At 42.5% G+C, this 102442-nt stretch overlaps 2 protein-coding genes and 1 pseudogene across 2 annotated transcripts; 2 read left to right on the plus strand and 1 right to left on the minus strand.

The window, feature by feature from the left end:
* Positions 1 to 16265: 16265 nt before the first annotated feature.
* On the minus strand, positions 16266 to 17289 carry LOC131478076 (zinc finger protein 300-like; annotated as a pseudogene).
* Positions 17290 to 17649: 360 nt separating this feature from the next.
* LOC131478077 (zinc finger protein 334-like) lies at positions 17650 to 43907 on the plus strand. The gene is made up of 4 exons (XM_058655664.1): positions 17650 to 17715; positions 42765 to 42891; positions 43132 to 43224; positions 43819 to 43907. The coding sequence occupies exons 1-4, from the start codon at positions 17650 to 17652 to the stop codon at positions 43905 to 43907; spliced, it is 375 nt and encodes a 124-aa protein (XP_058511647.1).
* A 1296-nt stretch (positions 43908 to 45203) lies between these two features.
* On the plus strand, positions 45204 to 98092 carry LOC131478078 (zinc finger protein ZFP2-like). The gene is given in 6 exon segments (XM_058655665.1): positions 45204 to 45229; positions 45746 to 46300; positions 46302 to 46936; positions 82238 to 82474; positions 85424 to 85566; positions 97928 to 98092. Coding segments are annotated over 6 exon segments (1761 nt in total).
* Positions 98093 to 102442: the final 4350 nt, after the last annotated feature.

Genomic DNA, 102442 nt, shown 5'->3' on the forward strand with positions numbered 1-102442 from the left:
TTCTGAATTCTAAACACAGAACTTGGAATTCAGTACTCAGAACTCATATTCAGAATTCAGAACTCAGAACTCGCAATTCAGAACTCAGAATTCTGAATTCAGATCTTAGAACTCAAACCTCCTCATAAGTCAGAATTCACAACTCAGCACAACACAGATTCAGCAATCAGAACTCAAAACTCAGAATTCAGACTTAGAACTCACAGCTCAGAATTCAGAACTCAGAATTCAGAATCCAGAACTCAGAATTCTGAAATCATAAATTACAATTCAGCTCCACACTGAATTCAGAATTCAGAACTCAAAACAATGAAATTAAAATTTGAATTCACACCTCAGAATTCGGAATTCAGAAATCAGAATTCGGAATTCAGAACTCAGAATTCAGAATTCAGAACTCAGAACTCAGAATTCAGAACCCAGAACTCAGAATTCTGAAATGAGAATTTACAATTCTCCTCCACAAAGAATTCAGAACCCAGAACTCAAAACAAAGAAATTAAAATTCGAATGCACACCTCAGAATTCGGAATTCAGAACTCAGAGATTGGAATTCAGAATTCAGAACCCAGAACTCAGAATTCAGAGATAAAACTTACAGCTCAGACTTCCAAATTCTAAACTCAGAATTCTGAGCTCAGAAACCGGAATTCAATATTAGAACTCAGAATGCAGTGTTCAGAACTTATAACTAGGAGTTCAGAATTCTGAATTCTGAACATGGAACTTAGAATTTAGAACTCACACCTCAGAACTTAGATTTCAGAACTCAAAACTCATACTCAGAATTCAGAACTCAGAATTCTGAATTCAGATCTTAGAACTCAGACCTCCTCAGAACTCAGAATTCACAACTCAGCACAACACAGAATTCAGGACTCAAAACTCAAAACTCAGAATTTAGACTTAGAACTCACAGCTCAGAATTCAGAACTCAGAATTCAGAATCCAGAACTCAGAATTTAGAATTCTACTCGGAATTCAGAGCTCAGAACTAATAACTCAGAATTCAGGACTCAGAGTTCAGAATTCAGAACTAGCAATTCAGAATGCAGATCTTAAAACTCAGAACTAACAATTCAGAATTCAAGTTATGAACACAGAACTCGTAATTCAGAACACAGAACTCGTAATTCTGAACTCAGAATTCAGAACCCAGAACTCAGAATTCTGAAATCAGAAAATACAATTCAGCTTCACACTGAATTCAGAACTCAGAACTCAAAACAAAGAAATTAAAATTCGAACTCACACATCAGAGCTCGTAGTACAGAACTCAGAATTTGGAATTCAGAATTCAGAACTCAGAACTCAGAATTCAGAGATAAAACGCACAGCTCAGAACTCCAAATTTCCACTCAGAATTCTGGGCTCAGAAACCAGAAGACCATAGTAGAACTCAGAATGCAGTGTTCTGAACTCATAACTAGGAATTCTGAATTCTGAATTCTGAGCACAGAACTTAGAATTTAGAAGTCAGAACTCAGAACTTAAAATTCAGAACTCAAAACTCATACTCAGAATTTAAATCTCAGAACTCGCAATTCAGAACTCAGAATTCTGAATTCAGATATTAGAACTCAGACTTCCTCAGAACTCAGAATTCACAAATCAGCACAACACAGAATTCAGCACTCAGAACTCAAAACTCAAAATTTAGACTTAGAACTCACAGCTCAGAATTCAGAACTCAGAATTCAGATCTCGGAAATCAGAATTCAGAATTCCACTCAGAATTCAGAGATCAGAAATCATTACTCAGAATTCAGGACTCAGAACTAGCAATTCAGAATTCAGATCTTAAAACTCAGAACTAACAATTCAGAATTCAAATTCTGAACACAGAACTCAGAATTCAGAACATGAACTCATAATGCAGAGCACAGGATTCAGAACCCCGAACACAGAATTCTGAATCAGATATTACAGTTCGTCTCCACACTGAATTCAAAACTCAGAACTCAAAACAAAGAAATCAAAATTCAAACTCACAACTTTGAATTTGGAATTCGGTTCTCAAAACTCATACTCAGAATTCAGAATTCAGCTCAGAATTCAGAACTCAGAACTCAGAACTCAAAATTCAGCTAAGAATTTATAATTCATAACGCAGAATTCAGACATAAAATCACAGCTCAGAACTCCAAATTCAAAACACAGTATTCTGAGCTAAGAAATCAGAATTCAAAATTAGAACTCAGAATGCAGTGTTCAGAACTCAGAACTCAGAACTAGGAACTCAGAATTCTGAATTCTGAACACAGAACTTAGAATTCAGTACTCAAAACTCATACTCAGAATTCAGAACTCAGAACTCGCAATTCATAACTCAGATTTCTGAATTCAGATCTGAGACTCAGACCTCCTCAGAACTCAGATGTTACAACTCAGCACAACACAGAATGCAGGACTCAGAAGTCAAAACTCAGAATTCAGACTTAGAATTCACAGCTCAGAATTCAGAACTCAGAACTCAGAATCCAGAACTCAGAATTCAGAATTCCACTCGGAATTCAGAGCTCAGAACTAATAACTCAGAATTCCGGACTCAGAATTCAGGATTCAGAATTCGGTATTCAGAATTCAGAACTCAGAACTCAGAATCCAGAACTCAGAATTCAGAATTCCACTCGGAATTCAGAGCTCAGAACTAATAACTCAGAATTCAGGACTCAGAATTCAGGATTCAGAATTCGGTATTCAGAATTCAGAATGCAGAACTCAGAACTCAGAATTCAGATTTCAGAGATAAACTCACAGCTCAGAATTCAGAACCCAGACCTCAGAATTCTGAGCTCAGAAATCAGAAATCAAAATGAAAACTCAGAATTCAGAGTTCAGAATTCAGAACTTTGAATTCAGAATTCGGAATTCAGCACTTAGCACTTAGAATTTCGAACTCAGAACTCAGAATTCCGAACTCAAAACTCATACTAAGAATTCGGAACTCGGAACTCGTAATTCAGAACTCATAATTCTGAATTCAGGTTCGGGCCTTGGGTTCAGGGGCAAGTGCTGCTCCTCACAGTGTGGCAGCTGTGGGGGGTACCCCTGCGGGGTCGGACCCAATGCTGGGGGCTCACGCCAAAGACACTGCTGCAACGCAGTGAATAAGTCGTTGGCCTCCCCCAGGAGCCAAGAGAACTCTTCCCTCAGGGTAAGTACACCATGAGGGAACTTGGGAACTGGGTTAAAATTCCTAACTCTGCCCAGGTGCTAATATCTTGTGACACGGTGAATTTGGAAGGGGTTCGGGCCTTGGGATTCGGGGGCAAGTGCCTCTCCTCACAGTGTGGCAGTTGTGGGGGGTGCCCCTGCGGGGTCGGACCCAATGCTGGGGGCTCACGCCCAAGACACTGCCGCAAGGCAGTGAACGAATCCTCGGCCTCCCCCAGGGCGGCCAGGGCATCATGTGCTGCCAGGCTCTGTCTGCTGGCTGCCCGGCCAGGGAGCTCTGGGGTATTGGTTGTCTGAACCGCTGCTTAGGTAGCTAGTTGAGTCAAGGACGCTAAGTCACACTAAGGCAGATGCCAGAACAAGTGAGGGACTGAGATAAGCTGAGTCAGAGCAACCACTGGCAGGCGCATGATCTACGGCTAGGAACAGGCCCAGTTGGGGAGACATGGGGACACCTTAACTGGGTTGAGGTTCCCACCAAGGGGTGCGTGTGCTGGAATGGGGGCTGCATTCTATCTAGGAAACAGTTGTAGTCACCCGAGGCACTAGTGTGGGCTGGGATTGGATGCACCAGGCCAGTTCAGATCCCTACACCATCTGGTGTCATGAAGAACCAGAGGGTAGATGTGGGACTGATTAGGCTGGGTCCCAATCCCCTCTTGAGCCATGCGTGAGCTGTATGTGGGTATGGACGAGCCATGGCCGGGCTGAAACATCCAACAACAAGAACCAGAATGGGGTGAAAGCCAGCCAGGAAAAGCCACTGTTCCTGCTAGGACAGGAGGTGAACTGGGTAGGGTTGGCTCAAGGACCCCCTGGCATGCACAAAATCTGCCATTGCGAGGGGTTCTGATGGAGGAGCCTGGGCAACTCCTCTGGCAGGACACAGTCCCTGCAGGTTAGCGCAAGAAGCATGATAGGAAACAGCCCAGAATAGGCCATGGAAAGTTTCCCACTGGCACACATTCAGCATGGGTCAGGAGCAGACCAGGCTGAATCAGTTCATGTCATCCACTGGCAAATCTGATCACCAGAACAGAGTGTGGGATGAGCCGGGTTTGGTCGTGACAAAACCAGTACACATTATGCAATGCCAGGGCGTGGTTGCCTGTACTGGATGTGAATGCAGCATCCAACCAGCACACGTGAGATCCAGGAAGGGAGGGGCAGAACCAGCAGGGGGATTAAGGAGCTGGTCCCCTCGCTGGACAGCTACTCCCACTGGAGAGCGTGGGCTGGGATAGAGACAGACCAGACTAAGCAAGGCTACATCACCTGTGCGCTGCATGTGGATTAGACCAGGGAAAAGCCAGGCTGGGCTGATTATTCCTGCTGGTGCAAGCATAAACTAGAGTGGGTGAGGGATGTATGGGCATAGCCGCAAAAGCTAGCACTGGGGACTAATTCTGTCAAGTCAAATCACAGAACCACATAAAGAGTGCATAAACGGGGACAGAGAGATCTGAGAGGGAAAAAGTGGGTTCCCCCTTCTTGGGTCACTATTCCCGTGGGAGGGCATGAAAACTAGGACGAGAGCTGGGATGGCTAGATAGAGAGGCACTCAACAACACCCGTGAGGGCTGGATGGTTGAGTTGGTTAGATAGAACTAAGCTTTAATACCCATTGACAAGTACAAGAGCCAAATGGGATGTGGGACAGACTGGTCTTCTGCTACACATACTGGCAAACCAGGGTAGGGGGCGGGCCTGGTGGGGGTTATTGTGGGTCGCCCCAACTAGGCTGCAGCTCCCACTGGTTGATGTAAGGGCCGAACCAGACTGGACTGCAACACCCATTGGTTCCAGTGCAACTCGGGACCGAAAACAGAACCAACCCAGCAATTGCAACCACCAGCTGATCGGGGTGATGGACTGTGCCGGGCCCTGTGCTTGCTAGAACATACAAGAAACTAGTCTGGGAATACCTCAAAGTTTCTTTGGAGATCTCCCCAGTCGAACTGCTGGACTCAGAACTCTAATCAAGAAAAGACAGAAGACAGAGCAGATCAATCAACCATCTCAGCTATATGTTGGCAGCGAAATATGGGGCAAACGGAGATTTTATAATGGACTAAGTCAATCAGTGGACGACCTCATCGAGCGAAACTGGCAGCGATTCATAACCGGAGAACTATTAACACCACTCGAGCACATATCTCAGAGCATGCCCCACATCCGGGACTCGGGGTGGGCGGGAAACGGGGTGGGGCTTCTCCCTCAATATCCCCCTTTACCTCAGATACATGATGGAAACAATATGAACATAATAGTATTACCCACTTCCCTATCCCCCTGAACCTTTTTTTTCTTCTTTCTTTCTTTTTCTTTCTTTAACTGTAATTAACTATGTAGAGATTGTCAACAACAATACAATAAAATAGAATATACTAAAAAAAAAATAAAGAATTTTTTTTGGAAGAGTTGCCTCCCCTTCTATTGTTTTGAAGAATTTACCTCTAATACTGCCTTGGTGGTATTCGACATATTTTAATATGTTGTGTGTGAGTCTTCATTGGCTTGAAGCAATTTTTTGATTTCTTCTTTATTTTCTTCTCTGACTCATTGTTCATGTAAATCATGTTGCTCTTCCTCCAAGAGTTTACCAATTTCCTAGGGTATTTGCATTTATTGATTTCCAGCTTCACTCTGATAGTGTGAGAAGATACATGGTGTGATTTCTATTTTTTTTGAAATTGGTAAGTTTTGATTTGTGCCCTATCATGTGGTCAGTCCTAGAGGTGGTACCATGTGCTGGTGAAAAGAATGCATTACTCTGTGGCCATGGGATGGAATGTTTTATATAAATATAAATATATATATATAAAATCACATATATATTTAGATATTTTATATATGTGTTATATATAATATATGTGTTATATATGTGTGTATATATATATATAATATATATATAATCAATTAGGTCCATTTGTTCTATTGTGTGAGTTTTATTGTTTTTTGCTTCATTTCTGTTTCCTTGATCTATTGCTGTTAATGTCTCCATATTTATTGTATTGAAATCAATCTCTCCTATTAAGTCAGTCAACGATTGATTAATATAGCTAGGTGCTCTTGTGATTGGCATGGAAACATTTATTATTGCTATTTCCTTTTGGTTGATGGCTCCCTTTATCATTATATAATGTCCATTCTTATCTGTTTCAGTGTCTTCCATGGTGAAGTCTATAGCATCTGAAATTAAGAAAAGCTACATTTGCTCTGTTTCCTTTCCAGTGGTGTGAGATGTTCTTCACCATCCTCTCACTTTCAGCTTCTTTGCATCTTTGTTCATCAGGTATGTCTCTTGTAGACAGCAGATGGTTGGGTCCTGTTCATTGATCCATTCTGTTAATCTATGTCTTTTGCTTATAATTCTGACATTTGACTTTTTGATGGTATTGTTCCTTTCTTGTATAGATTTCTTGGGTTTGTTCATATTTTCTTCCAGATATTTTATTAATTGTGTGTATTCATTTTGGTTATCTTCTATGTCTGATATTCTTCGTTATGGAGCAATCATTCTGTTGGTTAGGCTCTCTACATTGTTTTTCAGTCATAACATTTCAATTTGGACCAGCTTATTTTCTGTGATAATGCTCTGCTTGAATTCCGTGACTTCTTCCCAGTGTTTCTCATTGTCTCTGAAGAGATTCATGATGATTTTTTTAATTCCTTATCTGCTACTTCCCCAATGTCTTCATCTTGCAACTCTGAGCTTCTGGGTGGGACCTCCCCCTTGCCTTCCCCTCTACTCCAGACATAGGGGAAAAAATGTGGAAATGATAGTCTTGCCCACCTTCCCACAGCCCCCAAACCCTTGTGCCCTAATTAATTGTGTAAAGATTGTCAAAAATAAAATTTAAAAAAATGGAAAGAAATCCAGTTCAGTAATCTATAACATTTGATTAATGAGTTTAACGATTTATATTCAGGGTTAACATGAATGGGTAGTAATTTGGTCCTGTCATTTTAGCATTGGGTTTTTAATCGATTTAGTCTTCTGTTGTTATTTACTGGGATATTCTTCACATTTGCCTTTGGTTTTAGTTGGTGCTATTCCTTTTCTCCATCAAAAGAACATCTTGAAGTATCATTTGTAGGGCAGGTTTGGAAGAGGCATTTTCTTTTAACTTTGCTGTGGAACAATTTTACTTCATTTTCAAAGACAAAAGAAAGCTTTGCTGGGTATGTTATCCTGGGCTAACAAATTTTTTCTTTTAGATTCTGGAATGTCACTCCATTCTCTTCTTGCTTGTAGAGCTTCCTGTGACAAGTCTCCTGTGAGTTTAATTGGCAATCCTTCATATACGAGTTGATTTTTTCATGTGCATATCTAAGGATTTTTTCCTTATATTCAATTGAAGAGAGCTTGATGATCACGTGTTGTGGTGAAGATCACTTCTGGTCAAGCCTATTGGGAGCTCTGTGCCCCTCCTCGATGTTATTTTCCAATTCTTTCTCTAGATTAGGGAAATTATTCCTTATTATTTAATTTAATACACCCTTAATCCCAGTTTCTATTTCTGAACCTGCTGGGACTCTGATAACTCTTATATTTGGCCTCTTAATAGTGTCTTTCAATTCTTGGATACTTTTTTGGTCTGATCCAGCTCTGCTTCCAGCTTTTTGTTTGCTTCCCCCTGGTGATAGAAAATATCTTCTAATTTTGAGAGATTCTTTCTTCTGCCTCCTTCATTCTATTTTGGAGGCTACCCACTGTACTTTTAGTTTGTTCCACTGTATTCTTCATTTCTGATATATCAGCTTTCATTTGCTTCACTGCTGTTATTTGCTGTGTAACACATTCCTTGAATTCCTTGAATGCCTGCTTCATGTACTTCTCATTATTGATAAGAAACTTTATAACAAGTATTTTCAATTCTGAGTCTCCCATTTTCTCGATGCCTTCCTCAGTAAACCCTGAGGTTGGCAAAGGGTTTTGCTGCTTTGCAGGGGAGTCTTCAGTAATATTCATTGTGCCACTGTCTCTTTTGCCCTTGGTCATTGTGCTTCTGATTATCAGATTGTTCTTTTTGGGGTAGGTTTCTAAGCTGTGTTACCACAGATCTACTGTTTAATTTTACTTATTGCATTTGATACCTGGTACTTTATTTGTAGTCACTTGTGCCACTCCCCCCAGCGAGTTCCAGGTCTGGGTTTTTCTTATTATAGACTTTCACCAAACCCACCCCCCGCCCCAACTCCTGACTCACCACTCTCCACCTCCTGTGATACTGAGCTGAGGCTGCACCGTTGTCTGTACAACTTTTCTCCTACTTCCAGCTGGAGCATGTCCCAGGATTAGGGAGACACCATGAGTCCTATACAGCTAAGTTGTTATTGCTATTGATCTTGCCAAAACCTGTTGGCTGCTACTTCTGAGGGCCACATGGAAGTATTTTGACCTGTACAATGCCAATGTCAGTACTATTTTTCTGTAGGACCACCGCAATGCACTGAGCTCAGCAAGTCTGTTCCCAGCTCAGCACATGTGTAGCTCACTGTTGTCCCTGCAGTCAGTTTTTCACACCGTACAAAATGGCACCCAACTTGGCTGTAGGCAATGGACTGTGTTGTTAAATTGACCCTGCTCTCTGTACTGCCTGTCTGGCACCTGCTGCTCTGTCTCTGCTCTTGGTCAAATCAAACAGACCTGCAGGGTGGGCAGTTCTTTGAATTGAACTCCTGAACTCCCAGTAAATGTCCCTTCCCACTTGCTGCTGGTGGAGTTCTGGCTGCTGGTGGAGTATGGATCGTGGCTCACTGAATGCTTCTGGGGTATCAGTCACTGCAACATCACATGGTTGAGTATGCTGCTTTTTTGTGTCTATCAGTTAGTGAATGTGTTCAAAGATACAGGATCATAAGGATGTGGTTATGGTCATCCCAGGATGCTGCTCAAAGTTAACCAGGAGCTTCTGTGTGCCGAAAACACCAGACGCAATGTGGTATCTTAGGAGGTTTATTCCAATGGCTCAGGAAAGGGATGGAGGTGGTGGGAGATCAGCAGTCAAAAAGGGAAGGATGAGGCTGCGGGGATGCCAGAAAGAGAGATAAAGAGCCACGCCTGGGGCCTTTTTGTCACTCCGGGTATGACTTCTTACAAAAGATGCCAAAAGCACAAGTAGGTAAGTTCATAACATCCTCTAGCAGATCTGAGAACCAGCACAGGGAGCAGCATCAGTGCTGTATCAGGCCACAACAATAGGCAACTACATCAGGGCTGAAAAGGGGGCATGCTATACCTGGATAGGCTGCAGCACACAGCAGCACAAAGTGGAATTGGAGGAAGGTTAGACTGAGCCAGTCTGCAGCATGTGCTGGTGGAAAATGAGTTGACTCAAACCATGGCAATCAGGGTGATGTTGGTGCTTAACCCATGAACCCTGGGGCAGGAGATCCAGTGCGGCCCTGGTAGCCTTGTCTGGGCCCTTGGGCACAGTTGCGTAATGAAGACCATCGGGTATACCTGTGGTGGGGCTTGTGTTGCCTGGCCTGGGTCCTTGACTGGCCAGGGCGATGGATTCTGGGTCTGCAATTCCCTGGAGTAGAGCATGTGGCAGGCCTCAGGTCTCCTGGCTTGGGTACTTCACATCCGTGCATGGTGGTGCTAGCTCAGTGAGTGTTGAGAGTTTGGGTACAATGCGGCCGGATTGACTGCCTCAGCTCTGGCCCACTTGCAAGAATAGGTACTCCTCAGTTGAAAAGGAGTATTGCACAACTGGCCCAGATCTACCTGGAGATGGAAGCCCACCAAGGCCTAGAGAGCACATCTGGACCATCCAAGAGATAGGAGGAAAGAAGGGATTGGATAACTACCCTAGCCAAATGATAACAGCAAATATCTGGGTGAATGGAAAATCTAAGGTCAACCATGACAGCCAATAAACTTTGAAAGGGGTCTCTCATCCTTGAATTGGTTAGATGGACATCATTTCAAAACAATTGGGACCAATTGGACAGAAACCTTGGAGTGTCTGGCATATTGACACCCTGGTTTGGTATTGGGAGTCCAGTACCCATTCTTAAGGTACTGGGATAGTTGAGAAGCCAGGTACAGATTTTCTGTATATCATTTACCCCTGACCTAAAACAGGAAGGAAAAATGGAATATTTGGAAGAAATCACACCATCTACTTTATGATCTAATACACACACATACACATTGAGTGCAATTAAATCACACACACACACACAAACACACACACACACAACACAAAAACCCAAAACAGTAAAAAAAATGATTAGGTTGCCCCCACCCGGTCCCAACCACCTCACGATGTTGGCAGCTGGTGGAGCCTAGGCCTGCCTTTTTCTCAAGGTATCCACTCCCAGTGTACTCAGCAGGAAGGTGGAAGCCTCTTGAGCCCAGACAGGCCAAGGCCAAGTTCACCACATAGTCACAGTGGCTGAACCTAGGGTTCCAAGCATTGAGCCCAACTGGGCTTGGATCATCCCAGAAACAGCAAGTGTACATGAGGGCACAGAAAATATGGACTTTGGACTAAGTGCCAGTTGATCACATTCAGGAGGTAGTACAGAAACTGGATCTCAAAGTCATTTTTAATTTTTTTTCAGACAGAGCAGTTTTATTTGCAAAGTGGCCATGTGAGCAGGGAAGAAGTGGGAAGGGAAAAGCACTTTCTGAGAGAAAACTAGGTGGTGGTGGTATCTCTTGAAATTTGAGATACCCAGTTAGTAACTCTTGACTGTTGATACAAAGCTTGGTTACTAAAGCAGGATGCATAACTGGAATAGAGGACCCACTCCTGTTTTTTCCAAATCGCTTTGCATTCCATCCTTCCACCCAATTCCACACTCCTATGATGCAATTACAAATATCAAAAGATGTTAGGATGCTGTCAGAGACTGGGACTGTTTTAAAAGAGGAACTGCAAAATATTCAATAAATCTCATTGTTACAGGAAGCTCTCTGAGGAGTATTCCTAGAGAGGACCTGAGCCAGGATCTGATCAGAAACAACAGCAGAGAGTCCACAGTTGGGGGCTCAAATGAGAATTCTGGTGGGAAGCAGGAAAGGGTGTTCATACACTCTGTAGTTTAAGTAAGGCACTGATTATACAGCAGATTTGAAAAAAAAAAAGTTGCCTCTCTTGCTCTCAGTGTTCATCCTATGTAGAAGTGGTCCAGGTTGTCGCATATGAGATGCTGTCAATGGGCTTCACAAAAAAAGTTTTATTTACCTCAACAACAGTCATGGTACCCACTCATAATTTTTTTATTATAATGGCAGAATTACAATGAGAAAGACAGAAGCAGGGAAATATCTTCTGTCCACTGGTTCATATACCCCAATGGCTGAATTCCATTAGCTGAATTGCTATGAAACCAAAAGCCAAGAGCAAAACCATGGTGGATCGGCTAGGATCTCGGACAGTTGACATACTATGTAACGATCCTGGTCCTGGTGCTCACTGTTACAGTTGAAAGACTTCAGGCACAGGTTGGTATCTAGTGTTATGTGCTAGCTCATGAAATGGCAAGAAAGTTATTGTGGGAACCACTGATGCATGAAATCAGTGTAAATCTGAGCAGTAGTGGTGGCATTTGACACATACGCTCGACCTGAAAGAGGAAGTACAAGAGTCTGATGTCAAATGATTTTTTGTCTCTGAGATATGCCTCTTATAGTCTTGGGTGTTATTTGACCAGCATTCACTGAAAATCCTGTGGGTTGTGATGATGGTGCTGCTTGGCTGCAGAACCACCGGAGACAAACTGCTGAAGGATGTTCCTTTATTGGGAAGATCATACAAGCATATATACAGTAGAAAGGGAGAAGGCAGAAGGGTGGTCTCGAAAGTATTCCCACCCTACACTGTTATTATAACTGACCAGTAGGCATTCCTGTCTCTCTGGACACTCTAATCAAGTCACTGGTTACATTCTGTGAGCAGGATTGGGAGCTTAATGTTTTAGGCCATGTGCAGGTGGACCAAGATATGCTAGCACCTGGGCTGAAAACTATGGCATTGGGCATGAACATTACATGTGACTGGTAAACAAGATGAGAGTTGCATTTAACATTTTTTAAAACCTTATAAATTAGGCACATACTTTTTTTTCATTTTTTATTATATTTTTGACAATCGTTACATAGTTAAATAGGGCGAAAAGTGTAAAGAGCTACAGTAAAGTGGGTAACACTATTATTTCCACATTGTTTCCTTCATGTATCCTCGGTTAGAGGGGGGATATTAAAGGAGAAGCCCCACCCAGTCTCCCACCCAACTCAGGTCCCTGATGTGGGGCATGCTCCGAGGGATATTCTCAAGTGGTTTTGATGGCTCAACAGTTACGATTTGCTGCCAATCTTGCTGTTCTGGTCACGTTGTTTATCAGGGAAATTCAAGCACAGCTACATAGGGACACATTGGCATACAGCCTACTACACTGGATGCATGCCTAGTGAATAGACCAAGATGGAGTCTCTGTAAAGCTGAGACCACTGCCAGGGGTTTGCCTCGGAGACACAGTGTGCCTTGTGCAAATGGCCTACCGCATGGGCTAAGTAAGCAGAGATCTGGGGGTGATCTCATACTTTGATTATTCAAGGAGAGACAGCAGTCAAACATGATCAACATTTGGCTTGATATCACAAGAGAATCTCCATCTGGACAAGATTCAACCTTCAAATGTGGGTCGTTATCATTACAATTGCCACATGCATCACTTGATATCTGTGATTCCATATAAATCTGCACTAGGATGTGAAATTTAGAGATTCCAAAAAGGTCTATTAAATAAGTGTGTAAATGACAAAGATGCTATTTCAAAAAAGTGTTACACACTGAATATTTACTATGAACATTTAAAATCTGAAAGCATAAATCATTCACATTTCCCACCTCACAACAAAGGGAGAGCATGAACAACCTCATCTTAATTATTTTAGAAAAAAATAACCTCTCATCTGAAATGACACTCCTCGTGTTTATTATTTAACACTTGCTGAGACTTTCAAAGTATGCTTTCACATCCATTGCCCTTTTTTTAACATTATTGCTATCATTTTATGATACAGCTCCATATTCCCTTATCCCCTTCTCAATTTCCTCCCCCCACCTAGTTCATCTATTTCATTACTACATATAGTTCTTCATACTCAGTTATATGCCCATCATTGCAGGCATTGATGATGGCAGAAAGTCCAGAATCATATTGTCAAGATATAGTACACAGTTTCATTGTAAGTCCAACTTTGGAAGCAAAAATGCATACCACACTGCATCCTCACATCTGGATGTTAGTCTCCACTTCACAGCTACTGTGCTTCCCCTTAAATGAAAAGTTATGATACAAAATCAACAGTAGAAAGAAAAATAGAAATTTACAATGTCTTGAAGTTAAATGACATGTTACTAGATATTACAGTCTCCATTACACACTAGTGTACATACCCTTAAATAAAAAGTCATGATACAAAATCAACAATAGAAAGAAAAATAGACATTTACAATGCCATGAAGTTAAATGACATATTACTAGATATGACAGGCTCCATTACACAGCTACTATACATCTCCTTAAATGAAGAGCCACAAAACAAAATCAACATCAAGGAGAAAAAGAAATTAACAACACCAAGAAGCTAAATAACATGCTATTAAATGACTAATGTGTAGCTGAGGAAATGAAAATCAAGAACTTCCTTGAAGAAAATGATGCCACTGCATGATCTAGGAGTCATTGAATGATTTAATCAGAAGAAAACGTTTTGAAGAGATGAAACCAACAGAAAACAACAAAACCCATGCTATGTAGTTTATGTTGATCTTTGTTGAAAGGTGTTTCCTCCAGACAACAAACAGATGGGTTTTGTTTTTTAATCCAACCTACAAATCTATGACGTTTGATTGAGCTTATGCCATTTACATTCAGAGTTCAATATACATGGATGTTACTTTGGTCCTGTCATTTTAGGAATGGGTTGTTCATTGGTTTAGTCTTCTGTTATCATTTTACTGGGATGTTCTTCCTTTTTGCTCTTGGTTTTGGTAGGTGCTATTCCTGTTCTCTGTCAAGAGAACATCTTGAAGGATCAATTGTAGGGCAGGTTTGGAAGAGGCATTTTCTTTTAGCTTTTCTTTACTGTGGAAGAATTTGATTTCATTTTCAAAGACAAAAGAAAGCTTTGCTGGGTATGTTATCCTGGGCTAACAAATTTTTTCTTTTAGAATCTGGAATGTCACTCCATTCTCTTCTTGCTTGTAGAGCTTCCTGTGACAAGTCTCCTGTGAGTTTAATTGGCAATCCTTCATATACGAGTTGATTTTTTCATGTGCATATCTAAGGATTTTTTCCTTATATTCAATTGAAGAGAGCTTGATGATCATGTGTTGTGGTGAAGATCACTTCTGGTCAAGCCTATTGGGTGTTCTGTGCCCCTTCTGGATCTTGTTTCTCAATTCTTTCTCCAGATTAGGGAAATTATTCCTTATTATTTAATTTAATACACCCTTAATCCCAGTTTCTATTTCTGAACCTGCTGGGACTCTGATAACTCTTACATTTGGCCTCTTAATAGTGTCTTTCAATTCTTGGATACTTTTTTTGGTCTGATCCAGCTCTGCTTCCAGCTTTTTGTTTGCTTCCCCCTGGTGACAGGAAATATCTTTCAATTCTGAGATTCTTTCTTCTGCTTGTTTCATTCTGTTTTGGATACTCTCCACTGTATTTTTAATGTGCTGTACTGTGTTCGCAATTTCTGATATACCAGCCTTGATTTGCTTTGTTGCTTCCTTAAATTCTTTGAACTCCTGCATGAGCTTCTCATTGTTGATCACAATCTTTAAAATGCGTCTTATGGATTCTGTGTGCCCCATTTTCTAGATATCTTCCTGAGTTAACTTGGGTTGGCATAGGGTTTTGCTCCTTTGCAGGGGAGTCTTCAGTAATACTCATTGTGCCACTGTCTCTTTTGCCCTTGATCATTGTACTTCTGGTTAGCAGAGTCTTCTCCTTGGGGTAGGTTACTAAGCTGTGTCACCCACAGGTCTACAATGAGATTTTACTTATGGCGGTTGGTACACAAATTTTTGCTTGCAGCCACTTGTGCCACAACCTCCAGTGAGTTCCAGGTTTGGGTTGTTATGTCAGCTTTCCACCATGGTCTCTACAGCCCCAGCTCTTGGCTCACCACTCTCCACCTCCTGTGATACCGTGCTAAGGCTACACCATTGTCTCTGTAAACTTTCTCCCACTTCTGGTTGGAACAGGTCCCAGGATTAGAGAGACACTAGGTGTCCTACATAATTAGGTTGTTGCTGTTGCTATTGATCTTGCCAAAACCTGTTTAATTTTAGGTCTGGGTGCCACACGGACCTATTTTTGCTGGTATGATGCTACAGTCAGTATTATTTTCCTCCGGGACCAGTGCAATCCACAGAACTCAGTGAGATTTCACGAGTTCAGCACATGCACAGTTCACTGTTAGCCCCCCAGTCCCAAAACTATTGCCACATTGCGCAAAATGGTGCCTGATGTACCACCACTACAGTTCTTGATCTGCTAGCCGTCAGATCGAGGGCTACCCAGACCTGCTCCGGGTGGAACCTGTAGAATGCCACATCATTGCAGTTCACTGAATCAGAAATGAGCTCATCCCCAGCTCAGCGTATGTTCAGTCCTTTCCCTTGCTTTTCCTCCTTAAATGTTTTTCAGCCCATTTAAACGTGTCCTTACCCTATTCCACCATCTTGATTCTCCCCATTGGCCTTTTATAATGTTTTGTGTTTCTACTCCTGCTAACTGTTGTTTCATTCACGTTAAAAGCTCTGATAGACCATAATAGCATGTTTATGGTAGCTAGATGCTTTTGTAGTTCTGGGGTCTGTGATTCTACTGATGACTGACTTCAGAAAAAATGATTTTTCAGTCAATTCAGTGATATTTTACTATGGATATGCTAATTATTGAAGCATGTATGCTTTCCACTGGACTAAAAATGTGTATGAGTTTTAAAACACAAGTAATGTATTCATGCTTTTCCTATGTGAATTCTGATGTTTCATGAATCTTGACCACTTTCAGCAGGGTTTTCCGCACCCACTACATTCATAAAGTTCTTATGCTGTAAGGATTCTCTGATGTTGACTGAAAAGTGACTCATAAGTAAAGGCTTTTTTGCACAAACTACATCTGTACAGTTTCTCCCCTGTATGCACTCTCTGGTGTATCATTAGGCTTCCATAATGAGGAAAAGCTTTTCCACACTCACTACATTGATAAGGCTTTTCCCTGGTGTGGATTTTATGATGCTGAAGGAAACCTGATTGGTAAATGCTTTCTGCACTCACTGCATTCATAAGGTTTTTCCCCTGTTTGCATTCTCTGATGTCGAATGAGACTTGACTGTTGAGTAAAGGCTTTAGGACACACTATATTCATAAGGTTTCTCCCTTGTGTGGACCCTCTGATGTATCATTAAGGTTGACTTCAGAATAAAAGCTTTTCCACACTCACTACATTCATTAGATTTTTTACCCTGTGTGGATTCTCTGATGTGCTCTACAGTTTGCATAGCGAGAAAAAGCTTTTCCACATTCACTGCATTCATAAGGTTTTTCCCCAGTGTGGATTCTCTGATGTACGATTAGGCTATATGTATGAGTAAAGGCTTTTCCACAATCCTTACATTCATAAGGTTTTTTTCCTCGTGGTTACTCTGATGCCTAATGTGAGATAACTGCTGGTGAAAGGCCTTTCCATGCCCATTGTATTCATATGGATTCTCTGCACTTTGAAGGATCTGATCTCTAATGAGTTTTGATTTCTGGTTCATGTTTTCTTTACATTCACTGGACACATACAAATGTTCTCCTGTGTCAGTTCTCAGGTTGGTGGTAAGGTAAGATGTATATTAGCCAACAGGAATTGCTTCTCCCACACTGACAGGTTCCTTATACATGGATCTTTGGTATAAACTTGCTCACACGTAAGGACTATCTTCTTGCCACTGAAAGTTTTCTCTTTCCCATTGTGTTCAAAGGACTGCTGACAAATGTGGATCTTGTCAAGCTGATTGAGATTTTCCCCACTCTTGAGGTTGTTCTCAGGGATATTAGAACCATCCTTTTTTTCAAATGACATTTCATCAGGCTTCCTGTGTGGAAAAGGGAGTTAAAATAAACTATGGTGTCATTTCATGTCTCCTTTCATAAGGAATCAAATCTCTGATCCCCTCCTGGGAGTTGCTTTCCCCTTTCCCTCTTCCCAGTTTCACTGGTCACTTAACAAGTAAAAATTTCATCTACAACTGGTTTCCATTTTTTGTTTCTATACTAATCTCAGTAAACAACCACTAATCTTTCCTGGTAATGTTTCATTTGGTGCACAATATGGGACTTGAAAAAGACTTGGCTCTTATAACAGAGCTGTGTGGCTGGACTTAAAAAAGAGAAGACTACACAATGTTCATACTGAACCAGTGGAAATGATCCTTGGCAGGCTATGCCTCCGAAGAAACATGAAAATGCTCATCCACCCACTCAACCACCAACTACCACCTATCTCCAGGTAAACCTCCAGACTGATTTTGCTTTTAGGAGGTGGGGGGAGGCGGAAATAGCAAGCACAACAGTTTAGGAATTAAGCCATATATGAAAAAGCCAACGCCAGCATCATACTGAATGGAGAAAAGCTGGAACCCTTCCCACTGAAATCTGGAACAAGACAGGGATGTCCACTTTCTCCACTACTATTCAACATAGTCCTAGAGGTACTCGCTGAGGCCATAAGACAAGAAAAAGAAATCAGAGGAATCCAAATGGGAAATGAAGAAGTCAAACTCTCACTATATGCAGATGATATGATTCTTTATGTAGAAGAGCCAAGAGACTCAATACAGAGACTGCTAGAACTTGTACGAGAGTTTGGTAGAGTGGCAGGGTACAAAATTAATGAACAAAAATCAACAGCCATAGTGTATGCGAACAGCCCCAAGATAGAAAAAGATCTAACCAGCAAAATACCATTCAAAATAACAGAGAAAAGTATGAAATATCTGGGAATTAACCTAACCAAAAATGTAGGAGACTTATTTGAAGAAAACTACAAACTACTTAAAAAAGAAATTGAAGAAGACCTCAAAAGATGGAGTAACATCCCATACTCCTGGATAGGTAAAATCAATATCATTAAAATGTCTATACTCCCAAAAGCAATATATACATTCAACGCAATCCCAATCAAATTGCCCAAAACATTCTTCACAGAACTGGAAACAATAATCCAAAGGTTCATCTGGAATCACAAAAAAACCACGGATAGCTAGAACCATCCTGAAGAACAGGAAGTTAGCAGGGGGAAATCATAGTTCCAGACCTCTGGACATACTATAGGGCAGTGGTTATCAAAACAGCGTGGTACTGGCACAAAGATAGAGAGGAAGATCAATGGAGCAGAATAGAAACACCAGAAGGAAACCCACACAGATACAGCCAAATAATCTTTGACAAAAAGACAAACGACAATCCAAGCAAATGGGAAGGTCTGTTCAATAAATGCTGTTGGGACAACTGGTTAATAGCCTGCAGAAACAAAAAAAAAAAATAGATCCACATCTCTCACCATACACTAAGATCAGATCTAAATGGATAAAAGACCTAAATCTACATCCAGAAACCTTCAAACTTTGGGAAGAAAATGTTGGAAACACACTGCAACACTTAGGAGTAGGCCCTCACTTCCTAAAAAAGACTCCAAATGCAGTAGAAATCAAGACCAAAATAAACAATTGGGACCTCATCAAACTAAGAAGCTTCTGTACAGCTAGAGAAACAATCAACAAAGTAAAAAGGCAACCCACAGAATGGGAGAAGATCTTCGCACACGACATAGGTGATAGAGGGCTAACCTCCAGAATATACAAAGAGCTACAAAACAACCAAAATGTCAAAACAAACAAGCCACTCAAGAAATGGGCACGGGAAATGGGCAAACACTTCACAAAGGAACAAACCCAAATGGCAAATAAACATATGAAAAAATGCTCAAGTTCCCTGGCAATAAGGGAAATCCAAATTAAAACATCAATGAGGTACCACCTAACACCAGTAAGACTGGTCCACAGGAATAAAAGCACCAACAACACTTGTTGGCGAGGTTGCGGGGAAAAGGGATCCCTACTCCACTGCTGATGGGGCTGCAGGCTGGTACAGCCTCTATGGAAATCAGTATGGAGAATGTTCAAACAACTCAAATTCAACATACCGTATGATCCAGCAATAGCACTCCTAGGAATATATCCAGAACACTTGTTTTATGAGAAACCAACATGCACTCCTATGTTCATAGCAGCACAATCAGTAATTGCAAAAACATGGAAGCAACCAAAATGCCCATCAACAGAGGATTGGATAAGAAAGCTATGGTTCATCTACTCCATGGAATACTACTCAGCTATTAAAAAAACCAAAATGCAGTTCTTTGTGGCCAAATGGGCCAAACTGGAAACCATAATGCTAAGGGAAATGAGCCAATCACAAAAGGTTAAATACCACATGTTTGCCTTAATTTAAGATGATATGATGTTATGTATAACATGTTATGTTTTGAATGTTATATGTTGTGTATAAACTAAAATTGAAGTGTAGGTGAGGTGGTCACAGAAGGTGGCTGGGAACTCGCATTTACTTTTAACATATTGGTTACTCATTACTATGTCAATTAATTCCATAATGATGTAAATTTTTGCTGATGGTATGTTGGAGCTTTCAATTGACTGGGATGATACTCTGCTGGCTCTGTCTTCAGACCAGAGAGGGTATACCTAAGAAGCCATTGAACTTGACTGGACAATAAGATGCTGGACTCTATGTTTGGTATACGCTTGCAATGGGGGAATCTCAACTGAACTTGAGCCGTGGTTATGCAACAAGGTGGAGGAATCCACCATGGTGGGAGGGTTTGGGGAGGGGTGGGGAGAACCCAAGTATCTATGTAACTGTGTCACATAATACAATGTAATTAATGAAATTAAATAATAAATAATTTTTAAAAAGATGTAACCAGCACATAATACACTACATGCATTTACAGTGTACAAGTTGAGGTCAGTGTTGTGGCATAGTGGGTCAAGCTGCCACTTTGGATGCCCACATCCTTCACCAAAGCGCTGATTGGAATCTGGCCTTCTCCACTTTCTGTTCATTTTCCTGCTAGTGTGCCTGGGAAGCTAGTGGGCCTAAGTGCTTGGGTTCCTGCTATCCATCCTGGGCTCTTGGCTTTGGCCTGGTCCAGCCCTGGCTATTACAGGCATTTGGGGAACTGAATCAGTGGATACAAAAGCTGGCATTGTCTGTGTCTCCCTAAATGTTACTGTGTCTTATAAATCAATAAACACATTATAAAAAAAAAAAACAGGCTATAGTGACCAACTACCTATTTTCACTTTTCCTATCACATCGATTTCCATTTTGGAAGTAATGCTATGGGTGCTTGTAGTTGGAAAACTCCTGTTGGAGGATTGACAGTCCCTGGAAGAGGCCTGTTTTCTGCATGACTTGAAACTCCTTAAGTGTATCCTGAATCCCAACCACTTGACATGGGACCAAAGTTCTTGGCTCCTTTTTCATGCTTCAGGTTGATTTATCCTCATTGCAGGAATAATGAGATTTCTGGCACCACCAAATATTCACTTTGGATTTAATTTTAAAATTTTAAGATGGTTTTATATTTATCAGGAATTCAGTTATAGATAGAGGATGAGAGACAGATAAAAAGATGTACCATGTACTGATTTACTTCCCAAAAATCCAAAACTGTCACAGCTGAACTGATTCAAAGCCAGGAGCCCGGAGCTTCTTCTGGGTCTCCCACACTGGTGTAGCATTACAAGGGTGTGGCTTGTCCTCAAAAGCTTTCCCAGGCCACAGGCAGAAAGCTGGATGTTACATGGGGCTGCCAGGGCACAGACCAGTGTCCATATATGATCCCAAAGCATGCAAGGTGAGGGCCAGCCACTATCCTAACATGCCATGCCCTCGGGTTTGATATTTAGAAATGACGTATGTGGGCCTTTGGATGACCTCCTCTACACTTCATAGATAAATTGAGAAAAAGTCATTTTCTTCAATTTTGTCACTCATGTGGCCTCCTACCTCTGACAGCTGAACAGCCGTAGAATGGCAGGTGTTTGAAGCTGTGTAGTAGCAGCGATTTCCTTGCTGATTGAGAGAAAACCAATGGGAAGTATCTTACCCACAGGTTCTTGTCCAGACAAGGAATGCTCAGGGCACACTTAAAAATCTGAGACACTTCTGAAAAATTTTGCTGTCTCCATTCAAGAGGCACACCATCTCCTGGCTCTCCCCCAAGAAATGATATTTGATTCTCTCTGCTTTCTACATTTACCTGGTCACTTTGCAAATAAAACTTCTCTCAGCAAATGGGGAAAAAAAGGAGAAATAATGAAATCCTATTTCTCAAGTCTCATTTTTGTACAATTTCCCTTTCATATTGTGCTTCAATTATGGCCAGAGTTAATGTTAAGCATCTTTGTAGCAATGCAGCACTCTTGTCGGTTATTATATAATTTTTGTAATTACAACTGGCCTGAAGATTATTTGTTCACCTTTCTGATTAGCTCCAAGCAGCTCATTCTTTCCATGGGGATCTGAAATGAGGAAAAAGTAACCATATGTATGAATAACATCTAAATATTTCTTTTTAAGTTCTCAAGTGAAGCCAATGAGATTTGTTGCCATTCTAGATACAGCACATTTTCATATTAGCAAAATGTGGACATTTATGAGCATCTATTAATGCCTTAACATAATACCCTTTTTTAAAATAAAAATTTCAACTATTGGAGATTGTGTATTTAAGTTAAACAGGATATGACAGAAAATATAGCATAAAATTCAAAATAAGTCTTGGGTATCTTACATCGCATCTCAGCACTAGTTTGTCTTTTCCTGGCTACACTACTACAAACACAACTTCCTAATAATGTATCTTTGGAGGTGGCAGGTGTGATTCAAGTATTTGGGATCAAGAAAAGACACATATATACTTCTACATTTATGGTGACAGGCTGATTCTTGCTCCAACTTGAGGATCACATCAGGCTTTGTCATGGAGTACCCTGTTAATGGAGAATGATGCAGATTTTCTGAAATTACCACTAGTCTCACCAACTACTACACTTTATAATCTCTTCTTTCAGTAGCAAACTATACAGAAGTGTTTTCCTTAGGCATGACACAACTTCACTCACCCAAGAACAGCAGATTGTTATAGGTCTCAAGCATCACCTCCCTGTACAGGTTCCTCTGAGTCTTGTCCATTGTCTGCTGTTCTTCCTGGGTAAAGTCCACAGCCACATCTTCAAAGGACACAGACACCTGTAACAGCACATGTCTCCTCAGTTCTGGATTATTAAATTGAAACACTGACAGTGCATTCTCTGTGTATTTAACTTACAACTTCTATGAATGCAGTTTAACCTACAATTTATATACCATCATAGAGTAACTGTTAAATGAAAATACCTTGTGCTGTACTACTTTTGCAATTCCAATACTACAACAGAATATTCCTTATTCTTTTAAAGGTTGTTTTCTCTAACAATACTGATGAACTGTTGAAGGCATTTCTAGACTATCTCTTTAAGTGGAAGATATCACTCTGTCCATTATTGCCACTCTGCTTTTCAAATAAATTAGCATAAATAATCATATTGGCTCTGAGTCAAAATATTAACTCAGAACCTGTAACACTAAGCTGAGTTTAATTCTTCTGTGTATGTTTAATTTCAATCTTCTACGAATGTAGCTTAATTTACAATCTATATGGCAACATAGGGTAAAAACAAAACATCTTGTCCTGTAATATGTTTTCGAATTCCGAAGCTACAATACCCTTATTATTCTGTATCAGATGAGTTCATTGTGCAATCTTTTTTTTTTTTTCCTTTTTTTATTGGAAAGCCAGACATACGGAGAGGAGGAGATACAGAAAGGAAGATCTTCCGTCTGATGATTCACTCCCCAAGTCACCACAATGGCTGGAGCTGAGCCAATCGTAAGCCAGGAACCAGGAGGTTCTTCTTGGTCTCCAATGTGGGTGCAGGGTCCAAAGGCTTTGGGCCATCCTCGACTGCTTTCTCAGGCCACAAGCAGGGAGTGGGATGGAAAGCAGGGCTGCAGGAACTGAAACTGACACCCATATGGGATCTTGGTGCATGAAAGGGACGCACATTAACCGTAAGGGTATCATGCCAGGCCCTCATTGTGCAATATTTAGATACACATAAGCTAAATAACATGCTAGATTAGATAAGACAAATGCTTAATATTGCACAAGATAATGAGAAAAATTTTTGGTAGCTTACTAATTATTTTCTCAAAAGTGCTGTGATACTTAAAAATATTTTAAAGCAATAATAAAATTAAATTTTCTTATTTCAAAGTGAAATAATGGAACACTTAAATATTTTAAAACTCTACTTGCATGAGGAAATATTTTCTACAGCTTACACTGTTATCAAATATGTATAATATATGATCATATCAATAATACATATTATATGTGCACATACTCAAAAGTTTAAAAATTATGGTAATTCCAGTGTATATATATAAAACAATCTGTATGTGTATACATATATTCCTGTTTTTTCCACTTTTCAGTATGCCCATATTAAAATTCTTTCAACTTTGTTTTTGCTTTACTTTTTATGGAATAACATCATTAAACTGAAATTCTAATTTCTACATAGTAACATACAAATGTTACTACTTAGGAGACACACAAATGATAGTCTCATACAAAACTATCTTCTTCTGATAATTAGTTGGTATCAGCCAGTCAAAGCCTGCCAGTTGAAGAGAAAAATATACATGTAAGATAAATGTCATGCTGTAACAAACCTAGTTCTTTTTTTAAAAAAAAAATTAGAAGCCCTTTCGCCCAGATTACCCAGTTATCTGGGTTTTTCTTTTGTTCCAGTTATTTATTTAGTAATTTTAACATAAAAATAAAGCTAATGTAGCTGATATACATAATTTTAACAGTATGATACTTCTTTCAAATCTTCCTTTTTCCCCTGTTGCTCTCTTAAACATGGGAAATAACATGTTTTAAATTCATATTGTATTCAAGATCTTAATTTTTCAGGAAATGATTAAAAGGAAAGTAAAATGACCAATTAAATAGGTAAGCAGTATAAATATAATGAAATGAAAAGATATGTTTAAATCATATAATTTACAAACATAGATCATTAATTATAGTATGATATCATCATTCACTATTTGACAAAGATTGCACCAATACTGACATATACCATTGTTTCTTCCCCCTTTTGTTGTTGCTTGTGATTCCTTAAGGTATTCTACATAACAGAATAACCTATTTGTACATCTGTATTTAGGATATTTCACTTAACATCTTGCCCTCTAGATACACTCATTTTGATATAAAACACAGAATTTTATTTTCACAGGTGTTTTCCTTACTCAATTATCTAATGATGCACACCTCAATTCATTCCACATCTTGTTTATTATGAATAGTGCTGCTGTAAAACCAGATGCTATCTCTTTCATAACTTTCAGGAAATACAACTATAAGTGAGATTGCTAAAACTTACAGCAATCTTATTTAAATGTAATCTTTCATATTTTATTTAATCTTTTGATAAATATTTATTATTGCAAAGTCATACAGAGACAAAAAGCGACAAAAAGGAAAGTCATCCATCCGAAAATTGACTGCCCAAGTAACCTCAACAGCTGCTGCCATGCCAATTTGAAGCCAGCAGCCAGGAGCTCTTCCAGGTCTCCATTACAGATGCAGGATCCTAAGGCTTTGGGCCATCCTTAACTGTTTCCCAGGCCACAAGCAGGGAGCTGGACGGCAAGCAGCACTTCTGGGATTAGAACCGGCACCCATATGGGATCCAGGTGTGCACTCAAGGTGAAGACTTAGGCTGTGAGGCCACCACACTGGACCCAGCAATCTTATTTCTAATCTTTTAAAATTTTTATACTATTTTTCACGTGATGACTTAATTTATAACTCAATCAACATTGTAAAAAAGTTGCCATTTTTTACTTCCTCACCAGTATTTGTTACCCTTTCTTCCAGATAATAATAGCCATTCTGACAGGGTTGAGATATTTTTTTGTGATTTTGATTTACATTTCCCAATTGGCTATTTTGAGAACTAGATACTGAGGTTCTTTGATTATTTCTTTACCAAACAGAGGATGTTTATGTTGTTAAGGTCACATGGAACTTGAAAAATAAAAGTTGCCAATTTGAACAACACATGGGACTTCCTATGTCATGATATTTGGCAAATTATTAAGAGTGATATAAAGGCCCCAGCACGGTGGCCTAGCCACCATGCCTTGAACTTACGGGAATCCCATATGGGGCCAGTTTTAATCCTGGCAGTTCCACTTTCTGTCCGGCTCCTTGCTTGCGGCCTGGGAAAGCAGGAGGGATGACCCAAAGCTTTGGGAACCTGCACCCGCTTTGGAGACCTGGAGGAAGTTCCTGGCTCCTGGCTTTGGATCAGGCAGCACCAGCTGTTGTGACTTGGGGAGTGAATCATCAGACGAAGATTTTCCTCACTGTCTCTCCTCCTCTCTGTATATCCAACTTTGCAATAAAAACTAAACAAAACCTTTTAACAAAAAGTGACATAGAAATTCTAACAATGCAAAAAGCTTACACTACAAGTATAATCTCTCTAGAACAAAAAAAAAAACAAACAAAAAGCTTAATATTTACGAATGAAGCATGACTTCCATTTAGATTTGGAATTTTTTTGTTTTCCTGTTCTAACCGGAGATACAGAAATTGGAAAAGGGGCCTGACACAAGAGCCTAGAGGTGAAAGCCCTCACCTTGCATGCAACGGGATGCCATATAGGTGCCAGTGTGTGTCCTGTTAATACACTTCTCATCCAGCACCCTTCTTGTGCTGTGGGAATGTAGTGAAGGACAGTCAAAAGACTTGGGACCCAAAACCTCGGTGTTGAGTCCAGAAGAAACTCCAGGCTTCTGATCAGCCCTGCTCTTTCCATTACAACTCTTTGGGAGTGAGAGCAGATGAAGAATCTTTGTATCCTCTTCTTTCTGTATATCTGCATTGGTGTATATATATATATATATATGTGTGTGTTTATATATAAATGTACATATATATAAATGTATATATATATATATATATATAAATTTTCTATGTTTATTGTGGATGATGTATACATAGATGATCATCGTGGGAATGTCCAAGGGTTAGAGAAAAGTTAATGTGATCATTGTTTCCAAATTTTCTATTTCTCCTTCCTATGCAAATGGTTCATATCCTGGTTGTTCATTTCCCATCTAGCTCCCTGCTTGTGGCCTCAGAAAGCAGTAGACGGAGGCCCAAAGCCTTGGGACCCTGCCCCTGAGTGGGAATCCTGGAAGAAGTTCTTGACTTCAGATCAGTTCAGCTCTGGCAGCTCCAGCCATTGCAGCCATTTTGGAATTATACCAGTGGATGGAAGATCTGTCTCTCCTTCTCTCTGTAAATCTGACTTTCCAATCAAAATAAGTTAGAAAACACATTTAACAAACTGTACCTTAACAATGGTATTATAGGATCATTTGCGGTCATCAAGATTTCACTCCTCTTCACACATTATAGCACATTCAGTGTCAGCTGGATTTAAGAATTGTTACACCAACATTAAACATAGTTGGTACATTGAAAAAGTTATTAAGGTCAACACAAGGTAGACTTACAAGACAATCTTCATTTAATTTGTGTATCAGTTGCAAATTAAATAATCACATATTACAATATGATTGTCAACTCAAATGCAACTTGGTGGGCATGACTAACAGCCTACTGCCTATGACCTGACAAATGATTTAGAGCTGTGTGTGCAGTGCTTGACCCATGATATGACTGGAAGGTCTAAAGGGAGAGACATGTCTTCTAGTCAATTACAGTGTCATTGTTGTGTGAGAGGGCCATCAGGGACTGCCCTTCTGCTCTCTCTTCCTAGTGCGCATTAGCTGTGCTCACTTTAGAATAAGTGGACATGCTCCCTCAGACTATCCCCGATGGCTCTTGCAGCCCAAGAACACTGACACCTCATCCTTTTGGTGGTCTCGGGCATGTTCTCAGGAAAATCCCAAGACTCAAAAGCAATAAAAACAAATACCAATATGGATAAAGAAATAAATATATTTCTACAAAGAAGATAATCAAAAGGTTAATTAATTAGAATAGCAATTTTCAGCATGATTGAATATTAAGTGAATGAAAATGGCAACCACAATGATATACCACTTTCTATCCATTGCAATGTCCTTCATTAAAACAATCCAGGCAAGGATGGCTCAAACTGCCTTCAAGTAGCCAGGCCCTGTTCTGTCCCTCCAACCAGCCAAATGCAGCCAGTGGGACGAGAGTTCCGTTCTTTTGTGAACATTCCAAGGCCAGGATGGCTCAAGCTGCCTTTAAGCAACCAGACTGTGTTGTGCCCCCCCCCCCAGCCAAAGTTGGCCAGTGTGGTTCAGGATCCATTATGGCACCTAGCCCAGGCAAGAATGGCTCAAGCTGCCTTTAAGCAGCCAGGGCTGGTCTGTGCTCCTCCTGCCACCAGCCAAGAGCTGACACTGGTTCCAACATCACACTTACACTCTCAGCCCAGGCCAAGATGTCTGAAGCTGCATTCAACCAGCTAGGCTGGGCTGCTTGATTCCCAGGAACAGGAATTGTGGATTGCTCAGGAAAAGGGGTAAGGGAATATGTGGGAGTCAGGATCACTGAATGAGTATTTTGCAGGTGAGGAATGACTTCTGGAACACTTCTACTGACAAAAGCCACTTTACTTGCAGGTAAATGAGGAGGGTAACACTTAATGGCTTGGAAACTAGCACTGAGGAAATTTCTGGGTTCGATGAGTGCATCTACCCACATGGGAGAACTGAGCAGGATGGTTAACATGGACTACCAGCACCCACCAGTGCACACTTAAGGTAGGGCTAGGGGCCTGTCTGGCAGGGAAAGATTACACTACTGCCAATGAGTTTCATAGAAGGGGCAGATAATGTGAGGCTGGGCCATGGTACCAACATGCATGCTTAAGAACCAGGTCTGGGGGCAGATCATGTGGGGAATATGAGGGCTCAGCCTGTGGAACTGCAATTTCTGCAGGTTGTCCCAACAGCTGAGAGTTGTAAAGAGCTGAGCTGCACATGACCATAGAACCCTCTGACACACATGAATACTGGGATTGGGAACAAGACATACTGGTCTAGGATGCAGCACAGAGCAGTCTGCTGTGCAAAACATGCAAAGGATCTATGGCGGAGATGCTCAGATGCACAGAGGGGATATGGCAGTCTATTGGAGCCTGCAGGTGAAGGAGGACAGAAAAAAATGAAAACTACCCCAAGCAAGTATTAACCGTGAAGATCTGCCTGAATAGAAACTCTAGTTGGAATATCAACAAATGGATCTTAGAACAATTTCTTATGGAAACCACTTGAACAGAACCCTCAGAGCATCCTCCATAGCAGGGACCCTGGAAAATCAGATGACCATTCCATATCCCATGGTTCTATTGTGATTGGTATTCTGGGAGTGGCTTCTCTCCTACACTCCACCATCCCACAGACACAAGAAGAACATTTGGAAGCAATGGTCTCGTCCACTTCCCCGTAATTCTCCATCTTTCCTAGCTTAATCAGTATCCACATGTGCATGCATGGTCCCTCCTCAACCGTGTAAACATCATGAATATAAAATGTAAAAAAAGAACCATAAGAAATGAATTACTGTGATTCAAGAAACATATTTTGCAGTATATTTTTATGGCAGCCAAAGCACACTCTTATTTTCAACTATGCTGCCTATTGCCAATGAAAAATAACTGACCATGATCAAGGAAATCAAAGGTTATGACTTTAGATGGCCAACACTAAACAACAACAACACAATGTCAAAAAACCATCCTAAGTACTGATTTCTAAGTCTATGAAAAATAAGAAGCGAAGTCTAGGAGTAGAAAAAGGAAGTTCAAAGTACAGATTAGTGTAGAAATGAATAAAAATAGTATTCTGCAATACTGGAGATAAAGAATCAATAAACCTTTCAGTAGATTAATCAAAAAGTAGGCTCAAGTACCTAACACCAAAAAAAGAGGAACATATAAAATTTGATATCACAGAAGTACAGCGGATCAGGGCTGTCTGGACAAAGTGGGTGCAGCCATTGCTTGTGATATGAACATCCCATGCATACGCCACCTTACGTCATGGCTGCTTTATTTTTTTCTCTCTCTTTTTTAATAAAATTTACTTTTTTAAGGTCAGATATAAAGAAAAATTAAAAAGAGGAGAGACAGAGAAGATGATCTTCAATCTGCTGATTCACTCCCCAAATGGCCACAATGGCTGGAGTTGAGCAGATTTAAAGCCAGAGGCCTAGAGCCTATGTACCACATAGGTACATAGTTCTGGATCTCCCACACCAGTGCAGGGTCCAAAGGCTTTGGGCCATCCACCACTGTTTTCGCATGTCGCAAGCAGGGGGCTAAATGGGAAGTGGGAATGCCAGATTTAGAACTGGCACCCATATGGAATCCCAGCATTTGCAAAGCAAGGACTTACCCATTAGGTTATCGTGACAGGCCCAGCTGCTTTATTTCTGATCCATCTTCCTTCTTGTGCATGTGGGAATACAAAGGATGTCTCAAGTGCTTGATTCCCTGTACTGATATGGTTGAACTAGGAAGAAGCTTCAACCTGGACCTGCTTTAACCATTGCGGTTATTGGAGAGTGATAAAGCAGAAGGAAGACCTCTCTTTCTGACTCTCCCCCATTCTCTATAGTTCTGTCTTGCATATCAATAAACTAATTTTATTTTTTTATTAATTATTTTGCATTATGTGACAGTTTCATAGGTTCTGGGATTCCCCCATCCCCTCCCAACTCCCCTCCCCCCTGGTGGATTCCTCCACCTTGATGCAGTATTACAGCTCAAATCCAAACAAGATTTTTTCCTTGCAAACATATACCAAGCATAGAGGCCAGCTACTTGTTGTCCAGATGGGTTGAACAGTTTCTTGGGGAGACCATTTCTGGTCCGAAGTTAGAGCTGGCAGAATATCATCCCAGTCAATTAAGAGTCCTAATATAACATCAACAGCAATTTGCAACATTATGGAATTGACATGGTTTTGAGTAACCAGTATGTTAAAAAAAAAAAAAAAGAGAAGCAAGTCCTAACGACAACCTATGATTAGCTCATTGACATTTCAATTTTAGTTTATATACAGGACCGCCTGCTATATACCTTAACATGGCTATAGGGCACCATTCAGCTGTCTCGTGTCTATTTCATTTTAGTATTTAGCCATTTGTTGTGTTGAAGTATAATTTTGCTGATCTTGGCAGATTTTAGGATAATCTAGACTGGCTTGTAACTCTAACAAGATATTTGTTGACATTTAAGGTGCAGAACATTTTGTTTTGGGGTGGGGGGTTGTGCAGGGAAATCCCCAACACCATGGTGAGGAGTGACTAATCTTTGTGTCCCACCCAGTGAGACATGAGCCAATCCACTCCAGCTCTTTCCTGTCAAATTTAAAGCTCTACTCTCTGTTGTTTGTCTATTTATTTTAGGTTTTTTTAGTTTGTATGATTGATTGTTTGCTGTGAGGGGTTTTCGAAGCAATCCCGACGGTCATTGCAAGGGAGGGTGGGGGTCCAGAGGTGGAGCCAGGCTCGGACCAGAGAAAGCTCTCCTCCCTGGTCCCGAAGGACATTTATTGTTCTTCTGTTTCTGCGGACCGCTCAGGGCTTCTGGTTGTCTTTCCGATGACGTTGGTTTCTGCACGGTAGTGTTTGGACTTCTTCCATCCCCAGTGGAAGCTCCGGTTGTGGGTGGGTGACCTCAGAGTACTCGGCCTCCTAGGGCATCCAATTCCCTGTGGCCTCCTTGGCAGTTGGGATATAGTCCTTGTTGCTCATATTAATAGTTTGTGGTGAAGGTCTAGAAGACTTCTTGGTAGGGATCCAAGCTTCCTCCTTACCACCTGCTCCACTCTGGAGTGCCCCCCTGCTCCACGCACATGACCTCCTCTTAAGAGGTTGTCAGGATCGCACCCGATTCCCCCCTCATGCATTGGTATAGTAGTTTTACTGTTGTTTAGTGCCACTTTGAGTCTGTTGTCTATGAATTACCAGATTTGATCTTGATAGGCTATATTGTACTTTTTCCTCACTCTTTTTATGGTCCTGAAAGATTTCCCTGCACTCCCCCCCCCCCATTACAGGTTAACATAGCGTATTGAGGGTAGAGTAGGTTTTACAGTTTTTTGATGTAGATCTTAAGTATTCTGACATTAATTGTTGTTTTATAGATTGTATCGCATTATCTTATTGCATTGGATACAGGTTGTTAGAGATTGCAATAATATTACAATATACAGGTACTATCTTCCAGGTTGTCATCTTTTCATCTCAAATTAAGGCAAACATGTAGTATTTAACCTTTTGGGATTGGTTCATTTCTCTTAGCATGATGGATTCCAGTCGGGCCCATTTGACCACAAAGAACTGCATTTCATTTTTTTAAATAGCTGAGTAGTATTCCATAGAGTAGATTGAACCATAGCTTTCTCATCCAGTCTTCTATTGATGGGCATTTTGGTTGCTTCCATGTTTTTGCGATTGTAGATTGTGCTGCTATGAACATAGGCATGCATGTTGGTTTCTTGTGTAGGAGATGTTTTGGATATATCCCTAGGAGTGCTATTGCTGGATCATATGGTATGTTGATTTTCAGTTGTTTGAGTATTCACCAAACTGATTCCCATAGAGGCTGTACAAGTGGAGAGGCAGCAGTGGAGAAGCGTTCCCTTTTCCCCACATCCTCGCCAGCAAGTGTTGGTGGTATTATGTATGTGTGCCATCCTTACTGGAGTTAGGTGGTTAAGCTGCTATGCCAGGCCCAGGGATAGAAGATCTTTTTCTCTCTCTCTCCCTCTCTCTTTCTCTTCTCTCTGTAAGTCTGATCTCCCAATGAAAATAATATTTTTAAAAAGAAAAATACAATGAAGAATATAAAAAACACTGTAGGTGGAGGCTGTTTAATTTCTTTTAAATGTTCATTGTTAGTGTGAAGGGATGACTCTGATTTTTTAAAATTCTAGTGAATTTTGATCAGCGTGCACTTTAGTGGTAGTCTATGGTAGCAGTGCATTACTTCAATATATGCAGCACAAACTGAGTAACCAGATACCCAGGCTTTCTGTGTATCTCTGTTTTTGCAGCACACTAGGCCCTCCATTCCAGTTTATTCCATAAGTTTATCACATTGTGAACTACAGCCGCCACAGGCTGTGATGGAATGCTGGCTCTTGTTCCTTCTGTCTTACTTTCTTTTGCTACCTGTGCTACCTCCTTCCTATCCCCAGGAAACACTCTTCTCAACTAGTAATAATCACTATTCTGTTTGTAGCCATTGTTTTTGACTTTTAGGTATATGATAACATGTTAGATTGATTGCTGCATTAGCTCTATTTCATTGTATTATATTCAATTTCATGTATTTTGCGCAAATAACACTCTTTAAAGATTTATTTGTTTTTATTGTCTTAGCATTCATTAGGTTTCACTTAATAAATTAATGGGGAAATTTTAAAAACAAGTAGGGTTGAGTGTCTTCATTCCTATTTCTGTGCCTTTTATATCCTTCCCTTGCCTTCTTCCTTTGGGAAAATATTAATTTGCACCATGGTGAAAAGTTGGCACTTTTATTTCATCTTGGAGGAAATGCTTTTGATTTTTTGGCATTTAGTTGTGTCATGGCAATAGGTGTGTCATCTGTAGATATTATTTTATTGAGATATTGAGGCATATTGAGGTTATATCTATAAATATTTGTAGGTTTGCCCAACTTAAATATATAAGTTATGACAAAATAAACATTGAATTGTATTGAAAATTCCCTATCATATGACTTCATAGTATTTATTCTTTATCCTGTTTATGTGAAATATTTGGTTTGTTGATTTGCATTAATAGTCTGATTTTCTACATTCTCAGATTAGATACACCTAGATTATTATATGGAGTTCATTTTACATGTATTATAAGAATTTTACTTATTTTATCAGGTATACTGGTCTATGATTTTTTTTTTGTAAGAAATGTATATCTCCATTGGAAAGTCAGACATACAGAGAAGAGGGGAGACAGAGAGGAAGATCTTCTGCCCGATGATTCACTTCCCCAAGTGACCTCAGTGGCCAGAGCTAAGCTGATCAAAGCTAGGAACCAGGAGCTCTTCCAGGTGTCCCATGTGGGTGCAGGGTCCCAAGGCACTGGACCGTCCTGGACTACTTTCCCAGGCTGCAAGCTGGGGGCTGGACAGGAAGTGGGGCATTCGGGATTAGAACTGGTGCTACTATGGGATTCCAGCATGTTCAAAAAGAGGACTTCAGCCACTAGGCCACCTCACCAGGCCCTGGTCTATGATTTTTTTAAACTAGATTTTGAGATATGAAACTAGATTTTGAGATATTTCAGAAAAAGCATTAAGAAATTAATATACAGAAAACCAATTGTGAAGCAATGGAGAATGCATTGTTATTGCCTGAATCTGTTGTGCTTTTCCATTTAAAACATTGTGTAGGATAAGATCTCCCAACCATTGATTCAGTCTAGATGTGGCATGAAAGTGTTATTGGTCTCAGAATAAGTTTGGAACTGGTTTCTCCCTGTTCCAGCCAGCAGAGCCAGTAACGTGGACACAGAGAGGGTCTGGGGATGAAGCACCGACAGGAGACCAGTGATGGTAGAAGTCTCTGGAAGTCTCTTTTTATTGCTCCTTCACCTCTCCTTATATACTCTTTCCCCACATACTCATTTAGCAGGATATTGGATACAGATGAGTCCAATTAGTCTAGGTGTATTTAGCCACAAGCCCAGTTCCTGTTAGTTCCAAGCTAACATTTTTCATCTCTTTCTGATTCAGTTTGGTAGGCTAGCAAATATATGGAAATTAATCATTTCTAAGAACTTGTTTGTTTATAATTCTTGTTACTAGTCCCTAGTAATCCATTGCATTTCTTTTTTTTATTATTAAATATTTTATCTATGCAAGGCAGAGTTACAGAGAAAGAGGGAGAGTTAGAAAGAGAGATCTTGCGTCTGCTTTATCACTCTCCAAGTGACCAAGGTGGGTAAAGCAAGACCAGTTGGAATCCAGGATTCAGTGGAGTCTTCCAGTTCTCCCACATTAGTACAGAAACTCAAGCATTTGGGACCTCCTCTGCATTCCTACGTGCATTAGCAGGGAGCTGGATCAGAAGTGAAGCAGCCAGGGCTTGAAGTGACATCCACATGGGATGGTCACATCACAAGTAGTGGCAGAACCCATTCTATCACAGGCAGCTCTGGTCCACTGTTCTTCTGTGATAGCAATGTTAGCATGTGCTTTTTCTTTTTGATTTTATGTACTTGAGCCTACTCTTTTGTTAATTTAGCTAAAGGTTGATTAATTGTGTCTTTAAAAAAAATCTATGTTTCCGGGTCTTGCACGGTGGCCTAGCAGCTAAAGTCCTCCCCTCCCACACGATGTTATCCCATATGGGCAACAGTTCTACTTCTGGCTGCCCCACTTTCCCATCCAGCTCCCTGCTTGTTGCCTGAGAAAGTAGTTGAAGACAACCCAAAGATCAGGGACCCTGCACTCATGTGGGAGACCCGGAAGAGGCTCCTGGTGTCGGATCAACTCAGCTCCGGCTGTTGCAGTTACTTGGGGAGTAAATCATCGGGCAGAAGATCTTCCTTTCTGTCTCTCCTCCTCTATGTATATCTGATTGTCCAATAAAAATAAATATATTTTTAAAAAAACAATTTTTGCTTTATTTTCAGTATTTCTTAATATAAATTTTATTCATTCCTTCACTGATCTTTATTTTAAATTTCCTCTTATTACTCCTAGATTTTGTATTTTTCTGAGACTTGGAGATGAGTACTTTCAGTACTTAGGTTGCTAATTTGATATGTTGTGGTTGTTGTTAAGCATTGGCCATCTGAGTCATAACCTTTGACTTCCATATTTCTGTGATGATGATGGATTCTTTATCATTGGCTGTAGGAAGTTTAGTTACAAATAAGAATGTTTTCTTGGTTGCCATGACAGGTATTTTTTTTTTAAGATTTTATTTTTATTACAAAGTCAGATATACAGAGAGGAGGAGAGACAGAGAGGAAGATCTTCCGTCTGATGATTCACTCCCCAAGTGACTGCAACGGCTGGTGCTGTGCCGATCCAAAGCCAGGAGCCTGAAACCTCTTTCAGGTCTCCCACGTGGGTGCAGGGTCCCAAAGCATTAGGCCATCCTCGACTGCTTTCCCAGGCCACAGGGAGCTGGGAGCTGGATGGGAAGTGGAACTGCCAGGATTAGAACTGGTGCCCATATGGGATCCCAGGGCGTTCAAGGTGAGGACTTTAGCCGCTAGGCCACACTGCTGGGCCCCTGCCATAACAATTCTATAGAATACGTCTTAAGTCACAGTAATTCATTTCTTCTTGTTCTAATGATTGATATTGGGCGTGGTCTCCCTTGAGGTCTCTCTCCCTGGCCAACTCACAGCCTCCATTTTCCTGTTCCTTCGCGTGGTGTTCCTTGTGTCCATGTGCATCCTTTACTGAAGGAACCTAAGGCAATTTGAAATGGCTTCACGGTTATCATATTGTTTTCTGGTAATTGCCTTCTTTTAAAAGAAATTCATTTTTATTGGAAAGTTACATTTGCTGAGAAAAGGAGAGACAAACAAAAAGATCTTCCACTCAGTAGTTCACTCCCCAAGTGGTTGTAGTGGTCAGAGCTAAGCCAATTTGAAGCCAGGAGCAGCTTCTGGCTCTCATGTGGGTACAAGATGCCATGGTGTTCAGCTGTCCTTGACTGCTTTCCCTGGCTACAAAGAGGGAGCTGGATGGGAAGTAGAGCAGCCAGTATACTAACCGGCACGAATATAGGATGCCAGTGCATGCAAGACAAGGACTTTAGCCACGAGGCATCCACACTGGGCCCAGTAGTATTACCTTCCTAAAAGTGCTGTCTCAAAGTAGAGTCACATTGGTGATCCTCCTGTCCTAATTTGAAATTTAGAGAGACACATTTCTGTGCATAGCAGTTAGATACAACACTTGTATATGCATATATACACCATTATGAAAATGCTTGATGATCATATGCATGTAGTCATTTGCATGTAGAAAGAATAACAATTAACATTTGCGCTAATATTTATAGTTTTTTTTTTTTTTTAAGATTTATTACAAAGTCAGATATACAGAGAGGAGGAGAGACAGAGAAGAAGATCTTCCGTCCAATGATTCACTCCCCAAGTGAGCTGCAATGGCTGGTGCTGCACTGATCCAAAGCCGGGAACCTGGAACCTCTTCCAGGTCTCCCATGCGGGTGCAGGGTCCTAAGGCATTGGGCCATCCTCAACTGCTTTCCCAGGCCACAAGCAGGGAGCTGGATGGGAAGTGGAGCTGCCGGGATTAGAACTGGTGCCCATATGGGATCCTGGGACATTCAAGGTGAGGACTTTAGCCGCTAGGCCACACCGCCGGGCCCTAATATTTATAGTTTTTTAAAATATAAACTAAACGGCCCAGCGAGATAGTGTAGTGGTTAATGTCCTCGTCTTGCACGTGCCAGGATCCCATATGGTCGCCGGTTCTAGTTTTGGCAGTACTGCTTCCATCCTTAGCGTCATCCTTAGCCATTGAGCACTGCTCTGGCCCCAAGAAAGAATCCTTGACTTCAAAGTTCAAAACATCACGGTTTGTAAGGACAAAATTACAAATTGCCAATATTCAAGGTTATCTCAGGCTGGGCTCAATGTGGAACTACCTTACAGGATGGAAAATTATTAACTTAGTCACCATTAATGTCTTGGCAGATGGAACTCATTTCAGCAACCTCGCCAGTGGGTTCAAACATTCTGCCAAACAGGATGTTATTAGCTTATTCTCCTAGCATGGCTACAGTTCATGGCAGGGTTGTATCTGACCTAAATGGAATCCCTACTTTGAGGCTTATTACTTCACATCAGAAACTATGACACTTTGAGTGATATTCATGTTTCCCAGGTAATTGGAAGCCACGTTTTACATTTGAGGTCCATTTAAGGAAACTAAGTTGATTTAGAAAATGACCCCACTGTTTCAGGATATTTCTTTAAGGCCCAGTGCAGTGGCCTAGCAGATAAAGACCTCACCTTGAATGCACCGGGATCCCATATGGGCACTGTTCCTAATCCTGGCAGCCCTGCTTCCCATCCAGCTCCCTGCTTGTGGCCTGGGAAAGCAGTTGAGGATGGCCCAATGCATTGGGACACTGCACCCGCGTAGGAGACCTGAAAGAGGTTCCAGGTTCCCGGCTTCGGATCCGCGCACACTGGCCGTTGCAGTCACTTGGGGAGTGAATCATTGGACGGAAGATCTTCCTCTCTGTCTCTCCTCCTCTCTGTATATCTGACTTTCCAGTAAAAATAAATCTTTAAAACAATAATAGGGAAATACTTAATACCACCCAATTATTTTACTGTAGTATCCATTTTACAATGGTGTTTTGCTTTGTTATCTTGTAATTTGAACAATGGTTGTTGAAAAATAAGGAAGTGCTTGGGAGTAATATTATTTTTAAATAAGTAGTATATCTTTGCATTAACCTAACGAGAACTTGAGTTTAATCACTGCCAATTATTGAAATTGTTGATGCTGTTTCAAGGAAGCCTTCCTGACACTGTCCTCTGTAAAGCATTATTCTTGCCCAGGGAAGATGATGGTTTTTGTGTTTCCGGCCATTGTGTCTGATTCCTGTCTTGACATTACTTAGCACAATAGGAGCCGCTAAGGAGACTAGGAACAAGCAGGACCAATTCCTAACTCCCTCTCCCCACCTTCTCTTGCAGGTGTAGCCCTGCAGCCCACCACATACTTCCAAGACATGCTTTCAAACACACCTTCAGTAAGTTGTATGCTTACTTCTCAGCTTGATTTAAATTGTATTGTAGGGGCTTTATGTTTCCTAAACTCAAATGATAACCCAAGAGGAAAGAAAGTAAAATTGTCATAACTAATACATTGGAGCAGCCAAAGTTGATTGAAACTTTCTCTCCACATTTTCTAATGTCATAAGACAGACATATTATTTACATGATTCAATTTGAAACTAAAATTGATGGGCCCGGTGCTGTGGCCTAGTGCCTAAAGTTCTCGACTTGGATGTGCCAGGATCCCATATGGGCACTGGTTCTAATCCCAGTGGCTCCATTTCCCATCCAGCTCCCTGCTTGAGGCCTGGGAAAGCAGTTGAGGATGGCACAAGGCCTTAGGACCCTGCACCCATGTGGGAGACCTGGAGGAAGTTCCTGGCTCCTGGCTTCAGATCAGCACATCACCAGCCATTGTGGTCACTTGAGGAGTGAGTCATCGGATGGAGGGTCTTCTTTGCAATGGCAATAAATAAATTTTTTAAAAAAAGAAGAAGAAACGAAAATTGTTAATTACTGTGGTATATCAAGTTTGAAATGAGTTTTGCAGATCTTATACATGATACAACAAAAATCATTGAGTACCAAACTAAAAATAAACACTCAAGCTTTTTGAGTAGTAGAAGTTTCCAAATATTCATATTTTCGCTTTTTTGGAAATGCCTAATAATATTTGGAAGCTATAGTATGTTCATGAGCTGCAACAGGAATGAGTGGAATGAAATATGCTGCATGTTCTTTTGTTCAAGATTTAAATAAATCCTTTTTATTTACTTATTTAAAAGACTGAATTACAGAAAGAAGAGAGAGACAGAGACCTGTCTGCTATCTGCTGATTGTATCTCCAAGTGGTCCCAATGTCAGGGCTGGGCCATGTCAAAGAGAAGAACTAGGAGGTCCAACTGAGTGTTCCACCCAAATACTTGAGCCATCTCCTACTGTTTCCAATGTACATTAGCTTAGAGCTGGATTGGAATTGGGGCAGATGGTAGCTTAATGTGCTATGGCAGGATACCTTTTCCTATTGCAGGCGGTTTTCCCTTCCCTTCCATTCCCTTCCCTTCCCTTCCGCTCCCTTCCCTTCCCTTCCCTTCCCTTCCCTGAAAAGTAGAGCTACTGAGAAGAGGAAAGGTGGAGAGAGTCTGCCATCTGTTGGCTCATTTCTCAAATAACTACAATGGCCAGAGGTAAACATGTCTGAAGCCATGAGTCAGGAGTTTTGTCCATGTCTGTGACTTGGTTACAGGAAACCAGATGCTCCAGCCATCCTCCACTTCTTTTCCAGGCCTGTTATCAGAGAGCTGGATCAGAAATAGAGCATGCAGGATATGAACCATTGCCCACATGGGATGCCAGTGTCTTTATCTGCTAAACCACATTGCTGGCCCCTTTGTATTATCTCTGCTTTCTATTTGAAATGCAGAGTTGCACAGAAAAGGTGAGAGACAGTAAGAGAGATAATCTTCCATCTGTGAGTTTACTTGCCATATACGATAGCAAAAGCTTAGCCAATCCAAGGGCAGGAACGACTTTTGGATCTCCCACATGAGCAAAGGTGTTCAAGGACTTGACCCATCCTCTGCTGCTTTCCCAAGGCAAAAGCAGGAAACTGGATTAAAAGTGGAACACCCAGGCCCAGCATGGTAGCTTAATGGCTAAAGTACTTGCCTTGTATGAGACACAATCCAATATGGGCACTGGTTGGTATCCCAGCGACCCGGTTTCCCAGGGACCTGGCTTCCCATCAGCTCCCTGCATTTGGCCTGGGAAAGCAGTGTATGACAGCCTAAGGCCTTAGGTCTCTGCATCTACATGGGAGACCCAGAAGAAGCTCCTGGATCCACTCCACTCTGGTCATTGCTGTCCAACGACAAAAGCAGGAAACTGAATTGGAAGTGGAACACCCAGGTCATGAGCTGCACCAATATGGAAAACAGCCTACCATGCCATAGCTCATCCCACAGATATTGACAGCTTTAAAAGGAAACAGATTCAGACCAAGAAAACACTTACATGCTCCCTGCTTCTTCCACATGATACCCTATACTGGTTCCAACGTTTGGGAGAATGTTAACAAGATAGGCAGTCTTTGAATACCATTTTTCATATTTGTTTCATCATTTTACACTTACATCAGAAATGCCTAATTTCAGTTTCTCTTTGTGAACATTTGTTTATGAAGGATGTTGCAATGGATATAAAGTGACATTCATTATGGTTGTCATTTTCAATCACTTAATGATAAATCATCCTGAAAATCTGCTTGTGCTAAGTAGCTATTTCTCATAAACTTTTCTCCTTTTCGCTTCTTATGGGAGTCTTGATATGCAAAAGGTTTTAATTTACAGTATTTATAACTTTTTTGTTGCCCATGTTAGTTTTTCCTCTTTATTTGGTCTTAAAATCTTTAGGTGACAATCATATTCTTATTTTGCAAAACGCAATAATGTATATTGACACTGATGGACAAATTAAATGGAGATTACCCTGTAACTCTACCAACCATTGAGCTTAATAATTTTGTCAGTGTCCCACTATGCTTAATAATCTTGGCTAAACAATACCCAAAACCAGCCCACAATGAATGTGCTATATATAATATGTGAATAGGAGTGAGTTTGATGACTACAAACCCAAATTATAATGCTATTGTTAAGATACAATTTGTCAAATGTATTTCCTGATTTCCCTTCTGACTTTTTTTTCTCAGAGTATTTAGAATATTATTTCCCAACTAAATTCTGTGAGATCACAGAACAAGTTTCTAATTTAATTTCATGTGATCAGAGAAGCGACCTAATGATTTAAACACTTTGCCTTTTAGATCTTCTAGTCTTCATTTGTCTTAAAATATTGTTATTTTTTTATTTATTGGAAAGGCAGATAATAAAAGAAGATACAGAGAGAAAGACCCTCTGTACACTACTTCACTCCCAATGCAGCCTTAACAGCCAGAGCTGAACTGATCTGAAGCCAGGAGCTTCTTCTGGGTCTCCCATGTGGATACAGGATCCCAAGTCTTGGGGCCATTCTGAACTGCTTTTCCTGTCCTGCCATTATCACACTGGCCCCAATGATTGTACTTTTGACTTATACTTCAGCATATGTTTTGTCATAGTGCACAGAGTGATATAAAAATATTATCATTTATGTTTGTAATTGATATTTCAGCAGTTTTTCAGATACTGGAAAATAAATGCAAATTTTGTAACTTTGTGATTTTTTTTCAGTTTCTTATGTAAAAATTTTGTGTCATGTTTCTTGGGCATTTTGGCATACACATTTACTTCATAATTATGTCATTCTGATGCATCATCTTTTATGATGTAATGTTTCTATCTAGTGTGCAGACATAACACACATATGCACATGTTTGTATGTAGTGAACAAATTATACATATAAATACAAATTTTAGTTTAGTATATTTTTTCTAGCTTCCCTCCTGCTTGCATTCACCCTCCTTTCTTTTTTCCTTGTTGTTCTACTTTTTATAAAAACATACTTTGATTTCATTTCAGATTCACAAGTGTAACACTCCATTAGATAAATATATAAACACATGAAGATATATAATAGTAACAAAGAAGAAAAATCTACTTACTAGTCCTCAAGAGCTTAAACAAATGATATACAAAATACTGACAGACCAGAATATCACTCTCACATGGGTTACATTGTTTGGTGTTAGTGCATAATTTGAACACTATATATATTGTGGGGTTTTTCTTGTTTTTACATTGAAGATTCATTTGTTATTATTACTTTTAAAGATTTATTTCTTTTTATTGGAAAGGCAAATACATATACAGAGAGAAGGAAAGATCGAGAGGAAGATCTTCTGTCCAGTGGTTCACTCCCCAAGTGACTGCAATGGCTGGAGCTGAGCTAATCCAAAGCGAGGAGCCAGGAACTTCTTCTGGGTCTAGAAAGGCAGACACACAGAGAGGAGGATAGACAGAAAGGAAGATCTTCAGTGCGATGGTTCACTCTCCAAGTGACTGCAATGGCAAGTGTTGTGCCAACCTGGAGCTAGGAGTATTTTCCGGGTCTCCCACACAAGTGTAGGGTCCCAAGGCTTTGGACCATCCTCAATTGCTTTACCAGGCCTCAAGCAGAGAGCTGGATGGGAAGTGGAGCTGCTAGAATTAGAACCAGTCCCCATATAGGATCTCACCACTTTCAAGATGAGTACTTCAGTGACGACACTATCATGCCAGGCACCAGAAGACTATATAGTTGAAGACTGCATATATTTCTGGCAAATATGATATCCAGTGCCTTCAAAAGTTAATTAGAATCAGAGTCATTAGAGAAAATGATCACTTACTGAATAATAAGGGATATTGTATTGTCATTTGGAAGTATGAAAGTAATGCAGGGTAAGATATTTTCATTTTCATTTCACACTATGATGCATAGATTGTAAATTCAGCTGTATCCATACAAGTTGCAACTTAAACATATATAGAATGCACTGTCAGTCTTTCTATGTAGTGATCCAGCACTGAGGAGACATGTGTTTTTCTAGGTGTTGCTGTCATTCGAAGACGTGGCTGTGGACCTCACCCAGGAGGAATGGCAGCACATGAACAATGCTCAGAAAACTCTGTACAAGGATGTGATGCTTGAAACCTATATCAATCTGCTGTTCTTGGGTGAGTGAAATTCTGTCATGCCCAAACAGAATATCTTCTGTAGAGTTGACAAACTAAAGAGTTTTGAAAGTTTAGGACTTGATAGGTCTAGTATTTGAAGCTGTAAAGAACTTGAACATCTACCTGCCTGAGAATAATTCCTATTAGCCCTTTTGTGACACAGGTCCTGGAACCACGCTTTTCTCCTTGAAGTCCCCAAGTTAGTGCTTTCACAAAGGCTACATTATTTCTCATTAACAGGGTTCTACATTGCAAAGCCTGATGTGATCTTCAAGTTGGAGCAAGAATCAGTGCATCGGATAGGGGAAAACTCTGTAAACCAGGGTGTTCCAGGTAGGTCAGCAAAGAAGGTGGGGAGGATGGTAACATAGTTCAGTACATGTTGGCTGGGAAAGTTTCTTCCCAAAGGACAGCTAGTGTCATGCATGAGACACAGCATTCTATAGTCTGCATGTGCAGGTTTATTCTAACGATGCCTTCAACTATTAAAATTTCACAGTCTGAAGTAAAACATCTAGAACTGCATATTGATCTTTTACATGATCCCAACCATTTAGGTCATCATCTGCAACCTCCCAGGATATGTTTTCAGGAAGTTGTATTGGAAGCAGAGTAGCCAAGGTGAGACAGACTGGCTCTATTATGGGATGTAAGGCCTCAAGCATCTATAGAATTTCTGTATCATCTTTTCTGTCCTACCCCATCAACTTAAAATACAAAATTCCAAGTAATTTAAAATAAAAAAAAATTATTATTCTGAAGTATTAGTAAAAAAGATATAATGCTTATAACTGTCTACATTTTATTGATATTAAAGTGTGCTGTATCTAGAATGGCAAGCAACCTCATTCACTTTAGTTGAGCATTTGAACAAAAATACTTAGTTGTGATTCATGGATATGGTTACTCTTTTTTTCCTGATTCCAGAGCCCTACAAAAAGAATGAGCTGCTTGAAGCTAATCGGGAAAGTCAAGAAGGAATCTTCAGGCAAGTTGTAATCACAAAAATTGTGTAACTAAAAAAGAATTGTTTTGGGCCTGGCGGCATGGCCTAGCAGCTAAAGTCCTCACCTTGAAAGCCCCGGGAGCCCATATGGCCGCCGGTTCTAATTCTGGCAGCTCCACTTCCCATCCAGCTCCCTGCTTGTGGCCTGGGAAAGCAGGAGAGGACGGCCCAAAGCCTTGGGACACTGCACCCGTGTGGGAGACCCGGAAGAGGTTCCAGGTTCCCGGCTTCGGACTGGCACAGCACCAGCCCATTGCGGCTCACTTGGGGAGTGGATCATCGGACGGAAGTTCTTCCTCTCTGTCTCTCCTGCTCTGTATATCTGACTTTGTAATAAAAATAAACCTTAAAAAAAAAAAAAGAGTTGTTTTGCATAGATGCCTAATTTTAGCTCTGGCCATAACTGAAACATGATATTAAAGGGATAATGTACAAAAAAGAAACTTGAGAAACTTAATTCCTTTCTTTTCTGTCTTTTCATTGCACACAGAAATGTTTCATTTGCAGAGTGACCTGATAATCGTAGAAAGAGAAGGGAATGTAAAGTACTTCCTGGGCGAGAGCCAGGGAGAGTCTCATTTGAATGTAGAGAGTGAGAGGCACCCACATTTGTCAAAGCATCTTAGGTTTTAAGTGTTTCCTGATCTTGTCCTTCTCTGGGCCAGAACCTGTGGGAAAGACATTTCCCATTGGTTCTCTCTCAACAAGTCTGGAAACAGCTGCTAGTGTGCAATGCAAAATGTTCACCTTCTATTCTATGGGTGTTTAGATTTCAGAGGTGCAAGCCACGTGGTTGGTAGAATTGAGATAGGAGACAGAATGAAGGAACTGGTCTTTGCTCCATTCATCTGGGAAGTGTAGAGTGCATTGTGCAAAGGTCCACATGAGTCAAGATCAAATTTGGGCAGAATACTTGTGGGTGCCATGAGTCTCAGCCCTCTTCCAAAGAGGATAAACTAACTGGAGTATGAAAAAGGAATTTGGCACATGGTTACCATGACAGGATGTTGGCATTCAGAATCTGCCTAGGAAGTTTCAAGTCATGTAGAACAGTGGCCTATGCCAGGGACTCTCAGTCCTCAGGTTCCAAAGGTTTCTTTGAAATACACACACCCTTGGGCTGGGCAGCGTGGCCTAGTGGCTAAGGTCCTGACATTGATCCCATATGGCCGCTGGTTCTAATCCCGGCAGCTCCACTTCCTCTCTATCTCTCCTCCTCTCAGTATATCTGACTTTGTAATAAAAATAAAATAAATCTTTAAAAAAAAATGAAAGAAATACACACACCCAGAGTCTTGCTCCCAAAATGAAAATTCAGGTGATAGGCAAAGAGTTAGTTGGGGATTAGAGCCTCTTCAGTCCTAGACAACCGTGCTTCCTGTCTCCACACGACTAAGAATATAGTCCATGTGGAGGTTCAGCTGGAGCTAGGCAGTGGCCAGGGTTGGGGTGGGTAGTGGGGCTCATGATAATGTAGAACTGTGGGAGGCCAAGGTTCATTTCCACAGGTTCAGTCCTATTTGAGGAAAGGCATATGAACCTTTTAAAGTCTTTGCTGAGTCAAGCCACATGAATCTGGTCTAAGAATTAGAAGTCTTTTTCATGCCCCATGTTGGGCACCAGGGAAAATGTTACCATCAAAGCTCAGTGATTCCTTCTACAGCTTAGCATGGAAACAGAAACTGGGATTCAATTACAGACAGGACATTTACTCCCAAAGTGACCAAGTGTACTAAAAATAGCAGAGGAACAAAGCACCCCACAGAAGAGAGATTGGAATTGGGGTGCTTCTTGAAAGGAGAGAATGAAAGACACCATCATTTATTTAAAAATATGTTTTCTTCCTAGGAATCCTGATGCAACACCATTTGGGAAAAAGCCTGCTTCTAATGTACCCAGCAGTCAGAAAACTTTTCATCAGAAGTCATACCTGATCAAACATCACAAAATTTACACTGGGGAAAAGCCTTATGAAGGTAGCAAGTGTGGAAAAGCCTTTTGTCACAAATCATCTCTCATTACACATCAGAGAATCCACACAGGGGAAAAACCTTATCAAGGTAGTGAATGTGAAAAAGCCTTTTCCAGACCGCCAACTGTCATTACACATTGGAGAATCCACACCGGGGAAAAACCTTATCAGTGTCCAAAGTGTGGGAAAGCTTTTTCTCAGAAGTCATACCTAATTAAACATCAGAAAATCCACACAGGGGACAAGCCTTATAAATGTATTGCGTGTCCAAAAGCCTTTTTCAGGCCGTCATCTCTCATTAGACACGAGAGAATCCACGCAGGTGAAATCCTTTATGAATGTAGTCAGTGTAAGAAAGCTTTTTGCCACAAATCACACCTAATAACACATCAAAGAATTCACACAGGGGAAAAGCCTTATAAATGTAGTGACTGGAAAAACCTTTTATGAGCAGTCATCTCTCACTAGACATCAGAGAGTCCACACAGAGCATAATCTTTATCAATGTAGCCAGTGTGGGAAAGCTTTTCGCTGGAAATCATACCTAATTATACATCAAAGAATACACACCGGTGAGAAACCTTATGAATGTAGTCAGTGTGCGAAAGCTTTTTGCTGGAAATCACATCTAATCCCTCATCAGAGAATCCACACAGGGGAAAAACCTTATGAATGTATCAAGTGTGAGAAAGCCTTTTGCCACAAGTCATCTCTCATTGCACATCAGAGAATCCACACAAGGGAAAAATCTTATCAATGTAGTGTGTGTGGGAAAGCCTTTTGTCAGAAGTCAGCTCTCATAATATATCAGAAAATCCACCAAGGGGAAAAACCTTATCAGTGCCCTAAGTGTGGGAAAGCTTTTTCTCAGAAGTCATACCTAATTAAACATCAGAAAATCCACACAGAGGAAAAACCTTATGAATGTAACGAATGTGGAAGAGCATTTTTCAGGCCATCAGCTCTCATTACACATCAGAGAATCCACACCGGGGAAAAGCCTTTTCCCAGCAGTCATCTCTCACTAAACATCAGAGTCCACACATGGGAAAAACCTTATGAATGTAGTGAGTGTGGGAAAGCTTTTTACAGGAAATCATACCTAATCACGCATTAGAGAATCCACACAGGGGAAAAACCTTATGAATGTAGTGAGTGTAGAAAAGTGTTTCGCCAGAAGTCATGTCTTATTAGACATCAGAAAATCCACACAGGGGAAAAACCTTATATGTGCAATGAATGTGGAAAAGCCTTTTATACGCAGTCATCTCTGATTAGACACCAGAGAATTCACACATGAAAACAGATGTGGTGAGTATGGAAAAACCATTTACCAGCACTTACCTCTTTTTAGACATAAGTCACACCTAATCACCCATCATAAAGCTCACAATAGAGGAACATTTTTAGTATGAGCAATGTTGAATAACCTTTTGCTGGCGGACAGCTCTCATTTACACATCAGCAAAATTATGAGGAGTATGATTGTATTTCAAAATACAGGCTTCATGGTGCTAAGATATTTCAAATGCAGTCTGTACTTGTTCTCCCTTTGTTATGAGTGAAAAAAATGTGAATAAGTTCTGTGTTCCTATTTTAATTTTGTTAATGAATAATCACTGTATAACACTTATTCTAAATACCATCTTTTTAATTTGCAGTTACCTAATATAACTTTCTTATAGTCTCTTTATCCTCCCACATTTTGTTAGACTAATATTGGAATCACAACTATTAGTTGAGGCATGTGGCAATTATAATGCTGAATACCCAGCTTTGAAAGATGTATCTTTTGTCCAGAGTGGAGATTTTCTTGTGATGTCTGGCAAAATGTGAATCAGTTTTGGCCACTTTGTCTCCTCCTATACTCTAGGAGGTATATCCCAGAGACATAAGAATTGTCTGGTATCAGATTCTTGGGATATAATGACCACCAGAGTTTATCAGCTGCCAGAACTACTGCTCAGCTTCACACTGATTTCATGTGTCACGTATTACCACAGCAAGTGCTTTGCAACTGATTGAGCCATTCCTCCAGATATGGCCATGACATGAAATCTTTTAACCCTAAGAATGAGCTAGTGTTGTGGCATATAGGGTAAGATTCTATCTGGTGTCATGGCATCCCAGATGGGCATGACTGGTTCATATCCTTTCTGGTCTACTTCTAGTTCCTGGATTCAGAGTTCACATAAGCTCAGCTGCTTGAAAATACTCTGTCTCTCATTATACTGCTGCTATCAAATTTTTTATTATTTTGAAAAAGTACGCATTATGTCTAATGTTGATGTAAGCCAAGTGTTTGGTGTGAAGCACATTGGCATATTTCTCATCTGTGACAGCCTCGACCACTTTCACTACTTAATTTTTACATACAAGGCCCTAGCAAGCCCAAATTTCTGAGCATCAAGTGCAAGAGAGGCAACTTTTTTTTTTTACAGAATGTACTTGTAGCATGTAGTCAATACTTTACTTAAATTTCAGAATGATGTTTTTGTACATCTCACTGCCTTCCACCAGTATTCTCATTAAGCCTCAACATTCTTACAATGAAAATTGAAAACAGTGGTCTCACTCACACTTCCACAGTTTTATAACCTTCCAACCCTGGTCGAAATGTAAATGTCATCAAACATTAAAAGTAATATAATAAATGCACAAAATTTTTATACCAAAATATTTTAAAAGACTCATTTTTTCCTTGTCACCTAAATGGAAATATTATGCAGAAGTTCCTGTGGGTTTTCTTTTTCCTGAGAATGTGTCATAGAAAAATTCAAAGGGGAATTGGTAAATGGATATTTGCAGTGATTTTAGTAAGAACTCATGACCAATTTTACTGAAACTTGGATTTTTTTTCTTGCAGATGGGATATGTAAAAGTGTGAGTTATAAAGAATTAGAGACTACTGATAACAGAATAAGCATTAACCAGATACTCTTAGAGAGGGAAGAGACATGCTTGTAATATGTCTGTGAATGCTCCTGATGGTTATCAGGTCTCTGTGCCACAGAAAGTTGATAACCCATTATTGTGTGCTGTTCTCAGCCCTATCACCTCCACCCTGGTTCCTCTACATTGGCAATTCCCGTAGTGCCACTGTTCTCCTGAATCTTCGCTGGAAGACAGTGGACAGCTGTCATTGTTGAAAGGCCTCTGTCATCAGGGACAGTTACATGACTTTTCCCTTGATGATTGTGGGGGTGGTCCCTGGAGGCAGTGTTTCTCAAAGCATTGGTTTTCAAAACCTAAAATACAGATTCTACTGGAAAATGTTGATGCTTGGAGAAGAATGGTATACGGATGAAGGTGAGATTTGGGTTCTGAATTTGGTCGCTCACTATGAAAAGAAAAAAAAAAAAAAACACAGTTCAGGGCCAGTGGAATGCTCCAGTGGCTTAATTTACCCTTGCACATGCCAGGATCCCATATGGACACTGGTTCACCTACCAACGACTCCACTTAACATCCAGCTTCCTGCTTGTGGCCTGGGAATGCAGTGAAGGATGACGGAAAGCCTTAGGACCCTGAACCCACGTGGGAGATCGAAGGAAGCTTTCTATGTAAATCTGACTTTCCAATAAAGATAAAATCTTTTTTCAAAACTCACTCACTGATGTGTACAAGTTAGTGATTTTTTTTAAATTGAAAAGCAGATATATATATAGTGAGGGAGAGATAGAGAGGAAGAATGTCTGATGATTCACCTCCCAGGTAACCACAATGATTAGAGCTGCAGTGATTCAAAGCCAGAAGCCTGGGGCCTCTTCTGGCTCTCCCATGTTGGTGCAGCATCCCAAGGCCTTAGACTGTCCTCGACTGCTTTCCCAGGCAGCTAGATGGAAATTGGGGCTGTCAGGATTAGAAGCAATACCCAAATGAGATCCCAGTGCATTCAAGGTGAGGATGTTAATCACTAGGCTACCACGCTGGGTCCATACTAAAATATTTTAAAAAGTAGAAAGTCTGGCTGAATCCATGCTGAGTTGGTTAAACATTAAAATGTCACTCAATTCATTTACCATGCATGACTATCATTTTCACATATCTTCACATTTCGTCTCTTTAAAAATATGTATGTAGGGCCCAGCACTATAACATAGCAGTTAAAGTCCTAGCCTTGAAAGCCCCGGGATCCCATATGGGCATCTGTTTTAACCCAGCAGCTCCACTTCCCATCCAGCTCCCTGCTTGTGGCCTGGGAAAACAGTCGAGGACAGCCCAAAGCCTTGGGACCCTGCACCCGCGTGGGAGACCCAGAAAAACTTCCTTGCTCCTGGCTTCGGATCAATGCAGCACTGGCCATTGCAGCCACTTGCGGAGTGACTCTTTGGATAGAAGATCTTCCTCTCTGTCTCTCCTCCTCTCGGTACATCTGCCTTTCCAATAAAAATATATAAATCTTTTTAAAAATGTATGTACGTATATTCTAATATATATATATATATATATATTTAATTTTATTGGGAAAACAAATAAATTACTGAAAGAGAAGATCTTTTTACAGATTTGCTTCTAAAATAGGTGCAATGGCTGTGGCTGAGCCAGCCTAAAGCCAGGAGCTAGGATTTTCTCCAGGGTCTCCTTCATGGTGATATAGTTCCAGGCATTTGGGGCATCTTCAGTTGTTTCCCCAGTAGAATAGCATAATCCCCAGTAGAATAGACCCTGTACTGGCAAACTCCCACAAGAATCAGCTTTGGAATCATCTCAGATGAAGTTTCTTTGGAGATCCCTCCAACTGAACTGCTGATCTCTGAACCCCAACCATGAAGAGACTATGTCAGCCAGTGGATTCTGAATAGGTTTCATTGCACCTGGAATGGCGAGACTGGCAGCAATTCAGACACGTTGAACTATCAAAACTGCTTGAGCAGGACCCTTGGACTGCGCCTCATGTCGGGGACCTGGGATGAGTGGAAGACTGGGCGGGGCCTTTTCTTTTGTTTCTCCCCTGGGTCCAGATACAGGGGGGAAATGATATTAGTGTGGAAACAATGGTATTACCCACTTTCCTGTAGCCCTTGACCCTTTGTGCCCTAATCAACTGAGATTATTTTTACAAATTAATAAAGTGTAAAAAATGTTGTTACTATGCTAACCTTAGGAATCTAGCTTGCTTGTAAGCAGCTAAATAAAGGTCTCTGGGTATGATCTGTCAATTCAAACAGAAAAGTAGAGTAATAACCAGGAAGTAATTTGAACAAAAGTAGTAGATATATCTTTGAATGGTCAATCTCCGTGGAAAATAAGGCAGTTAGTGATTAAAGCAAAAACGCAGAGATTATTTGAAAGAAGCTTAATTTATTCAGGAGCTCCTTACTGAACATCAGCTATGGTCAAGGGAGTGTTTCAGAAATAGAGTTCAAGGGAGAACAACTACAACAAAAAGTTATTGCTGAGGAGTTTACCCATGAAGATAAACAGGTCTAACAACTCCTTGATTCTGCAATGGTAAGTTTATATTTCTGCACCATTCAAGTATTTAGTTCATCATAAACTATTCCAGGGGGAAAATAAGACCTGTGTAATTGTGTATTCATGTCATTTACACAAAGGAGTCCTCCTTTGTCTAAGTTGTCACGCTTGCTGCTGCATCAAGAATCAATTAAGGGGATTCGGAGGAAGATGGCCGACCATAGAGAGCTGGTGTAGGGCAGTGTGGGGACAGAGGAAAACTGATCCAGCAGAGAAACAAACCAGGAGACACAGAAATGAGGGGATAGGTGTAGGAAGGTCACTGGAGTTCGCTGAAGTAAGAAGATCTACACAGCGTGGAGAGACAACCATAAAAAGGAAAAAAGAGGGGACAGCACGCCGTGAGAATTTTGGTGAGTCGCGATCCCAGCCAGGGGGAAGGCAGCGGAATCTCAGCCGTTCCTGGGAGGACAAAGGCGGTTGGAAGGACAGGCGTCCACACCCACAGGGGCACAGACCACTGGAGTGCAGGAGACCCTAAAGGAGGCTGCTGGATTGAACAAAGGGGGCATCATCCCACGAAGATAAGCAGGGGGGGTTGCCCAGAAACTTGCCTCCCAGCAGGTCAGCAACTTTGAGAGAGTGCAGAGGAGACGGGAGCTGAGCTCTGGGTTCGGGTTACAGTAATCCCCAACCCGGCTCCGAAAGGTTGACTAACTGCAAAAGTCTCCAGTGGAAACTGCTGCTGAGCTCAGCCTGAGCATTAGGAGCGGGGCAACACTCGGCATAGCCTCCCTGGACAGAGGTGCAAGCTGGTGGGAGCACAACTGCATGACTCCCATGGCTCTGCTCCCAATGGCAGAACACCTCTGAGAAAGTGCAAAAAAAAAAAAAAAAAAAAGAGAAAGGGAAGCCTTGTAAAGGGGGCAGGGCAGGACTGTGAACTTGAATAGATCCCCTGCTGTGCTCAGCTCAGCAGGAGACCCCAAAGCAAAACCGGTTCTGCAGGACCACTGGGCAAGTTCTCCCAGCAGACCTGTGGCCTGAGGTGGCACAGAGACCCCAGCTACACGTGACTCCTGCCCCGATCCCAAGAGGTGGGACCAGCTCTCTAGACCTGTGGCCTGAGGTGGTGCAGAGGTCCCTACTACACGCAGCTCCACCCTGAGCCCAAGAGGTGGGACAGGGCTCTGTAGACTTGTGTCCTGAGGTGGCGCAGGGGCTCCAGCTACACATGGCTCCCCCCCCCAGCCCAAGAGGTGGGACCGGCTCTCTAGACCTGTGACCTGAGTTGGCGCAGAAGCCCCTACTACACGCGGCCACGGCCCCAGCCCCCGCCTCGAGCCCAAGAGGCAAGAAGAGACTGTGGACCTGTGGCCTGAGGTGGCGCAGAGGCCCCAGCTACACGCGGCTCTCGCCCCAAGCACAAGAGGCGGGACCGACTCTGTAGACCTGTATCCTGAGGTGGCCCAGAGGCTCTGAGCCCAAGAGGCAAAACACAGCTCAGCAGAGTCAACGAACTCAGACGGAGGTGTGGAGCAGTGTGGCTTCCAGTGAGGCAACGACTTTGAGTGGGAGCTGCACGGGGAAGGCCTGGCACTAGGGCTGGGACATAGAGTCTCCTGACCCAGCTTGGGGCTGTGGTCTGCAAACTCGGAACAACAAGCAGCTGGAACCCCCTGCTGTGCTTAGCTATACTTAGGCCAACACTCCATACAGCAGTAGCTGGGTCACACTTCCTATAAGCTACAGCACCGGGGCAATGGCTCCAGACAAGCAAGTCAGAGGCTAAAATCCCAAAATGGCAAGAAACAACAACACAATGAGGAGAAGTATCAGAAAAGGTAATGACTCAGAAGAAAGATCAAGCATTTCTCCCCAAAACAACCAAAAACTAATCTTAATACATGACATGCAAGATGATGACATAGAGGAATTACCAGAGAAGGAATTTCAGAAACTAGTGATGAGATTCATCAGAGACAGCGAGAAGCGCTGGAAAGAGTCCAAGGTATTCGAAAACCATATCATTGCAGAAATAAATCAAGTCAAAAAGGGAATCCTCGATATAGAACACAAAATTGAAAGCCTAACCAACAGAATGAACACAGCAGAGGACAGACTATCAGAATTGGAAGACATTCAGAATGAAAGGCAGCAGTTCATCAAACAGTTGGAGACAAATCTGGAGAAAGCCAATAGGTCCATACAGGAAATGAAAGACAACCTCAAAAAATCAAATATTAGAATAATAGGCCTTCCAGAGGGAGTGGAAAAGGAGATAGGCTTGCAACGGGTCTTCAATGAAATAATACAGGAGAACTTCCAGAACACTGGAAATATAAATCCAGCACAAATCCAGGAAGGTCAGAGAATCCCCCAATAGTCGACCCAAAGCGATCCTCACCCAGACATGTGGTCCTCAAACTGCCTTCAAGCGAATACAAAGAAACAATTCTAAGACAAATAAGAAAAAAGGACAAGATTACTTTCAGAGGAAGGCAAATCAGAATCACAGCAGATCTCTCAGAAAAAACACTCCAGGCAAGAAGAGAGTGGGGTAAAACCTTTCAAATCCTGAAACAAAACAACTGCCAACCGAGAATAATGTACCCGGCAAAACTCTCATTTATATTTGAGAATGAAATTAAATATTTCAACAGCAAAGAGAAACTAGAAGAATATACTAGCACGAAACCGGCCCTAGACAACCTCCTCAGGAAGGTGCTAAACCCAGAGAGAAAAAAATGAAAACCAAAATCAAAGATGGCAAATGGGAAGACCTCCCCACTAATATCCATAAGAGGACAGTCAACCAGGCAGAGATTCTAATAGTCGCAAATGCACACTTGCACACTTACACACACTCATGGCAGCTCAAAATCAATTTCTTTCAATATTATCTCTAAACACAAATGGCCTAAATTCACCAATCAAAAGACACAGATTAACAGACTGGATCCTGAAACAGAACCCATCAATCTGTTGCCTACAAGAGACACATCTAACCAGAAAAGCCTCTAAGAAACTGAAAGTAAAGGAATGGAAAAAGATATTTCATGCCAATGGACGAGAAAAAAAGGCTGGGGTAGCTATTCTAATTTCAGATGATATAGACTTCAAGCTGACAGACATCAAAAAAGACAGGGAAGGTCGCTATTTATTGGTGAGGGGACTGATACGTCAGGAAGTAATCACCATTGTGAATATATATGCACCAAATTCCAACGCGCCTAGCTACGTGAAGCAATTACTTACAGACTTAAGAGGAGACATTGATATGCACACAATAATAGTGGGAGACCTTAACACCCCGCTAACAACAACAGACAGATCAACAAAACAAAAACTCAACAAAGAAACAACAGAACTCGTACAAACAATAGAACAACTGGACTTGGTAGACATTTATAGAACTTTTTACCCCAAGGCCACCGATTATACATTTTTTTCAGCAGTGCATGGCACCTTCTCCAGGATTGACCACATGATAAGACACAAAACAAACCTAAATAACTTCAAAAAGATAGGAATCATACCATGTACCCTCTCAGACCACCATGGAATGAAATTGGAAATCAGCAATTCAAAATGCCCCAGGAAATACAGAAACTCTTGGAGGCTAAACAATATGCTATTAAACGAACAATGGATCAGAGAAGAAATTAAAGATGAGAACAAAAAATTTATGGAAACCAATGAAAACTCTGACACAGCATTCCAAATTTTATGGGACACAGCCAAAGCAATGCTGCGGGGTAAATTCATCACAATTGGAGCCCATGTCAAGGCCCAAGAGAGGCGTCAAATACAGGAACTAAGCACACACTTCCAGGAATTGGAAAAACAGCAGCAGAAGAGCCCCACATACAACAGGAAGCAAGAAATCATCAAAACAAGGGAGGAAATTAATCAGATAGAAACAAAAAAAAACTATAAACAAAATCAATGAATCAAAAAGTTGTTTTTTTGAAAAGATAAACAAAATATATACCCCAATGGCCCTACTGGCAAAGAAAAAACAAGAGAAAGCAAGAATTAACAGCATCAAAGATGAAAAAGGCAACATAACAACAGACACTGCATCCATTAAGAACATAATCAGAAATAACTACAAAGCTCTGTACTCCAACAAATCAGAAGACCACCAAGAAATGGAAAAGTTCTTAGACTTATACAACCTGCCAAAACTTAGCTCAGAGGCAACAAACGACCTGAACAAGCCCATAACTGAAGCAGAGATTGAATCAGTGATTAAAGACCTCCCAACAAAGAAAAGCCCAGGCCCAGACGGTTTCACTGCAGAATTCTACAAAACATTCCGAACAGAACTAACCCCAATCCTCTACAAACTCTTCAATACAATAGAAAAGGAAGTGACCCTTCCAAACTCATTCTATGAAGCCAACATTACCTTAATCCCAAAACCAGACAGAGATCCTACAGAGAAAGAAAACTACAAACCTATCTCTCTGATGAACAATGATGCTAAGATACTCAACAAAATCCTAGCCAATAGAATTCAAAAAATCATCCGACAGATCATTCATCCAGATCAAGTAGGATTCATCCCTGGAATGCAGGGGTGGTTCAACATAAGGAAATCCATAAATGTGATACACCACATCCAAAAACTGAAAAACAAGAATCACATGATAATATCAATAGATGCAGAAAAAGCTTTTGACAAAATCCAACATCACTTCCTGCTAAAAACCCTAACCAAGGTAGGCATAGATGGAAAAATCCACAACATAATCAAAGCAATATATGAAAAAGCCAATGCCAGCATCATACTGAATGGAGAAAAACTGAAACCCTTCCCACTGAAATCTGGAACAAGACAGGGATGTCCACTTTCACCACTGCTATTCAACATAGTCCTAGAGGTACTTGCTGAGGCCATAAGACAAGAAAAAGAAATCAGAGGAATCCAAATGGGAAATGAAGAAGTCAAGCTTTCACTATATGCAGATGACATGATTCTTTATATGGAAGAGCCAAAAGGCTCAACACAGAGACTACTAGAACTTATACGAGAGTTCGGTAGAGTGGCAGGGTACAAAATTAATGAACAAACATCAACAGCCATAGTGTATGCAAACAGCCCCAAGATGGAAAAAGATCTAACCAGCAAAATACCATTCAAAATAACAGAGAAAGAATGAAGTATCTGGGAATTAACCTAACCAAAAATGTAGGAGACCTATTTGAGGAAAACTACAAACCACTTAAAAAAGAAATTGAAGAAGACCTCAAAAGATGGAGTAACATCCCATACTCCTGGATAGGTAAAATCAATATCATTAAAATGTCTATACTCCCAAAAGCAATATATACATTCAACGCAATCCCAATCAAATTGCCCAAAACATTCTTCATGGAACTGGAAACAATGATCCAAAGGTTCATCTGGAATCACAAAAAAACCACGAATAGCCAGATCCATCCTGAAGAACAGGAAGTTAGCAGGGGGAATCACTGTTCCAGACCTCTGGACATACTATAGGGCAGTGGTTATCAAAACAACTTGGTACTGGCACAAAGATAGAGAGAAAGATCAATGGAGCAGAATAGAAACACCAGACAGGAACCCACACAGATACAGTCAATTAATCTTTGACAAAAAGACAGACAACAATCCAAGCAAATGGGAAGGTCTGTTCAATAAATGCTGTTGGGACAACTGGTTGATAGCCTGCAGAAACAAAAAGATAGACCCACATCTCTCGCCATACACCAAGATCAAATCTAAATGGATAAAAGACCTAAATCTACATCCAGAAACCTTCAAACTTTGGGAAGAAAATGTTGGAAACACACTGCAACACTTAGGGGTAGGCCCTCACTTCCTAAAAAAGACTCCAAATGCAGTAGAAATCGAGACCAAAATAAACAATTGGGACCTCATCAAACTAAGAAGCTTCTGTACAGCTAGAGAAACAATCAACAAAGTAAAAAGGCAACCCCAACCCACAGAATGGGAGAAGATCTTCGGCAACGACATAGGTGATAGAGGACTAATTTCCAGAATATACAAAAAACAACAAAACAACAAAAATGTCAAAACAAACAAGCCACTCAAGAAATGGGCACGGGAAATGGGCAGACATTTCACAGAGGAACAAACCTAAACGGCAAACAAGCATATGAAAAAATGCTCAAGTTCCCTGGCAATAAGGGAAATCCAAATGAAGACAACCTTGAGGTACCACCTAACACCAGTAAGGATGGCACACATACATAATACCACCAACACTTGCTGGCGAGGTTGCGGGGAAAAGGGAACGCTTCTCCACTGCTGGTGGGACTGCAGACTGGTACAGCCTGTATGGGAATCAGTTTGGGAAATACTCAAACAACTGAAAATCAACATACCATATGATCCAGCAATAGCACTCCTAGGGATATATCCAAAACATCTCCTACACAAGAAACCAACATGCATGCCTATGTTCATAGCAGCACAATCTACAATCGCAAAAACCTGGAAACAGCCAAAATGCCCATCAATAGAAGACTGGATGAGAAAGCTATGGTTCAATCTACTCTATGGAATACTACTCAGCTATTAAAAAAAATGAAATGCAGTTCTTTGTGGTCAAATGGGCCCGACTGGAATCCATCATGCTAAGAGAAATGAACCAATCCCAAAAGGTTAAATACCACATGTTTGCCTTAATTTGAGATGAAAAGATGACAACCTGAAAAATAGTACCTGTATATTGTAATATTATTGCAATCTCTAACAACCTGTATCCAATACAATAAGATAATGTGATATAATCTGTAAACCAACAATTAATGTCAGAATACTTAAGATCTACATCAAAAAACTGTAAAACCTACTCTACCCTCAATAGGCTATGTTAATCCGTAATGCGGGGGGAGTGCAGGGAAATCTTTCAGGACCATAAAAAGAGTGAGGAAAAAGTACAATATAGCCTATCAAGATCAAATCTGGTAATTCATAGACAACAGACTCAAAGTGGCACTAAATAACAGTAAAACTACTATACCAATGCATGAGGGGGGAATCAGGTGTGATCCTGACAACTTCTTAAGAGGAGGTCATGTGCGTGGAGCAGGGGGGCACTCCAGGGTGGAGCAGGTGGCAAGGCGAAAGCCTGGATCCCTACCATGAAGACTCCCAGACCTTCACCACAAACTATTAATATGAGCAACAAGGACTATATCCCAACTGCCAAGGAGGCCACAGGGAATTGGATGCCCTCGGAGGCCGAGTACTCTGAGGTCACCCACCCACAACCGGAGCTTCCACTGGGGATGGAAGAAGTCCAAACATTACCGTGCAGAAACCAACGTCATCAGAAAGACAACCAGAAGCCCTGAGCGGTCCGCAGAAACAGAAGAACAATAAACGTCCTTCGGGACCAGGGAGGAGAGCCTTCTCTGGTCCAAGCCTGGCTCCACCTCTGGACCCCCACCCTCCCTCGCAATGACCATCGGGATTGCTTCGAAAACCCCTCACAGCAAGCAATCAATCATACAAACTAAAAAAACCTAAAATAAATAGACAAACAACAGAGAGTAGAGCTTTAAATTTGACAGGAAAGAGCTGGCGTGGATTGGCTCATGTCTCACTGGGTGGGACACAAAGATTAGTCACTCCTCACCATGGTGTTGGGGATTTCCCTGCACAACCCCCCACCCCCCAAAAAAATGTTCTGCACCTTAAATGTCAACAAATATCTTGTTAGAGTTACAAGCCAGTCTAGATTATCCTAAAATCTGCCAAGATCAGCAAAATTATACTTCAACACAACAAATGGTTAAATACTAAAATGAAATCGACACGAGACAGCTGAATGGTACCTTATAGCCATTTTAAGGTGTATAGTAGCCAGTCCTGTATACAAACTAAAATTGAAATGTCAATGAGCAAATCACAGGTTGTGGTTAAGAACTTGTTTTTTGTTTTTTTTTTTAACATACTGGTTACGCAAAACCATGTCAATTCCATAATATTGCAAATTGCTGTTGATGTTATATTAGGACTCTTAATTGACTGGGATGATATTCTGCCAGCTCTAACTTCGGACCAGAAATGGTCTCCCCAAGAAACTGTTCAACTCATCTGGACAACAAGTAGCTTGACTCTATGTTTGGTATATGTTTGCAAAGAAAGAATTTTGATTGAATTTGAGCTGTAATACTGCACCAAGGTGGAGGAATCCACCAGGGGGGAGGGGCGTGGGGAGGGGTGGGGGGATTCCCAGAGCCTATGAAACTGTCACATACTGCATAATAATTAATAAAGAAAAAGTAAAAAAAAAAAAAAAAAAAGAATCCATTAAGGGGCCCAGCAGCGTGGCTTAGTGGCTAAAGTCCTCACCTTGAACGCCCCGGGATCCCATATGGGCGCCGTTTCTAATTCCGGCAGCTCCACTTCCCATCCAGCTCCCTGCTTGTGGCCTTTGAAAGCAGTCGAGGACTATGATTTACTATAACCCATCTATAAACTACTATGGTATGATCAATTCTTTTTATATATTTCTTGGTACTTCAATAATCAAATGGAGTGGATTCTTTTTTTTTTTTAAAGATTTATTATTATTGGAAAGCCGGATATACAGGTGCAGGGTCCCAATGCACTGGGCCATCCTCAACTGCTTTCCCAGGCCACAAGCAGGGAGCTGGATGGGAAGTGGAGCTGCCGGGATTAGAACTGGCGCCCATATGGGATCCTGGTGCGTTCAAGGTGAGGACTTTAGCTGCTAGGCCATTCCGCCGGGCCCTGGAGTGGATTCTTGATTGTCACTTTTGTTTTGCTCTGGATCAGGATTGAAATGCAAGGATTCACATGTATAACTTCGAAGAAATATCTAACTCATGATCATATAAGTACTAGTTTAACTTTTGTGTATAATTCTTAAAAAGTCATTACTGTTTCATTAGTTCCATTCTTTATAAGTTTTGTTTTATTTGCCTTAAGTAATTTTAGTAAAGAAGTGGCACATGAAGAAATAAAGAGTTAGTGTGTGCTTCAAACATAAACATTGCAAGAAAAATCTCACAAATCCTAAAAAGACCTTAACATCAAGAACTTGGGCGGAAGAAACAATCAACATGACAGTGAAAGAAGTGACTGCTACCAGAGTTGTGATGAAAAACCTCTGCAGCCATCCACAAGCAGGGATTGACTCAGAGCTGAATGGTCTGCATAGCACCACAGAGGAAGTGTTTGTTATTTTTGTTTTCATGTATTTAAAAGGCAAAATGGTAGAAGCAAAGAAAGGAAAAAAAAAAAAAAAAGAGATGGCATCCTGTTATACACATCAAATCCTACAGCACATAAGGGTGGGACAGCCCACAGCCAGATGTCAGGAATTTGAACCATGCAAGCCCTAAGATTTGAAGCACAATGTTCTGTTTCTGAGGATCATCAGTAGGAGCCTGGATTGGAGGCAGAGGTTGAACTCCATTCCAGAGAACCCAACATACAGCCTAAACCACTGTTCTATGATGCCTGCCTCAAGAGAGAGGTATTTTTTATTTACTGGGAATCAAATGACTTTCAGGAAACAACATAAACTAAAAAGAAAGCAATTCGGGGTTGTAAGCAAAATTTAAAAGTAAAATAGAAGGAAAAATGAAGAATAATTATAAGAGGGAAATTTTGAGAAGAAAACAAAGCATTAAAGATTGGTGCATCAGTGAGGTCCAGGGGTATGTGGTTCGATGGGGAATGGAATGGGTCACCTGACCCAGGTCCTTGGGCCTGCCTGTGCAATGGGTGCTGGGTTTGAGAGCCCTGGGAGAAGGGGAACTGGCAGGGTCAAGTCACCTGGCCCAGGGTCTTAGATCCAGCTGTGTGGTGGGTACTGGGTCCATGAGTCCCCAGCTTGGGGGCCCTACAGTGCCTTAGGCAGGTAGCCTGGGATACCAATGACATCAGGGTAAGCTCACTGGCCACCCAGGAGCACACATGTGAAGAGCTGGTGTGTAGACTTACAGGGGTTTGGCGATGGCACAGTTGGGGACATGTGGGGGTCTTGGGTCTCATGTCCAGGATCAATGGTCTTACCATGGATTTCATGTGTTAGAGCTGGGCCTCAGTGCAAAAAAAAAAAAAAAAAATGGAGCAGTGGATGCCTGACCCAGGTGATGTGTCAGCCCATGAGGCCAGCACAGGACATCTGGCACCATATCAGGGAAGAAGGGCAGAACAAATTGGACAGCTACTCCAGCATACCATGACAGCAAATATCCATTGGGCATTGCAAGGAGTTTCTCACCCTTGCATTATTGAGACTGACATCATTTCAAAACTAGCCAAGCCACTTGGGCAAAACTCTCAGAGTATACACTTTATCGTGGAGCCTGGATTGATATTGGGAGGCTGTTCCCCATCACTGGGTACTGGAGTGGTTGGGAAGCTGGGTATGGCTTCTCCCCTCATGTGTTCCGTTCCCCCAGATACAGAAGGAAGAAATAAAAAATTTGGAAACACTGATCACACCCACTTTTCCCTAAGCCCCTACCCTTCCCATCCTCATTAGCTATGCAAATATCATTTTTTAAAAATCCGGACATTAAATATCTATTTACTATATAAGAGGAAAAACACAGATTATACAGCGCTTTATAAAACCTGAACATAAAAGTATGAGGATGAAGAGGAGAAAGAAAGCAGAGCACAAAAGATATCAGAGCAAGAAGAGCCAGGAGAAACAGATGAAGAAAAGTGGGGTTGCAAAGATCCAGCTGGTTTCCCTAGAAGCAATAAAGCACCTTTCCACTCTAAGAGACAGCTACTACGGTCAGAACATGTTCCACATGAGGTCTAACCAAAGTCATCAATATGCACAGATGAGAAAGGGGAAATCCTACAAATGAGGAAGTAATTTTAAATGATCTCATTTCCTTTTTTAAGATTTAGTTCATTGCTTTGAAAAGCAGAGTTATAGACACAGTGAGGGACACACCCTCAACACACATTTCCATCCACAGTTTCACCCTCCCATTGAGGGCCAACTGCCTCCACAGAGCCAATCTGAAGGCAAGGGGCCAGGAGCTTCATCCAAATCTCCAGATCACTGGCCATCTTCCATTGCTTCTCCAGATGAATCAACAGGGAGTTAACCCATATTCCTTTTCCTATAAATGTCCTCTAGTTGAACTGCTCATCAGTCTCCTTACATCCCCCCCTTTTTGTCTAAGAGAATTCTCCTTGACAAATGTTTATCTTGGAAAAAAAGGTGTGTGTGTGAGTGTGTGTGTGTGTGTGTGTGTGTGTGTGTGTGTCTGTGTCTGTGTCTGTGTTTTAACAGTAATCTCTGGGCCAGCATTGTGGCATAGAAGATAAATCTGCCACCTGCAGTGCCACCATCCTTCTGGGTGCTGTTTCAAGCCCTGGCTGCTCCACTTTTGATCAGTTTCCCTGATACTACCTGAGAAAGCAGTGAAAGGTGGTCCAAGTTCTCGGGAACTCTGCAAACATATGAGAGACCCAGAAGATCCTAGCTCCTTACTTCAAACCAGTTGAGTCCAGACATTTGGTTATTTGGGGAAACTAACCAGGGCTTCACCCTGTCTCACTCTCTTTATAACACTTGTTAAAAACTTGTTTATCTTGGAAGTCAGAGTTACAGAAAGAGAAACACTTTGAAAATGCACTCCACCCCCCATCTCCACTACATTAAAAATGCCATAAAGGGTGACTTTGTGAGGAAATCCAGCGCACTTGATTGGGGGTGTGGTGGGCTGAGAGGCTGACATTTCATAAGGAAGAATGTAATTTGAAGAGCATTCAGTTAATTTTCAAAATGCTGCAAAAGAGAACCCAGGTAATATGTCTTATTCTACACGTAGAGTTTATATTGGCACACACTTGTACCCTGCTAAAAATGCGTGCACATGGGCACACATCTGCTGCTCACCCAGGCTCAGTGGGAAGCAAGTGGTGGCTGTGGAGCTGCCTCCACCCAAGGAGAAGGAGCCTGCAACCAACGCCCCTCCCAAACCCAGTACCTGACAAGGTGTGATCCAAGCAGGTGTGGGTTATGCAAGCAAGCACAGCCTGTGACTATGCAGAAAGTAGGTTGATGTTCAGTTTCTCTTGCTCTTCATCTTACTTCCTTTGGTGTGCACCATCACAGACTTTATCTTCAGCATGCTAAAACCAACAGCTGAAGCTATCTCCTTTCCCTTGCATTGCATTGGTTACCCAGAGCTACCTGTTCTCCTCAATGGCCTCAAAGCTGCCATAGTGGGGCAGGATTTTTTTTTTAAGGTCAGTATCTTTGTTATTTTGTCACTTGGTCATTTAAGTCCGGGGATGTGAAAGCTGTTTGAAAGCCTCAAAGGATCTCGCTGGGACCAGGAGTACATACCTCTTATTTTGCTATGGGATCCCCTTTTGGTCTGTGATAAAAGACAATGTGGCTACCTTTAAGAGGTTTTAGATTCTACTGTAAGTCTCTATAGCTTTTTTCTTAATGTACAGAGCAGTTAAGAATCTCATTTTTTTCCTTTTTTTTTTTTTTTTAGATCTGGAGTAGGGGAGAGATACAGGGAGAAGCCCCACCGAGACTCCCACCAATCCCAGGGTCCCCAACGTGATGCATGCTTCAAAGGCACTGCTCAAGTGGTTTTGATAGTCCAACAGTTCTGAATTTCTGCCAGTCTTTCCATTCCAAGCGTGATGAAATCTCTCCAGAATCCACTGGCTGACATAATCCACTTTAGAGTCTCCATTAGCACACATGGCTGGCATAGCTGATTGATTGTTCTGTCCTCCATCCTCTGTTGAGGCACCAGGTGTCTTCAGCAGGTTCCAATAGGCTGCCATATCCTCCATGTGCACTTGGATTTGCTGTCCACTGTTTTGTCTGAGCCTCTGAGGAGGCTCAGCTTTGACATTTGGTCAGACCATGGAACCTGCACTGGTTGGGGTTCTGAGATCAGCAGTTCAGTTGGAAGGATCCCCAAAGAAATTTCATCCGAGGTGATCCCAGGCCTGATTCCTGTGTGTGCTTGCCAGCACAGAGTCTGGCCCAGTCCATCACCCCAATCGGCTTATGCATATGTTGGTGGTTGCAATTGCTGGCTCAGTTCTGTTTCCAACCCTGTCTTCCACATGAAACAATGGGTGTTGTAGTCCAGCCTGTAAGAATCTGTCATTTATAAATCACATTTTTCTCACAGAGTTAGAATCTAACTGAGGATTTTTTTAAATAGATTTATTTATTTTTATTACAAAGTCAGATATACAGAGAGGATTGACAGAGAAGAAGATCTTCCGTCCGATGATTAACTCCCCAAGTGAGTGGAAATGGCTGGTCCTGTGCTGATCCGAGGCTGGGAACCAGGAACCTCTTCCAGGTCTCCCACACAGATGCAGGGTCCCAAAGCTTTGGGCCGTCCTCAATTGCTTTCCCAGGCCACAGCAGGGAGCTGGATGGGAAGTGGAGCTGCTGGGATTAGAACCGGCACCCATATGGGATCCCAGTGCATTCAAGGCAAGGAATTTAGCGGCTAGGCCATGCTGCCGGGCCCTAACTGAGGATTTTAAAAATATTCTTTTAACAATCTACAGAATAGATTTCTCAGTTACCCTAATCTATCAGGGATTTATTTAATTCAGGAGATCCGGGACAGTCACAGGGCCTAATCTACCAATCCCTTAAGACTCCATAAATTGCAAGAGCCCAAGAAAATCCTTCAGCCCCAGGTTCAGATAATTCAGTAAGGCAGTCTTGCAGCCCCACGGCATTAAGCCCATTCCATCCTGCTGCATGTCCTAAAGATAAGTAAATTCTTCAATTTCCCCACAATGACTCCAATGCTGCCCCTGCCAGGCAGTGGACAATAGGTACCAAGATACCTTTAAAAACATACAGACAAGCAAATCTACCCCATTGCGATTAACTTTTGTTACAAGAATTTTAAAAGTTGGGCCCGGCGGCGTGGCCTAGCGGCTTAAGTCCTCGCCTTGAATGTGCCGAGATCCCATATGGGCACCAGTTCTAATCCCGGCAGCTCCACTTCCCATCTAGCTCCCTGCTTGTGGCCTGGGAAAGCAGTCGAGGATGGCCCAAAGCTTTGGGACCCTGCATCTGTGTGGGAGACCCGGAAGAGGTTCCAGGTTCCGGGCTCCGGATCAGCGAGCACTGTCCGTTGCGGCTCACTTGGGGAGTGAATCATCAGATGGAAGATCTTCCTCTCTGTCTCTCCTCCTCTCTGTATGTCTGACTTTGTAATAAAATAAATAAATCTTAAAAAAAAAAAGAATTTTAAAAGTTAATTTACAAGAACCTGGCACTATGGCCTGGCAGCTAAGTCCTTGGCTTGAATGCGCCGGGATCCCATATGGGTGCCAGTTCATGTCCCAGCAGCCCCGCTTCCTATCAATCATAACCCAAGAGGAACAAATTGTCATTTCCCTCAAGTCCATCCATTAAGCTGAAGACCTAAGCTTCTCCATCAAGATACGTTATCCTAAGAGACATGCAAAGAATAACCTGGAAACACAAAGCTGCAGACATTCCTCTTTCCCTGGCTTCTCTGCCCACATTCCTCTACAGCTAGGCATTGCCACACCCGAAACTCCTAACAGCACACAAACCAGAAATAGAAAGCATTTGAACATTGCTAGCTTCATTAACCCACCTAAGCAGTAAACAGCGGGTGAGGAATGCAGATACACAGGCCTAGGCTCAGGGGAAACCTATCCTGGGGCAGCCAGGGTTCGGGGTGCCAGAGCAACAAGAAAGCACCTGACCCACAGAGTGAGCCCATCCTTATCATGAGCCTTTATAGAGGCCTGTGAGAGGAGTGGTTACTTTACAGTGCAATATCGCCCGCTCTCAATGATAGCTGAGTGTCAGAGGTGGGCAGGAGTGAACACACAGGTGTTGGTGGTGGGGAATGGCATCTAAGCTCTTGACTTTGAACCAACTGACTACCTCACTACATCCACCTCCAAGTGTCAGGATCCAATACAAGCTTTGCTTCATGTCCTGGGTGCTGCACTTCCCATCCAGCTGCCTGCTTGTGGCCTGGGAAAGCAGTGAGGGATGTTCCAAAGCCTTGAGACCCTGCATGCACATGAGAGACTCAGAAGAAGATCCTGGCTACTGCTTCTGATTGCTAGACTAGCCATAGCAGCCACTTGTACAGTGAATCACCTGACAGAAAATCTTTCTATCTCTCCTTCTCTCTGTAAAAATGACTTTCCAATAAAAACAAATCTTAATTTTTAAAAATTTATTCTCTTTGCTGCTGTCCAGCAACTTATTTACCATTATAGTCTATATGTGGTAACGTGTTCCTTACCCGTTGCTTTTGGGATATCTATTAAAACCAATTAACCATAAGAGAAAACCATAAGAGAAAAATCAACCATAAGAGAAAAATTAGAGAACCTATTTGATGGCTACTCAGGGCACTAGAGGCAAGGGGTTAGATCTGCTCCAGACCCAACATGTCGCCCAGGCTTCAACCCAGAACAGGAGGACCCACAGGAGCCAGTTATGTCACTTGTCTGGTGGGATTCCAGCTGGCCAATGGCACACCTGGACAGACATTCCTTATATAATTAGGGCATAGACAGCCCGTCACCAGCCCACGTGTCTGGAGGAGTTTAAACTCCTGGACATGTGTCTCAGCTGCCCTTTGCGCCTCAATCTTTCTTCCAGTCTGCACGAAGGGGGGTCAGGTGTGGATTTGCCAATGAAGCTTCTGTTACAACTTGCTGATATTATTCCACCAGCGGGAGGGCAGTCAGCAGTCATCATCTAACACTATTAAAACACCATGGTAGCAAGAGATACTTTTTCTTAGTTCTACCTCCCTCCACAGTTATATACTAGTTTTTGTTGTGGGATGTTTGATGCAAAAACACAACAGTGACCTCATTTCTTATTGTTTTTTTTATTTATTTATTTTATTTTTATTACAAAGTCAGATATACCGAGAGGAGGAGAGATAGAGAGGAAGTGGAGCTGCCGGGATTAGAACCAGCAGCCATATGGGGTCAAGGAAAGGACCTTAGCCACTAGGCCACACTGCCGAGCCCAGAAAAAGTCTTGTTTTAAAGCAAGGTTTACTTGAAGATAAGAGGGAAAGTGACTGCTGTCCTAGTGGATGAAGGGGGCTCCAAGGTAGGGAAGATCCGTGTGCAAAGGGAGCTTGTAGGTTTTAAACCCCATTTCAAAGGAAGTTCTCCAAATACAAAGAATAGAATTTGTTCTCCATAGCACCTGGCTCTGAGACAGAAGCCTCATAGATGAGGGATCAGTTAGCTTCCTCAGTCCCTTTCTAATGCTAAACGGATCATTCAGGCAGTAGCTTTTTGACAGTGGCCCAGAGATGAGATTAGATTGGCCACTTGCAGGTGATGAGTTGATATGTTAATTCTGTCCCCGTGTCTTTTCAGGCAAGAGGATGTCCTTGGGAGAAATGAGCTCTGGGGAAGTTGAGACATGAGAGAGACAATATAATTGTATATTAAAAAAATAATAATAAGCCAGAGACCAGAAAAACCATAGCTGCCTACCATCCTGTCTGGCTCCTCACACGTTTTGACTATGATAGTCTAAAAATGTGTCAGTGGAAGCACAGACACACGTGTTTCCATCCACCTCCCCCATCACAGGATTGTGTATGTACCTGGTTGCTGTTTCTGGTCCCTGCCACCTCATCCCTCCTTCTGTTCATGGTCCCCCAATGGCCACGAAATGGATTCTCTTGCCTCAAGAGATGTTGAACATCACTCCGACTCTCCAGGCCTATTTTTAATCAATGTTTAGAGATTTCCACAACCCGATACCTTTCATAACAAGTCAATTTTTCTTTAAGCCCCCAAGTTTGCTCTTTGGGGTTAGCTATTTTGCCTGTCTATACCAGAAGTACTCACTTTTATTACCCTAGGAAAACAAAACCAGGCTTGAGAAAGCCTGTCTCCGACATCAGCAAAGCAACCCACCATTGTCCAAGGCCTCTGCTCCGCAACAAGATGTGTCATCTGGATAGAAGATGAAAGGAGTCAGAGGCTAGCTCCTGAATGACAACCTGTGTGACTTTTTTTAAAAAACCAAAATATTTATTGCCTAATCATTGAAATTCCTCTCCAGGTGAACTGGATGCAGCCACAGCTGCCCTCTTGGGTTTAGGTGTTGTACCTTCACAGAATCCACGTCTGAACTTGTGCTACATGATTTTGAGGGGCCTCATCTGGCTGGTCCCCATGGTGTTGCATCTTTTAGACGTGGCACTCCAGTTATATTTCCTCTTGTCCTTGGCAGGGTAGCCCAACTGCCGCAGGTAGACTTACGCAGCTGGTAGGCAACACAGCGTGTTCGTCTTGTTGCAATGGTTTCTTCGTCATCTTCCTTCTATGGCCACCAAATTAACATTTTTCTATATGTTCCTGTCAATTCACTTGGGTTTGAATTTCAATAGGGAGGGCTCACTAAGATCATGGAGTAAAATACAAACTGTATCAAAAGTTCCAGCATGGCAGAAGGTAGCACAAATGACTAACACTTTCAGGAAGGCAAAAGAAACAAGCAAAAAATTAAGCAGAAACAAAAACTTAGAGTGTTAAAGTGTAACCAGCCCAGTAAGGACTAGGAAATTCACCAGTCTGGGATCTCTGTGGGCCCTCCCCAGGATCAGTGTTTCAAGGTACCCAGGCTGCAAGAAAGCTTCTTTCAAAAAGGTGAGTCCCCTATAGGCTTTCCCCCCAAAGTCAGTGGTGTATCTCAGAGCTGTGCTTTGGAGAGGGGGAAGAAACACTCTCCCGGTCCCAGAACAATGGTCTAGTAGCTAAAGTCCTCACATTGAATGTGCCAGCATCCCATATGGATGCTGTTTCTGATCCTGGCAGCTCCACTTCCCATCCAGCTTCCTGCTGGTGGCCTGGGAAAGCAGTCAAAGATGGCCCAAGACTCTGGACCCTGCATCCACATGGGAGACCTGGAGGGAGTTCCTGGCACCTGGCTTTGGATTGGCACAGCACCAGCCGTTGCGGTCACTTAGGGAGTGAATCATTAGAAGGAAGATCTTCCTCTCTGTCTCTCCTATTCTCTATATATCCAACTTTGCAATAAAAAAATAAATAAATCTTAAAAAAAAAGAAAAACTCTCCCATGATCACTTTCCAAAAAGCCCAGTCTGTCTTCATCTTTCTTCCTGCAGGAACCACTCTCAGAGCTCATCAACACTGCCTTTCCTAACTGGGAAGTCAAGGGCAATAAACACAGCTGGCAAGACTGGAGCTCAATGAAGTAAGAAGAAAGCTGTGTTTCTTTCTGAAGACACAAACCATAGCAAAATACTTAACAATAATAATAAACCAGATTACTGTTTCTCTGACTTGGATAGACCACAGATCACACCATATGGCTTAACCAGAACTGCTACCTACAGGAGGAGATTGCTAGCACTCAGTCAATAGCCTGTAAAAGAGCCCCTAGTTCTGTCAACACCAGCCTCATAAACGCAGGGCACGAATACTCTTCACTGCACAACACAAAGTCCCCAGGAACCTTCCTTGTCTCCTGACCATGCAGTAACCAGACCTGACCCTGCTTATCCTGCATGAGCAGACAAAATCAGGTGTATTCATGTTGGCATGGCCATAGACAACCTTCCTTGTGCTTTTGCTAGGGGGTGCAGCCAGGGATAGCCAGCACCCATTGACAGTTGGCAAATGGAATGTGTCTGTGTCCCCCACCCTCTGTCCTGAAAGTGGGGCCTAACACCAATTGAATGTTAATTCCATCCTTAGGAAACTCTCAGCCACCTCCCCCCCCCATACACATCACCTAGGTGTTTGCTTCTGTCCACCTGTGACTCTCACCTATCATCTGAGAGGGGGCAGTATCACAAGCCCCTTTAAAGGCTCATGGTGAGGAGGGGCTCAGTCTCTTGATTGAGTGCATGGTTGTATATTTCCATTACTCTGGCCCTCCCCAGGTCAGGTAATACCCTGAGCATGGTGCCCCTGTGTGTCTGTATTCCTCGCCCTCTGTTTACTGCTTATGTGGGACAATGATGTTATTTCTGATTTGTGTGCTGTTGGGAGTTCCAGGGGAAGCAAGGCCTTGCAGGAGAAGAATGTAGGCAGAGAAGCCAGGGAAAGGTGAAGTTTGCAGCTTTGTAAGTGTGTCCAGGTTATTCACTGCCTTTCTCTTAGGATAACTTATATTGTTGGGGGAGCTGGGACATAGGTCTTCAGCTTAATGGGTAGACTTGAGAGAAATGACCATTTGTTCCTCTTGGGTTATAATTTTTTTAAGATTTTTTTGTTATTGGAAAGGCAGATATACAGAGAGGAGGAGAGACAGAGAGGAAGATCTTCCATCTGATGGTTCACTCCCCAGGCGGCCGCAACGTCTGGAGCTGAGCTGATCCAAAGCCAGGACAGGAGCTCTTCCTGGTCTCCAACAGGGGTGCAGGGTTCCAAGTCTTTGGGCCATCCTTGACTGCTTTCCCAGGCCTTAAGCAGGGAGCTGGATGGGAAGCGGGGCTGCTGGGAATAGAACCGGCATCCATATGGGATTCTGACATGTGCAAGGTGAGGATTTTAACCATTATGCTATCGTACCAGGCCCTGGGTTATGATTATCAGATTATGATTGATTGAATTGCAATATGGACTTGTGATTTGCAAATTCTAGTGGGCTTTGTTATCACCAAGCATGGTTAATAAAAATTCTTTAAGAAAACTTAGACATGTCTGCTGTGATCTCGCTAGCACCCCATAACATTTTCACTCCTTGGCTCATCCATGCCTGGGACTCTGCAGGTGAAGAACAATGAGCAAATTAATGATTCAGGCCCTTAGACTGAAATACAAAAAAAATCCAGAGTTTGGGTTTGTCACTTTCAGGGATACATACAAAAGCTTTAAAATAGCCAATTATGGAATCTAATTATAACTGTGAAAGGATAATTATCAGGGTGAAGACAAACATAAATATAGATACAGTGCGTATCCATCTTTAATGTTCAGTTTTAATAGCCTAAGCATGAGCAAGTTCTATCCCCACCTGCAAATGTGACCCAGTTATCACTTAAGTTCTGAACAGGAGGAAATACATACACACACACACACACACGTGTGTGTGTGTACATATATATGTATAAGTGTGTATATATATATATATATATATATAGCGAGAGAGAGAGAGAGAGAGAAATATGTTGTGCCCAGAGTTCGAGATCCCCACAAATTACCAGGAGTCTGAAGTCGATGCAAGTGTACAAGGATGGTTTATTTAAGCTTGGCATGTCCAAACTTGAGTTCTTGGTTGAGAACAGGCAGCCAGCTGACAAACCTTCCAACCAGCCGGCCGGGACCAACACCCGTTACCGGAACGTAGCCCCTAACAGCACATTCACAGGGTTTTTATAGGGGCAGTTCACAATAGCATGCCAGGTGAGGTGCAATACCACATATTCCCTACCTATCTTGGCTGCACAGCCCATGCCTGGCTCTTCTCCAGCCACCCACTTAATTACTTGGAGCCACCTGTGAGATAACAAAACTTAGGTGGGCCTTCATTCATGAGAATTGGAGCCCATTGATGCTAAAGGTCACATAGGCCATTTGGCCTACTGGCAAACACAGTTTCTTAGTAACAATGAGCCATGAACAGATGCTTGGGATTTTTGATACTGAGGTTCCTCAAGAGATGCTACATAGACTAAGATATTGATATATATACACATATGTGCTAAAAGAAGTGTAGTAGTACGATGATTGAAAACTGGATAAGGAACCTGGAGTGGTAGCCTAGTGGCTGAATTCTCACTTTGCACATGCCAGAATCCCATACTGGTGCTAGTTTGTATCCTAGTGGCCCCACTTCCCATCCAGCTCCCTGCCTGTGGCCTGGGAAAGCAGTCAAGGATGATCCCAAGCCTTGGGACCCTGTACTCATGTGGGAGACCAGGAAGAAGCTCCTGGCTCCTAACTTTGGATCATCTCAGCTCCAGCCATTGCAGCCACTTGGGGAGTGAACCATTGGATGGAAGACCTTTCTCTCTCTTTCTATATATTTGACTTTCCAATTAAAAAAATGAATAAATGGAAGAGAATTCTGGGTAAGGTCCACACATTAGAAATTAACGCTATAGCAATGTTCCTTTTCCTAGATTTAGCAACAACTGTTCTCTAGTTATATCAATATATTGAGGAATGTGTGATGACATATTTAGGAATGAAAGAATAGCATAGCTACAATTTGTTGGCAACTCATTCAGAAATAGATTTACAGAGGAAGAAGGAGAAAGCAAGCATAAATTATGAACATTTGGAAAATCTAATGAAAGTTATACAGATTCTCAATACTATTCTTGGAACTTTTGTGTGAATCTGAAACTATTTCAGAAGCCACTAGAATTAGTGCTGCTTAGTTGAAATACTCAATTTCAAATAGAAGTTCTTTGTCCACTTACCAGGATGCTGTATGTTCCTATTCCACACATCATTGAAACGCCCCTTTATCCTAAGGAAACCCTTCTAAAGTTAAACAGTGCCACCTGTTGGACAAAATGGACTCACTCTCACCCTCATCCCAAAACAAAGGATGTTACAAATGAGGGCCTGGGTATTTTATGCACCACAGAATAGATTGTGTACAAATGACATTTATGTGTCATCAAAATTGCATTTCAACTATATATAAAGATGTGTTTGATAAATTCTAGAATGAATCCATTGAATAATTAAGGTGACAAAAAAAATAGCAATTGCTCTTGAAGCACGAAATTATTACATTTGTTAGATTTTGAATTCAAGCACCAAAAACTACATAGGAAGAAAACCAACACGTTGCATCAGACTGATATCATATTAACCAGATAAATATGTGATTTATTTGTCTGTAATTTAAATTGTACTTTACAAGGAAGCAAAAACAAAAAATGCTGATATCTTAGGAAATGTAACTGTTTAATATGACTTTAGTGAGGCAAGTCTTAATCAGAGGTAACATTACTGTAAATTTATCCTCATAAAATGAAGCTAAACTTACTAAAAACATTCATGGAAACTTAGAAAATCTCTTGAGACAAAGAATTAAATGATTTTTTTTCAATGAAAAAATTGCCTTTAGGGGAAGGGAAACATGCTTTTCAGGATGAAAAAATCAGACATCAGTTGCTTTGCCAGCAGCTGTTCTTACATTCAAGGGCTGGGAGCTCTGATTGTTGTGCTGCTCCAGTTTATTCTCCAACCTCCGTATTAACAGTGTGACCTGCTCTGTCTTAGATGCCATGATTAGGCTCTTAGGAAATCACATTATATTATGACACTACTACACATTTAGGACATTACAATGTAACTTATGGCATCAGAACGCATTTTATGACATCTCAGTGGTTATGCTATCACAATGTTCATTTTTGACATCAGAATTGCTTAGGACAAGAAAATTGTTTACGATATCACAATGCATTTTATGACATCAGAAATGCTATAATATCAGAGTTCAACCTTGGCAGTTTAGGTGACAGCAACCTTCTGCAGCGTGATGGTTTGCAGACAGTACTCGAGCCAAGTTGGACCCAATGCTTGGGGCTCAGCCCATGGAAACTGTCACCATGTGGTGAGGGAGTAGTGGCTGTTGGGAGTCCCGAGAGAGAGATTTCTGCCCCCGTGGTTAGTTCACCATGAGTGAATCTCAGAAATGGGTTTAGGCCTCTGTCCCTGCTCTGCAGCAGAAACTAGGAGTTTGGAGTTCAACCTTGGCGGCTCTGGTGACGGCAGCCCTCTGCAGCATGGCAGCTTGTGGAAAGCAGCTGAGCCAGGTTGCACTCAATGCTTGGGACTTGGTCCATGGACACCATCACCATGTGGTGAGTGAGTCCTCTCTGTTGGGAGGTCAGTGCGTCCTTGGGTGCCAGGCTCTGACAGCCTGGTAGCTAGCTCTAGGGTTTTTTTGGGTAGGTAATTGCTACCTAAAGACATCAATGGATAAGGCCAATGTGAGTGTAGTTGAGGGATGAATCCTGTGTGACTCCCAGTGATGGGGTCACCGAACTTGCTGACAAGAATGGGGACTGAGATCTGGCCATTCGGAGAGGAGAGTCCATATGATCTGTTTGGGACAGATATACATGTATCAGCCCACATGGGAGTCCTGAGATGGGCTGTTAGCATACAGCATGACTGACTGTCGCACGCCAGTCCACATGAAAGCTATGACTGAGGGCTTGTCTGGCAGGGTTGGATTCCAGTACCTGACTGTCAGAAGAGGGAACAGGTCACATTAGGAAGGGTCATGACATCAACGAGCATGTGAGAGAACCAGGTCTGGGGCTAGATTCTGCAGGGGATATATGGGCCCAATACTTGGAAATACAAGTCCCCCTGGTTAGTTTAAGAGCTGGGGTGGTGATGGGCTGACCTAGGAATGACTATGGATCCCAATGAAACTCATGGGTGCTGAGGCTGATGACAGCATGGGCAGGTCCAGGCTGCAGCACCTACATGTACATTCTACCAGAGGCTATGAGGCAGGTTGGGCCACAGCATCATCCAGCTCATACATAGGCTAAGATGGAGTGACAGGCTATGCCAGGCAAGAACCTAGCACCTGCTAGAGCATGTGAAATCTGGGTCGGGAGGGGGCTGAGAAACTGAGAATTTGGAGAACCTATTTAGGGTCACAGCTCTTGCTGGTAAGCACGTGTTTCAGGCCTGGATGTTGGGCAGCCTGAGCAGGGTAACTCCAACTGTTGGAGAACATGTGTTTTGGCTTTGTAGGGGGGGCGAATGGGCAGGGCCAAGCCAACCTTAACTCACTGTCAAGGACAGAATCCAGACTGGAGCACAGGTCAGGTTCAGCTAGGCTAATGCAAATATCAGACTGGGGCCCGGCGGTGTGGCCTAGCAGCTAAAGTTCTCGCCTTGAACACGCCAGGATCCCATATGGGTGTCGGTTCTAATCCCAGCAGCTCCACTTCCCATCCAGCTCCCTGCTTGTGGCCTGGGAAGGCAGTTGAGGATGGCCCAGTGCATTGGGACACTGTACCCGCGTGGGAGACCCGGAAGAGGTTCCAGGTTCCGGGCTCCGGATCGGCTCACACCAGCCCTTTGTTGCTCACTTGGGGAGTGAATCATCGGACGGAAGATCTTCCTTTCTGTCTCTCCTCCTCTCTGTATGTCTGACTTTGTAATAAAAATAAATCTTAAAAAAAAACAAATATCAGACTGCATGAGACTTGGAGGGGAGCAGATGGAACAGGGCTAGATTCCAGCACCAATCAGCTAGTGATGGGACTTGCTTTGAGCTTGTCAGGTCAGGTTGCAGAATCCAAATGCAAAGGTCATGACAGGTGAAGAACTAGGCCAGTCTGGGTCACAGCCACCACTGCCACTTGCAAGATCTATAGCTGGGAACTCCCCTACCTGGGGAGCTAAGGGGATGGCCTGGCTGGGTTGGGGTTTCACCGATAAGCACAAGGATGGAATGGGAGCCGTGTTCTGGTCTGGATATGGCTGTAGCATACCTTAGCACAAGTGTCGACTGGGGCTGGGTGCACCACACTGGGCACCCACTGGTGCTTGTGAGGACCAGGGTAGGTGTAGGACAGTTTAGGCTAGGATTTTGCCCCTGAATAGCTGGGCATGAACTGTGAGTGCATGTGGACCAGGCTAGACTGGGCTGTAATACCCAACAATAATAACCAGAATGGAGTGAAAGCCTTCTCAGGAAATGTCATTGTTCCTACTAGATCAAGAGGTGGACTGAGTAGGGCTGGCCCACAGACCCACCCATGTGTGTGAGATCTGGCATTGGGAATGGTTCTGATGGAGGAGCCTGGGACATACCTTGGTCAAGACACAGTGTATGCAAATAAGCATAAAACCATGATTTGGAACAGCCCAGACCAGGCTAGGGAATGGTACCTAGTGACATACATTTGGTGCAAGTCAGGAGTGAACCAGGCAGGACCAGTTCATATCACCCTCTGGCAAATCTGAGCACTAGAATGGAGTATGGGTCAGGCTGGTCCAGTTACAACACACATCAGTACTCATTACTGCTTGGGCTGGGTGCTTGCTGGACTAAGCTAGGCTTTAGCCCCTACCAACCTGAGCTGGAATTGGGGGTGAGCATGGCTGGGTGAGGCTACAGCACCCACTGGCAAAAGCTGGGGTAAGGCAGGCCATGCCAGGCCAGGCCATGGTGCCCAACCAGCATGCACAAGACCCAGTGGGGAAGAGGTAAAGCTGGTAGGGGAAATGGTGAAGGGCTTCCTTGCTTGACATCCACTCCCACTGGACAGCGTGAGTTGGGATGGCATAGACCAGACCGGGCAGAGCTACACCTGTTGGCCTCATGTGAGCTAGATCAGGGAAAAGCCAGGCTGGGTTGATGGCTCCTACTTGAACAAGCATAAATCAGAGTGGGTAAGGGTAGGTTGGGTTTTGCCACAGCATCAGCTGGCAGATGCCGGCACTGGGAACTAATTCTGCCAAGTTAAACTGCAGAACCACCTGAAGAGTGCATGACCCAGGAGTGGGAGTGGCCCAGGAGGGAAACAGTGGGCACCTCCCTCTTGGGTTATCACTCCTACAGGAGAGCATGAAAACTAGGTCTGGGGCAGTGGTTAGACAGAACGGCACCCAATAGCATGTGCGTGGGCTGTATAGTGGGGCTGGTTGGGTTGAACTAGACTTCAATGCCCATTGATATGTAGGAGAACTGAATGGGAGCTGAGTGGAATGTGGGACAGACTGGACCAGTCTGCTGTACATACTGGCAAGCACAGGAACCAAGGCAGGGGGTGGACCTGGTGGTGGTTATTGGGAGTCACCCTGACTAGGCTTCAGCTCCCACTGGTTTGCATGAGGACCAAGTGTATGCTGGGGAGAATCAGGCTGGACTACAACACCCATTGGTTCACATGGAAGATGGCTGGAAACAGAACTGAGCCAGCAATTGCAACTACCAGCATATGCATAAGCTGATTAGCGCAACGGACTGTGCTAGACCCTGCACTGGCAAGTACACACAAGAATCAGGTCTGGGATCATCTCAGAAAAAGTTTCTTTGGAGATCTCCCCGATCGAATTGCCGTACTCAGAACCCCAACCATGAAGCAAAACACAGGTTCCATGGTCTGAACATGGAGTGCAAGTGTCAAAGCTGAGCCTTCTCAGAGGCTCAGACAGAACAATGGACAGCATATCCAGGTGCACATGGAGGATATGGCAGTGCATCAGAGCCTGCAGAGGACATGTGCTACCACCACAGAGGATGGAGGCCAGAAAAAATTAATCAACTACTCCAGACATGTGTTGGCAATGAAAATCTGGCCAAACTGAGACTCAACGGGAGCTATGTCAGCCAGTGAATTCTGAAGAGATTTCATCATGTTTGGAATGAGAAGTTTGACAGCAATTCAGAACTCTTGGACTATCAAAACCACTTGAGCATGCCCCACATTGGGAAACCTGGGATGGGTGGAAGGCTGGATTGGGCTTCTCCCTTTATTCTCCCCTTACCCCAGATGTAGAAAAAAATAATCATAAATGTGAAAGCAATGATCTTACCTGTAGCCCTTCACCCTTTGTGCCCTAATCAACTATGTAAAGATTATCAAACTAAAATAAGTAAAAAATGTTACAATATCACAATAACCATTATGACATCACAATTGTTTATCAATACTCAGTGTTCACTTATGACTGTGGAACTGGTTTATAAATCATATTGATCATGACATCACAATGCATTTTATGACATCACAAATGTTATAACATCACAATGGCCATTATGACGTCACAATTGATTAATGCCACAATGACTATTTATTACCTCACAATGCATTTCATGACAGCATAAATATGATAACATCGCAATGGCCATTATGACACCACAATTGATTATGGCTTCACAATACATTTATGACATCTCAATACATTTTATGACAGCACAATTTTTATGACATCACAATAGCTGCAATGCATCACAGTGACTATTTTAATATCACAATGTTTTTGCCATGGTCACATGAGTGCCTCGTTGAAAATTTCAGCATTACAAGAGTTCTTAGGATATTGCAATGTAGTATCACAATTTCGCTTAATGCTTTACAATGGAGGATGCCATCCAATGGTGCTTCTCAGATATAATGGTTGTTTTCTTTAGTAGCATTAGCCTAGCATTACGATATTTCATTATGGTATCAGAATGACTTCTCAGACTGAAACTGCCCAAACTGCCTGTTTGGAACAACATAATTGATTACAACAGCACAAGGGCATTTGTGATATCACCGTTGAGGATGGTGTCACAAAAGAGGTTGTAATTTTGGTGTGTGACATCACAATGGATAATGATAGCACAAGGCTCAATTGTATGACTTCCCAATTGATATCCCAGAGGAACTCTTCCACAGTTTCCCTAAACGTCTTTTAGAGAAAAACAGTGAACGTGTGTTCATATGTCTGATATTCATTCTGAAAACAAAGTTAGAACAAAGGTTAGTGCACATCTGTTGGTGGCTACAAGTGACATCATTTGTTTCATGTCAACGGAGAGTATCTCAGATACAGCACCTTAGGACTGAGCAAACACCACATGACACAAAAGCAGAACCCTGTTTCAATAAAAAAAAGTGTCAGATAACCTTGCGAATGTGAGTTTCACTCTGAAAACAGCCTTCAACACATATTTCATGCCCATTTGTCATGACTTAAGGGACCATGATTTTTCCATACAAATCAAAGAATATCACAGAAGCAGAGCATTACACAGAGGCACATTCTGCATTCCCTGAAAGCTTTAATCTTGATTCAGTGCCAAGGTGCTGGGAAACTGTTGGATGTGAAGCTGATTCTGAATACAAAGTTCAAAGAAGGGTTAACGCAAATTTGCCATTATTTCTGACAGTATCATTCTTCCATGTCTATCAAAGAATATCTCAGAATCAGCTGGATGGTGTTGTAGCACATCCAATGTTCTGCCGTATCTGCAAGCCTCTTTGAGTGAAAAACTATGGAAATGGGCCCGGCGGCATGGCCTAGCGGCTGGAGTCCTCGCCTTGAAAGCCCCGGGATCCCATGTGGGCGCGGGTTCTGATCCCGGCAGCTCCATTTCCCATCCAGCTCCCTGCTTGTGGCCTGGGAAGGCAGTTGAGGACGGCCCAATGCATTGGGACCCTGCACCCGTGTGGGAGACTCGGAGGAGGTTCCAGGTTCCCGGCTTCGGATTGGCGCGCATCGACCCATTGCCGCTCACTTGGGGAGTGAATCATCGGATGGAAGATCTTCCTCTCTGTCTCTCCTCCTCTGTGTATATCTGGCTGTAATAAAATGAATAAATCTTTAAAAAAAAAAAAAAGAAAAACTATGGAAACACCTTTGGTGTTTCTGAGGTGAATTCTGAAAACAATGTCCAAACATGCAAAATGACATTTGCCTTTACTTATGAAAACATCATTTTTTCAGCCAATTGAGAGTTTATTTCCTTTTTTTTTAAAGATTTATTTGCATTAGACAAGCAGATATGCAAACGGAGGAGAGAAAGAGAGGAAGATCTTCCTCCCAGTGAATCACTCTCCAAGTAACCGCAATGGCTAGTGCTGAGCCAATCTGAAGCCAGTAGTCCAGAGCCTCTTTCGGGTCTCCAAAACAGGTGCAGGGTCCCAAGGCTTTGGGCCGTCCTCGACTGTTTTCCCAGGCCAGAAGCAGTGAGCTAGATGGGAAGTGGGGCTGCTGGGATTAGAACTGGTGCCCGTATGGTGGGTTCCCAGCATATGTGAGGTGAGGACTTTTAGCTGCAAGGCTATTGTGCCAGGCCCGAAGAGTTTCTAAGAAAGAGAAATCGAATATAATGTCACATTAATCAATTTTATCATAATAGTTAATTCTGACCCCATAATTGATTACCACATCACAATAAAGACATCACAGTTGATTTTGATATCACAAGGTGTCTTATGACATCACAATGATTCTATGACATCAAAATGGTAATGACATCACCATGCCCCTAGGTAACACCACAATTATGACATCACATTAACTAATGAAAACACACGAAATGATGATATCACAATACATTTTATAGCATCACAATGGTTATAGTATCACAATGCCAATATGACATCACAATTTTATGACATCACAATGCATTTTATCATATCCCAACTGCTCTGACATCACAATCACCATTTATGAGTTCACACGATTAAGTCATCAAAATGTCCATTTATGACAGCAGAACTGATTATGACATTCATGATATCGTGATTTGATAATGATATCATAATACATCTGTGACATCACAATGCATTTTATGACATTGCAATTGTCATGACATGATAATAGCCATTTATGACATCAGAATTGATAATGACACCACAGTACAATTTTAGGCATCACAAATGTTATGACATCACAATGACCATTATGACATCACACTTGATTATGGTATCACCGTTATGACATCAAAATGCATTTTATGACATTACAAATATTTTGAAATCACAGTGGTCCTTATGACATCACAGGTGATTAATTCCACATTGCCCATTTATTACATCAGAATGCGGTTTATCTGGATCACCTTTAGACAGAATCAGAAATGTGTGAAACGCAGTGTACTGAAGTCTTGAGTTACTCTCCATACATTTCCTTTTGCTTCTCTGTTTACACAGTTGGCCACAGATGAACCCATGTTGTATCTTTCATGCACATAGTTTCATTTGGCTGGTCAATCTGGTATTCATTCAATTCTTTAAAAAGTTTCTGTTAACCAGTTAGAACTCTTCAATGTTCACCTAAATCTTCTCCCATGCTTATAGCAACTGTATATTATTTTCTGGGATTTCTAACCCTGTTAATTTTTTTTCCTTGCCATGAATACCTCTACATTTCTTCTGTTTACTAGTTTATCTAGGTGAGCTATCTGGTCTCCTGTTCCTACCACTCTGCAGTTCTCCTGCACTGAGTTGGTACTCTGTGGTTTTACACTCCTGTTTGTCTCCAAGAGGACTTCTCTGGATTTGTTGAGTTATTGGAGTTGTTTAACTTCCTGTTGAACCCAGTAATGTGTGGAATGTGGGCAACTTACCCAGTGGCCTTTACTGCTGAGCCAAATATTTGCCCCAACACATCATTTTTGTTTCATCTTTTAAAGTGTTTGTGTAATGGGTGCAAGCAAGATCACGCCAGACATGTCTAAGGTTTATTTAGGAGTCTTTACTAACCAAGCTTGGTGATAACAGGGTCCACTAGAAATAGCAAATCACAAGTCCATGTGGCAATCCAATCAATCATAACCCCAAGAGGAACAAATGGTCTTTACCCTGAAGTCCGTCCATTAAGCTGAAGACCTATATCCGAGCTTCCCCATCAATATGCATTGAGCAACCTGAACACACTTACAAAGCTGCAAACATTCACCTTTCCCTGGCTCCTCTGCCCACATTCCACTACTGCTAGGCCTTATCTCTCTTGGAACTCCTGACAACACACAAATTAGGAATAAAAAGCATCTTAACATTGCTATCTTCATCGTCCCACCTAAGCAGTAAGCACAGGGTGAGGAATACAGACACAGGGGCAATACTCAAAGGATATTTGTCCTGGGGAGGCTAAAAGTCAGAGCTCCAGAGCAACAGAAGCACACGACAAAGAGAGCGAGTCCTTCCTTATCATGAGCCTTTATTGGGACCTGTGAGGGGAGTGGCTACACAACAATGCAATACTACCTCCTCTCAGATGAAAGGTGAGAGTCACAGGTGGACAGAAGGGAACATCTAGGTGGTAGGGAGGAGTGGCTTCCAAGCTCCTGACCCTGAACTAGCTGACTACCTCACCACATTCGGAAATATTTAGAGAGACAGATAACTCATATTATCTTCAAAGAATTAAACTTCACAAACTACTTAAAACATACAGGTTAACTTGTTGTTATTTTTTTCTGGTATTTTCCTGTTTTAATTTTCTCTTTCAGTGTGGGTCACATGGATGTCTTTAGTGACTATGAATTCTCTCCAGGATATTGCAAGTCACATAAGCGGAGGTCTGTACCCTAGTTCCAGTGAGACCCTCAGAGGCCTCTCAAGTGCTTTCTCTGCACAATCAGTGGATACTTCATCAAGAATTATCAGTATGGACACCAAGGATCTTATCCCAGCTGCCAAGGAGATCACAGGGAATCTGAATGCCTTCATAGGCCGAAAACTCCGAGGTCAGTCATTTAATATCAGATGTCCCACATGGGATTGAAGCATCCCAGTACCCTCCTCATAGCATCTGGTGAAATTGGAACAACAGCCAGGAGCCCCAGGTGGCACTCAGAGGTAAAAGGATTGTCAATTGCCTTCTGGACTCAGGAGAGGAACTTTCCCTGGTCCTTACTTAGTTCCAGCTTTGACTCTCAGTCCTCTTACACTGGCCATTAGGGTCCATCAGGAGCTCCAAATTTAGTTCAGATAGACAGAGAGAGACTAAATACAGAAAGATTGGAACAGCCAGGAAAAAGGTAAGTTAGTCTTTAGTCGCTCAGCCTGTACTTACGGTCAGGCTTCCTATTTGGCTTTTCCTAGTCTTTACCATGTAGGATGTAGAGTTCAGTTCTTCCTCACTTGCTAAATTATTGGGGATTTCTCTGCACACCTGTCTAAGACTTTTATATTCTTCAAGTGTTAATATATGGCTTGTTGGAATTATAAAACTGTCTTGATTATCCTAAAATGCATGAAGTTCTGTAAAATCTTGCTTGAATACTATAAACTGCAAAGTTTAAATTATTAGGGGTTAAGATATTCCCCCTCAAACTTTCATCAATTCAAAACTGTGAATGCTAAACAAGATGTCACTGCATAGAAAATTTGCTGTTAAACTGGCATCCAGCCATTATATACGTGATGGACTTAGAGCCCGATGTTAATGTTGATCCTTTCACTGTTCCTGTGCCACTCTGCTTTAGGCTATTATTTGTACAGCTAAGGAAAGCTTCATGTGTTTTGTTGCCTTGATTGAGTTGATTACTTATAAATCTTAAAGTAAGGTGCTCAGGGCTCATGTTTATTCTTACAAAGATTTAAACAGAACATCTTTCACATCTAAGCTCAGAAACATGCTACTTTGGGAGAAATTATAACTATTATTTTTCTACCTTCTACCAAGAACCTCTAGATGTATTCCCTAGAGAATGCCCAGTTGCTGTGGCCCTCTCTCCCCGCCCCTTTTCGGCATGAAGCAGCCAGTGAGATTGTCGGCCCCTATTCCTGACAGCAACTGGTTCATTCTCCTGGGAAAAAGGATGTTGAGGTGCTAGATGAGATAATAGGCAGTTTGGGTAAGTGGTCCCTGGTGGTGAAGTCATCCTTGTACAATATATCATATTGCATCTCCCCATTTTCCGCTCTTCCAAGAGCATATTCTCCCTAGCTACATCTTTCAGGCCTAATTTACAAAACACAGAAGGGGGATTTGTAGAAGGACATGGTGAATCTTCTGCCATGCAAAACCAGAGCTAACTGTAATTCCTCCAGAATGTGCTAGGAGCAGTTGATATGGAGATGAATAAACAGGAAACCTCCTGGTTCAAAGGTGTAGCTACAGGACCTGATAGAGGAACAAGTTGTGTATTTGGAGACTGTCCCTTGCTATTGAAATGCAAATGGCTTAACCCCCACTCCCTGGATGCCTACTTGACAATCTTCTTGTAAACGTCTGATGCTGTTAATAAACTTTGGCTATCTCACCAACATGGTGGTCCATGCAAGTTATCATAGGCTGAGTGCACCAAGTCCATCGCTGCAGGACAGCAAACACCAGGTTCCATTTGAGTGCTTTTTTTTTTTTTTTTTTTTGGTCTTGCTTAGGTTTCTCACAACTGTGCTTCAGGTCTCAGACAACAGGCTGTAGATTTTACATGCAAATTAAGTTTGCTTGATTTTTAAAGATTTTTTTTTTTTTTTACTTGAAAGAGCTACAGAGACAGATGGAGAAGGTCTTTCAATTACTGGTTTACACCCCAGTGGCCTCAACAATCAGGGTTAGGCAAATCTGAAGGCAGGATCCAGAAGCTTCTTCTGGATCTCCCACATGGGTGCAGGGGCCCAATCTTTGGCCACCCTCAACTGCCAGTAGCACAGAGCTGGATCACAGGTAGAGCAGCCGGCACCATAACGTCTTATCAGCATAGCTATGCCTCCTTGTTTTGCATTTCCATTTCCCTGGCAGAACTTTTTCCAACTCTGCTTTAAGTCTGTGTGTAGATTTGTGAAGTGTGTTTGTTATGGACAGTATATAGTGTGCTTGTGATTTGATGATTAGTATTAATATTAGGTAAAAGCTAAGACCTGTGATTTTATTGGTTGGATAAGAATTCTACCTGCTCTATTAGTGAATTTCATGGTGAAATGTGCTTTCTGTTTACTTCTAATGTCAAACACCTTTGAGATTTTCTTATACGGCTGGTCTGGTGGTGGCAAGTTCTCCTGTGACATTGAATGAGATCCTTTTAGATTAGGGCTGCTTGAGATTCCTTGAGCTTCTTGTGTCTGGATAGCCATGTTTCTTTCAAGACCTAGGAATTTTCACCCATCATTTTGTTTAGCAGGTTCTCCTACAGAAGTATCTGTAATATGAATATTTGTTTGCTTAAGGGTGTCCACAATTTGTGCAGATGTCCTTCATACCTTTTCATTATTTTCTCTTTTTTCTGATATGATCATTTCAAAATTCTCATCCTCAAGGTCACACATTCTTTCTTCCACTTGGTCTACTCTGTTGTTAAACCATTCAATCATACTTTTAATTTCACTGGTTGAAGATTTTCTGTATAAGATTAACATGTGATCATTAATGAGTTATCTCTCCTTAGTAATTTTTCTGATAAATTCAACTATCATTACCCTAACTACAATTATGCAATTGCCTGAAAGATTGTCTTTTAACTCATAGCCCAGTATAAATATGAGCATTGAAATTTTCTTGTTTCAATACACACAAAAAAACTCACAAATCATGAAATGTTTGTCATACAATGCACACTGGACTCTGGTTTTCTATGCAAGAGGGCTGTTAATTTAATCTATCAAACACCAAGATGGAGTTTGGGTAACAAAACATCACCAGTGCAATAGTTTATTTGTTTGAATGTACTTACTATTTATTATCTGACTAGATTACAAAGACACCACAGCAGATCGCTTAGTTGATCCTTCTGTTCATCTGGTCTTCCCTGTTGCCAGCATCTCCACTCTCTACAGAATGGGTGAATTCTTCATCCCACCTCTGGGAGAAGATAACCTGAAGGACCTCAGAAAGGTAATTACTTCCTTGAAGTGTGTTCCATCAGACCCTCCATGCAGCTGATATTTTATTTACTGAGACAATGAGTAATCAGAGCGTTCTCTCTCAAGGTAGTTTGCTTCTTGCTGATTTCCCTACAGTCATGCTTACAAATTGACTCATTTACTGACTTCATATTTAGTTTTTCCCCTTATAGTGTATGATTCCACCATACGCAACCTGTTAACTGAATTCTTGTTGATTAACAATGTTGCAAAGATCTGGCAAAGAAACTGAAACACTTTCCAGACACTTTCCAGGTGCAAGTTCCCAAGGTTTTGGGCCATCCTTAACTGCTTTCCCAGACCACAAGAGGGAGCTGGATGGTTAGCAGTGCCATCAGGATTAGAACCGGTGACCATATGGGATCCCTGCGCTTGCAAGGCAAGGACTTTAACCACTATGCTATCGCACCAGGCTCTAGCATACTTCTTTCTTTTTTTTTTTTTTAAAGATTTATTCATTTTATTACAGCCAGATATACACAGAGGAGGAGAGACAGAGAGGAAGATCTTCCATCCGATATTTCACTCCCCAAGTGAGCCGCAACGGGCCAGTACGCGCTGATCCGAAGCTGGGAACCTGGAACCTCTTCCGGGTCTCCCACGCGGGTGCAGGGTCCCAATGCATTGGGCCGTCCTCAACTGCTTTCCCAGGCCACAAGCAGAGAGCTGGATGGGAAGTGGAGCTGCTGGGATTAGAACCGGCGCCCATATGGGATCCCGGGGCTTTCAAGGCGAGGACTTTAGCCACTAGGCCATGCCGCTAGGCCCGCATACTTCTTTCTAAGGAGCCTGATTTTCAGTTTTTTTCTGAAATCTTTTCCCTCTTTGGCACCCTCTGTAGCTCCAGTAGGGAAGGTAGAGTAATATTTTCAACCATGCCACTCTTTGATTCCTTCATATCTTTAATATGCCTATCTGTATTGTCTGACATCTTATTGCGTTTAGTTGCAATCATTTTTTGAATTGTTTTTCTGTCGTTTCAAACATTTCATTCAGTTCAAGATCTAAATCTGGAGGTTTATTTTGTTCTGTGCTACCTTGCTTCTGCATATTTGCTGTGTCCATATGTTGACATCTGCCTGTCTGGTGTACTCATGTGGGAGATCACCCCTGGATCTCTGCCTGCTACCTGGGGAGCATGTCTCACAGCCTTCATGCCCATGACCTGCGGCACAGCTTCCAGCCCTGCATGTGGAACTTACCTGAGATATGACTGGAGCATCTAAAGGAATAGACGTGCCTTCTAGTCAATTACAGTGTCAATGTTGGGTGGCAGGACTGTCAGGTCATGCCCTATACTCCCCTTTGCTAGTCTATATAAGCTTATATTTTCTTCACAATAAAGAATCGTGGTGTTTCTTGTAACCAAAGTACGCCATTGCCTCACCCCTCAGTGACCTCAGGGTCTGCTGACAATAATTTATCTGAAATATCCATCCCTTCATCAAAGATTAGATTTAATTGTAAAAGAGATTATATTTTAACTGGAATGAAGGATATCACTTGGCTGGGTCTCAGCCTCCACCGAACTGGGCTGTAACACCAAGAGTGAGATCCAGAATGTGTGTGGGCTGGTTGGGCAAGGCCACTGTTCCCACCAGAAGAAAAGATGGACAAAGTCAAGCTGGACCAATGAACTACTGGTATGTTCAACCTATGCATTGTGTTGAGACCTGATAGAGTAGTTTGGGAAACTCCTTTGCTAGAGCACATTCCTTGCAGATGAGTGCAAGAACCAAGACAAGGAGTAGCCCAGACCAAGCAAGGAACAATATCGACCAGCTTACATGTGATCAGATCTGGGGCAAGCTAGGCTACGCCAATTCATAACATCTACTGGCAGATGTGAGAACCAGGATGGGGTTCAGGACAGGCCAGATTGGGCCATAACAACAACCAGTTCACATCAGGGCTGGGACTGGGATTGACTGTGCTGGGCTAAGTGGCAATACCCACCAGAATGAGCTGAAACTAGGGGCATGCTGGACCAAGTCAGGCTGCAGTACCACTGGTGGGTGTTGAGTAAAGCCATGACAATTAGGGGGAGTTGGATGCTAGGTCCATGAGCACAGGGGTGGGGATCTATCAAGGCTGGGAACATCTGGCCCACGTCTTTGGCCTATCTGTGCATGGTAGGAGGCTGGGTCTGTGAGCTCCAAGGGTGGGGATCTGGAAGAGCCCAGGTTACCTGGCCTAGCTCTTTGGTCTGAGAAGATGGTGGGTTCCAGATCCATGAACCCCAGTGTCACAGGGTCCAGTGCACCTGGGTCACCTGGCTTACATCCTTTTCCCTTTGTGCTGTGGGTTCTTATTCCTGAGCCCTAGTTAGGGATTCTGGTGGTGCCCAGGTCACCGGGCCTGGGTCCTTTGGCCTGCCTGTGAGGTGGATGCCAGACTGTGAATCCTGGTGTGCAGGGTCTGGTGAGCCTGGGTTGCCATGCCCTTATCTGTAGTCCACTTGGTGGAGAAGGTCCAGGAGGCTATGGGTCACCTACCCAGGTCCTTGATCCAATTGTGCATTGGATGTTTGTCTGTGAGCCCCAGGGGTGTGAGGTCAGGTGGGACCTGTGTTACTGAGCCCAGCTCCGTAGTCCACCTGCACAGTAGGTGCCAGGTCTGTGAACCCTGGGTGCAGGGGATCCAGCAATGCCTGAATCACCTGGTTCAAGCACTTGGCCCACTTTGAGTGGCCCACCTTTTCCTCATTGGACAAAACAGAGTAGTGGACAGCTGGCCCAGATCCTCATGGAGAGATGGCATCCCAGTGAGCTCTGTAGGAAACATCTGTACCTTCCCAGAGGAAGGGGGACAAAACAAATTGGGCAACTACTCCAGCCAAACAGTAACAGCAAATATCTGGATGAATGGAGACTCTGGGGTCTACTATGCCAGCCAATGGACATTGAAAGTGTTCCCTCATCTTTGATCACCAAGATTGACAACAGTTTGGAACTATAGAAGCCACCTGGGCAAAACCCTCAAGATGTGTGCCACATGGGGACCCTGGGTTGATCACTGAGTACTGGAGCAGGTGGGAGGCTGTGTACGGCTTCTTCCTTTGTTGCCTCCCCCTCCCAAAACAGGAAGGACAAACACAAAAGTTGGAAACAATGATTACACTCATATTCCATGATCCTTGATCCATCCCACTCTGATCAACTGTTAACATCATCTAAAGTTGAAAATTACTTAATTAATTAAGTAAGTAAGTAAAGAATGGCAACAGCCCTAGTTCTGGTACTAGGACAATGTAAACTGAATCTTGTGGGATTCAGTTTCTGCCATATCGGATGACGACAAGGTATACAGATTTTCCTGTCTTGGGTATGAAGATCAACAGGTGGAATACAAGTTGATTATTTCCTATGTCCACTGGACATATCCTAGTTGTGCCAAGAAATGTACAGTGAGTCTTCATGGTTCTTGGTTGTAGAGTAGTGGGCTCTCCCAGATTATTAGCAGACTGCTTCTGCTGGCACCTCCAGAACCTCAAACAGAGACATGAGCATAGTTCTGGGACTTACACCCTAAAATGTTCACAGGTGCAGGATGCAAAGGATTGGATCTTTGCCCCACAAGTTGTCCTGCTACTGTTTATGTTGCTGCTAGGGGTAGAACAGAGGCACAATTTTTCAGGTTAGAGAGGAGAGGAAAAGGAAACATTGAGGATTTCCTATTCTATAACATGGTATTCCCAGGCTCCAGACACCTCTCCTGGATGGGGTAAAGATCAGTGCGCTTATTTGGGAATTCTCTCTGAGCCGAATCTGCAAATAGTGGAAGCATGCAGCAACTTCTTCCCACCTTCAGGTGTTAAGATAGTTATTCAGGGCCCAGTGCAGTGGCCTAGTAGCTAAAGTCCTCATCTTGAACGCCCTGGGATCCCATATGGGTGCCAGATATAATCCCAGCAGCCCCACTTTCTATCCAGCTCTCTGCTTGTGGCCTGGGAAAGCAGTCGAGGATGGCCCAAAGCCTTGTGGGAGACCTGGAAGAGCTCCTGGCTCCTGGCTTTGGATCCATGCAGCACCAGCCGTTGCAGTTCCTTGGGGAGTGAATTTTCAGACAGAAGATATTTGTCTCTCTTCCTCTCTCTATTTATCTGACTTTGCAATAAAAATAAATAAATCTTAAAAAAAAAAAAAAGAAAAAGGATAATAGCTCAAAGCCTACCCTATGCAGGTGGCTTCAGTAGTGTCTCTGACTTTCCTCCTCTTGTCCAACAAAGCCTTTATTCTTTTTCTTTCACTATCTCACTTAACAGTTCTGTCAGACTTCTGGGCATGTAATCCTTCTTTTATCCCTTGTATATCCCATAGCAGCTTAAGTTAGTGTAGCTATACCCTATTCAGCCATTTTGGAACCCTCCCACACACTCGACACCCTTGTCCCCGTGTGTATTTTTTGTGTTTGAGCTATCTCCCAGGCAGAGTTCTGAAGTAAAGAATTCAGTTAAGAAACTTTTACAACCAGAAAGGTAGCAGTTTAGGAAGTATTTTGATGAGAGCCATGGAAATGGTCATGTTTGTACAATTCAAAGAACAGAGCCCTCAAAAATTTTCTGACCTTTCAGATATATTACATGGAACAATGTGTAGCAGGATGATTTTCAATTTGTAATTTTTCATAGTTTAAAAATCTTCAGGCCTAGTGTGTCTCCTAGTGGTTACGTTCTTGCCTTGAAACTACTGGGATTCCATGTCATCACTCTTTTTTGCTCCACTTTTCATCCAGATCCCTGCTTGTGGCCTGCAAGAGCAGTGGAGGATGGTCCAAGGCCTTGGGACCCTGTGCTCCTGTGGGAGACCAGGAGCAGGTTCGCACCTTCAGATTAGTTCAGCTTTGGCTCTTGTGGCCACTTGGGGAGTGAACCAGTGGATGGAAGGTCTTTCTCTGTCTCTCTTTCTCTGTAAATCTGCCTTTCCAGAGTTCTTCTTTGTCTCCCTTATGGATATAGGATCCCAAGGTTTGGGGACATCCTCTACTTCTTTCCCAGAACACAAGCAGGGAGCTGCATGGGAAGTGAAGCAACTGCGATAGAAAGTAGTGCCCACAGGGAATCTCAGCATATGCAAGGAAAAGATTTAGTCACTGGACTATCACAAACAATCCTCAAAGACGGTTTTTAAGAAAGTTTCTCTTTTTGTCTTGCAATTCTGTTTCCTTCTTTCTTTCTTTATTCTTCCTTCCTTCCTTCCTTCTTTTTTTCTTTCTTTCTTCCTTCCTTCCTTTCTTCCTTTCTTTCTTTCTTTCTTTCTTTCTTTCTTTCTTTCTTTCTTTCTTTCTTTCTTTCTTTCTTTCTTCTGCAAGAAGGGGGCCTCACTTTCCATCAGCAGACACACAGGGGAGCAACCTTACAAGTGTGGTAAGTGTAGAAAAACGTTCTCCAGAAAGAAAAGCCACAGTGGGCATCATAAAACTCACACAGGGCTTAAGTGTGTCATTCCCGTGAAAAACCCTTTTACCGAAAGTTCCACCTCATAATATGTATACCAGAGAGCTCTCAAAGATGGAAGACTTTATGCGTGTAATACCTGTACACTAGCTTTTTATTTTCCCCAGAAAAGGACCTCATTAAACACCGAAGATTCTAAACAGGAGGAAATAATTGCGAATGCAGTGAATATAGGAACATGTTTTGCAAGAGGATACATTTCAGGACAAACACAGAGAGTTCCCAGAGGCAAGAAATTACAGAGTATTAAGGAAAGGAAACACTTTTTTTCCTGCTAGTCATGTTTCAGCAGACACTGTAGTTTTCACAGAAGAAAAATCCCAAGAGCATAGTGCAAAGACCACTTGTCCTAAATCACCCTTGCCAATGGCAGTGAAATCGTAAGAGTCACCTTGAAAACATGACGACAGAATAAACTTACTAGAATCCATACAACTTCAGTATATGGAAAATAGCACATGTGAGTAATCCATGGAAACACTCATGACTGGATGTCTGTTTCTGGAATTTCCTCTTCACTTGAACAGCTTGCATTTGCAACTGCCCCTTTCTGAGCTCCACTTTTGTATTTCGATTTCAGAAATGTATAAACCTTCAGTCCACACAACCACTTACAAGATGTTATCCTCTACATTGGCTACGTGATTTGGAATGACTGAGTTCGTTTGTTTTGTTCTGTTTTGGTTTTTTTTGTTTATCATTCCCTGTCACATTATTCTAGTGCTGGCATGTGTATGACCAGAGGGCACATCACTTGACTCATATATTCAAGGCATATGTTCTACACCCAACCTTGTGCAATGGATGGTTCATCCAGGACAGAAGGTCAATCTCCAGTGTCCTCTGGGGCTGTGATGATCAGAGTCTTTGCAGGAGACTGGAACTGCCGACACCATTCAAGTCTGTGTTTTTAGGGTGGAGAGGGGCCTTCTTGGTGGAAAAAAAAGTTAGCAGTTTAAAATGAACCAATGAGTCCCTGGCAGTGCTTTTATCAAAATGGCAGCAGAAGAGGAAGGAGGAACTGAGGCACGTAGCATCTTTTTAGTAGGGAGAAATAACAGAGACCAGCCATTGGACCTTGGCTGCACAGATGCTAAAGTGCACCATTTTTCAACATTTAAGGTGAGAAGGGTTAGTGAGCAGGCACTGGCAGATCAGGAAAGAGAGGGACAGCCATGGGGGTCAGAGAGATGGTTTGAAAGAGAAGATGGGGATTTGGCTACAGGGTTTGGGTGAAGTGAACCCTCAGCAGCATGCTGGCTGCTGAGGCTACCTGAGCCAGGTTGGACTCAGTGTTTGAGATCATGGGCACTGCTGCCACACGGTGAGTAAATCCTGGGCTTTTGGGTGGCCAGCACACCAAGTGGAGCCTGGCTCCACCTGCTGGCCTCCCAGCGGCAAGCTCTAAGGTTTTGGGGGTATGTAATTGCTTCCTAGGAATATCCATGGATAAGGTCAATGTGCATGTAGGTGAGGAATGAATTCTGTGAGACTCCCAGTGTCGGGGTCACTGAACTTGCAGGCAAGCATGGGGACTGAGACCTGGTGCTATCGAGGGGAGAGTCCATAAGATCTGTTTGGGTCAGATTAATTTACCAGTCCACACAGGAGTCCTGAGTTGGGCTGTTAGCACAGAAAATCACTGAATTCCACATGCCAGCCCACACAAAAGCTATGGTTGGGTGCCTGTCTGGCAAGGCTATATCCCAGTACCTGTCTGAGTGTTGGAACGAGGATGAGTCACATTAGGCAGGGTCATGACACTAACCAGCACGAGGGAGATCCAGGCTCAGGGCTAGATTCTGTGGGTGATATATGGGCCCAACCCTGTGAAAATACAAGTCCCTCTGATTAGCTCAAGTGTTGGGTGGTGACAGGCTGAGCTATGCATGACCCTGGAACCTGCCGAAACCCACGGGTCCTAGAACTGGAAACAGGCTGGGCAGGTCCAGGCTGAAGCACCCAAATGTGCATGCTCTCAAAGGGTGTGAGGGAGGCTGGGCCACAACATCTTCCAAGTCATTCAAAGGCCAAGATGGAGTGGCAGGCTATACCGGGCAAGGACCTAGCACCTGCTAGAGCATGTGAGATCTGCATCAGGGAGTAGGTGAAGTGGGGGAACCAGGGAAATTCCCCTATTGGGATCACAGCTCCAATTAATAACCATGTGTTTTAGGCCTGGGTATTGGGCAGCCTGAGCAGGGTAACTCCAACGGTTGGGTAATTTGTAGGTTGGTTTTAGAGTAGGCCAACTGAGCAGAGCCAAGCCAACCTTACCTCATTGGCAAGAGCAGAAACCAGGCTAGAGCACAGGTCAAGCTCAGGTAGGTTGTCACACCTACTATTTTGGATGAGCCTGGTATGGGAGCAGACAGAGCAAGGCAAGGTTCCAGCACCTGCCAGCAAGTGGAAGGAATTGGGGTAGGCTGGGTTAGTCCAGGCTACAGCATGTAAGGCAAAGGCCAAGACGGGTGAAGGGCTATGTTAAGCTGGGTCAGAGCAACTAACTACACTTTCAAGATTTATAGCTGGGAACAGACCTGGGTGGGGAGCTAAGGGGACGTCCTGGCTGGGTTGTGGTTCCCACTTATAAGCACGGGGCTGGAAAGCAAGCCACATTCTGGTCTGGATATGCTGCAGTGTTCCTTGGCACAAGTGTATACTGGGGCTGAGTGCACCAGATTGGGTTAGACCCCAGCACTCACTGGTACTCTTGAGGAACCAGGTAGGTGTACAACAGGCTAGGCTAGATTTTTGCCCCTGCTGAGCCAGGTTTGAGCTGTGTGTGGACCAGGCTTGGTTGAGCTGTAACACCCAACAGTAAGAACCAGAATGGGTGAGGGTCATTTAGGAAAGGCAACCATTCCTGCTAGATCAAGAGGTTGACTGAGTAGGGCTGGCCCATGGACCCACTGGTATGTGCAAGATCTGGCAATGGGAGAGGTTCTGATGAAGGAGCGTGGGAAACCCTTGTATAAGGACACAGTCCATGCAGGTGTGCACAAGAACAACAATAAGGAGCAGCACAGGCCAGACCAGGGAACGGCACCCACCAGCATACATATGGCGCAGGTCTAGGGTGAACCAGGCAGGAACAGTTCATATCACCTGCTGGCGAATCTGAGCACATTAATGGAGGGAGGGTCAGGTTGGGTTCGGTTGCAACATACACCATTACACAGGAGGGCTGGGACTGTGTGCCAGTTGGGCTTGGCTAGGCTGTAGCCTCCAGAGTATCAGCTGGAGTTGGGGTGGGCCAGGCTGGGCCAGCCTACACATTCCAGAGGCAAAAGCTGAGGTGAGGCAGGCCTTGCTAGACCAGGTCATGGCATCCAACCAGTACAAACAAGACTTGGGGGCTAGCGGGCAGCTGGTAGGGGGATGCGGAGGGCTCCCCTGCTGGATCACCACTCCCACTAGAGAGTGTGAGTTGGGATGGGGGCAGACCAGACCTAGCAGAGCTACAATACCTGTTGGTCTCATGTGATATGTACCAGGGAAAAGCCAGGCTGGGTTGTCTGGTCCTACAAGTTCAAGTCAGGGTGAGTTTGGATTGGCTGGGCTCTGTTGCAGCATCAGGTAGCAGACACTAGCACAGGGGGATAATTCTGTCAAGCCAAACTGAAGAACCACCTGGAAAGTGCATGAACCAGGAGTGGTAATGGGCACAGTAGGGAAATAGTGGGCAGTAGACAGCATATCCAGGTGCACATGGAGGATATGGTAGTCATTGGAGCCTGTATAGGACACTTGGTACCACAACAGAGGACAGAACAGATTGATCAACTACCCCAGTCAAGTGTTGGGAATGAAAATTTGGACAAGGTGGAATGTGGCAGCCTATGTATTCTGAAAAGAATTCATCATGCTTGGAATGGCAAGATCAACAGCAATTCAGAACAGTTGAACTATGGAAACCACTTGAGCAGTGCCCTCAGAGCATACCCCACATCAGGGATCCTGGGATGGTTGGGATGGTGGGTGTTGTTTCTCCCTTAGTCTCTCCCCTTCCCCCAGATACAGGGAGGAAAAAAGAGAATGTGGAAACAATGGTCTTATCCAGTTTCCTGTAGCCTTTGACCCTATGAGCCCTAATTAACAAGCAGGGAGCTGGATGGGAAGCGGGGGCGACGGGGATATAACCTGGTACCCATATGGGATCTCAGCATGTGTAACGCAAAGACTTTAGCCACTAGGCTACGACGCCAGGTCCATCTTCCAGCTTTTGTCCTTCTGCATTATCTCCCTATCACCTTGTTACTGATGACAATCTCCTTCCCTACATGTAACCTGTTTCACATGTCATAAGGTGATAAATATGTCAGGATCAGACAAAAATTAGGGGCTCAGAAGATACAGGGATGGAGCAAGGAAGGATAGATCATGGTAGTCCTCAACAGAAGTGGAGAGGGAGGCAGTCAGGTGGGCTTGGGGGAACAAAGCATGGAACTTTCTCCTGTGGAGACAGTGATGAATCTTCAGAGAGCTGAGCAGTGCCCTTTACTCCTTAGGTCCCCATTAACACGCAATGAAAGAAGGAAGGGATTTTCTCAGAGCCCATCAGGTTGCTTCATTGTCTCCATTTCAGACTGTTCCTGTTCTTTTTATTGAGTTGAACCTCAGTTCCTGGAAGCATCAACCACAGTTTTGAGTGTTGCAAACCTTCTGTGTCCCTAACACATCAGGAACACTGACATTTAAAACAAAACCAGGGCCGGCACAGTGGCCTAGTGGCCAAAATCCTCACCTTGAACACACTGGGATCCCATATAGGTGCAGGTTCTAACCCTGGAAGCCCCGCGTCCCATCTAACTCCCTGCTTGTAGCCTGGGAAAGCAGTCGAGGATGGCCCAAAGCCTTGGGACCCTGTACCCATGTGGGAGACCTGCAAGAATTCCTTGGCTCCTGGGTCTGGATTGGCTCCAGCCACTGGTGCCACTTGGGGAGTGAACAGTGGACAGAAGATCTTTCTCTCTGTCTTTCCTCAACTGCCTTGCCAATAAAATAAATAAATCTTAAAAACCAAACCCAACAACATTTATGGGACAGGCATGAAAGAAACCTGATCCTGTCATACAGGCTTGTTTTGACTTGGAAGATTAAACCATAGCTGTTTTGTCCTAAATCTGAGACATGATCATGTCATGACACCATGACAGTGTCCATGCACCACACTGGCTCTGAAGTTGAAACCAGAGAATCAGTGAGTTCTTTGTTTAAAATAATATCAGGCTGGATGTTTATGAATGAATTACTTTGATGCAGAAACTTCAGTCCAATAAATCCACATCCCAATCCCATTTCCCTATGAAAGCTCTGTAATTCCTGTTTTAGAACATGGGCTTGAAGCAGCACAAACATGGCTGTGCAGGAAGCCGCTCCTCTCTGCAGCAGCTGTATCTATTCTTATAAAAGGTTCCATCTTGTTTTCCCTCAGCAAAAGTGACCTGGGGATCCCCGCAGTCTTTCCAGGCGGCTGCCTGCTGCTCTTGGAGGCTTCTGTGCCCAGAGGCCCAAATGGGTTCCTGCCTGAAGGATCCTGGTCTTTGGCCACCAGTGTTATGCAGGGCCTGTGGAATGCAACTCTGGGTGCTCCAGAAAGGTCTCTGGTGGGAAGCAGAGTGGGGCTGGACAGTCTGGAGCAGAGATTGAGCATACTCAGCTTGGCCACACCTGGCTTCATCCATACCCACAAGTCTATGCCAGGGTGCCCTATTCAGACTCCATCACAAACCACTTACCAGCTCTCCCCCAAGTCTGCACCTGTGTGGACCTGCTGCGTGTGGACCTGTGCTTGGTCTCATCCTTGCCAGCTCTGCACCTTACACCTGTGCTCCACCCAGCAGAGGACAACCTGAAAGCATGAAAGAGCAGTCCTGCCGCAGTAGACTTTTGCGCTTCAGCAGGGGTGAAAGTCGATTGGCTACAGGATGCAACCAGCATGTGTATGCTGGCTCCTGGAACCTTCAGCTCTGAAGTGTCCCCCAACCAGACATGGCCAGGTCAGGTCCCACAGGGGAAGAAGGGTCCCTGACCGCTCTACTGAGGACTTCAGAGCCAACCTCTTTCTGCATCAGTTGTAACTAAGATGGATGGTAGCGATGCACAAGTCCCAGGCTCCTGAGATCCTACCTGGCTATACTGAATTCTCTCAGCCTCACAGTAAGCGACCTTGGGTCCCAAATATGACCCAGGATTCATAAGAGCTGAACTTGGTCTTTGCCTTGGTTCACCAAAGCGTGCTGAAGGACGTGGTTGAGAAAGACCCAAAGACATCTAATTGTGCAGAACAAGTCCCCTCTTTAGTTCAGCTATGACCATGTCTTTACAACACAAGGTGCTTTTTGTGGGCATGTAGAAATGGCATGTTTCGGGCAGAACCATCTCTCCCTGGGAATGCCAAGGGCCAGAAGCATTTGAAAATGCCAAGAACTATTTTGAATTTGATTTAACTATAAAATTAGATACTATACATTAGTGCCGAAATTCACTTTTGGATACATAATCTAATCTGTTACAAAGTAACTATTAGGCATCAAATGAACAGATGAACTTGCCTAGATAAGCCTATAGGTGACTCTAGAGAATTTGGCAGTTGTCAGAGAATGGTGGAAAAGAAGAACATTCCCCAGGTAGGCATCTTTTTAGTTGAGATTGTACATTATAATCCAGAACTGATAGCCAACATTCCAAGACATAGTCATCATGATGCAGATTTTATAGTAACAAATAGCTCAGCCATACAGCGAACATGATGAGAAAAATCTCTCCAACAAACCTGCAAGTTCATTGATAAAGAGTAAAGGCAATAAAGCCTACGATTTGGTAGGACCCCAAAAAACAAAGATTACCCTATACACATCTACCTGTATTGCAGAGAAATGAAGCTAAGTCTTCAGAGGAGATCAGAGACATGGAGAGAAATGGGCTGCCATGCAATGTGCATTTCCGTAATGGAAGGATGAAAAGTGAACTGGAGACATTTGTGACACAGACTAAGATGTCTGGAATCAGTGATCAGGAAGAAGAAAAACCACCATGACTATTCAGAAAGAGAAAGTTGGCTCCAGTTCAGGACTAGAGCAGTTGATTTCTGGGCAAATTCTGGTGGAACTTCCAACTCAATTATTAGACTGGATCCTGAACATATATGGAAAAATGTCAAATGAAAATTTACTGAAAATACCAGTATTGTCTTGTTTCTTTTTCATATAAATGTAAATGACAGAAACATTCTAAGAGAATAAAAGGGAATCTCATTGCAGAAATATTTTAATAGCTAAAAGTCTAATTCACCAAAGTGTTAAATAAAAGGAGAATTTTTATTTAAACCATGGTTGAGCTGTAGTAAGAAAGGATACTAAGGAGATGTGTACAAAAATTAGTGAGACAAGTATTCTTGCAATTTTAAGGACAAAAGCAATATAAAAATGAAATAATTGCTGTTAACATTATATGACTACATTTACATGTGTGTATAGAGAGTTTATAAACAACCCTAACCCTAGAGTTACACTAAAATTAAAATGCCATCCTTTTCTGGACCTAATGGTCATGCTAATTTTTCTCTTCTCGTACATCTTTTCTCCGTTTCAAGTTTCCCTCACTAAGAAAATACTACTTTCACAGTCAGAAAAATAATCTTAAAAAATAAATGGCCACAAAGTGTCAGGATTAAGATGTTTCCCTGCATGGAGGCTAACAAGTTCTGCTGTCACAGCTTTAAAGGTTCTGACAGAAAACATATGATGCCAGTCAGAAGCAAAGCATTTGGTCACTCCCGACAAACAGTAGCATGAGCTTTATGTTCTCTTGGGTGCCTCCTCGCCTCCCAAGTCCCTCAGCACAAAGGCAGGGAGTGTTGTATATAGACACTCCACTTGTGCCATAATCTAGGAAAAATATGAAATAATTGAAACATTTAGCCAATTGTCCCAATTTTTCTTCCTAAGACAAGTTATCTTTCTGATACACTTCAAGGAACAAATCTGCTTTCTTCCCCAAATCAGGACATTATCTCTGTCTTTCATAATTTCATTTTTCTGCAAGTAAAACTCTCAAAAAGATTTTTTTTTTGCAATGTGATGTCAATGCTTCTTTCTTAGAGCCAGTGAGTAATGTCAGACACACAATGAACATATTGTCCCCAACACAAGATGAATCTCCACACTTGGTGTCTGCTATTTCCTTGAATGAGTTATTTGGCAAAGAGAAAAAAAAAATGTCTTGTTCAGGTTGTGTCTAATATTGCAAATGATGTCATCCAACCTCCTGAATTGGAAGTTGAGTTCTTTGTACAATAGCACCAGCACTTATTTTGAAAGCCTACCCAGAGCCTGTAGACTTGATTTTTCTTTTATGACACTGGCATTTAATGATTAAGCACATTCTTTCCTGTGCATTCCATTCTGTGCACAGAAACACCTACAGCAAAGGGTGGTTTTCATGCTTCACTGGACACACAGCATGAAGGGAAGTCTGCTTACCATGTGAGCTGATATTGGACTATTTTGGATAACCAGCCAATTGCAGAAAATCAAAATCTTCAGGTGCAAAATACACCTCCAACCTGATTAATATACACATGTATATATTTATGTTTGAATATATTCAGAAAGGAATGCTGAATCCATGACATACAGTAGGCTATTTGCAAAATGAGATGATTTGAAAGGTTCACACATATGAAATTCCTTGCTTCCACTTTCAGAGAAGTCCTCTTACTTCTCTGAAAGATACATCTGACATATTAGTTCTAAATTGTCACTGAAATTGTGTGTGCCTCTTTATTCTTCATTGTCTATAGACATCACACTTAAGGCATAAGGAGTAATAGAGGTACACGTTACACCACTCACCACAACTGTAACTAAAAACTCACTTAACTTAAGAATTTTTGGTTTTTATTAAAGCTAGCTGTAGTTCATTAGTATTCTCTGAAAGAAATCAGAACTAACATTTATTTAGGTTTACTTACAAGGATTAAAGTAGTAGAATCACATAGCTTTTCCAAAGACCTTACTGATTTAATGGGGGAAATATTATTATAGTAATATTTAACGTTTGTAAGAATGAATCCATGAGAAAAGTGAAGTGCTCTAGTATACATGATGATGACAAACCAGTTTTTTTTAAGGATTCCTTTCTATTGAAAGACAGATTTACAGAGAGGAAGAGAGACAGAGGGAAAGATCTTTCATCCACTGTTTTATTTCCCACATGGTCGCAACGGAAACCAGCAGCCAGGATCTGATCTCCTTCAGATCTTCCACTCGGGTACAGGGTACCAAGGCTTTGGGCCATCCTCTGCTGCTTTTCCAGGTCACAGGCAGGGAGATAGATGGGGATTTGGAGCAGTTGGGACACACAACATCACTAAAATGTGATGCCTGAGCTTGCAAGTGGAGGATTGGCCAATTGATCTGTTGTACTGATCTGGTTTTTTCAAGCCTCCATTTATCACCTTTTGAGTTGTTTTAAATTCAGTTAGTGACTTTAAAGTCAGTTAGTGGTTTTATAGGAACATGTATTTTTCCATTCCATCAATTTGTTAACATAGCAATGTTTAAATCCACACAAAAAAATGACCCTCAATGTGAAACATGATTTTTGGCAAATAAATAAATGCAATAGATAAACATATAATAATTGCTTGAAATTAGACAAAGTTAGGCCTGGCTGCATGGCCTAGCGGCTAAAGTCCTCGCCTTGAATGTGCTGGGATCCCATATGGGCACCTGTTCTAATCCCGGCAGCTCCTCTTCCCATCCAGCTCCCTGCTTGTGGACTGGGAAAGCAGTTGAGGATGGCCCAAAGCTTTGGGACCCTGCACCCGCGTGGGAGACCTGGAGGAGGTTCCTGTTTCCTGACTTCAGATTGGCACAGTACCGGCCATTGCGGCCCACTGGGGAATGAATCATTGGACAGAAGATCTTCCTCTCTCTCTCTCCTCTCTGTGTGTCTGACTTTGTAATAAAAATAAATAAATCTTTAAAAAAAGAAATTAGACAAAGTTGGAATCTTTACATTGTGACAATCTGAAAATAGCACAAATCAGAGCCTTGCCCTCATTGTCCTCCCCCTCCAGGTGGCTGACTAAATATCTTCCAGTACTCCATGATTTCAGGAGAAACAACAGCTATTTAGATTTGGGGTCAGTGTAGTCCAAGCTGGATACTATGTTAGTACCACCTGGACAGAATGAGTAAAGGACCCCCCCACCAAAGACATTCAGAACTCTTTGCTCTTGATATTTCCAAATGCTTCTGGCCCTTGGCATTCCCAGGGAGAGATGGTTCTGCCCGAAACATGCCATTTCTACATGCCCACAAAAAGCACCTTGTGTTGTAAAGACATGGTCATAGCTGAACTAAAGAGGGGACTTGTTCTGCACAATTAGATGTCTTTGGGTCTTTCTCAGCCACGTCCTTCAGCACGCTTTGGTGAACCAAGGCAAAGACCAAGTTCAGCTCTTATGAATCCTGGGTCATATTTGGGACCCACGGTCAGTTACTGTGAGGCTGAGAGAATTCAGTATAGCCAGGTAGGATCTCAGGAGCCTGGGACTTGTGCATCGCTACCATCCATCTTAGTTACGGCTGATGCAGAAAGAGGTTGGCTCTGGAGTCCTCAGTAGAGCGGTCAGGGATCACCTCTGAAATGATTTAGGGTTCCCAAAAGATCATGGGTTCATGCATTTTGTGCTTGTCTCGACCGTTCCAGAATGAGGGAATCACTTCTCTTCCCTTTATAGATGACACTGATACTTTACGGTGCTCTGATTCATGCCACCCTGTTTTGTTTCTTATTCCCAGGATGCAGCATTAGAAAAGTGTAGATTGGGCCTGGCAGCATGGCCTAGTGGCTAAAGTCCTCACCTTGAAAGCCCAGGGATCCCATATGGGCGCCGGTTCTAATCCCGGCAGCTCCACTTCCCATCCAGCTCTCTGCTTGTGGCCTGGGAAAGCAGTCGAGGACGGCCCAATGCATTGGGACCCTGCACCCGCATGGGAGACCCGGAAGAGGTTCCAGGTTCCCAGCTTCGGATCGGCGCGTACTGGCCCGTTGCCGCTCACTTGGGGAGTGAATCATCAGATGGAAGATCTTCCTCTCTGTCTCTCCTCCTCTGTGTATATCTGGCTGTAATAAAATGAATAAATCTTTAAAAAAAAAAAAGGAAACTGTGGATTGAACGCAAGCCCCTAAACTCAGCTCTGCATGCGTCTAATTTACCTTACACTCTGTGCTGCCATTCATTGTGATGAATAATCACAGAGCACTCAAGGAAGGATATTAGATTTTAAAATGATTCTTTTCTATTAATCAGATGAATATTCAACAGGAAGAAGGAATCCGCTGGTACTAACAATTTATTAAAATTGATTTTTATGAT

This window comes from Ochotona princeps, chromosome 27 (genome assembly GCF_030435755.1).
Source record: "Ochotona princeps isolate mOchPri1 chromosome 27, mOchPri1.hap1, whole genome shotgun sequence".
NCBI classification, from domain to species: domain Eukaryota; kingdom Metazoa; phylum Chordata; class Mammalia; order Lagomorpha; family Ochotonidae; genus Ochotona; species Ochotona princeps.

Bases quoted from the DNA above. Each gene is read 5' to 3' on its own strand.
- LOC131478077 (XM_058655664.1), top strand. From the start codon at position 17,650: ATGCCTCCGAAGAAACATGAAAATGCTCATCCACCCACTCAACCACCA. The intron at 17,716-42,764 runs GTAAACCTCCAG...GTGTTTTTCTAG, and splicing joins CAACTACCACCTATCTCCAG to GTGTTGCTGTCATTCGAAGA. The intron at 42,892-43,131 runs GTGAGTGAAATT...TCTCATTAACAG, and splicing joins TATCAATCTGCTGTTCTTGG to GGTTCTACATTGCAAAGCCT.